At 37.5% G+C, this 117387-nt stretch overlaps 2 protein-coding genes across 2 annotated transcripts; one reads left to right on the plus strand and one right to left on the minus strand.

Annotated features, from left to right (window-relative positions):
- Positions 1–15502: 15502 nt before the first annotated feature.
- ARMC4 (armadillo repeat containing 4) lies at positions 15503–93935 on the minus strand. Its single transcript, XM_018075913.2, has 19 exons — positions 93628–93935; positions 92337–92494; positions 90788–90983; positions 90089–90195; positions 89501–89637; positions 88360–88473; positions 85355–85562; positions 83851–83980; positions 83501–83642; positions 67548–67694; positions 67060–67269; positions 66674–66898; positions 64577–64687; positions 63956–64110; positions 60363–60605; positions 52717–52831; positions 40390–40578; positions 39583–39804; positions 15503–15776 (listed from the first exon to the last, which is right to left on the minus strand). The coding sequence occupies exons 1-19, from the start codon at positions 93849–93851 to the stop codon at positions 15663–15665; spliced, it is 3147 nt and encodes a 1048-aa protein (XP_017931402.1). The 5' UTR covers positions 93852–93935; the 3' UTR covers positions 15503–15662.
- Positions 93936–94190: 255 nt separating this feature from the next.
- Positions 94191–107022, plus strand: LOC108640165. The gene is made up of 4 exons (XM_018075178.1): positions 94191–94558; positions 95246–95348; positions 100588–100663; positions 105074–107022. The coding sequence occupies exons 1-4, from the start codon at positions 94191–94193 to the stop codon at positions 105346–105348; spliced, it is 822 nt and encodes a 273-aa protein (XP_017930667.1). The 3' UTR covers positions 105349–107022.
- The last annotated feature ends 10365 nt before the right edge of the window (positions 107023–117387 follow it).

Genomic DNA, 117387 nt, shown 5'->3' on the forward strand with positions numbered 1-117387 from the left:
TGTGGAGGAATGTGTGTTGGAAGGTTTCTCAACAGCAGTGAAGGACCACCTGAAAGGCAAAATGTGTGCTTATGTCTTTTCTTGATGGGTGTTTGGTTTCATGGAACTGGTAAGAAGATATTTTGATGTGGAACCACGTATACAGGAAGCAAATACACCAACATTGTCTGTGACTATTCTTAAAGCAGCTTTGGTGGTGGTGCTGCAGCAGGTAATATTGTTAAACTGCAGGGCCAAAGACCATGGGGAGTTCTGTGAGCAGGGACTGCAACAGCACAAAGGTGAAACAAGGAGGTTGTCAAGAGGATGTTCTGAAACTTGGAAGATGTGACCATTAACCAAACTCTGGTTTCAATTCCAGATACAGCAAGACCAGACTGAGACAAAATGTTAGACTGTAGCTCCAGTGTAGGCTTCAACTCAACTCAGATATTTCCTTCCTGTGTACACCCAGGAAGGGTGTTCATTAAGGGAGCTGCTCTGCTGTCTGCAGGCTACTGAATGCTGCAGAACAGTGGACCAGACATCATGTGCCGAGAAAGCCGAAAACAAGAATTGCACCACACTCTGCACAAATGGAGGGGATGACCTTATGTAAAGGTCCAGTTCTTGCCTTCCACAAATCAGGAAGAGCGGCATGCTGTTTGTGTTTAGAGGAGTAGGCTGAGGGCATGGGTCGGGTTGTAGAGTGGACTCGTGCTACAACACATAATATTTTGTGATCTGGCTTCTAGCTCAGTTCAGCAATGAAACCTAGAACCAGGGTGGTGGCATGGCAAGGGAAAGTGGCTGTGCCTTGGACTTGGCCTTAGTCATGGCTGTCGGGAGTGGGGGGACCAAGACCACTTTGAAGGCAGGGAGCTGGGCTTGCAAACCTGAGGAAGGAGCAGGTGCCTCTTTGTGAGCTGCAGCAGGCAGTTGCTGGCCCCTGCTTCTTTTAAGAAGGACAGGGTCCTGTGGGTGGCCTCCATGGTAGCACCTTCAAACTGGGGTTAGTGGTGGCAAAAGCCCCAGACAAACTGCAGATCTAGAAACCCCCAACACTTAGCTGTTGCTTCATCTAGGAGGGTGGAAGACCCAGTTCCATTCTGCATCTTCATTATATGATTTGTCTTAAGAATTAATAAATGAAAAATTAAAAAACAAAACAAGGTCTCCAACCAATGATCTCAGTTATTTCTACTTCCATGTGAACCTATCCCCAAAGAGTTAGAAAAACAATCTCCTGACTGGTGCTCAGGATCTTTTTTTTTACTCACTGCTCTGTTCCACCTCCATTTTCTATTGCATTTTTTAGGTTTCCATCCCCTTGGGCCATGTAAAACAAAATTCTTTCCATAGGGCCTCTGTTGTCCACCTGGTGCTGTGTGCAGTGGGCACAAGTAGGAGGAGGAGGGCCATGGTGTTTGCAGGAGACGTGTTTTCCCAGTGTCCCTTAGCTCAGGTTCTGCTGGAACTCGGCGACAAGCCAAAAGGGCAAAAGGGCTCCAGAGAGGGGCCAGATTGTTTCCCTAGGAATGAAAATTATGTGTAATGCAGTGTTAATTAGGAGGAAACATGGTCAGCAGGAGAAGCTCTGCAGTTTGGCCTGGGATAGAGTCGGTGTCTCAAGATCAGGCATCTTGGTTATTAAGCTTCATTTATGTGTGTGAACTGGTCTCCATTTCATGCTCTTAGGACCCAGGTGGGATCTGCATGTGCCCCATAGGAGACTCCACTCATGGCACTTATGGTCTGCCTGTTTTCTTCAGTTCTCTGCCCTTTATGGAGTCAAGATGTGTGGGTTGCTCCAGTCTGTGCCATTCCTCCTCGGCTGCTCTTTTCTGCTTAACCCCAAGGAATACAAAGCCAGATACTCAAGCCTCAGATATGTACAGGAGCCCTTTTTTCTGTACCAATAGCAGGTGAAATATCCCAAAAGAGGATGATTTTCTTAATTATGTGTAATGTATCAACATAATCAAAATTAGTTTTTTTGCTATGCTTTTATATATTTTATTCAAATAATCCTGTTTCTTTTAAAAGAGTATTAAATTTTGTATTTAATATTCCCAGAGGAAAATCACATCCTTGGTGTCTTTACTGGCCAGGGAATGACTCAGTTTCATTTAATGTAGTATCTCAGATGGTGATGTCTGCTCTACATTTGGAAACTGCATTTGTGGATTTGTTTGGATTTACCATTAACATTGCAGGTCACATTGCAGGAATCACTGTTTTGAAAAGCTAAGCATAAAGGTTGAACAGCTGATAACACTTATAACACTGATAATTATAAATCTAATTTTTCTTGGGTCACCTGTGCAAAAATAAACACATCACACTGTGTTATTGAATTCCCTACTATTTATTCCTGTTCTAGTTCCACTGGAAAGCATAAAGCTAAGTAATTTTGAAATTATTATCTACAGAATGGTTCAAACAATGAGGAATTTTTGCTCAAGTCTGTCTTTTTTGGGCAGGAAGAGAAGAGGGTGTGCATGTGGGTGAGAGCAAAGGTGGTGCAGTAACGCACAAGGACACTGTGACTCCTGTGGCATCTGCCTGGGACCTGTCCTCTCTACCAGCCCCAACTCTCAAGCGTCCCCAAATATTCGAAAATGTGAACCAATCCAACAAGACAGGGAGACATGCATGGGCTGAGGGGACGGAAGGGGCAGCTCTGAGGGGCTGACTCCATTCCCTGCTTGAGCTGCATGTGGCTTTGTGTGACCTCGAGGATTTCACAATCCCCATGCCTCTCTCCTGCAGCTGTAACATAGGAATAATAACGCTTCCTCCCCTTTCTCTGCTTCCTACTCTGCTTTTGGCACACGGCTAATACAAGAGAGCTTGATCTCAGTTGGAATCTATCACTGCTACTGACATGTTAATAATACCAGAAGAAACGTTTCCTCTTTCCTTTGTACTGACAGAGCTCTGCACTGGGTAGCAGCTCCCAACACGTCAGCCCAGAGCGTATTCACTTTCAACCCCAAATCTAAGGCGTTTTCCGGAGACAAGACAGAGAAGATGCAAGATTCAGGCTGACTTTTAGGATTTTAAACAGGGAGTAGTCATAACATGCTTCAGTTTGATGGCCCTCCAGTTATTGCATAAAAAACCTCTGAATTATCCTCAGCCTCTTGGCTGCTTACACAGCGTTAAACCTCGTGTGGTTGAGTCAGAGTTTCTATGATTTTCTGTCTAGAAGCTCCTCTGGTAGATATCAGGTCCTGGAGAGGACAGGCAGAGTCAGAGTGTGTTGCCTTGGCAACATGGATGTGATTGAGGAGATTTTGGATCTTGAAGGAAAACCCCAAAGTCAATGTCGGTTTTTCTAAAGATTGTGTGGGGTCAGGCATCAGAAGCTACCTGGGGAGAGTTCCCTCGGGACACAGGATCCTGCTCTCTCCGACTCTGCTTGGGAGTCACACAGTGGTGGGTTGGTTTCCCGCAAAGGAAGCCCGAGAAAATCTGAGGATAAAATAGGTTTGCAGGAAGATTCTTCTAAAGATGACTTGGAATTAATGTTTTTGGCCTGAGTTTGAAAATGTCCTTCCTTACTGCTTGCAGTCATATAAAAATGTGTCCCTAGATGCTCTAGCTCTTACATAATTGATAATTTATAAATCTCTGATGATTTAAAAGTTTTCAGAAAGTTGTCCAATAATAATAAATACGTTTATTCAAGCAGATCAAAAAGTCAGGCCAATCCTATTAATCTGTTTAACCAGTTCTGATAGTTGTATTATCTCCTTTTTAGTAGAACTGATGTTAAACCTCTGTAAATAGCTTTAAAACACACAAATTCTATTTTAGCAGAGGCTAAAGCCAGAGGCTCAAAATGCAGTTTGACTTTGATAGCTATTGCCAGCCTCAGATGTGGATACCCAAGGAAAGGCAACAAACTCATACTCTGTCTGTGCTTTCCTGCTTGTGTACAGAATAGATGGGTTCTGCAGGGTGCAAAACATGAGGTGTAGCAGCATAATTCATGTAAACACTGCTACTATTTATTATTGGTGAGGCTGAGGCATGCAAGCCAGTGAAGGAAATAGCTGGCACATCTTCATTAATTCCTTCTGGTTCTAAAGTAAGTAGTTTTCAGGAAATAATTCTCCAAGACCGTGGCTGCACACACAGCATATTTATTCGGAGTTGGCAGGGGCACCAGAAAACATATAGTTCATAGAGCCCTTGTTTCTTTGGATCCTGAAGGTATTTATCAAAAATGATTTTTAGACAGATTAGGGCCACACACATGCACGGAATCAGGCCTATGACAGTCGCTGGTGTCTTCAAGCACTTTAGGTTTAATCATATCCTATGAACAAACTTCAGAAATTCCCCGATGTCATTAAGGGTTATTTTGAGAATGAGTAGCCATCCACCTTAGCTTGGCAAGTGAATATTGGCTTCACAGGTTTTTCCTCCAAGTTACTTGAATATAACTATTATATTTTCTTCTGGATTGTGACTATTTGACTTGTGACCTCAGGAATACTTTACTTGTTGCTTTGAGATCTAGCCATGACTAAACCCAGAAATTTAGATATATATTCAGACTTTTTTATCTGAAAAATAGACTGAAAATCTTGAATATCAGTCTCTCTCATGAGATGTCCTGATTTCATGCATTACAGCAGGGCCAGAAATAACATGAGAACAGCTTTTCTCACAGTATTTCAGTAGTTCTTTTCTGGCCACTGCCAAAAGCAGGATGTGAAGACATGCACGAACATTAAAGCAAACTCTTATTAGAATAGTTCAAGTTCCTTTTGCATTGTGGTAAAAATTTGTGTCAATTTTCATTCTAGTCAGACTATTTCAACCCTTTCAGTACTTCAAAAATCCGTCAGTGTTTTTTCTTAATAAATCATTCTGCTAGCTTAAATGTGATTTGTGGGTTTTCATCTTTTTTTCTTTTTCTTTTTAAACACAGGCCAAGAATATGACAAAGTGCTCAGACCCAAATTGCACATTTGATTGTACGCATAAATGTTGGCTATCCCGCTGGCTACTCCATTCCTCATTTGTGTAATATTAAGCCTCCAGTGTTTGCTGGACTGGGCCAGAAGGTGCCCTCAGATGCCCGGGGGAAGACTGCAACTGCCATCAGTGGGGATGTGCCCCAGCAATAAGGACAGAATAGTTTCAGGTTTGCATAATTAAATTGTTTCCTTCAAAGCTGTCAACAAAATCAGGTGCTGGTCACCTCACAGTCTTTCCACAAAGTGATGAAATGGTATAAAGTTACCTGCTTCAACTGCCAGGGTAAACACTGGGAATAAGTGCAAACACAAAGCAGGGTCATAGCCTGTTCCCATGGGCTCCTCCAGTGTGGGATGTGCACTGGGCTGACAGCCCTGGCAGGGACAGGGCACATCTTGGTGCTGTGCCTGCCCCTGTTCCTGGCAGTGCCTGTACAGTACTTGCTCCTGCTCCTTTTCAGAGTGATAGGCTAAACATGTGCTCTGCCCAGACAGCAGTTTGACCTCTCCTGGAGTGAGGCTCTCCACCCACACTGGAGTCATGCTGGTATCAGGTGGGGTTACAGACCTCTCTGCAAAGTAGGGCTTTCCAGATGTCTAAACCAGGGCGCAGAGGAGGCCAGCTAAACCTTTTGGACTTCACCTTCTCCATGAGGCATATTCCAGCCTGTTTGAATAGACCAGGGCGTCCCTTACTTGCCTATGTTTTCTCTTCACCAGTTCAGTAAGGAAAGAAGCACAGGGATGTGGTGAGCAGCTTGTCCACGCAGCACCTGCAGGGACACCCTGCTGTCACTGGCAGGCTTGTCCTGATGAGGAGCCAGGCACCTCAACCATGAACTGGAGGGAAAATGAACAGAGTTCTGGACTGTCCAGGGCATCAGTGAAGGCCCAGATCTCCTCAACTGATGTGTTCACTAGCTGCAAACTTCCGATCACCACATAACACCAGGTGGTTGGTTTAAACACTTGGTCTCCTCAGGAAAGCTGTCACCCTGTCTGGTCCTGGATGGAGAGGGTCAAGTCATGGTTACACATAGAGAGGAGACCTCTACTTTTTTGCTGACACTCTCTCCAAGGACAGCTGAGATGTAGTGTCTTACTCCAGAGAGGTGAATCAGTGCACGAAAATATCTGCCTGGTAAACCAAGAACTGTCAGGCCATTTACAGGATATAGTTCAGGGTTTGCAGATCCAGCCCTGCAACTATGAATCCCAGGATCTCAAATCAAGAGGGCACTTCAGGAGCAGTCAAATCCTACTAGAGGTTTTTACTGTTCACCTTTCTACAGACAATATCAGGACTAAAACCAGCTGGCTACATAGTATTTGAATTGGAAATGGATTTCCTTCTCCACATTTGCTGATTCTCCTTCAGTAGCCTGATATAATATCTGTCCCTGTTGGTTGGGATGCAGATATCTGGGGAGGAACAGATGACCTTTTGCAGTGCACAAGTGACACACTGCTGGTTTTATTGAAGAAGCCTTTCAGGACACCCACTGGGACTCTGAAGTTCAGAGACTGAGACCTTTTTCAATGTTGTCACAGCCACTGTCCTGTAAAAGGCTGTGCCTGAGATGCCTGGGCCCATTTGGAGTGCTCTCTCCAAAAAAAAGGCACTTTGATTTGTGCCTGTGTTTATGTGGGAGACTCTCCATGGATTGAGCCATAAAGTCCCAGTTAAGGTAATTCTGTCTGGCAGCAGCACTAGATAGTTTGCAATGAACATTTACAAACCATCCAAGAATATGATTTCTTACACAAAAGATCCAGCTTTTTAAGGCTTTTACCCATGGGAGCTACTTCAAGCAGTCCTCATACCTCAGTCCTCCCTTGGATGGACTCTGCAGCCCTGGACCAGGCAGCTGATAATACAGAAATGCTTGAAATGCCTGGAAAGGACACAGTCATGTCAATTGTCTCCAATGAAGGTAGCAGTCACAAACACATGGGTTTGCCAGGAGTCCCTGGCTGGCTCCAAGACGCTTTCGTTTGTTTGCATTGCTAATCTACCAGAGACTGAGACTGCTCAAGGAGATACCAAGCCTTTTGTGAGCTTTCTTTCACCCTGCTTCTGTTGGGATCTGCCGGACAGCAGCCATCTGAGAAGGTTTTGGGAGACCGTACAGTTATCAGACTGAGACAGAAGGAAATAGTCTGAGCTGGAGGCAGGACAGCCTGTACACATATTCATTCTTTAAGTCCTCTTGCTTTCCCCGTGGCTTAGCTGCTTGTCAGGGCAGTCAAACTCAAGGTCTCGCTGCAGCAGGGTCTGGACAGGGTGGAGGAATGTCCTCTTGAGATGCATCCCCATAAAATTCAGTTAATGCCGTAACACATGGAGGGCATTTGGCTCACAGATCATGATGGGATCCCACTGTAAGAAAAATTTCTTTAAGGCTTTTTGAAGCTTTCTTCTCATAGCAGAGTGCTGTGTACTTGTATTTATGGAAAGGGAAGCAGTATGAGGGTGGTATAGGGTGTATAGGGCACACGTCCCTTTTCCAAGTAGATGTAGCATTGTTTCATGCCCCTTGTTGGCTGGAATGATTTCCCAAAAGAGAGGCTGGCTTTGTATCCTGGCAGCCTGGGTTGCCACTCCACTGTGCAGGATCCCAAAATCTGTGTTTATAAGCTAACACACTAAATCATCTTTCTTTGCTTCTTACTAAAGTCCTTCCTTAATAAAACCTTTCTTTCCATCTCACTTCCTTCCACACAGTGATGTGACTGACCAGCACCTCCCCTGCAGCTGAGGATGCAGCTGCACTCACCTGGGCCCTCCAGCAAAGAGCAAGGTGAGAAGTAGAGAGTGTGAGTGCAGCTGTGCTACCCTGGTACTCCCAGGGCTGGAGCATGTTGGATACCTGCACACCAGTGAGAATCACTGAAAGTGACTTCTCCATCCTTCCCCTTAAATTTTCCTTGGGCAGGAGTGATATCCTACACAATCCACGCTTGAAATTTTTGTGCTGTTACTTATTGCCCAGAGTTGCCCAAGCACAGTGTTCCTCATCAGAGCAGGCTGGGTTTACAGCACATCCTCAGCTGTTGGGAGCTCTTCAGGGGTAGCCTGCAGCCCCCTTCAGCTCTCAGTTGTTTTGCCATCATTTTGTTTGCAGTTACTCGAGACATATTTGCCCAAATCACACTTGTGACTGGCCAAGGCAAAAAGTTACCTGTCTCAGCAAAGTGAGAATTCACTTATTTTTCCACATATTTTACTGACTGAAACCTTAAAGGGGTATCTGCAGGTGGCAGCCACATTTTGTAACCAAATTCCCTGTGCATTCTTACTACTTTGTAAAACTGCTACTAGTTGATTACAGAAGCACAGTCTCATTACTTTGTTGGCCTGTTTAATTTAGAAATGTAAATCTCATGAACTTCTGACAATTGCTAACTTTCTCATTGGATTAAATTCTTAGACAGTTTTATTGATTCATTCTGTGGGGTTTTCCAAGGTTTTCTTTGGCTGGGTCAGCTTTTCTAAACTGCCACTTAGATTTGCTATGAAAATATATGCCTCTGCATCCAGCGCACACCCTGTCAGATGCACAGTGGAAGCCCTGAGCCCAGGCTCCTTATCAGCCCCCTGCCCAATGCTGCAGGGTGCTAACATCTCCACTGGGGCTGGTGGTACTGGGCAGAGAGGCTCTGTGCTTGATCTCAGCCCTCTTGGGACTTACACGCTTACTTGAGGCTGCAAAAAGATGCTTCACATCCCTAAAGTTGCTTCTGGAGTTCAGCATTTTGGCCAGCACTTTCTGAGGTCCCAGCAGCACAGTTGTGTTTTGTCCTAGTTGTAATGGTTGCCCATGACATGGAATAGCTCTTCCAATGCCACGAGGGTCCTTTCTCATGTTTGCTTTCTCTGATGGAGACTCTCTGAGACTTGCAGGGTTTCTGAGGGTGCTGTGGAGCACTTGAGCTTGCATTTCCCATCTCCCATAGCAAGAACATACATGGTAGAGTACAGAGTATTTTCCTCTTAAAGCTGAAATGTATTTCAGGTCTTTGGGATGGTGGGTGTAGATGTGGCAGTCTTGTAGGAGAGGAGACACACGATTCAAATTCAGTTCTAGCAAAAATTATAGTGGTTTCTATTACACATTCCTACAAAGTTCAGAACAGATTAAGTGGTAATTAGATATCAGTAATTGCCAGTGGAACTAAAATCATAACATAGATCTCAGTAACTGTTGATTTAGAAATGTCCACAATAACGAGTCTACACCCATACTTGTAAAACCCCAAGACTTGTGGAAAGAGCATGCCCACACAATGGAAGTGTCTTGAAGATATGCAAAAATCTGAATAGCAATGTGAGTGGACTGAAAAGAGTTCTGTTTTGGTTTGTCACTTTTTTTTAATATTGAGTTTGGAAATAATTAGGCCTCAGTTTCGTCAGACAAATCACTCCTCTTTGTTTTGTACCTCTTCACGCCACATCAGATCCAGTGCTTGGCAGTCACCTATATTCCTTAGCTGCTGTGCTGAAAAACATTCACCTAGTCATTACATTCTGGGAAGCATACCAAAGCTGTCCACTTTTCCAAATATTTTTCCTTTTACATGACACCCCACCACAGACAGTTGTGGAACGGGTTGGAAGGAGGCATCAATCTGACCATAACTTCTGTTTCTGAACATATTTTACCCCTCATCCTCAAGTGCATACGGAATATTTCTCTCTAAGAGTTGCTCCAGCTCTACTTTGAATATTTTCCTGCCTGACCTCACACAGGGGTAAAGACTAGGTAGTCTGCTTTCCAAATGGTGCAATTAAAAAAAAAGTCAACCATAAGTGAGTTCAATGAAGGTCTGCAGAGCAAGACTGGCAGCCATGAGGACAGAGATTTTCCCTATACTGGGCAAACACAGCACAAAAAATGGCAATCTTAGAGCCTCTGACTATTGAACCCATTGGGACTGAGTGCAGTTCTCAAGGACAGTGTGACTTTGGTTATTAGCGTGAAGCAACACTGATCTCTTCTCTCAGAACATTAGGAGCTGCTTTTCTTTTGGGCTGATCACCCCCTGGAAAGTGGGCAGAGAAGAACCACTGGTTTAATACATGATGTTGTCCTCCAGTGGGTCTCAGCTTGGCCCTGATCAACCCCAGTCCCATAACCGAGGTTTACATAACTGCTGACCATCCACCACCAGCCTCCTTCTCCTCTTTCTTTTTGACTCTCTGAGTGTCTGTTTGTCCCAATATGTGTTCCCCCACCCTTCCGTCATTGGAAGGTTTAATGCTGAGTGAAAAACCACGAACAGCCTTTGAACGTGTTCTGCCAAGTCTCTTTACAGTACAATACTGGCAGGAGTAAAACACTGGAGCCAGGCAAATATGCAAGCTTCATCACATTAAAGGAAGCAGAGCAGTACGGTTATTGCATCATTCTATGGCTTCCCAGACGTTGTTGTTATGTTTTCATTAGAGCAACAGAACTGCACTTGGTGCTTTCTGCTGAGGAGCCAAGGAGGCCCCAAAAGGCTGTCAACTGGGGAAGAGAATGCGGCAACTGGAAAGATGAGTGGTTTATTGCACTAATTTTATAGCGCAGACTTTACCAGTTAGTGGTAGAGGGAACCAGCAACATGATCTGTGTTTGCTTTTTTTTATAAAAAAAGACACGTAGCCAAATACTTATAACCATTTGCTTGTTCAAGACAAGTTATTTGGAAGTTTAACTACTACTGAATCAACCAACGTTTTTCAACACTAAATCATTTTGACTTCATATCATATGTTTCTAATTTTATCAGCATCTGTATTTTTTTAATTACCATTTTTATTAAAGTTTTTTTTTATTTTTTTATCAGAAGCAGGACACAAATCCCTAGCTATTTAATCTGGGTATTAGAAGGTGCAGTTCAAAGCTCAGCCACTGAAAGTATAATTCTGCTGCCAGATGCACCCACTGGACCACAGGTGCTCGGTATTGCTTTCCTTCATTCACCAAGCTCCTTGGAGAATGAGTGTGATATAGCATGGCTGGACAAAAACTTACCACCATTAACAATTTCAAAGAACAAGCAGCGTTAAAAGCATTCAGGATCCTAATGCAAAGGGGAGTTGACTGAAAACTGCTGGTTAGGACCTTGTTTCCTGGTTCACCATTAGTGTAATGTCATTCTTCTGGTCCTTCTCCAATACACACTCAAAAGCAACAACAAGCAAAGGTTTTGACTGGCCAACTGCTATCTTGTCACCACGTCAGGATTCCCAAATGATGGAAGAAACATGTAAAATTAGTGAAGATGGCTTTGTGTCACTGCAGAACTACAAAAGTAGCAGGATTAGGCCACATCACATTATATGGTAGCCAAAATCAATGCTTCCTTGCATGAGTTCATGAGCCTTTCAGAAAGAAAACATTTGTGTTCAAAGTAGAATTGATTGCAGTTGTAAAAGATCAAGCAACTGAAGGGTACTGTGCTCCATGCAGACCAGGATAAAAACACATAACTTGCCAATGACAACAAATGGAAAAGAGAAAGGAACTTGCCAACTGAAAGGTGTCTGGCAGATAACATAGAAACAAGTTGAGAGGATAAACACAAGCCATGGTGATGTCCATGGAAATACTTTCCAGCAAGTTGTACTACTGAACTGATAACTAGGCAAAGCACATGTTACAGTGAAAATTGCATCCAAGGAAAAGGTTCATGAAAATGGCTGGCTTCAATAGCCAAAGCAGCATGATATTAAGCACTGAGGAACAACACTGTTTAAGCAGGAGAGGGAGCAGTAATTGGTAAAATTAATTTCTTCAGAAGTGGTGTAATGTAACTTGCTGCTGCAATGGCTGTGACTGCAAACACGCTTTTCCTGGCCTGTGTCAGGTCACCGAACAGCCTGTGATTAGGCTGTCTGAGTTGAGGAGTGGCCAAGGTGCAGCACAGCTTCTTTCTGTTGTTCTGGATCCTGAGCAGTGTGTGGCAAAGCCTACTACAATTTGCAGTTGGTGAACAGTCAGCTTCTGACTCTGAAATAAGCTCTGCAAACAGCCTGAATGGAAACTTGAATTCCACTGCTGAAGAAACACATTACATGTTTCCATCGTAGTCATCCTGCTGTCATGTGTAAAACGATGATTATGTTCGTGGAAATGTGCAAGGAACAACTATTTAATTTATTATGAAATGAAAGTCTTAAACTAACATATTATCTATTTCAGCCTCCTGGGACGATTCACATCTGACCGCCAGGGTCAGCAGCTCATTGAACTCACTTTAGGATATGTGGAATGAAGGAGTTACCACGTTTTCACACAAAGTGATCAGTTAGCCTAAAGCAAACTAGTGAATCAAATCTCAAGACAGCCCTATGAGTTTCAAGCTCATTTATTTGCCAAAGGAAAGATCTGATGATGGAGCAGAAAAACAAAACCCCTAATACATCTCAGATTCATTGCACCCAGGCCGTGAAGTTTGTATTTCTCTAACAACTTGGAGACAATATCATGTGTCAGAGCATATGCACTTGTCATTAGCATGCATAAGAGGAAATGAACATAAATCCCAGATTCAAATGTGTAGTTTGAACATCCTGGGACAATTAAATTATTGATAATGGTTATCTGTCACCAAGCAATAAATCATAAAGTCATGGAGTGGTAGAAGAAAAGCTATCTTGGTGCTGACAGATGTGTAGACTGAAAGATGTGGTGGGCCTTTAAGGTTCCTGAAATAATTGCATAAAGGTGAAAGATTTCTTCTTTTACTCTTTTTCTAATCAACTCTAGCATTTCCATACTCAGAACAACACTTTCTTGTGACAACTTCTCTTACTTGGACTCTGTGTTTTCTGACATTTTAATGTAATTGATGAACAAAGCTGACAATGAGCAGCTGGTGAAGAGCAGGCCCGGTTTTATGGCTGCCAGTTGGAGCACGGTGCTCTGTGCAGAGCTGGGAGCTGGCTCCCAAAATTGTGAAAAGTGATGACAGTAACATCCATGTAAATAAACTGGAACCCCCCCCATATTACAAGACTGTGAAAACAGAGGAATCACATAGAGGGAGCAGACGATGGCACATGAACAGGACAGAGGCTGACTCCCCCTTCTAAATCACTACATTTTTGCAACTAAAATGGTTTGTACATCAAATTGCTCTGCACTGAAGATCATATCAAGGTCCCATACTCGGCATAACCATATTTCCTGAGGCTACAGGTTTACATGGACAAGTAGCAGCTGGCAGGAAGGGCAAGGAGTGAAGGCATTTCCCTTCCAGGCATGGGAGCAGGGAAGTAGGAGTTGGCTGGTGCCTGGGTATATGCGGTGGGAATGCTGGGCCTGGGTGGCGGTGGCTGCTCGGGTTGGTGCCAGGGCTTGAATAGGATGGTGGGCACTGCCAGGAGGGCTGTGTGAGCAGCAAGTGGGACCCAGCTTTGTGAGGATCCCTTTTCAGAGAGCTGCAGTGCTGGGAAACTCAGCGCAGTTCTGTGGACAAAGTGGAAACTTTTCAAATGTACACGTTGTACTGCACCGCTCAGAGGGGCCAGGGATCACACTCATTTATTCATTTTCCAACAACTAAATCTCTTTATATTAATTACATGGAACCCACCAGTTTTGGCCAAAAAAGGATGTATTTTTTTAATACTAGTCCTTTGTCTGTGTGGCAATCTGTATCGATTTCAAGAATTCTTCTCTCTGTACAGAACTTAAAAACTGCAGGCATGGTAAAGGAAAAGAAAACAGCACAAGTAAGTCAGCTTAAGTCTAGGATTAACTGTCTGAGGTCTTAAAACAAAGGTTTCAGAACTACTCGGAGGCATAAGGGCTACCAGTGGGAGTGAGAGTGGCAAGCTGAGGCCATTTCATTGTCAGGAACATGACATTTATTGCCCTGACACCTGTATCATAAAATTAAGCTTACTTCAGAACTTATTCCATTTGAAATCCATGCTAAACAGTTAAGTGTGCCTTGAGAGGTCATGTTAAGGACAGCAGTTATTTTCAGGGAGGTTTTTTTTCCCCTTAACAGTTAGAAAAATAAGCCACCATTTTACGTGTTATTCATAAGTGAGACTGTGATAAACTATTTGCATCTACAGCTTTTCTCACAGAAAAGACAAAAATAAAATCAAGCCTCTCCTCTTCCAAATGAATTTTGCAATCAGCATTTATTTTAGAAGTATTTTTGGGTATAGTGTTGAAGCATATGATACTACTATAGCTGTGACATCAGTGTAATAATATAGACATGTTTATTCAAAATAACATACCAGGCCCATGGAATAGATTTGGAAAATACCTAAAATAACATTTGCTTGGTCACTGGTTGTTGATTGAACTTGTGACAACCCCATGATTATGTTGGTGTTTGCACTGATCAAAAAATACTACTTGGATTAACATTTTGATCTCCACACTATTATATCAGCACCTGTCAGTAGTTGGTTTCCTTTAAAATAGTCTCTACAGCTTCCCTAAGGGCCCAATGCAATTCCCCTTTTTCAGAATTCCATGAGTCTTCTAAAATGAAATTTTAAATGAGCCTTCATGTCTGCTTCAGAGAAAACAAAATAAAAAGGTGGATTTGCATTATGTCTTCCTTAGAAGCTTCTGTCAGCAGGAAAATTAGTTGCCTTGAGAAGTCATGCTAGTTAGAACAAATATGGTGAAATTACAAAATGCTTCCAACCAAGAAAATTGTTAATTATTAAGTGAAGTGAAAAGAAATCATTCAGAAGTGAGTCCTTGACAAAGGCAAGTTATTTAAACATTTGCTTTTTTCAGTTTTGTCAGCAGTCTTTGCTTGTAATTAAGACATTACTGCTCTCAAAGAAATGCCTTAGTATTGTTTGTTAAGCATGGTATGTACAGTTGGTCTGTAATTTATAATATCAGTAATAATTTCTGTGCTTTTTTGAAAGCAACTCTAATTCTGAACATAACTTTATGCAGAAAAATAAAGTAACTACACCAATACAACATTGTCTTCAGTTTAAAAATGAAAAAAACAGGAAGATAATGTGCATATGTAAACATAACATGCTGATCTTCATTTAGAGCTGGTAAATTTTAATCTGAGTTAAACACATGTTAATTAAAACACATTTCACCAGCTACTTGGTAAATTAAGTGCTATTTTGTTTGATGTTGGTAGAAACGGGAAATCTGGAGTGATGTCTATCGCTACAGCTGTTTGCAGTCCTCATATAACACCAGATGTGAGATAGATGTATCTGCATTTTCTGCTCTCCTGTGACTCACAAGTGATCAAACATGCAAAAACATCATGAGAGGATGACTGGACAAGTTTATAATGCAGGGAACTGTTCAAGACATTCATAAATTGCTGCAAACCACACACACAGTGAAGGAAAATTTATTGTAACGTCACAGACAAGCAAAAACATTTATATCTCCAGTGAATTAAAATACAAGTATATTAATTGTAGAAGGTGTCTTTGACATATCTCAACTGTCTTTAAAAAGATATAATGTTAAAAGACACTCAAAATCAGGTCTGAGTGTTTTATCAAACCTAGGTGTGACAAATCAACAACGCAAAAACAAATGTAAGTTTCCGCAGATTTGTTTTTATTAAAGTATCCTCATATAAATGAGCTCTGCTATGAAATACAGATGCTGGAAGGAATAATCATGTATTTAAATGTAGCTGTATTGCGAAACAAGTGTGTTGGTAAAAGCTGCTAAAGCATCAGCCGTACTTTGCTTTTTCTGTTGCTAGAGCCAATCTGCGTATGTTTGCTACACAACCAGCTGCTGCCTCCTGCAGAGGGTCATCTGTAGAGCCTACCATAACCAGTAGGAGCTAGCAAAAATACAAAAGAGAAATGGCATGAGAAAAACAAATAAGTGTGCTATTGTTTCAATAATGTTCAAATCATATCTGGAACCATTGCATGAATTTACCCACACACATAATAAATAAAATACTAACAATCATATTAACAACACTGTATTATATATGTATATATATATGTATGTATACTGTTACATGCATACTTTTGTACACATATATGTATTAACATCCACATAAGAGTGCAATGCCTTATATTTTATCATATTTGTACCTGTGAATTGGCATTTTCATGTCTTATTTTCTGGTTATTGTACCATGTCTGTCTGTTGGTTGTACTTGGATTTTTTTATTTTAAGTAGAAATTGCACATGTTTTATTTGAGTCATGGTTTCCCCCCAGGGTATACCAGTGTAATTGTACATGCTCAAGATTTTTAATAAACAAAGCCATGCTTTTTTTTTCCGGTCTTGATCATGGAACTGGATCCATGTGAATGGGCCCTTGTGTCCCATTGACTGCAGTAGGTTTCTTTATTGTCACAGCAAACCACTCATGTTAAACTGCTTGAGGGATATAGATCTGGGCATATGAGTCTTAAACATTTGCAAGTGAAAAACAAAAGCTCAAGAAAGGCACCAAACTTTTGGAGTTGATTCAGCTTTTCAGTCATGTGGAGTAAATCCTCTACTCTGGAAGTCATTCAAATTTTTCAGTGGAAATTCCTTGGGAGTAAGGTACTGTTCAACATGAGTAAGACACAAGACAGGCCTTGATGATAAAACATTTTTACATATCAGAAAACCATTAATAATGGGTTTGGATCTCATTTTACTGTGTTGTAAGTCAGTGATGCAACTGCAAATGCAATATAGCTGGAAAAGAGAAGATTCTTGCTTAGCTCAGATCAGCTCCACACAACCTCCAGATTTCTGAAAATTTGCCAGGCCTAATGTGCGTTCAGGTATTTTGAAGCTCAGACAGCTCTAATTAAAATCTATATTTTCAGTCTGCAATACTTAGGAATCTGTATTCACCCAAACAATGTTGAGTCAAACCACAGAGAAATATGTTATCACTCAACTCTGGTGCATATTTTTCATACAGCTAAAATATTACACAAAATTATGAACTGCTAAATATAAAAGCATAAATTGAATGCAGACATCAAATTCATATGCTACCTTTTTCTAACCTCCCAGCAGTTGTGAGGCATGGGCCACAGCTGCACACATATGGCATTTGCTTAGAGAGATCAAAGCCTTTTGAACTTGAGGAAGTAGTTGTGTTAGCCAAATGTACAAAACAAGCATCTTGCCAGTCACCTATCACCCTTTGACCCCTACATGCAACTTGTATCACAGTGCCTGTGATAGGCCTGAATTAAGTCAGAAAGAGTATTGTGTCAATTAAGCATCAATAATATTTTTTTCTAGTAATTCTTCTTATAATTTCCATTACTGTAATCAGATGTCTAGGCCCAAGTAGCTAGGTAGTAGAATTCTTAAAGTATGAACACTCCTGAAAGGATATGCCAGAGTTAAAATGACATGAGAAGAAATGATATGGGAAAGTTTTATGTTACTCTACTTTATTTGCATGCAAAACCCGGGCCAAGATCAGCAACCAGAGAAGTCAGTGGAAGGTACCACTGGCTTCAAGTGGACCTAAGATTAAGGAGCATGTCTATGTGTACTGATAAAACTGCTCTACAAAGCACAAAGACCAGAGTGCAAGCCTTATCAAATGACTTCTATTTTTTGATTCTGAAATATTGCTGGATGAAGATCTTTCTGCCTTGCCTTTTGCCATGAGCTGATTTCTCATCAACTTAAATTATCCAGTGATTCTTTAGGTGCCTCACAACTTTCTTGTGTAACTTACAGAAAAAAACTGTTATAAATCCTTCATATCCCTGACTCAAACCCAAAACTATGCATGCACATACTGTTCATATGGCGGTTTTGGTAAAGCTCTAAGTTTCAGATTTGGGGGCAAGGAAACTATACGCCTTATGTGATTATTCACTTCACAGATCTAATGCAAGGCTTTTCCAGTGTACTGAGTGTGGAACTCAAACTCCCTTAATAATTTCAGATAAGACTTGTTATCAATGTATAAGAGCAGAAGTTCATTACAAAAATAACATTTTGGAGATACATTATCTAGTAGGAATATAACAAAAAGCGAAAATCAACCTTTGCCTACATGTTAGGTAGGACTCAATTCAAGGTTAATTACCTTTTATTTTAGCCATCACTTCTTTCTAGGCCCAGAAGACTTAGGAAAATAGGTATTTTTCTGTTGCTTTCCATGGAGAGCTCAATATTAAGCAATGACAAGAGCTGTAGGGGAGGGTCCATGCTCTTTGCTGCAGGTGCATTTTGGAAGATCAGGGTTAGGCATCAAGGAACAGAATGCTACACAACACTGGTTCCAAGTATCCAAATAGATGCCTAAAGAATTAGTGGTATGAATGCAACCAACGCAAACAGCAATTTTTATAAAGGTATCAAATACTGATTTTTCTCCTTCTGAGTTCAGGGGATCACAGATCAGTTGTGCTCCAATTTGCTGTTTTTCTAAATCACTTGCCAGTGGTAACATCTGTAAGAACTGCCACGTCATACAAAATCCTGTACTACACTGTGTCTCAGGATTTTTACAATACGACTTCAAAGGAATATTCTTGGAAACACTGTCCAATACAGTAGCTGCTTCTAAAGACTGAGGATATACAGCAACATTTGTCAGTTAACTTACTCCTTTTGTGCTAAAAAAAAGACAACTGAAGAGAAGATTATCAAAAATGCAAAATATTTCATTTAGAAGTAGGTAATTCTGTATTTAGAAATCCAGCTTTGAAGATTTTGATATAAATCCTGCCTTAAATGAAATAAAAACTTATTAAACTTATTCTTTTTTTTTATAAACCAAGACATTTATCATTCTTTCACTTCCTGACTGTCACTCCTTGACCCTTTCATATGTTCAGTTCAATTTACTGGCAATTTCGGTCATCCAGTTGAGGTATGGGAATATATTCATAGATAGTATACACAAACTACACCCACATATTAGATATATTTGACAAGTCCAAGAAATATTTTTTTTTTTTTAATTCCAATGTACTGGTCCAATATAACATATCATTTTTCTTGATGCAATGCCCTTGAACTTCACGTATCCCTTCCCTTTACTGTTCAGGTATTGTTTTCTGACACATGTAAATGCTAACAGATGTGAGATGCAGTAAAAAAAGCATGTGGTATAAATGCTTCTTTCTGGCACATAAAAGGCACTTTCCATAGACAGGGAAAGCATCTGCAGCACCATGTAGCCTTCATTTTCTGTTGGCAGGTATCTATATTCTAAGGCAAGAGTCCAATATTTTTTGCACAGTTAGCACGTCACACCAGCAAATAATCACAAATACAAGCTGTTTTGAGAATGTACAGAGCATATGTAGCATTTCTGGATTCCAAAAGCAAGAGTAATGCACAGCCAAATCATTTAAATATTCAGAACAATTAAGATTTTGCTATTGCTATCCCATCTTCAAAATAGCACAAAATTGTGATACTATATTAGGAGTGCACAATCACAGAATAATTCAGAATTCTGAGGGGATCTCAGGAGGTCTCTAGTCTAATGTCATGCTCCAGGCAGAGTCAGATATGAGGTTAGACCAGGTTGCTCAGAGTTTTATCCAGTCTGAAAAACTCCAAGCATAGAAATGGCACAACCTCTTTCAGCAACGTATTGCAGTGTTTGACTGACCTGGTAGAGAAAAAAGTTTTCCCTGTGTTCAGTTACTCTTGTTTTAGTTTATGCTCATTGTCTCTCATCCTCTTGCCATGCTTCACTGTGGAAAGCCGAGATCCATTCTTTTGATGACTGCCCTGTAGGCACGCCATTGACCATCCTGGTGGTCCTCTGCTGAATCTATTGTGGTTTATCCATGTCTTCCCCACATCAGAGGCCAAAGCTGGGTGCAGTATTGTAGGTGTGATCTAATGAGTACTAAGGGGTACAAGCACTTTCCTCAACCTCCTGGCTGTGCTCCTGCTATAAGCCCAGTGTTTTGATTTCTTTGCTGTCAGAACATATTGCTGGCTAATGTTCTGCTTGCTATCTACCAAAACCTCTATATCCTTCTTAGTAAAACTGCTCCTCAGCCAGTCAATCTCTAGCATTCCCTTCATAAACTCTCCAGAGAGGAATGTGAGGTGACCAGTCTGTGGTGCTCCAGACTGGAAGGTGGAATTGTAGCTCTGAAGACACACTTTGCAAACTCTTATTGTTGGGTCTTATGCTCTCTGGTAAAGGTTTAACAAAAGCAGAAATTCCTTTATTCCTCAAGGCATTAGTAAGAGGTAAGGGGATAAATATAATATTGGTGGCTAATGATGCCACCTACCACTGCCTGAAAGCACATCCTCCTTCTATTTAGTATCTTTACCATCACAAAATAACCAACTGAAAAAGTGTTATTTCAAACAAGATAACACAAGCACCACCAGCAGAACTTGTCGGAAGTCCCATTACCCTGGATGAGTAAGACAGTTACAAAAATGGACTAGCAATTCTCTTTCCCATGAATATGTCTTTCTAGAATTTTTCACTTCTACAAAAGAAGTAGCCCAAGGGGATTTTAAAGCAGAAAAAGATAGGTACGTTTTGTAACAACAAACCCTAAACCTGACAAAATCTCAAATGGTCTTGATGTACTGGTTACCATAACTTAGAATTACTCACTTTCCTTCAGTCACAGTTACTGCAGCTTCTAGACTCAGAGGAGGGAAGCAAGAAGCATAGGATGTCATGTTTTCAGAAAGAATAGAGGTTTGCATGTAATAATCTTTAAATAACAAGTTAGTCATGCGATGTTTCCACAAGTTTTCCAAAACAGTGGAAAGTGTAGAACAACGCTGTTGGAAAGAGGTTCCCTTGCTCATAAACAGATAAAAGATCAGACTATTCAATACTCTGGAGTCCTGTGAATGTGAATGAAAATTATGAATAAAGAATAACTGTAAAAAAATATTTAATGCCCTTTTTTATTCTGGCTTGTTTAGGTTTTAGACCCTGTAAAACAAATCTTATTTGATTTTTTCTAATCAGAAGGAAATATGGATAAACTCCTTCAACAAGATTCATATCTGTACTGGGAAGCTAGTCAGAGTTCACATAGAGCTTAAAATTCCTGGAACTAAAGACATTTGCTTCAGTACAACATCCTGTAGATTGATATAGCATTTCCAGTTGATGGTAGGACTTGTCTTTTTTTTCCTTAAATTTAGATTTAGTATCTGACTTCTTTTACATGCAACATTTCCTGATGATGCTAAATTCCTAGCACTGTGATTTTCTAATTGTGTAACACTTTTTTTTCCAAAAAGACATTTTTCACATGTTTTTTATAAATTTAACATAAAAGAAAAAAATACTTTAAATAAAAGCATATGGTAGAACCTTATCCAAGAAAGTATCAGTCTAGATCCAGCCAGCATTTTCTAACTTTCAACACCATATTGCACACTGGAAAATATTAAAGCACCTAGTTTGAGTGTTATGTTACACATATTCCTACAAAAATACTTTAATAAAATTAAATTATAAATAATAAAACACTCCACAATCAAAGCATAATGAAGGTTAAGCCAAGTCACTGCTTCTAAACTAAAATTCAGGCCAATTTCCTGATTTCCCCTTTCAGCTGAACGAAAGGGTAAGACAACAATGTACCATACCCAGACTCCTAAGAAGAAGATGCTCGTGTAAGTTCTGGGGTGTTTTCTGTTAATTTTTTTTTCCTCAGGTGGCACAAAGAGAACAGATTTCAAACATAAAGACTATGCACCAGGGAACACTGAGTAAGCAGCCATACAAAATCCAGTACCAAGAAATTCCAGTAACGGCAGAAGATGGGCAGGGCAGACACTCACTGTGCTGATTCCCTCTTTTATAGGGTCTCTCCTCCCTGGGACTGAAGTCGGAGTAACCCTTGGTGCAGCCTAGTTCACTTGTTCTGAATGTAAAGAGGTGAGAACTGAAGCTCTCTGGTTGGGGTGGAAGAAATCCTAGGAAGATTACACCTGGCTTCTTTTCATTTCTTGTCTTCTTTCTGTCTTTTCTCTCTCCCATGAAACTCATATCCATTCTGGCAACCATAGGAAAAGGACAACAATCTTCTACAGTCACTCAAGAATGGAGGGGGGGGCTGAGGAGGTCGAAAGGATGCAACTTGGGCTAAGGTACACCTGAATGTGGTGGTGGTCTCTTCTTTCTCATCTTTCCCTTCCTCCCTCAGAAAATTAGGGAAAGAGTACAGAAGCTGGAAAACCTGTGCACTTTCTACAAAGAGGTACAGGACTTTAAGTCAGGATGAGAATGAATTTGTCTGCAGTTTGTTGTGCATTTAAACCATCTCACCTATCTCAGGACTTGGGACAGGTGACTTGTCCTTGGCAAGTCATTTTTCCTATGTGACTGCATGTGACAAAATGTCTGTTGGCAAGATGAATCCCACAAAATGCTGGGAAACACGGGAAGAAGACGAGTAGGACTTGATAGTTTCAGTGAAGTATTCTGAACATATGGTTATTGGTACCTTACCATGAGATGTTTACTCTGAGCTTCAACTGATTTTACGCCATGACAGATTCAAAGTTTAAAATCTTTTTGGGTACAGTGTCATTTTTTCATTTTTCCTGCCTGCTGTCAGTCCTTTTTTTCTATTTTGTTTAGTCACCTCCTGTACTACAGGAGGTTTTTGGGTCAAGGACCATATTTTTCCAACACATCTGAATGGGAACAGGACTCTTGAAAAGAAGTCATCTTGAGCACACAATAATATCATACAAAGTAAGAATATAGTTCTCATATTCTCCAATAAAGTTAAATGTTGCATTGCATTACTTTGGAGAAATACATACAGCCTGAATGCCTAAAGGGAATTATAATATGGTACACGCACATACTTGCAAATGTTTATATAGCTACAAAATATGAATAAACTCTACAGCTCTCTCTCCACCTCAGCTTTTTCATTGTCTATTTCGTTCATAGTTATTTAGAGAAGGATGCCCTCCTTCTCTGTAAAGACATAATAAATGGGCAAAGAACTGTGAATATCAGTGACAAGGAGAAATTGACCAAAATGCTAAATGGTGAAATGTAAAATAGTTTAAAAACTGTAAATTTGCAGACGACTTTAAAATACACTAAGTTCAAAGGTTTTCCTATCTCACATTGCAACTTACAGGACTTCAGAGGGATATTTACAACAATTTCAGATGTAAATCTAACTAAATATAAACATATCATGCAACGCTAAAGGTGCTTAATAAAACTGGTAATAAAAGTTATTTCTTATCTTTGTTTAAAGATATGTAACCTATTGGAGTCCTTAGAGGCAGACAGCTTGAATCTACATTCAGCTGTAAGATGTTTGGTGCACTATTAAGAAAGAATTCAATCACCGTGAACATTCCAATGTACAAAAAGTCTTATGGGATATGAAATTCATCCCACAAAAAACAACAGGCAGATCTGATAATCCAGAAGTGATGAAGTCCAGGGTCTCACAGCATATTTTTATTTGAACCACTTTCTCTATTTTATTTTTATTTCATTGTAGTTTTCAAAAGAAGATTAACATATAAAAGGCTTTTGGTGGGATAGAGAGAATAAAAAACTTTTTGGTAATCTCAACAGAGTGACATTTCAAAGAAGTTTTTTTCAATTCATTGGAAACTAATTTTATTAAAATTAAAACATGAACCTGTTTACTTACATGTAATGGACATTCAAAACAGTGAACTTATGTCATGGACGTTCCTTTCCTTTTATAGAATCATAGAATCAACTGGGTTGGAAAAGACCTCCGAGATCATCAAGTCCAACCCTTGATCCAACACCCGCTGTGGTTACTAGATCAGGGCACTAAGTGCCACATCCAGTCTCATCTTAAAAACCTCCAGGGATGGTGAATCCACCACCTCCCTGGACAGCCCATTCTAATGTCTGATCACTCTCTCTGTAAAAAATTTCTTCCTAATATCCAGCCTAAACCTCCCCTGGCAGAGTTTAAGACCGTGCCCTCTTGTCCTACCGCCGGTTGCCTGGGAGAAGAGACCGACACACAGCTGGCTACATAATTTACTTTGGCTCAGTAACATGCTGGGGACTACCCTTCCTTTATATCGCTGCCAGCCTGATCAATCTTTCTTCTTTGTATTTCTTGCTCTTTATTCATACTTACCTGCTTTTTCACACTTTCCTTTTCACTTTACAGGAGCATGACTTTTACCTTGCCTTTCCTTCTCAAATATTACTGAGAAGATAGAATAGGAAATTGAGAAAGAATTCGGTTTTGGTTTTCAAATTTGTTAATATGACTATGAATATGGGTATTTTGTCTGTTTGTCCCTAGCAATCATACGAAGATTATATGAAAGCTAATCAGGGGCAGTTGCAAATAAACTATCATCAGCAAATCAGAGGAAAAAACCTGAAGGGTTCTGCTTGACTTCTCAGCAATAACCTGAAAACATGTTGTGGGGTTTAACTCTGATATTCCTGAAATGCATTCTAACTAGTCTGTCTGTGAAGACAACATTGAACTGCAGTAAAGAGACACCACTGTTTCCAGACTTGTGACAAATTTTGCAGTGTTTACTGCAAGGGCATCTTATCCTGAGAAGAGGGTATAAAATCTGACTGCACTAGTATTTTAAAAGTATGTTAGATCTACTGGTGTTCGTGAACTGACTTCAAATTCTCTTCTGTGCTCATTTCCAAATACTGATTTTGATCTCTAAGGTTAATATAGATTTAGGTCCAATGATCTAAGTGTCTGTCTCTCTTCTTACATATGATCATTATAATCAAAACCAGTGAAGTGCTTTTGCTAGTAAACCTTACATATCAAAGTCTGGGGATAAAAGCAGGATGTGGATCCATACAATAGAATTTATTTCAAATAAGGAGCCAGGGTATTTCAAAGTTCTTTTTTTTGTGGCACACAAGAAGACTGTTCTATAATCTTATGTTTTAATACATGTGGGTGGCAACAGTGCATACATTTACATAAACTGGAAGATGAGTGGTACTGTTCAACTTATAGTCCGGTTTTAGCCTACTAAATGTACTAGAAAATGTTCAATTAGAACACAGGGTAAATAAATGTATAGATGGTATGAACACAGCTCAGCTTTATTCACACAAATATGCAAGTGAATGTGATGAAGCAAAAAAAGAGCTGGGGCTTTTATAGGCAAAGGTCCATGTACAGTCCACATGTTCATTCATATTGGTAGATTTAAATGTATGATATCAGAACATTAAATGTATGCTATCAGTTACTTCTCAAGAATCTCAAACTGCTTTTTTTGTTATCAGAGAAAAACATATGGAATAAATTAATTTATACTGAGGAGTCAACTTCCAATAATCAACCCAAATTTCTGAGTCACTTGAGCATTTCTTTATGAACAGAGTCTGATTCAGTGCTCATAAAATATATTTACAAGTGCTGGAAATTTGTGTGCTTTTTTACAGTCTGTGTTGTGGAAAAACATTACCATGTACACTTATTGTGACAGATAAACACTTTGGGTTTTGGTGATGAAAACACAGGGAGTGGCTTGAATTAGTGTTCCACTCAGGTCATATTCAACCAAAGTACTTGTGATTTGCATACAGTTATCTAGAGGGGAGTTAGGTATTTTTTTTTTAAATAAGCAAAAAGTCTCTCCAAAACCACTCAAGGACTCTGGCCACAAGTGCTTGAGTGACTGCTGGATTTTGGAAGCTTTGTGAGATCAGAGACTTTTAAAAACACTGTGTAGCCTGCAAGCAAGCAGGCAATAATACCTGCCTGCCTGATTTTTGTATGTCAGCCAGGAAATCCTAGAGGCCTTGATCTGCTTCCTTCCCTCTCTGAAGATGTAACTATGAAGTAATGAATGAAAAATTAATTAATAAAAGCTAAATTTAAAACTTTAATTGAAGTAAAAGCCTGTTCCTCAACTTTTTTATTAACTGATCAACTTCAGTTCCAAGCTTCAAGTTTTGGAGATCTTTTTGGCTTATTCATTTGCTTGGGCTTTTTCAGTTTTATAAAAAGAAAGTTATAGTTGTGCTTGGGCAAGTGGAGGTTGTACCACATGCATAAAAGCTCTGCTAAAGCTGGTTAAAGCATGCGGGGGAAGATGTGAAAATTAATTTTCTAAACCCATGCAACTCTCTGCTTTAGTACAGAAAGAAAAAAAAAATCATGTGGACCTTCTAGCTGAATGCTATCACTGCAAAAGGTAAAAAAGAATCACAATTAATACTCTAAACCTGGTATGGCAGTTACTTTGTCTCTCAGGTAGGATGAAATGGCTGGAAAGGTTAGTTAGTTAACTAGCTACCCAAAATATTATTTCACAACACTAATGCTAGCACAAGAACATCATTAACCACATATTGGACATTCTTGGGTGAGTATGTTTGTCATCTAATTAAAACAACATGTGGAGCTGGTTTGAGACAAAGTACTACTCCTACATGGGGAATGTACTCTCTTCTTCATCAGTTCCCTACTCAAACAGGCTACTATTTCAATAAAACAGTGCATCATGGGCTTGATTCATGACAAAAATTAAGGAACTAAACATCCTTCCCTGAAGAGGAGCATCTTTATGAAGAATATTGACATCTGTAAAAGAGTGGTTTCTCAAAATACAATTCTCTCATACGCATTTCTGATTCTGAAGAATTAAACAGACTATCAATTTCCACACCCCCCCCACTTCCCAGGATGTCAACACAAATTTAAAGATAAATAACTCCTACATTTAACTGCAAATTTTATGAGAATTCTTGGATTATGAGACCAAGAGCAGAAAGATTATCGGAAAGAGCCTGAACAATCAGAAGCAAAGTCAGGGCTTCAGGGTGACCCTAACTGTATGTTACATTGAATTTTTTTTCTGTCCAAATTGTTTGCAAGGACTTTACTGCCTCATCCAAATATATGTGGACATCTTTTCAGTTCTAACACACAGTTACTGTTGGTCCCTTTGGATCTGCTGCACATGTAGTGTGCAATACTGCCCAGTGTAGTAAATCCAACACTTCCATGAAAAGGAAAAACTGCAATGAGCTGTGACATATTTGCACAGGAGATTTGACCTCCATAGCCCAGTACTGTGAATTGCAGTTTGCAATTGTCTCTGTCTCTACTACCATGAAGAACTGTATTGTACCCTTTCCCATTATCATTTATGAAACACTGAGTGGCAAGATCCTGTGGCTCCAAAACTTCATCCTATTTACTACACTTTGATTCCTCATTTCTAATCAATTATTTATCCTCTCTAGGACTTTGCTTTCTCATCACATAGTACTTTAACTTCTTTAAGCATTTTTGGTGAAGTGTGCTGCTGAATGTTGTCTTAAAATCAACTGTCAATTCTACCCTTCCAAATAGCAACAGGATTATTGCACACAAATAGAATAATCAACTGATGAAAAGACAAAATGCTCTGAGGAGCAAAAGATTAATAAAATATTCTTTATACAATGAATCTACAGCAAATGCAGTGCAAAAGTATGACAGACCTCCTTTAGATATATATACACTCCATTGACCTATAATGTGCCTGGAGTTTAGCAATTGTGTGTCTTTGGAATTCTGAGAAGGAGCTAATCCAGTCTAATGACTGTTGGATTTGAGCAGATTGCACAGATACAATATAAGAGATAAAAGGAGCAAATAAACCTGAATTCATCCCACATACCTGTGGTCAGGGTAGACAGTAGGCAAGAACTGGTGAAAGACAGGATGTCTGGAGGGGCAATGTTGATTATAGGTGTTCTAAGGACTTTCTGGATATTTTTAACTTTTCTGTGTTGCCACAGAGCCCTAAATTATCTTAGTCCAAGTCCATACTGTCATACCTGTATGGCAGTATGGTAGCACCTTTATGAGTTCCTGGTTTCTCAATCCTATGTCATGGAGATATTTTTTTTAATTTCATCCATACCTTTAACGCAAATGAAATGAGTAAACTAAAATCAACCTAAAGGTATCTTCTATCTAGTTTTACAGTTTCTGTAAATTCAAAGATAACATATAACTTGCAGTGTATCAGACTCCTTTGGTAAATAAATAGTGTTGCTGGCTAATATTCTCTTACTTTAACACTACGTTTTTTCTTCAAAGCTTCTTGAAATAAAGAATTATCCTAAACCATGGCAAGAAATTCTGCACTGATTAGCAGCTGATAAATACAGTCAACAATCATTCTTGTTGATAAGTGCAAAATTAAATAAAATCAAATTTTCAATAAAATAAAATTGTATGGACTTTCACTCATAGTCTAGAAGATACATTTTAGCTTTTACATACAATTGATTGTCAAATAAGCATCATTGCATCAGCAATTCATAACCTTTCCCTACTCTCACTCAAGTCAGGACAGAATTCTCATCAGCCTCCTGCTGCCTGGCAGCCTCGTCAGCTCTTTAGAATTGATGCCAAAGTGTGCAGAACACTGACCAGGAACATTAACACGAGAGCCCATCTCATTATCCCCACATTGCAAATGGACTTTCCCTCAGCATCTTTACCTTGCAAGTGACATCAATAAGATGTGCCATATTACTTAAAAGATACCATAGAGCGCTCTTTGAAATGGCAACATGAAAGAGATTACAACGACTAGGGCCTGAAGCCAAACTGAAGTGATTGATTTTACAGGAAGAACTTTGTTCTTGGTATTTCTTATGTTCAGCTTCTTTGAATAGCTCCTTACATACAAGGAAACTATTTTTGATCAGCTGAATGTCAAAAATAATTACCTGGCATTGTGTTCTTACCCATTAAGCCTTATATCTCTCAATTAAGTAAACTAATTTAATATCTGACAGTTTAGCTAAGACATTATTCCATAAACATAAAAATATTTTAATATTCTTCTTTCTGATTGTTGCCAAATTAGAAAGAAATGATTCACACAGTCACAAGGATAAGTCTGGTGCAGGGAGCTAAACAATTGCAAGAAGCTGCTCTGTGTATTTCTGTGGTTTGGAAATAGTGCCAAGTCGGAAGGAAAAGACATTCTCTGCATTTTCTAAAGCAAGATAAATACAGAAAAGAAATATAGATGAAAGATGGAACTGCTATCTGTGGACTCTGCCAGATTCCTTGGCTTTTTGGCACACCTATTGAAGCTGGCAGACTTAGCCAGTAGCAATCTTTTCCATTAAAAGGAGCAGCATATATTTGGATTTAACATACTTTGTTTGTGCATTTTTAAGCTTCAAAAATGTCTATTTAAATTTTTTTTAATGATTCCTTCTGCACAGTTGGTTGCAATTGCACTTATTTGAAATGGCTCATTTATCACTAAAAGAGCTGCAGGGCACAGCTACTGTTAAACAGCTCCAACAAACCTACAGCTTAGTGGGACAAGCTCCTTTTTATAAGACTAAAAGATGTTTAAAATGTGCCAAGAGGAGCTTTATGCCAGCCTCTAGGTTTGTTATCCAAATGTTACGAAATTAGAGATCTCCTGAAGCACAGTTTGTGCAATGATAAGCTGATCTCTCTTAGGCTGCTGTTTTTTCCCATCCATGATCAGACAGATTTTAATAGAACACTTGTTACGTATCATAAACTTTAGCAATGCGAAATTTTGAAAAAAATAATCTAAAATCTGAGGTTTAACCTATACTGAAGCCACACTTCATTACCTTTATCAATGGCGCAAAAGCAAAATGTTTTACATGTAAGCGCCTCTACTTTATGAATGGTGAAATTTTGCTTATTATGAAGGGAAAGGGTTACTGGTTCCTGTTTCCTGGAGCTGAAACCCTAAGAAAAATGTTCACACCTGGCAGTTGCTAGCACAATAGAAATTGCACTGGTGTAACACCGACAATTTTCATTAATTCTTTTGAAATGAGACAAAATATGCTAGTATTGGACTTTGTTTATGCAACTCATATCTAAAATTTAAGTGTGATGTGATCAATACATTTGCGGGTGAAGGGATTTGTCATACTTTCCGTAGACAACAGACATGCAGAAATTTTGGAATCTAGTGCCCTCTTTCTTGATGTCCAAGAACTGTAACAACTAATTTATAAAAAGCAACAGGCATTAGCTTGGAGTATGTGCCAAACACACCATATCTCCAGCCTGAACTGTGGAGCCTGAATAGAGTGAACCACTATAGTTAAAAAAGGGATTCTTCTAAACTTAAAATAACCATATAAATATGTAAATTTCAACTACACACTATTATACCCCCATAATACTGTTGTATATATATTACACTGAATACTTTGGATTGATTTATGAAGATATTATCTTAAAATTTGTTTAATAATGTAAAACTCCTTTTTCTTTATACAGTGTTCTCACCAAAGGCCCCCCACAAGAAAACAACCAATCCCAATGCCAAATACTCCTAAAGAAGTAGGTGCCAGTGCTTTTGCATTTCATTTTCTATACTCCGGATATATAAAGTATGTGATAAAAGGTTGGGTTTAGAATGTTTGCAGTAGAGATTACCAGTAATTGTCTTCCATATTTTGTAATTCACATTTATTTATTTCACAAAGATGGTCTTATGAAAATCCTTGCACATAAAATGGTTAGCCAAAACTTCTTGTAGGGATTTATGACTTTAGCAAATAATGACCAATTCTCTGGAAGCTCTGCACAATACGTTACAGAAAATGTATTTTTTAATACAGTCGTTATAAAGAAGCATAAAAAACCTTCCAAATATGAAAACTACATTTCACATAGCTTTCAGAAATCATTGTTAAACAAACTGTTTTTATATCTTGGATTCTTACAAGGGAATGGATGAGCCTAACCTTTTTTCCATTAAGAACTGAACTCAAAAAGCACAAATATCTCCTATTAATTCAACACAGAATTCCGAAAATGCACTACAACTGTTATGCCTTCTTTGCCAAAACAACAAAACCAACCAACCAACAATCCAATATGGAACACACCCACCCTCTCCCACCTTCCCCCAGAGGCATCTCTGTAGGCTGTAACCTGATGAAAAGACACGAACAAATCTGATAAATTAATTTAAAAATATTAAAATCTATGATTATACAAATCAAGTCCCCTTCTTAGGAGCATGAGTCTCTGCTTTTCTCACCTTATTGTACCAAGCAGTTGAAATGCAGTTTTCAGCACCCCTGGTGACCTTCTTATAAGATAGACCAATTGATATTCTAGAAGGCATCTATTAATGTTTTGTAATATTAAGAAAACAGAGCACTTCCATGTTGGGCAAATAATACCATAAACCAGACCACAGAGTAAGGCTAAAGATCAGTTGTATGCATGGGTAGGTTGATTAGGCACTTTCAATATTAAAAAATATCAGAACATAAATGGAAAGTCTGATCTTGTGCATTTCAGGTATGTATACTTTAATCATTAAGTTAATGGTTCCTGTAGCCCAAAAATAATTAGTTCTGCATGTACAATGGAATAAGAAGAGGAGAAAATGGATTTGTTCATACTGCCACACAGAATACTATCTTTAAATAAATCTGTTTGGAAAATAAAAGCAGCTCAGAACAATGCAAAGCTCAACAGAGACTAATTTACTTTGACTTCACGTAGCCTTCAGTGCAGACACATGTACGTGAAAACCTGCCAACAGCACCAGTTATGGTTCCCATATGTTGTAAGTGCCTTAAAGTCTGGGTGACTGGCTACTATCCAGTGGTTCTAGGTTTTTACAAAAAGCTTATAGGCAGTATTTGATATGTATGTTTTACTTTAGATAACTAAGTTGCAGCTATGAATCAGCAGTAATTGCATCCCAGTTTGCTCGACCTATCAAATGTAATCATACCTGCCCAGTGCTGCATCCAGTTGGTGGCCAGTCACTAGTGGGATCAGTGCTGGGCCCAGTCCTGTTTAGTATCTTTACTGATGATCTGGACGAGGGGATTGAGTCCACCATCAGCAAATTTGCAGATGACACCAAGTTGGGGTGAAGTGTCAATCTGCTGTAGGAGGGCTCTGCAGAGGGACCTGGACAGGCTGGATAAATGGGCTGAATCCAATGGTATGATGTCTAACAAGACCAAGTGCCGGATCCTGCACTTTGGCCACAACAACCCCCTGCAGCGCTACAGGCTGGGGACAGAGCGGCTGGAGAACAACAAGGTGAAGAGGGACCCTGGGGTTCTAATCAACAGGAAGCTGAACATGAGCCAGCAGTGTGGCCAGGTGGCCAAGAAGGCCAATGGCATCCTGGCCTGGATCAGGAACAGTGTGGCCAACAGGTCCAGGGAAGTGATTCTTTCCCTGTACTCAGCACTGGTGAGGCCACAGCTGGAGTGCTGTGTCCAGTTCTGGGCCCCTCAGTTCAGGAAGGATATTGAGGTGCTGGAGCAGGTCCAGAGAAGAGCAACAAGACTGGTGAAGGGACCCCAGCACAAGTCCTATGAGAAGAGGCTGAGGGAGCTGGGGTTGTTCAGCCTGGAGAAGAGGAGGCTCAGGTGAGACCTCATCACTCTCTACAACTCCCTGAAAGGAGGTTGTAGCCAGGTGGGGGGTTGATCTCTTGTCCCAGGCAACCAGCAGCAGGACAAGAGGGCATGGTCTTAAGGTGTGCCAGGGGAGGTTTAGGTTAGACATTAGAAAGAAATTCTTTACAGAGAGAGTGATCAGACAGAGTGATCAGACATTGGAATGGGCTGCCCAGGGAGGTGGTGGAGTCACTGTCCCTGGAGGTGTTTAAGAAGAGACTGGATGTAGCACTTAGTGCCATGGTTTAGTTAACGGGGTGGTGTTGGGCCATGGGTTGGACTTGATGAGAGGTCTTTTCCAACCTTGTTGATTCTGTGAAATATTTTTATATATTTTTTTTCTACCATTCCATTCATATTGGTCTGTTCACCTCCACCCTGTTGTGTGTTACATTTAAATTGAAAGTTTTTTGGGGTCATCTTACACAGGTACTATCATTCTCTAGTAAAGTGAACTACTTATCTGTGATCAATGCCTTTAAGCATCATCACAGTACACAGAAATAAATGCTAAATAGAAAACCCAGTACTTTTAATATTTCTTAGTTAGTTAGTTTGGAATTCAAGCAGAAAGTTTAAGTCAAAACATCAAGAGATCCTCATATGAGATACTGGAAATTACCTCACTGCAAAGATCTCCGTAAATGTTTCAAAATATTTATGTATCATCTGAATGTGTAGTTGCAAAGGTAGAATTTCACTGGCAGGCAGAAAAGGCATTTTTTAGCTTTACACTTTACAATCAAAGCCACTTGTATTCTTTTCACAGGACTTAATCCACTTGTATCTACATAATTCAAAAGTATGTACCACTTTCTCAGCCAGTGAACTCTTTCAGTTTTCTAATGAATCTTATTTCTGCCAAGGCTGAAATCCTCTACTATGGAAAGGTAATACTTTGCTTTAAAGGTATGACAAAAAGAGTCAGTATGTTGGTCTCTTAAAATTTTCCTCTCTAAAACAATAAAATGCGTGAATACATTTTGTAGCTGCTTTTAAATTGCAAATTATTCTTACAAAAATGAGAGCTAAGTCATGTGACATCTATAAAGTGTACTGACAACAATTAAAATCTGAGACAAACTCCTGGGGAAAAAAAAAATCAGCCTATATCACAAGGTCTAAATTCACTGGTGATTTTTACTCCTGCTCATGAAGGCCAACATTATAGCATGTGAAGGTTTAACCTGAGGAACAGTTTCCAAAAAGACATGGAAATCAAAGTAGAAAATTGGCCAAATAGGAACTTTGAGGGCAATACTGTGGCCAAACAGAATAATGAAAATCTCTGATGTTCAAACAGAGCTTACATAGAAACAGGGAAGTTATTTTACCTGTTTTAAGTATTCATATAGATATTACTGGAATACTGAGTTCTGCTCTGAAGTATGTTGCAATTCAGTCCAAAAAGAAAGTTCAAAAAATAAAAAAATCAGAACTGACACACAAATACAATTAAAAAAATAAAAAATATAGAAATTTTATCATTGATTACACTTGCTTAGCTAATTAAAAATATGACAATAAGACCAGCAATTTGATCCTTTTAATAAGAATTTATATGGAAACAGAAGTTATGTAGGGCTTTTCAGTTTACCAAGCAACAGTATCATACATGCAATTGCATAAGATAAAGCTAGAGAAACCTTAGGCTACAAATAAGGTGCAAATGTTTTTATGGGGAAGGTATTTAACTATTGGAACAAGTTATGATGGCTCTGGTGGATTTTCCATCGCTGGAATTTTTTAAGTAAAGAGTCAATGTTTTTCTAAAAGATATACTCTATTCCAAGCAGAAAAAAATGAAGCAATGTCTCTGGTTTGCATGAGCAAGGCTAGTCAGACCAGGACAGTAAAATGATCCTTCTAGTATTATAAGGTATGTACCTATGATTATTTAACATAATGTCCAGTTTAAAGGACTATAATCTTATTCAGGCTTTTTAAATATTGGCACATTACCATTCTTCCAGCGCTGCAACTTCCCCTGTACCACAAGCTTGTTGAAAATCAACATTCAGGAGGATATTAATTTAAATTCAGCTGTCTGAATGCTAGCTGTTTAGTCTGAGCTAGTCACCTAGGTCCTTTCTATACTCAGTGGAGAAAATTAGGCACTTTCATGAGTCTATTCCTTGCAGATATCTTGGGCATCTATTTTCAGCTAGGACAAGTCTGCAGGTGTCTCTCTCTTTCCATTGACTACAGAAGGTGTCTTAGTTTAGACTACTTTAAACTCAATACCTAAAAGTGGCCAAAGTTAGATGAAAGGAATCCATCCTTAATACTCCAAAGATCTCCTTCAAAATCCTTGGTTTCAAGTCAGTTAGACCCACTAATTTAAAACATCTGGTATTATTAGATCATATACAAAGTGTGCTTCAGTTATTGCTGGGCAGATTGAGTTTCATCACCATCATAGCATATAAATTCAACTCATCTGTACTCTTCTAGGAAAAGAAAAATTATTTTTTTTTAATAGCTCTTTCTTATTGCACTATTATTCAGAATTCTGTCATTCATATCGAATAATGGACTGGACTGTATATTCATTTTAAAAAGTTCTCCACTGCCTTGGGATGGGATTCACCCCACTAAACATAGATACCTACAGTGTAGATATGCAGATCTGACCTTTAAACCTGCACTCCCATTATAGCCAAAAGAGACCAGAAAACATTGCCAGTAGAAACTGAGGTGCCTTATCTTTGCATAAATGTCCAAATTAAGAGAGATAAAATACAGTAAAGAACCAATTCCTCTTCCTTGACAATTGTAAAATTTGGGATGACTATTTCAGTTTCGTGGGTGCGAAATGTAAACATTTAAAGTTAAGATGAATTATTAATTTGATTAATTTTGTTTTTCCACAGCCTGACTTTGACAAGCTTTTCCCCCCCTTGTTCTTACTGTTTAAATTACTATAATAATCTCCTCAGAGGTCTCATTATGCTCATAATAAAAAGCTGACCCCAACTCTGTAGGCAATCAGGCCATTCAAACTTCCTAGGCCTTCTTTACACAGATATAATAGTGATATTCCACATAAATGAATCCTTTATATCACTTACAAAGTCAGAAATTAACTTCCACAATAACAGAAATTCCACAATAGATTTCCTTTTATCTTTCTCCACTTGCAAAGGAAGAATGACCAGGAATAATCAGTTGACAGTTTGAGATCTTTTCATGAATGAACTTGATTGTTCTAAGGTTTCAGCAGCAGTCAAATATAGGTAGACATCTTTGTTCCTCTGCAATTGCTTTAAGAGAGATTTTCTGCTGTTTCCACAAAGAATGTGGTCATGGCTTCCTGTTGCTTGTGAATTTTGCTATTTCTCTTCCCTACGATTGTGACAGACTCCAAGTGGGAAGAGCGTTGCCTGCTATTCCTGCTTTTCTTAGCTATAAACTGCCAAATCCCCACTGGATTTCTCATCTCCTTTGGTCTGTGGATAGCTATCTCCAATCTTGAATTCAGATTGATACCTGTTTGATGTCCAACATAATTTCTCTTGCTGTCTAGTGTCCCACAACATGTTATTATTGGGTCTTTGAAAATAGAAATCTATTTTTCAGCACAGTCATGAATTTTTACTTCAGAAAGAGGAAATATTTTCTGGTGCTTTGTAGAAAGAAAGCATTGATTCATCCGTCACAGGTCATAACCATTGTTCCATTTCCAGTCATAAGAACATTGAGCATGGTATTGAACATAAAAGAAAAACTTCATAAACTGCCTTTCTAAACTTCCTCCATAATCACCCTGTTTGTCTAATCAGAATTTCACATGACAGCTGACATACACCAGTGATTTCCCAAGCTTTTTATCATACAGACTTGCTTGAGAAAACTGACTGTATTTTGGGTGCAGTTAGAAATAGGTGAAAACTTAGAACACGGGGTTTTTTCTCACAACTGTGTGCATACACCTGTTGTTTGGTGATTAGCAAATACTGTTTGAAGCAGTGGCAAAATGTGAAACACAAGAATCTGGTTAAAATTACTTTCCCTATATAATTTTATTCCTGGTTTCCTGGACAAAAACATGTATATACACATTGGATAAGGAATGGTCAGAAAGTCTAATGCTTTTAAAGGGCTTTGACCAACTGTTCAAGCAATCAGCAATTACAGGGTAAATGTTTCCCTGAAGCATCAGACCTTCTGTGCATGTGAACGAACACAGCACGTGAATACGTGCTGAAGAACACCTGGGATTATGCATGTATTGCAACCTAGTCAGAACTACAGCAGCTGTGACGTTAATCCAACTGGGCATGATTACTGAAATACCAGATATCTGGAAAAAGGATGAAAAGGGTTCAAAGGAACCCAAACAAATTTTCCAGTAAAAATAATTGGTCCTGGAAAAACCTGTACATAACAACCCCTATTTAAATACAAAGTATGCTTTCAGTCACTGGAGAGGCTAGAAGAATGAAAACACACAGACATTCTGTCATCACTGAGAAGCACGGAGCAAAAATATCCTATATCACAGACAACAGTGCTGCAACTACTATCTCACCTGTGCTGGGCAGATGAACCAAATAAACCAGGCAAGATTCAGCACTGTACTCTCGTATTTGAGCATCTAAATCTCCTCCACCCACTGTCTTGCCATCTGGAATTGCCTCTCTAGCCTTTCTGAAACTTCAGTAATTGATTCTTGACCGCAATTCCAACAGTGCCACCACAGAAGTCAAGCTCATAAGTTTTGGCCATCTGTGCCCTGAGCTGTCATGGTGCATGTGTTGATTTGCTTCATGATCTACTCAGCTCTGGCAACACAGAACAAAAGCACTTGGACTAGCACATCTGGAGAAACTATCAAAGGTCCAACAGAACATAGTTTCTCAGACTGCCCAACATGTTTCAGTCATTTATCCTCACTGGATAGGAAACACTGTGTCTCACTAGTCTGACGTGTCTTCCAAAAAGACCTATTGGTTCCTTCACTTTGTTTTGCCATTCTAGGTATAAGACAACAAATAAGCATCATAAAGTGTTTGGAAACATCACAGCAGGGTAACTGCTAATTAAATCAGACTTTATTTAGGGTTAGAAACTCTAGATGACCACAGGTATTGTCCTTTTGTGGGTAGGAGAATTACATACCCTGAAAAATAAGGGCAAAACCAAACTACATCCTTTCTAAAAAAAGGGTATGTGCTGCAGTCATAGTACTAGAATAAGGCAAATCATCTGACGCTGATCTCCATGCTACCAAAGCTAGACAGGTAAGAAAGCTCAAGACAGTTTAAGAGAGCTCTGATGACCTCTCACTGCACTTTCGTCACTTCATGGCCTAGGGAGAAGACACCATGGTCTAGGTTTTTCAAGGTTTATTAACATGAATCTCTGAACTCCTGACCTACTGGCTATGCTCCCTGTAACACAGCCAAGGATCCTGTTAGCCTTCACTTCTCCCAGGGCACTAGGTTCATATTCAACTTGCTTAAACTACACTCCAGGTCTTTTTCAGCAGATCTTCTACCCTGGCTGATAGTCTCAACATGGACCAAAATTCAGCTGCTTCCTGTCATACTACTAATGCTTATCTGCTTGTATGACACAAATACATTTGTGTGCTGGCTCACATGATGAGATTCAGTCACGTATCTCTTGTGTTCAGGCCATCTATCAGTTAAAAGATGAGAGGTACTTCCACTTTGGTTCTGTAATGAACCAAACACAAACCCACATTCAAACACTTATCCACTGTACGACAAAAATAGAAGTTTCTGGTACATGAGTAGGGAAGTGCACCCTGGAATAAAAGTTTAGATGTAATAAATATAACCCAAGTTTCCTTATTTTGCAGTTTTAGTCTTTCTTTTATCAGTTCTATTTTCTCTCCCTTAACACATTATAGTCAATCCAGAATATTGTGAATAATAAAAAAAACTAAACCCTTGTGATATTTTTCTGTACACCCCTATTTATTTTTAAGTGCAAATTAATATTTTTAATTAGTTTAAACACTTTAACTAGGACTGAAAAATAAAGATGAACCTAGACAGAGATGGAATTATTGTAAAAGTGCATCATCAGAATGGGCTTTATGTTCGTTGTTCCACAACTTATAAAACCTAAAATCTGCATAATAAAATAAATGAAAACAACAGATGACAGGAGGTCAGAAAATGGGTAGTGTGAGCTGAATGGAGAGATAAGCAACATTAAAACCTCAACAAGTGCTCGTGCTGCAGTACTGTATATATCCCCTATATGTGCTATATATACTGTATATGTGCTATTTAACCTGTATAACGCAACTGTGATAGGAAGGTGTTAGTTTCCAGCACTGAAAGGGTAGCTTAGATTTGAGCAAGTTCAAGTACTGGCATTTAAACTGAGTCTTTAAATATTTTTGACCAGTGGATCCTTTAAAGCCAACTACAGATAAATGTATGATAATGCAGGACCATTAACTGTGCCAGAACTGAAACCGCTCACAATAAAGTGCACTATCATAAGTGCAGGTATAAAATCAACATTAATAATAACACTGCATCATAAGTGAACTCTTACTGTCAATACATTTACCTGAACATCAAGTAAAATGAAAAGTCTGCATACAATTAATCTTTCAGGGAATTTATGACAACTGAGAACTCCTGCTATCTCCATCTCTACAGTCATAATGCTCATCTCTTCTGTGTCAAAGGAATAACTCTTCTGGCTTCAACTAGTGAGATAAAACTTTGCTAGAAAAATCTTTCTGAGACAAAAAGTCTTTGTAGGGTAAGGTCTTACCAGAATGTGCTCACGCTTAACTCCTAAAATAAGAATTTTTATAAGTAAATGCAGAATTAATTGAAACAGCTCAAATTAACTAAGCCTTTGTATTATTCTCTTAATTTGTCCCCAAATGCATCTACACTCCCTTTCTACGTGACTTTCTACCATATTAGGCAGTTATCCATTAGAGATAACCCAGGTTCTTCTGCAAATGTCACTTGAGAATGACAAAATGGTGATGTGATGTCACTACCAGCCTAGATCAGAGTTAAGTAAATGTCCACATTGTACTTCCATTCCCAACAACAACTTAGCTGAAATATCTTTAGCACTAAAATCCCTAATTCACTAATTGGCTACACATTTTTAGGAAAAAGTTTGGGAAGTTTGAGGCGCAGAGCAGCATTCAAGAACTATTTCAACTTAAAGATCTCTTTTTTGACCAGGTCAAACCTCTTCAATAATTTGAACCCCAAATAAGAAAATCCTTCCATCTCACCTTCACCACTCCACCTTCATGCATTATGATGCAGTTGCTAGCCTCCTCTGAAAGCTGATATAAAGCCAGAGCTGCAGCTCTCTGAACTGAGGGATCATTTGCCTTCATGTAACGCACTAAAGGTCCCACAGCCTTGTACTCTCCAAAGGCAGCTCTATTGCTGCCCCACATGCAACAGTTGCAAACAGCCTCTGCTAAGTGACGTTTTAATTTGTTATCATTCTGAAGAAGACAAAAACATAAGACATTAAAGTCAACACAATACAACAGAAAATTCATAGGGAAGCAGAATTGTATTCTCAAATATCATTAAGGTGTCCCAATTTAACTGCTGTATAATTAACTGCTGGAGACAGTTGTAAGGCACAGAGCTAGGAGAGGTTCTTTAACATTCTTTTTGTAGGAAGTGCTGTGAGTTTTTACATTATTTCAAAGGTATTTTTGTACTGACTGGAAATTAGATAAGACAGCATTAAAATGTAAAATACAGACCCATCACTGAGATTCTCTGCATGTTTAGATTCGTTGTGTTCTCAACCCTTTGTGCTTTCTTCATATGGCAGTTGCACCTCTCGAAAGCAATATTCCACAACAAAAACTATTAAAATGAAGCTCATCTTCTAAAGTAATTTTAGTACCAGACACAGAGTGTTTTCATGTCCAATATACATCTCGTACAGGAAGGATTCTACATCTCTTCCTTGTAGCTGCTGCAAGCTACTGCTCTTATAACCTTTTAGTTGGGTACAATGCAGTCTGATGTAAGAAATTCAGATACTTTGTATAATATATTTAGATGTTACTTACTGTGTTTGCTAGTTTGGACAACAGAGGGACGACTCCATGATCTGTCATAACAGCTAAATTTTCTTCATCTTTAGCTATATTTGCAATGGCTGCACATACACTAGTTAAAACTTCTTTATTCTTTGATTTTAGAAGACTGACTATCAGTTCCAAACCACCAACAAAGGATCGAACCATCTCCCCAGAATCCTAAATGAGAATCAAAATACGTATCATTTTTAAATATTCAATCCATATTTATATGCAAATCTTTAAAAAAAGAGATTGGCATGACATATTTATTCAAAACTGCAGCTATTGCTGTGTTGCCTTCACCAAGAAATATGGCTAATTTGGAACTCAAAGCTCTTTTGATTGACATATCAGAGTTTGACTGTTGTACACACCACCATCTAGGCAGAAATCCAATGCCTAAATAAAGGTATCTACCATTTTTTTATACCACAAGGTATAGCTGTCACTTCAGAAGGGTACAAATTGCCTTTATCGGTTGTTATCATATTGGCCAGACAGATCAATAACACGTCTAACACAGCAACAGGCACTCCTGTTTACTCTCATAGTGTCTTCTATTTCCTATGTTAAGTCTGACAGCTAAGACAAAGGAATGGTAATATTATTTTCTTGTATTGATGCAAACAAGTATTCAGGTATATTTAAGAGGGGAAGTTACACAAGTCATGGAGGAGCCATGGTGCACCTCAGAGTATGAAAAATCAATGTACTATATGACTAAAGGACACAAAAATTACACTGGAAAAATGTCTAAGTATGCCCTTAGAAATTATATAGAAAAGAGTGTCTTGAGCTTGAATACAGTGGTCAGATCTGGTCCATTTTTTCCATCTTGAAAAAGTTATAATAAAATCAGAAAAGATTCAGAGAAAGACAAGAATAATCAGGGTAGGGAACTGCTCTGTAGAAGGAATGACTAACCAACTAGGACATTCAAGGCAATAAAAGAGAAAAAGGAGGAGCAGTGTGATACAGGTGTACAGAATCTTAAGTAGAGTGAAAGGGCACACCGGGATCTCTCTTCCTGAAGAAGAACTGGGAGCATCAGACGAAATTAGCAGGTGGTATGTTCAGAATCAAAGTTATCTTTAGACAAAGCACAGTTGAGAAGTTGGAAGTCCTTGGGCAGGACTGCAGTGGCTCGTAGAAGTTTACATGTTAGACAAATTAGAGGGAAAAAAAATCCATTAACGGTTATTCAATATGAAAGTATTCCCTCTGATTTAGAAATTTCCTAAGCCACAGATTTCTTGAAGGTGGAAGAGCAGTCTGGGAAGGGAACCAAGACTACAAGTTTGCCCTGTTCTACCTTTTCTTAGGCATCCCTTGTGGGCTAGTATGAGAAATAGAATACTGTGTTAGTGAACCTTTGGTCTGACACATCATTGCCTGTCCTCATGCTATTGTGTTTATTAGTGGACTCATATTATCAAGCACATCTTTACATGTCATATGTAAATTAGAAACCAGTAGTTTTGGCACTGTGAGGCTGAACTAACAGGTATGGGATTCACTTGGTTGCCTCAACCAAAGAGGAACTGGTAGTATGTGATGAAGTGACATGCAGCACATAAGGTACTTCATGTACCTTAAAAGCACATTGGGAATAAATCTAAATTTTGTTTAAGCACAGATTCTGAATGTTAAGTTACACAGTCACTGACCAATGCTGTACACAAAGATTCATTGCACTCTGTTAAACAGAGATGCTTGAAAAGAAATATATCTCTCTCTTTGGTAAGATGTTCCACCATTTAAGATTACATTATTTTAGATCTATTTTCAGTTTCTTTGTGGACAGAACCAATGGCATAGTGGGAAAATATCTACTACTTTGAATGATTTTTAACACGTTTACTCAATCTGTGGGTAACACTAAGCAACATATTGCCAGCAACCATCTAGAAGGGGTTCTCAGAATGCCTAGTTATACAGAACCTGAAAGACAACACTGTAAAATGCAGCAGCATTTTCAGAAACTTCATTGTAAACATGATAATTAACAAAGGGTTGGATGGAAATTCTAGTATTGCAACACAATCTAGAGAAATGACCATTTTTACTTGAAAGGGCCCATCAGTGGAGTGGACCTCTATAGTAAGCATAGATACCTGTGTTTTATCAGAACTTCTTTTTACAAGCTATAATCTAGCCAGACATTTTCTGTTAGATTTTCAACCTTTCAGATGTGGATCTGGAAAGATGACTAGTTCTTTTAAGGTTCTTTGTTCAATAAATACAGAAACTAGTGAATTACTTAATTCTGGCTAACTTAAGTCTTCTGCTCCTACAGGAATCCTTAAGAAAATATATCAACTGTTGACTACAAAATAGATACAGAGCAGGGTCCAACTGTAATGCATTAGCTTTGCTGAGTGAATCCATCAAATTGCTCATGGACTTGGTAAATAAAGATTTCAGAAGACGCTGCAGCTCATCTTTTAGTTCTGGGGCTAAACACGAAACAGAACTCTTGGCTGTGATGTTTCCTTCTCACAGAAAGCAAAAGCAGGGGGTAGGCATGTTGGGAATAAAACATTTTCTGCCATAGGCAGAAAATCTTGAGACTGGAAGGGAGAGGTTAAAGCCATACAAACCAGATGCCATGGGATATGGAAAAAGGGCAGTAACCAAGAGAAAACTTTAAGCTGAAGTCCTTAAAAAACCCAGAATGAACAAATAACAGAAGTCCTTATAGAAATTAAAATAGAATTGAAATGCAGAAGAAGGACAATATAGTTTTGTGGCTCAGAAAAGCAACTGAGAGAAACAGAGAAGGAAAGGTTCTGCCACCTCTATTACCATGTGAGCTGCATGTAAAGGTAGGTGGGCTTAAAGCAGGTTTCCCATGCATACACTAGCATAAATGTTCCTCTGTCATTGCTAGTGTATGCATACCACCATGTAAATGCATCTACAGACAATCACTTGAATAAAAACACTGTTTCTCAGTATCAGTTTTCATATTTGTCTTGAAATTTTAAAATTTGACCAAATGTGGTAGAGTTACAGAGAAAGTTTTCTACACACACAGATTTCTTATCTCCATGTATTCAAGGGCTAGGCAGCTAAGTGACCAGACACAGGAGAAGGAAAGAAAATGAGATATTTTATATTTACTTACATTCCTTGAAAGTCACTACAGAAGCGCACATTACCTTGTGCATAAGTACTGCCTCAGGAGATGAGAAAGGAGATGAGAAAGGCTTCTGTTCAACAGGTAAATGCCCCAGTACAGTACAGTGTAAATGCCCCAGACACAGTATAGTGTCTAAGATTTGAAAGGGGCCCTGAAGATTATTCTGCTTTTCTGCACAGCTCAGATATCTGTGTATTACTATTCCTGCTTTTGAGAGATGTTCCATGAAGAGGTAAGATAGCCTGTATCTCATCTTAATGAACCAATATGTACATTTTGTATTTTCCTACCTGTACATATTTTTTCCAGGTGATTATAACCCTATTTGTTAAACTTTTCTTCTGACAAGCTTATACTTTCCATATTTTGTAAAGGAGTACGGTCCAACTGAAGTGATGGGATAATATATAAACAATCCAGCAGTAAGTAAAAGAAAAGAGTTTTAATAATCATCTGTGAAAACAGCTAAACACGAGGATAGAACCTTCTACCAGTGAAGAAAAGCAGAGGGAAACTGCAGAAACCACATGTCAGGAAAGTTTCCCAAATGTGATTGTGGGTGTAGTCTGGTGGTCTGTGCAAGACAAAAGAGAAAAGCAAAATGGCAAGAAATTCGAAGAACGAGCTGAAAGAAGGACTGAAATGAGAGCTTCAAAGTCCATTATGTTATGTACAAGATTTCTTTTTTTTCAAAGAAATTTAAACAACTAATGTAATCTCTCTTTTGTATCATTTGGAAACACCACATACTTGCTCTGTACAGTAAATTTCTACTTTTTTTTTTTTTAAACTGAAATATGTGTATTTGTTATATACAATTGCCATACCTCAAATATATTTAAAGGAGAAATTATATGAAGTTGTGTCCGTAATTGCAGAGCTCTGGACTTAATTCTTTTGAATCTATGTTCTTTGAGTATACCTGTATTAATGATCAGATAGTTGCTCATAGTATAAAGTCTAAAGTAACTTTGTGACTTTAGTTTCCAAATGTTGTCAGGCATTTTCATCTATACCTTTTTTATTATCATAAGAGAAGAAAAATAATATACTACAATATTACCTCAGAAATAGTTTTTTACTTTGTGCTTCAAATAGAAATAAATACAATCTTTAAATTCTATCTTCTATATTAATTGACAAACAACTTACTCTGTCTGATAACCCAAAGGGTTTGTAATGTCCAGCTATCAGTGTGTGTTAAGCCTTCATATTTACCCGTAGTACGTTTTATGCAGGTGCCCCCTCCCTTACCTATTGTGACAAAATCTTATTTCTTAGTTGTCCTAACAAGGTTTCTCAAGTAGAATTAGGCAGGAAAAAAAAATGGTATGGTAAGGATAAAATCTAAGACGCAGTCTTTCTAGAGAAAAATATTGATAAAATCACTGATAAGCAATAAAATAGATAATTTTATTGTATACATCTGAGTGCACATGTTAATGATAGGTTGAATACATCTGTTTTAACAATAATATTTCCTGAGCTGAACAAAGTAAGTGGCCAAACAAAGACATTCAAAGAAGCAATAAAAATGTTTAAAAAAATTGAAAAGGGGAAGGCTTTACTGCATTAACAGCAAATAACTTAATTTTAAATCTTCATCATTGTTATACCTTTTAATGTAATATTTAACCTGAGGTGACATATAAGAAGTATGGATTGTTAAATTACATTTTAAGTGGTTGAAGAAGACAGGAAGAGATAACAGAAGTTTTCATGACTTCATGTGACCACATCTTCTAACTAGCTGACTGCAAAATTTTTATCCTCAGAAAGTGTGATACATACTACTTTAAAACTGGATTCATAGTGAGGATTTTGCAATCTCAAGCAGTAAAGAAAGATAATCTATCTGGCATAGATGCTGAGGCCAGTAAAGTTACCTGCTGTGCTAATAAAAGCCTCATCCCACTACTCTAATCACATATTTTCATCTTGCTGAACTGCATGACTATTAACAAAGTTTAGTTAACTTTCCCTTTTCACTTTTTTCTATATTGGCTTCAGCCAAAAGCAGAAATATTGTGAGACAGACCAGCTTTCCACATTTTCTTTAATTAGGAGCAGAAACTATCATGGTATTCACAGAAAGACAGATTTGGAAAAATCACTTGATCTTTGCAGTATTTATACAAGAACATTTGGGATTTTTGAGTTCCCTCATCATCATATTATATGGCTTTTTGTGTTTATTTTCATTAAGTAAATAAAGTTCATCAGTCTTAAGTTGAGACATACAGTTCTTGCAGAAGAACTACGGGATTCTTTTGTAACTTATTTCCATTCTTATTTCTTCCAAAGTGAATACTGTTTTCTTTATTTGAAAGATTTAAAGCTAAACACTGTATTACAAAAACACATTGTGTTTATCTTTAAAAATACTCCCCTTGAAAGATAAAAGTTTCTCTACTAAAAACAAGTAGTATTTTACTCTTAGAACAACATAAAAAGCTTAAGTGTCAAAGTTAATTTGTCAAATTGAATTGCTTTTGCACAAAAAAGTGATGGCATGGCTGTGCAAACAAACTTTAGTTATCAAGAGTCATCTTTAAACTACCTTTTCTTTAATGAAGGAAGCTGTCTATTTCCATTCACTATTGCCAACTGAATAACTTCTCATCCTAATGCACAAACCAATTTAAAATTCAAATTAAAGAAATGCAACAGAAGTTTCTATATTATAGCTGCTCAATGAAAATGGGAAACAGTTTATATAGGCAAGTTTCTATTAAATTTTCTTATTAAATAACTACAGTAATATTAATCAGATTATTTTATATTTAAAGGTTAATTTTATTCCTGTTTATACAGTACAGAGGCTTCCACTGTAGCAGAACAGATGAAGAAACATCTTGTAAGATGAGACAATTACATCTCATAACTTTTCTTCTGTGTTGGACAACTGCAATGTGTTGGGAAAACAAGAGTGGACAACAAAAAGAATTTTCTTGTCCTCTTTACCTCACTGAAGCAGCTAAAGCCATAGCAACAAAGCAGAGTCACTTTAAGATTATTCCCATACTACTCAATAGCCTGTAAGAGCAGAATTCCTCACTCCTGGCTCTTTAGGGATTTAATCATAGCACAGTCAAATGCTTTGCAAGTGTATTTCTGTTGACAGTTTCAACAATAGTCAAGTCTACATAGTCAGTAATGCAACTTTTAGTAGTCCTTTGGTCTATTATTTTCTTTACTTTTTAATCTGGCAGACTACACCTGAAGTTCAGTCCTGGGTAAATGCCAAAATCCTAATTTTTTTTTACCAAAGCAGTGGAACTACTAATATCAAAGTCCTTTGAGGCCACAATTCTTTTAGATTATCTTAAGGAGTATTTAAATAATCAAAGTATGAGAAACAACTAAAGTTGAATAACCGGAAAAACTAAAGACTGTTTCCATTGGTTTTGGATTGAATTGAATTCAAACACATCTAAAAAAGCTTTGTATAATTATGAATATATTTATGAGATAGTCATCACAGCTATGTAGTTTTGTATTGTCGAGGTGTAAGACAGCATTATTGGAATGTTCTGAGGATAATCTATCTAAACAATCAATGCAGTGACAACACAAACTAATAAACTGTTGTAAGTTATTGTTTGTGTCTTTGCAACTCTGGTATGGTTCCATGAAATAGAGTGGCACTTAAGAAGGCAATCATATTATATTTTACCACTCACCATCACAGACCAGTGAGAATGTGAACAAGCAGCATGCAGTAAAAAATATGTTTTAGTTCAATCAAAAGCTTCAGCACTAGATAAAATGATTGCTTTAAATTTTATGGTTTATATTATGCAGCAAATGAAACAATGATCTCCATCCTCTTTTCTTGCCTAAAGGTCTATGGAAGTTCCATGTGGCAAGAGAGAGGGTAAAGACAGGAAAAGAGTGAGATGGAACAAAAAGGAAAAACAGAGAAGGAAGGAGAAAAAGAATTGGAGGCGGCTGGGGTTTAAGCCTTTTCTAGACTTATAAAATCCAATTAGCAAGCCTGACTTAAAAGTACAGAAGCTACATGACAAGCTGTTGACTAGCATGTGTAGCTGTTATAAACTAAGCTACAAGAAAAGCTGGTCAAATATTTTCCAGTGGAACAGTATTCCATCAGAAAATGCTAATGGAATGGAACCAAAACCTTCCATAAGAACACAACGACTTCTTGAAAAGTTTTGACAGAAACCAGGCAGAAAGGCAGGCTAAATTACCAATGTGTCTCTTCATCTTTTCTCTTGTCAGCCAGATGGCTGGTGAGTAGCCTGCCAGGCTGCTTGGCTTCTAGTTTTCATAGAATCCCTGACTTCTTGCCTGATGGGCTGCCAAACAGCTGGAAAGCCAGGTCTCCAGGAGCTCCTGAGCTTTTTGGCTTCTCATGGTCTCCAAGCTCTCAGGCAGCTGCTTTGCATGGAACTTGGGACCCAAAGCTCCTCTGTGAGGGAGATACAGGCTAGACCCTTATTTTCCCTTTGCTTCACAGCTTTCAGTTTATGTGTTTTACAGAAATTGAACTCCTGTATTTGTAGACATTAAGGACCTCAGAGCAATTTATGCCTGTCCATTTGGGATCTCCAGCATGTCTACAGGAGGCCCAGACAACTCCTGATAGCTGGTTCACTAAACTAGGCAGCCCGTGACAAGAATCAGTGGATGGGCTGCTTCTGCATGTACCCTGCAGGCATGGCAGTCAGATATGGATTCACCAAGCCAGGTCTGGCTTCCTGGGCGTTCTAAATCTCCAAGGACCCTGGTTCTTAGGAAGGTTTGAGGGGCAACCCAAAAGTTCCTTTTTGTCTCCCTTATAGTATGCTTTTAAAGTTTAGTCCATAACAAATTCTTATAATTTGGAAGGTCTAAATCCAGATATCAGGGGTTAAAAACTCCATAAAATGAGAGCAAATATAGAGAAGTAGGGATGATTGAAGTAAAAAAACTATACTCCTAGAGAAAACAAATAGGAAAATGGAAAGAGAGCAGTAAGAGCAGTAACCTTGAACTGCCAAGGTTTCTGTATAGAATTGCAAGAAGCATAGTGAGGGAAAACAAAGAAACTGTACATATGCAAGTAGGGAATTTTGACATTATAGGCTTAACCAAAAAATCGTAATTAAACAAAAATGTATTGGTACTGCTAAAGCAAAATTTTAAAAATATAAAACAAATTAACAGCAGTGGGCAGTATGGAGCATGATTATCTTTTTACACTACAGTTTTAAATCAGTAAAATGTGTAAAGAAAGCATCTTAATTAAAACAGCAAATAATTTTACTATTTGTTATATATTAGAAGAATTTCCAAGTTCAAGTACATTTCTCTGTTACTTTTAGTAAAGAAATGCTCTCTGTGGCTTCGTACATATGGTTACGTTAAAATTTCCATAACAAGCAAAATCTTTGTAAGAATCCTACATAGCATAGGTCATCAGCAGCATATTTTCCACCCACAGGTTAACTCCAGACTGCTGGCTGCAGAAGTCACTTCCTCAGAATATAATACTGTTGCAAGACTGAAGACTAACTGACCTTCACACATACCCATCTCATTACCCCTTCCCTATTAAACCTGGTTTAGTTTTCATTGGGTTTTGGTTTCTCATGTGTCAGCATGGACATTCCCTGTATGAATGAAATGCACAGAGACAACTTCAGATGGCTGATCATCTTTCATCACACCCATGATATTGCACTGCAGAGCTGAAATCACGATTTATTAGAAAAGTGTGAGATGTCATTTTACAAGTACATTTTAAGAAAACAGAATAACTTTCTCAAACCCCCAGTTTCTGTCTGTTTACTTACATTACTTTGACAGACTCTATACATAGATGGCTTCCTGAGGTTCTTTAAGAAAGCCTTACAGCTGTAGCTATAAAAAGGCTAAAACTGAAAGTTGAAAGCTGATATGCAAGTAGAAAAGGACAGAAAAACACGACGCCTGACGTTACCATTCCTATTCTAATGTTTGCACCCAAAACTCTACTAAATATGATGACAGAAAATAAACCTCTTCAACTTTTTTTTCTTTATTTTTTCTTTTTTTTTTTTTAATTTATTAAAAGATTCTAGCAGAAGGTTACTCCATGAGGAAATAGGTATTTTCATACAAACTCAAGTTGGCAGTGTTCCTCTTATTGGCACAATGCCTTTGGATGATTTTTATAATAGCCCCAACAACATTTTTGTAGAATTTCTCTAAATGTTTCTGTTTGGGCTGATGTACGTTGGGAGAACATTACAAATACTGTTTTTCAAAGAAGCATCATAACCAAATATTGCTGTTCCAACATCAACAGAGTTCAGTAGACTTCTCCTAGCCATTTTTCATAATCATTTGTGTTTCTTGGACAGCGCACTTACACTTTGTCACTACCAATGTGCCTACAGTAGTAATGTTTCCTTTTGGAAGTAAGGAACTAATTAATAAGAATCTGCTTCTATGAAGATAATTCCTTTGAATAAATTACATTCTTGTCTCTTTATGTCTTAGATTTTAAAGAAATGTATGAACTACTTTATCCAAAACCATGACATATTTGTCTAAAATTCACATTTAGCACTTTCAGGTGCTATGTAAATTTTCTCAGGAGAGTTCTACCAAACAAATTGTATCACTGACAGTAAGATCTTCACTCTACAAGAAATTCTTCAGGCTAAACATATCTAGAACTAATGCTGGCATATGAAGTGATGATTGATGTCAAACTAATATTACGGTTGTCAAAGCTACAGTGTATGTACTAGAGTGTACAATTTACATCCTCTATTTAAAAAGTCATAGATCTGTTATGGACCAAATATCCCTGAACTTTGTCATGTTGCTGTAACAAACAATATCACTTAGCTATATCCTACTGATACAATTCTATTCCATGGGAAGCACTCTGAAACAGCTACCATGATACGACTGTCAACACATATAATCTAGGTCTATGGGAACTTGGATTCTTCTCCTTCTGCAATTAATTGCCTAACAGCAGGCAAACCAGTTAGACCCAAAAGCTCAAAACTGACAAACATCTAAACATCTTGAGAATTCAAGCCTTGGCCTTTTGTGACTCTTATCCCCTAATGGTAAAACAGCAATGACAGGCCCCCCAGTCCTAAACAGATTATAACGAGAGTAAGTGAATGAAACACATACTCATGCGCTGTGACAACAACCACCCTATTAGAAAGACTGACTGGTGTCTAAGATTTTATAAATATCAAAAATAACTTTTAAATTCCTTGTACAGAAAATGCCTATGTGGGAAAATGGATGCTGCATTACATGTTATAAAAATTTGTTTCTGATACTATTAACAAGTTCAATTTCATCTGCGAGCCTCCGTAACACAGAAGAGAACCACTACAGCTGCCACAAAAGAACACAGAAAGAAAACAAATCCAGATTCCATGCTCACAGCTATTTGAAACACAGTTTGCAGTCCCAAGTACAGGCTTGGAAGAGCCAGAATGCACATAATCCTTTAAAGTCATACCCTTATTACCGGTTTTGAATCAAGCACTGCATAAACCAAACTGCTTCTTGGAAGATCATGCAAATTGTTGAATAATATTAACTCTGAATAAAAAATAAAAAATTTTCTTTAGATAGAAATAGCTGCTGTACTTCCACACTGTGGCCATAATCACTGCTTTATACATATTTCTTTCTATTCAGTGTCAGCGGAAAGGGTATTATTGGTAGGCTTGTTTCAGTGTGCCACTTGGCCGCAGGCTCACACAAAGAACTCTTTGTGGGGTCACAGATTAGCATTTGGGCAGGCAGCCAAGAGAGATGAAAGGAGGATAGCTACACTAAGGATGTACATAGCTTGCACTCATCAAGTATCCTGGGGAAAAAAACAAGAAAAAAAATCCATGTAATCTATAATTTCAGTAGCTGTCCTCTAATTCCCTTAGTTTCTGAAAAAGTGCTTTTAGTGGAGAAATTCTAGCAACGTGCAGTTCTATTCTGACTCTACAGGTCACAGAATCTTACACATAGTAAGTATTACCTTAGTATGGAGATCAAGTAGTATTTTAACATTCAGTTATAGCAATATTGTTCAAGAGAGAGGCAGGTATATTTAGATACCAAAAAAACTTTATTATACTAGAGTGTACATTTAGAAAAAAAAAGATGAAAATATAATTCAGAATAACCAGTATGTCTGAAAAATGGCAAGCTGCGATTGCAGAAATCATTGTGAAGAAATACAAAATTCTTAAGTTATAAAAATCAAGAACAAATATTCTCATAATACTTTTATTCATATATCTGTATCTACATCAAATCATCTATATAAATTAATAGCAGCCAAACAGTGCTCAATTCCAAACAGGAAATACTGCCTGCAAAGGATGCTAAGGATATCTAGCACTTTGAAGGAATTTTCACTCTTTACATAGTCAAGATCTCAAATTATATGTAGAAGGATATATATTTCTGGTAGAATAGATAGTAGATGCAAAAGTTGCATCAATTATGGAGTAAATTAGAAATGGAAGCTATTATTGTACAAGGATCAAGGAATAAAGTTGGTATTCTAGGAAACTTCTAATGGGAAACAAAACCTTGCCCATTTATTCTACCGCAGGTCAGTGGTGAGGATTCACAGAAGATGACCTGCAGCTCATACCCACCATTTTATCTCTACCTGGAAACTGACCTGAAATACATGAATAGCTCAGTTTTCTGCGCACAACTGACCTGCACAACCACCACTATTCACAACTGGCATGTTTGTTGGCAGTCTGAGCAGAAAACCTAAGGATTACATTGGCACTGAGTCTGAAATATGCTCTGAAATCAAATGATGGTCTCTTGAGAACATAGCTGAAGTACCTCATAGTGGAGAACAACTACAACTACCTGTGCTATTCATAGCCTGTGAGTAGAAGCTTTCTGTTTTCAGCATGCTTTATTTGGGAACAGTAAGTTAGATCCTGGTAAGTTATTAAAATATATTTTCCAAATACCATAAACACCATAAAGGCAAAACATATTATATAATGAGTGCTAGATGGAGGACTATTTACTTTTGAAAAGTGAATATGTATGTTTTTTAAGCAGTTAACAGAAAGAAATAAGGAGAGTCTAAGTAGCAAACAGCAAACTATTGCTGGAAATGATCCAAACATAAAAATTGTATATATATAACAAATCTGTTACTTTCAATACTTTCTCACCTTAGCATTTTCAACACAAGGACAAAGAGCCCAAGCTGCACTTGCTTGAACATCTGGGTTAGGATTTTTCAACAGTGACCATAACAAGCGAACTCCATCTAGACTGTCAATTATCCTATTGCAGAACAGAACAAAAAAGAGATAATTAATTATGAAGCGGACAATGTTGAATCTCAAATTACATCAGTTTTTTTGGAACACTGCTTTAACAAACACTGTCATGATCTTAACATACTGTTTTGCTTTATGCAAGTGTTTGTGTTTTACTGTCAGCTAATCACCATCAACATATTCAGTAAACAGTGCTTACTATAGCAGATGAGCGTGAACAAATAAAGACAGAATGTTTTCTACATAAATCTCATTAATGTTTCCTTTTTTCCAGCACTGTCATTCAAAATTCTTACAGAAGATAAAGTAAACTACATTATAACCAGAACTCATAAACATGAAAACAAGCATGTGACTTTTTAACGATCTGCATGTAAAGTGAAATCTGAATTCCAGCATACTGGCTTCTTTCATATAGCAACAAATACTTTCCAAAACAAATATTTGTGCCCAAAACTATGTACTTAACTTTTTATTCAGTCTATGTTTAATGTATTTACCTTGCTCTATGACATATTTTAAAACACTATGTTTCTAATCTAGCATTAGAAATTAAAATGGTCACACTACAGAGCATCCTTTGTTGGGCACGAATAATGTGTAACTTGTTTCCCATGTGCTCCTTACTAACAAGACCAACACTGAACACTATGTTATAATTACTTAAACACACTGTAATCAAAGTATCTTCATGAGTAGCTGAGAAATCAATTATCAGCAGAATCATCTCTACACCATCTGCGTTATGTTTACATATCAATCAGGCTTGGGGATCATAACTTCACATTAGGTTCCAGTGAATACCCTAAATGGAAAGGAAGGTCAAACAAAACTCAATAGCCTTTACTAACATACCATTTAAAAAAAAAAGCTGCGTTAAACTCAAAGCAGATAAGTTGGAGATGAAGAAAAGTAAGTACACCTTCATTGTCTAACCTCAAAAGTAAAAAATTCAGCTGCATACGTGTTTACATCTTTCATTGTAAATGTGAGATAAATTGAAATACAGATGGAGCTTCAAAACAGCAGATAAAACATCTCGTTTGTATTCATTATATATGGTGTGCCAGGAAATTTTAAAACTAATTATAAAATGAACTTTGTATGTAATCCTATCACCATTTGGAGCAGAAAAAATAATTAAGGACATGTGATCTGTCTAAAATAAGAAAGGATTTTATTCATAACATTTTCATGCAAACTGGTTAAACAACTATGTTTTTCAAAATAACACTTTTTGCACAAAGCTATGGTTAAGCTAAGACGCTGTAAATTTTTTAAGGTCTGTCAATTTTAGTACAGCTTATTTTACATGCTCAGCTCCAAATCAACTGCAAGAAAATCATGCAAAGGACAAATTCAGAAGTCTTAACACAACAAAATAAAACAGCATAATCATGAACTACACAATTACACATATATGTTCACATAGTAAGGATGACTCAAGTAAAAGCTTCAAAACAAACTTTTAAATCCCTCCAAATCCCAAAGACTTTTAAGGAATTTTAACATTACTCTCCTGTCATTTCAGAAAGCACAAGGCATTTTTTCCTATATTGGAATTAATTAAAAAAAGAACCCATGAATCTCTCCTCTAGTCAAGTGAGTATCTGATCATATACCAACATGAGGTACTTCCTCCCAAGAGAAGCTAAATATAAATGACCCAGCTCCAACCAGTATATAAAAATCAAGAGATAGAAGCCAAACGCTGAGCTCAGATTTTTCCACCACACTTAAAAAAACAACCTCTAGGCTGATTGATCTTTCCTTTCCATTTTTTTAAAGCTTCCTTTTCAATTTACTTTCATTTTCTTTTCAGTTTTCTTGTCTTCAGTGTTTCAAGGTAAACTAGCCTCACTCTATTGGTCATTTTCTGAAGAAGAATTCTGCCTTTTGCTTGAAGACTAGAAAGACCAGTTGTCTTAGATGCAACACAACCCATCTCAGAATATCTCTAAGTGTAGTTCTCTGACCATTCAACATGTATAAAATCAAACCAGAAAACACTACAGACAAAACAAAAGAATCTCCAAATTACATTGTTCATCCCTGAGTACTGCTTTCTCACAGTTACACTAGATTAACTCAAAAAGAACGACACTCTTAAATTCTCATTCTGGAAGAATTATCATTGTGTAATCACTATGCAAGCACAAACCCTTTTATTTTCATCTTGCTGAGAGCATATATTTGCCAATTAAGAAAGCATTGCTAAAGAGTTCAATACTTTATCTTTCTGTGGTTTCACTACACACCCAGCAGATGAAGAAAATGGGTGTTGAATGAGCGTATCTGCCTTAACAGCAAAGGGAACACTAAAATAAATGGTCCTGAAAAATGTTTCCTCTATAAAAGTGCTTAGACATTAGTTTCCTTCCTATGTGAAAATTCCTTTTTAAAGCTGACAAAAATACACATTCAGGTTTCTTTACCAATAAACAAGAAACAGAGAAGAAAATAGACCTGTAATCTTGAAAATTTCAGCTCTGATGGCATAATGCTAAACAGTATTCTGATTTGGTTTTGTAAACAGTTTTCGTATCTAATTTTCTTCCCAAAATGTATTATAATAATTAGGAGGATGCTGTAATAAAGCTGCTTATTGCAATAAATACAAGCAAATATACCATAAAATATACTTTGGTTGGCATTCAATTCTGTATTCATCCATAGCTAGCATGTTATTCACTCTGTGGTTTCACTCACTTAAATTATATATTTCATAATAATTTGTCGACATTCTGATGATAAAATTAAACTACAGTTAAATCCAGAGTAAGCAACCACTCATGGGACTGTTAAAACACAGGTTTTTTAATAAAAATGCATAACATTTTCTTTGAAAGCTGAATGGAAACTCATAAAATTTGACATAATATGATATTTAGTTGATATAAAAATCTTAATGTTTAACACTTAATTATTCAGATATTTAAGTGCTTTATAGAATAGCTGATTGTCATGTATCTAATGTACAGGACATTATCATTAATAGTCAAAATCTTAACAGGCATGAAACTCACCCAAAATAGAAATATAAACTTTATGGTAAGTAATTGCTGTCTGGTGCTTCACTATAAGTACATAACAATATATAAATATGTGGAGTTCCAGTGCAAGAGCCCACTGTTGTGGCTCTATTCCTTCGCACAGCTGAGCCATCTCACAAGAGAACTGGACCAGTTCTTGTAATTCAAAGCTTTGTACTTCATCATATACTGATCTTATTTGATCACTGATACAATTTAGAACAGGTGTAGATTATTCTGCTCCTCAAAATAACCAGCAGTAGTTGCACTGGCAGTTAGAAATGGCTGGAGGGAAGAGGCGCTCCTGTGCTGGCCAGACACCATTAGAGCAGAGGTGAAGGGATATGCAGCTGGCATCACTCCTACCAAAAGGTAACTGCAAGGTGTATGACCAAAACATCTTCCTGCTTTCCACACAGAACTGCTGATGTAGGGTGTACATAGAACCGGTCTTATGGGCAAAAGATTTTAATGTGGTTAAACCCTTTCAGAGACTACTGGAATGTTTAGTATTGCAGTGAATTGGTATTTGCTATCTGACCAGAGCAGATAACTTAACAAGATAATTTTTGTTGACTTCTGTTGTCTATTCACAGGCAAAAGTTGCTTAACACAGGCTTTTCAAATTATTTAAGAATCTTGATATCATGAAAACATCGAACATCATGAGCAAGACATGGGTCACAATTCTAACAATTTACTTTGCTTTTTAAAATCTGAAACTAGCAAAGCTGTTAATCCTAAATAGTACTTCTCTTTCAAATTAAAACTTAATATTGAACATTTCCAGTAGTAACATTGACATGAATTGCTTAAATACACATACATACACGCAGCTTAGACATCTGTTTGTCATATCTATCATCTTTCTCTGTTACAATGTTGTTTGCCAAAACTTTGAGAACTCTAGTTTAATTGCCTGCCAATTAAGACCACAAACGCAAATGTAAATAAACAAAGTTATACTGACTCTGTATTGTGCTCACTGGTAAGATTACAGGGTTTAAATCTGGCAGAATGTAATCTCGTCTTTTTCGAAACCACAATTTAGCATTTTCCTTAAAACTTTCACTAGTTGCTGCAGACTGCTTTGATAAATAGTATTATATACCAATGACTCAAACTCCATCTGTTTGGCTAAAATAACTGTACATTTCAGTATGTAGTATTCTAAACCCTCAGTTTAGAACACTAGCAATGAAGTCTATGGGTTTTCAAATGGAGAGGGCAAATGAAAATAAAGTGACAGTCAAAGAATAAGCACCAGACCTTTGTTTTTAGTAAGAGAAAAAGAATAATTATAAAAAGTTCTTCAAAAAGATAAACATACATTAAAAAAGTACTGCAGCATCTCTGTCATGGCAGTGTAGCATGGAGAACAGCTTCATGCTGTCCACAAAAGAGTAAGAAAGTTCAGTCACATAATTATGCTTTTTTTAAGATAAGTCAACTTATTTTTGGCTCTGATAGAAGCTGGCTGCTATTCTTTATTTTAAATAGCTCAATAGAGCCAATAAGAATCACTTAATTGCTTGAAGTTGCCTTGAAGTAAAGGATTGGTGCAGAAAAGTAACACTAGTGTACTTTCCATTCAGCAGTTGTAGAAGTTATAGTGTCAGCCAGAAATGGCTGCAATAAATGTCAGAAATATAAAACACAAAATACATGTAGAAGATGTAGATTCACTTATGCTTATCTACTAGTCTATCTTCATCAGAGTAGGCTTCCTCCACGGAACGTAAGAAAACTGTACAGCACTTCCCTCATAATTTAACTCCACTGCTTCATAGAACACTCTCAGGTTTTTATAATCCACAATAATATTTTTTTCTTATAATAAACCCATCCTCTTCATAACATATCCTTGAATCATTCACAGAAATTATGTGAGCCCTACACTTGGTCTCTATGGTTTCCACATACCTACTGCTGCAAGAATAACCACATTCAAAATAGAAGACTGCTCAACTGAATATTTAGTTTCTAACCCACACTTTGTTAAACAGACATGAAATGTAAGAATATATCTGAAAATTCTAAATCATTATGAGATCCTATCTTTATATTTTTCTGCTTTTTTTTCTGGGTTTCTAGTACATATGGAAGTCAATGATAGCAGAATTCAGAAAAATCATCATAGTTTTCAAAATTTCTGTAATGCCAAACTAAAAAAGTAACCCTAAAAACAGAGCCTGTCTGTACCACATGACAAAGAAAACAAGCCTCAAAACCAGCCAAATTTGTCAACACAAAGGCTAACAGTAGAGAAGAACTGCTCACCTAGAACCCATCAAGACACTCTGAGAAATAAGTGATTATGAAATGAGGAATATAATAGGGTTCCATCTAGATGAGTAAGAAAGACCATAAACAGCTAAGTATCAACATGCAATGGAAAGTTCTCATCACCTATATACACTTGCAGGCTTCAAGTGGCTTTGCTTTGCTTCTTTTTAGAAGATAATCTTGGCACATCTCCATATCCTTGTTCAGATGTGCCTTTTTGGTTAAGAACTTCAGAAAATGTTTACAGAAAGAGACTGAACTCCACAGTAGTTTCTAACAAGGCTGCTTATTGTTTTGGGCCCAAATTCTGTAAACGGAAAAAAGTCATACTACAGACTGTGTGTGTATATCCTTCATGTCCTTGGTGACTTATTCTTCCCCAAAAGGAGAGGACATTGGATGAGGAGATACAATTTCAGCTTCTGTTGTACTGGTCTGAGAGGCGGAGAAAGGAGAGGAATAGATGTACTTTTTTTGTTGTTGTTGCTTTTAAGTGCTCTCAACCCTGTGAGAGGTAGAGCACTCAAGCAAATCATTTAAACATGTGAACAGTTACACTGCTGTCAGTGTTTTAGCTAAGCATTGGTTTTAAAAAATTTGCTGGGTTGGTATCAAACTTATCCCCACTGGGATGAGTCACGCTTCGGGAGAAGACAGCAGCATTATCTCTTCTAGTACTACAAGCCTAGCTAGCACAACACATCAGGTACGTGCCACAGGCTTGCTAGTAATAATAAATTTTGTGTTACAGGTTTTTTGTAGTAGTAAAAAGTATATTCTACTCTTAGAATATACTCAAGATCTTGCTTACTTGTTAATGTTTTAAGATGCTTTTAAAAACCCTTCTAGAGTTGAGAACTTCAACAGAGAATTTTTTATATGAACCAAATTTTATTCCTTTGTTCACTCTTCACAAAGTCTATAAAATTTTGTCCCAAACAACCTGTGCTCTCTCTTTCTTAAAAATAAGATGGACTTTGTTCTATCACAATTTTAACAGCAACTTGTATTCTTTTTTATGCTTATACTGAACACATTCCAGTATGAAGCTATCCATACTGGATACTACAAGTGACAGTTCTGAGTATACAAGTATGTCTGAGGTTTTATAAATATCAATTTATATTTATTGGCATTTAAGTTTTTCAGTATTTGCAATGCTAATTCTGTTAAGTTTTTCAGTATTTGCAATGCTAATTCTGTTAGGTTAATACATAACACTAAAGACTGATTTTTAGTGAGATGTCTTGAAAGTGATTTCGTTTATTTATAGTTTTATGCTACATGGCTAACTGCTCATACAACCCATGTTTACAGTTGTGTACCATCCAGCCTTTTGCCACTGGGTGACAGCCAAAGCATGAAAACAAAAGCCCTATTCAGGAAAAGAATTCCCTGCACTGCTATATGAATATCAAGTGAATTATGCAAATCAGAACAGGAGGAGCTTAATAAAACTCTCTTTCTGACCTTCCTTATGTATACGGAGGGAAATATGCCGAGAATCTTCAAGTAAATATCCCTGTAAGGGAACTGTAAGTGCAGTAAATGCCGACCTCAACATTTAACTGGAAACTTAATCATAAAACTCAAGAATCTTTGTAACTTATACAAATCTACACCACAAAATCAAAGAGAGGAACAACTCTCTCAGTAAAAAGACATCCTTTTTCTTTGGTTTTGCAAAGGAATAAGAGGTGAGAAAAGGTTCCAAAACTGCCTGAGTTCACAAAAGGAACGATGGAGGGGGACAAAATACAAAATACTATAAGTACGCTACTTCAAAAAATTTATTTTCATGACAGTAAATGGGCACATTTCCTTTTTAGAATAACTTTCTCTAATTTAGCCTTTATGATTATTATTTATGATTTGATAACAGACGTAAAAGGACAAGGCAAAATACATACCTATCATGCAGCACTTCAAAATGGTGCTTTGTAATTTTGAATTTTAAGTTTAATAAAACTCAATTTAATAAAGGTTAAATTGGTTTTCCTCAAAATGCAAAAGATATATATATATAAAATATATGTATTTCCTTAATAATGTTTTTATATAGCACATTTACAGGAGGCTGTAACTAACCCACAGAATCCTGAAAAAAACCCGAAAAAGTAAAATATCCTTTTAGGTCAGATTAGAATTGACTATATTTGCATCAGAATTACTAAATATTTTTTAATATTTAAAATGCTATATATAGTAATAACTCACATCATATTTTCAGTTTCTGTTGCACATGCTCCTACTGCTTTGTTGACATTCACAAGTAGTGCCTGATCTGTTGCAGTTAGTAACTTCACTAAAGGTGGTATTCCACCACATCTGCGGATAGTACTTCGATTTATTTTCTCCTGGCAACATTCTCCCAGTGCTCCAACGACATTTATAAGGACTTCTTCAGGCTGATCAGTAAGCAGTCCTACCAGAGTTTCTATGGTTTGATATTCCCGAAATCTAAAAGACAGCAATAAACCCAAAGTTATTATTTGCAGTATGTTACCATTATAAATTTAATTTTATAATTAAATATCATTATTATTGAAGTACAATGTTTAATTTCTGTATGTAAAATCATCTTGCTGAAGAAATCCTAATACAGGTAAGTCATTCCAATCACTTAGAATAAGTGTGATATAGAACCTACTTTTCTCATGACATTTCCCTAATTTAGTTATCTAGGAATCTCTTGAGTAGTTTGAGGGTTTTCTAAACCTTGACATGTGGACACAACATCTACAAATAGCTGAAACAAACCAGAGGACTGGCAATTACTATGCTATCCTGACCTCAGCACTTTTTCCTGCTATGTTAACAATAGCTAGAGTAGTGGTCTACCAGACCCTTCTCCACCTCTCTGAACCAAAGGATCACGAGCCTTTAGAGAGTTTGCCCTGAGCAGTTCTATACTTAGTTCAGGCCTAATACATTGCATTTTCCTAAGGTCAGACCCATAGTTCTAGTACACCTCTACTGTACTATGTTAGATTTCATTCTGAAATTAAGAAATAAGTTGACAGAAATTTGACTTGATTGCTATATTAATACTTTCCTCATTCTTCATAAAACTTTTGGTACTGAAAATCAAAAATACGGTTTTTTTAAAATCCTGGAGGTCCTATCCAACAAAGAGATGTGTGCTAAACCTTAGAAGTTCATCTTTCAGAACAGGATGTTTCCTCAGTGCTAGAATCATCTTCTAAGTTTGTTTTGTTCAAAACTTAAGAGGATTATTTATACTTAAATACTGTATCTTCCTTTCATACATTTTCTGACACACCTTGACAGTTTCACTTGATATATCAAGCTAGATCTAACCTGTATCTAATCTAATTATCAGAGATAATTTCTCTGAGGGTACTGAGTCCTCATTTGTGTTTCCCTCCCAGCCCCTACCTTCTGGAAGTGTCTACTTGAGCTACAAAAACTGTATTTTCCAAGAATCAGTTGCACATGTGGCTTTTCTTTCATACAAAAAAAAAAATTAATATTTCTGAGATTTTTATGGCAGACTGGAGCTGTTTCAATAAAACTTAATCTTTCCAAGCTGGATTATCATCATAACAATTAAAGTAACTGAGAAGTGAGAAACTTTCTTTTTTGGTTATTCAAACCTTTGCTTAAAGGGAAATCTTCCTCTCTTTGTTCACTGTAACTTGGAAGTATCCCTATAATCATTTTTTTCAAGAGTAAACATCAACAGCATGAATAAAAGAGCAATAAAGTAAGCAAATAATTAAAAAAAAAAAAAAAGAAAAACAAAGCAAAACAAAAAACCACCAAACTGATTTTCTCTGGCTACTTTTTCTGCATTGCATATCAACGGAACGACAGGAGCTGGCTCTGCAACAAGCAGGCTGCTCTCTGACAGAGCTGCTGGCTCGGGCCATCTTGTGTCCAGAAGCAGAACGGCTCCTTGCACGCGAACTGGAATGTGAGCTGGACAGGCCCAGGCACCTGTATCAGCTCACTGCTGAGTCAGCACATCACCTCAGCAAGGTACTTCAGGTATAGGAAATACTGTGGAGCACTTTGAAGGTAATTAAGTGTCCCTGCAGGAACCAGCAGGATTTGTTAGTTCCAGCTTCAGGCCAGACTCAAGCTCACCCCTCCAGATCTACCTAGGTGTTTTCATACCGACCTCACTCCCTTTTCTTTAGTGCCCTCCCATCTTGAGTTTGGACACAGTTTTAATGCTTCAGACTCAGCACTACATAATACACGAATTCAGCTGGAGCTGTGCCTGGCTAGTAACCTTTGTGGAGCACCAAGCACTTGCCAAAGATATGTGAGTAGCCCAACAAAAATCTGTTTGCATTTGGACAGAATTATTGGCTACAGCTATACTAATAAATAAAACAGGCAAGGGCTCATTCTCTAGCCCTGAGGACGAGAAGCACAACATAGCATCCATATGGCTAAAATCTCTTCTCCTCACAACTCAGGGTGGCCTCGCCCATTCTGCCTAATGGAAACAATCTGTTGCCTGCACTGTTCCCAAGGAGTGTCTGGGCATTGTCTGGGACAGTGCTTGCTGGCACAGGCCAAACTGTGTAAGGGACTGGCAGTTGAACTGTACGGATAATCCTAACATAGTGCCTGAACCCTGAAAGGTTTGGCCCTGTTTAGTTTACTAGTAGAGAGAGAGCCATTCAGCCTGTCTCATCATTGATTGATCCAAAATCAGGATACCTCTGTGCAGATACCCAAAGCCCACAGAAAAGAAGGATATACCCTTCTGCGAAGTTAGGTTACCATACAATCAAGAATGCAAAAAGCAGTAGGACAGCAGTAGAAGATGTAAAGACTATGGGTTTGGGAACTCAATAAGGACAGTAAAAAAGCCAGAATGTAAACACTTAGAGTGGAAATCTTCCTAATTTTTATCTAGCCTTTATCTATATTTGTGCTTATTCAGCAAAGTACACTAAAATGAGGGCTGCAGGAAGAGGTTACCTCTTACTTATACTCTTTCTAACATATGAATCTTGCATTCTTTTGTACAGAACAGCATAACTTCTAGGAAACCTAGCACATATGCAGCAGAGCCAGCTTTTTTTTTGAGGTAAGGTGCATGAATATGGTAAATTAATTTTAGATGAGGACATCGAGTATTCTCAATGATGAAGCTGTTCCATGAAAGGTGGAGGGTGATAACTCATGCTGTCACATTCTCAGACAATTACTCAGGACCCTGGTACAGAGAGGTTGTAGGTACCTATGGTAGGACTCTTATCAGTTAATTCCACTCATTTAGAAGCTGGGTCTCCAGACTAAGCTACTTTCCTAAGACCCTTCTGTAGTCAAGAAGAGCAGCATCAAGACTAACTATCCTAAATGCCAGTATATTTCTAATATGTATTAGACATCTACTCTAGAATGACATCATTTGCTCTCTGTCTCCCTTGATGTAAGACATTAAAGTGTACTAAGAACTCTGTCTACCATTCAGCAGTAATTCCAGCTTGTAAGCTACACAGAGGAGAGAGGATATCAGATATGTCCATATATCAAATGTTTAGTATGTGCTGGTACACCTCCTGACTCAGTGTCCTATGTCTTAGCTATTCTTTAGAGGCATCACTTGTCTCCATTGATTCTTAACATTCTAGGATCTGAGCACTGTCCACCATGCCCTGATGAGGTCAGGTGGGAGTTTTTTAAGTACTATGAAACCTAAGTTGAAAGTCCAACTGATTATAAAGAATGTTTTTGAAGAACCATGACACAACAATTTTGAAAAAAATAGAGGTCCATAAAATCAAAACACAATCATGTAATAAATGCTTGTAAAATTAAATTGTTACTTTGACACGTTTTCTATACTGATAGCACATTTCCAGATTGCTCCTGTCACAGCTGCCAGAAGTTTCTTGTTTTCAGAGTTATCAAGCAGAACAGAGAGTGGTTGTAGACCTCCATGTTGTCTAACCAGGTCACGTATTTGTTTATCTTCTGCACACTATACAAAACAATTAAATATATACATTATATAAAAATGTGTAAAATTATGTCTTCAAAAGCTAGCTGTATTACATTGTAACTAGTAAAATCTAATACAGAAGAAAATTGTATTAAAGTACCTGAATATGCTAACAACTCACTAAGAGAGTTTGACAGTAAACTGCTACTGTATATGCAGCAGTGCTTATACTGTCACATTGTCCACTTTGTGAGCAAACAAACATAAAAAATCCAAAGAGTCTTCTCTCCACTGGCTACCCGTGCAATTTAGGACTTGCACAAAAGAAGAGCAAGTAGGAACTTAACTACAGTATTAAATATGCAGTTAAAATATTCACAACATTTTTATAAAGTAATTTCTTACATATTAGAGAAATAGTGAAATTAAGAAATATTAAAACTGACAACCACATGAAAACAAGGGGCTAATTCTGGCTCCAATCTACTGATTATAATAAAATTACCTTAAATATGGCACTTGCACAATGCATCTGAAGCTCCTCATGTTCACTACTCAAATTTTTCACCAGGTTCTCAATCATTCCCTCTGTTTTTATTGCAAGCCTGTAACTTGGCTAAAAAGATAAACTGCATCTTTTAAATCCAGTATATTAATAGTTAATAGGTCACAATAATAATACAGTGCTACAATTCCAGGGTTTGGTATTGAGAAGTCTTGTACTTTGTCACAAGCACAAGTAATCATTGCCTTGAAAATACTACTCATGATCTCAAAGGTAAGCAAATATAGAAATTCTCTGCAGTGCTCTTCCAAGCACCTGTAAAACCAGGTGCTGCAAGTGTAGCCACTTGGCTTAAAGAAAATGCAGAATATTCTGAAAGGTATCCAGACTCCCTGCTCAGAGCCAAGAAAGTAAAAGGTGCTTCAGAATGGGATCACGAAGTACCCCCCCACTTCATTGATAACCAGCAGCCAAAACAACAGATCTATACCTAGAACAAGGTTAGAAAAACAGGCATTGTAACAGGGGATCATTGTTTAAGAGAGGGGAAACATCATTGTAAGAGATGCATTTAATATTCTTTCCAAGTTAGAAGTCACCCCCTCAATATAGACTTATTTAACCTGAAACCTGCCAGGTTTGTGTCTCATGCAACATGCCTAAATTTGTGTAATTCAAGAAACTAATTTTTAAATTCAAGAAACTAAATTTTTACAGTGTTCAATAATGCAAAATCTTTTGAAAACTCATGTCTTCCATGTCTCGAATTCTCCAAGAGAAGGTATTTATATTTTTTACCTGAAGTACAATACACCTTACTTTCAAATATGATTCTATAAATGGAGGTATAGAATCATAAAAAAATATAATAATTTAGGTTGGAAAAGACCTTCAAGACCTTTGAGTCCAACCATTCACCCAGCACTGCCAAGTCCACCTCTAAACCATGTCCCTAAGTGCCACATCTACATGTCTTTTGAACACCTCCAGGGATGGTGACTCAACTACTTCCCTGGGCAGCCTGTTCCAATGCTTGACAACCCTTTCAGCAAACAAATTTTTCCTAATACCCCAATTAAACCTCCCCTGATTCAATCTGAGGCCGTTTTCTCTGGTCCTATTGCTTGTTAGCTGGGAGAAGAGACCAATCCCTATGTCGCTACAACCTCCTTTCAGGCAGCTGGATGGTGTTATCAGATCCTCCTCATCTCCTTTTCTCCAGGCTAAACAACCCCAGCTCCTTCAGCTACTCCTCATCAGACTGGTGCTCCAGATCCTTCTCTAGCTCTGCTGTCCTTCTCTGGACTCCAGCACCTCAAAGTCTCTCTTGAAGTGAGGGGCCCAGAACTGAACACAGGATTTGAGGTGCAGCATCAGTAGTGCCAAGAACAGGGGGTGATCACTGCCCTGGTCCTGCTGCCCACACTATTGCTGATACAGGCCAGGATGCCACTGACCTTCTTGGCCACCTGTGCACAATCTGGCTCATGTTCAGTCACTGTCAACCAGCACCCTGAGGTCCTTTTCTGCCAGGCAGTTTTCCAGCTACTCTTCCCCCAGCACTGCCTGGGGTTGTTGTGACCCAAGTGCAGGACCTGGCATTTTGCCTTGTTGAACTTCATACCACTGGCCTCAGCCCATGGATCCAGCCTGTCCAGATCCCTCTGCAGAGCCTTCCTGCCCTCCAGCAATTCAACATTCCCACTCTACTTGGTGTTGTCTGCAAACTGACTGAGGGTGCCCTTGATCTCATTGTCCCCATCACTGATAAAGATATTAAACAGAACTATCCCAGTGATGTAATCACATATATGGTCATGGTAAAAAATATTTGTATTTGAATTTAAAAACTGAATATACTCAAAGCTGTGAGATCTGCCATGGTTCACATACTACTCCCAGCCATTTAATTAAAAAATACATGGCCTTTACTTCATTACAAGCTGTGACCTTCTCAAAAACACTTCGATCACACAAAGCATCTACTTCCTGATGGGATAACTGCCCTGATTTAAGTGACATTAAAATGTAATACTTCCTTTTAGTAGGCAATTGTTTTAATGCTTAGAAATAACTTAGCTATATGTGTTTACTTACCTCTGAGGCACATTCTTGTAGTGTTCCCACTACTGGGATTAAGATGTTTGCATCTGAGCATTTGAGCCATGTAGCTAACAACGGAATGCCACCAGCTTTACGGATTGCTTTCTTGTTTTTGGTGCTTTTGCTGCAGCTCCAGAGTGCCAAAGCGCCACAGCGTGCTATTTCCGTATCTTTGGCTTGGTGTGGTGTCCCCACTGAAACACACTCCAACAGCCCAACCTAAAAAAAACCCATATTTTTTAATATCTAAAGGGAAGTTTGATATTATACTGCTTTTTAATTATGGTAAACACTACCACAATAATCACGTATACAACACGACGTATTTTTTTAACAAAAATACACATATGACAAGGGTACAAATTTTAATGTCTGCTTACCAATTTCCTGATTCCTCCATATTGCCTTACTGTCTTTCGTGCTCGTTTAAATCTAGCAACGTGAGCAATTGTTTCAGCTGCCAAACATTTTAGATCTTTATCTGGAGAGTCCAGTATTTTCACCATGATCTCTAAGCCCCCAAGATCTGCAATTGCATGTCTGATCAGTATATTTTGACTAATTTCCTTCAGGATTTTTAATGAACCAGTCTAAATAATGGGAAAAAACAGATGTTAAACATTATTTAATTATAAAAAACATTAACATTGTTTAAAATGCTGGGTTATCTAAAACATCTTATCTTTTATATTTAAGAAACTGAAAGTCAAAGAAATTGATTTCTTTCTCAAAAATCCGAAGAAAAAAGAAAATAGAGGAATGAGTAAAGAAAGAAATCAATTTTCTTTACACTCTATAACTTTGAAAATTGAAACAATATTCTAATAGAAAGGGCATATTCATAGATCTGTTTGACAAAGCTGCTTACCTGACAGTTAGTTTCTTCTGTATCAAGTAAATTAATTAACACTTCAAGACATCCAGTGTCTTTGAAAGCCAGCTGACACGATTCTTGAGCCATATTGAAATCTCTCATTGAACACAGTGCAATTACAGTAGCTGTTGGATCACCTGCCTAAAATAAAGCAAATAATTAACAAATCTGTAAAGTGCTCTTATTATAAAATGTAATCACTTCCACTCATACTAGTAAAATCACTACTAAAGAAGAAACATGTTAGAGTATTTTGATTCTATTGTGTTAAAAAACACAGACATAGAAAGAAAGGGAATTATTGATAAAGTCTGCAAATGTCATAAAGATTCAAGTGAGTGAATAGCTCAGGTGACAAATGACTAATATGGCTTTCTGTAAATGGACCAGTAAATTAGGCAGTCAAGTATTGTGAGCTTTGTACAAGTGTTTGCAGATAGCTAAAGAACACAGAGTGAAGATACAGACATTTCAGAGATCCTGTCTGCATTTTTGCATTGGTATTCCAGAGATTCCAACAGGAATCTTCCATTGTGGACATTTCAGAGGATTTTTTTCCTGAGATTGAAGCCCTTGTAGAAAGTGTTTATTTAAAAACCCTGACATTTATGAACAATAACAAATTGCCGCTATTAGATCATATTCAGCTGAGTTATAAAGGAAACGGTATAATAGTGGATTCAGCAGAGGTGGCACATATCCTCTCACTTCAAACTGCCCTGTTACTGTCCTGTGAAACAATAAATGTTATGTCAACTTTGGAAACAGCTCAAAGGTTATCCAAGGCCTTTTAGCCAAAAATATGCGCTGGAAAAATTGGTAGACTGTAATAAAGAACAGAATTAGCAGTCAGTGAATATAATATTCTTGCAACAATATGATATACTTAGAGCTCCAAAGAATGACAAAAGTCATCAAGCTGTGGCAATGGTGATCTAGTTGATATGTCCAAGTGGACTCCATAACGATTTCGACAAACTCAAAAAAGGAAAGACCTAAGAAAAGAAAGTAAGCCACTGTATTATAACAGGAAAGACCATTATTTGGATTGGAAAGAATGACTGAAGGATAGGAAGCTGAGGATAGGAGCAAAAAGTCAGTTCAGTTAAGGGATGTGATTTAGTGGAGTTCCATGGATCCGTGTTGAAGTTATGTGATTCAACATACTCGTAAACACCCAGAGAAATGGAAGGACTAGTTAAGTGACAAAGTTTATCAACAATATTATAATTCAGGGCCTGTTGTGACAACCTGCTAAAAAAATTACTAGGACTAAGAGGGTAGTAAAACAGCAAATGAGAAAATGAGAAATTGTGCACATCAGAAAAAACAATCCTAACTCCATAGATGAAATGATAGTTTTTCAGCTGACCATTAAATATTAGAAACGATATCTTGAGATGGCAAACAAATAAACATAATATTGGTACTTATTTGGTAAAAAATATTGAACAGAGAACGTCACTATACCACAGTATAAATCTACAGTTCACATACAACTTAAAAACTTCAAGCAATTCTACAGCTTCCCCCTCAGGAAGGTTACTATAGCACTGGAAAACTTTCAGAAAAGAGCAGCAAAGACAATCCAAAATTTTTTTAGTCTAAAAGAGGGACGCCTGAAGGGATATCATAGAGGTTGACGGTGTTAGGGATGGCCTTGAATGGGACAGAGAGGGGTTGACTGTCCTATGTTTCTTTTAATACAGATATAATCTCCTTTCATAATGAGGTATAATAGGGTTAAGGTAGTTGGTTCTTCAAATGAGGTAACAGACTAGTTGTGAAATGATTCTGTGAAAGTTAAAAATTTTCACTGAAGGTCAACAAAAACATAAATATGTCATTCAACTCTTAACCTCCTGTGTTAAAAACAAGTGGTAGCTTGAGAGTATTAGAAAGCTATGTTTGCCCTGTTCTTACTTCGCCCTGGGCAATCTTTTGTGGTACTGGGTTTCTTCTGCCTTGATGAACTATGATAAGAACAGCGTTTCACACTACTATAGGTTATATAGTCAAGTTTCCCACATTTGTGAAAATCAGAAGTCAGGACATCAGAATGCAAAAGATGAACTTTAACCACAGAAAACTTCCATCCTGATCATCGTGTCTCCCCTCCTGTTGCAGTCAGGTTATTGGGATACACTGTCCTCTGATCTGCCCAATACAGGGGGTTTTGAAGGTCATACAAATAATGAAAACAGGATATAACTTGAAGAGTTCTGTTTTGGAAACAGAGTATATAAAAAAGACTAGGGCTGTTGGATATGAATTTGAGATTACAGTGTAATATTTGATTAAAAGGATGAATTTTGGGATATATAATTGGAAGAACTGCATAGGAACATACATATTCTCTCTTTTTAGGCACTTAGGTGCTTGTGCAATTACCACTGAAATTCTGTGTCTAATTTTCCTTCTTACTGTTCTAGAAGGAAAGCGAAAAGTTGGAGATGATTCAGAAAAGAAAAATTCAAATTATTGTAAGCCTGGAAAATAGTTGCATTAAGAGAGACACGAGGAATACTATTTAGTTTATTAAAAAGTAAATTAAGGTATGAATCATTCATAGTGACTAAATAAATCTATTATGAATAGGAGCGTGATCACAGAGAGCTCTACATTCTAGCACAGACATTTAATGATTTGAAGTTAAAGGTACTAAAACTTAGATGAGGAGTAAAGTGCAAGTTTTCCATTGTGTGGTTAATTATCCTTTGGAAGAAATTATTTAGGAGCAATGATAAGTTTTCCATCAGTGGAAATTTTTCAGTCAAGAGTGGAAGATTTTCTAAACAATAAGCTCTATTTCAGTCACTGCTACTAGACTTAAAGCAAGGAAAAGATCAAAGAACACAACACAGAGAGTTAAACCATATGACAGTAGATTCTTTTGAACCTATAACATAGGTTTAGTGTTAACAAAATCAGGGATGGACCAAGCTGAATGGAAATTAGGAGGGCCGAGCTACCATGTGGCTGCAACAGAAGCTGAAGCACATGAACAATGCCAACTGTGGAAGTTACAATTTGGGATACCTAGTAAATCACATTACAGTATCCACCTTCTGCATGCCTCTGAATTCTAGGGAAGCTTTGGATCCCATCCAGATCTGAACTGTGCTGCCCAAGCCCATCTCTTCTAAATGACAGTTTTGAATCTGTGAAGGACTTTTAGCCAACCCCTTCCAGTTGTGCACATCATAATGAAATACAGAATATTGAAAAACTGAGTAAAGTTTGCTAATATGAAACAAGTAGATCTAGCAAAACCAAAATTTTTGCAGCATATTACTTAAAAGTAAACAGAAACACTATGACAAATACAGTAAAAAAAGTATTTAAATTCAACATGCTCTTCCTACAGTTAGGATAAATGTAGTAGAGAATCACAAGTGAGAAAATCCAAAAAGAATGTAAGAACTACTTCATAAAGTTTGAGACCAATAACTCCTATCAGACAAAACACTTCTGCTAATCAACAAAGCGTATTCTGATAGTACTTCATAATTTTTACTTAAATGTCTTGTAACAATAGATATACACAGAATTTCCCCACAAAAAATATTTAAATATAAAGGTAATTTTTAAACATATGTAGTATATAGTGTGCTAAAGAAAGATACAACTTTTTTATCTTTTTTTAATCATCGTTATCATCTTGACTTCAGAAGAATGAAATGTGTCTTGCTTTAATAACATATTTTCATCTACTTTGAAAAATATGTCCCAGGGTATAAGATAGCGTAAGAATTTCTCAAATGTTTTCATAGGGAAATCAGTTTATCCACACAAACAAAACTAAACTATTTTTTTAAAAATCCATATGATATGATTAAAAGACTATACTGAATATCCTACAGCTCAAAAAAACTAACAGCTCTCCTTTTATGAAATTTATGGTCTTTTCACATATCTTAGGCTTTGTTATTTACTTTGCTTTGTATAATAAAAACTTTGCAGCAGGTGTTTTAAGAGAAAACTTATCTTTTTATTATTTTACATAAATGCAGAAGTATATCACTAACCTGAAAAGTGATGTCTCTTCTTTTGCAGACTGCTTCTCCTAAAGTGAAACTCCACTTATACCTAACATAATAATCCATAATTCCCTTATCTTACATGTATAATAGTTGGCATATGATATTTAATATAGACCAGATTTTTAAAAAATAAACAACTTTTATTTTTCTTTTACTAAATAAAAAATAGAACTGTATATAAAATACATATATATGCATTTTATTTTTTTGGTTTCAAAAATGAACACACCACTTAAAGTGTTTTTAATGTAAAACCACAATAAAATATTTCTCATATGTGCTGAAGCATCAGTTCCACAAAATAAGAAATATTAGTGACGGTTTCAACAATTCTTTTTTTGTTTCTTGAAGTTATCATTACAGTAAGTACTGCAGTAGTTACAGAATAGATTTTAACATGCATGGAAATAGTTACCTCTCCATTAAGTTGACATAAAATCTGCATCATGTTGTTATACCATTTGAAATCTGATATGTTGGATGCAAATAGACTCTACTGGCAGATCAACAATCAATTTTAAGGTTTGAAATTAAACACAGACTTAGTTAAAAATATGCCTCTTCCTATATATTGGTATAACATATATATCCATAAATTAAATGAAAATAAACCAGTATCACCATTACACTATCAGTAAAACATCTTCTGTGCAATGTATATGTAATGTCTCTGTTATGATACTCAGGGCTTGCAAATGACAATTACAGAACTACCAACAAGATCAAATAAGAATGAAAATAAAAGAAAAACACAAGCAAATAAGGACACAAACTAAAATATAGTTACCAAGGAACACACAAGTTCAAACATCATTTTGTTTGATACTTCTGTAATAATCAAGAGGATAAAATCTGTTAGTCAATGGCAAGCTTTCAACAAATGAAACTAAGAAAGCTAAAAGCATTAAGGGGCCTTTTTATGCATTAACTTTTACTGTTTTCTACTAATGTTTACTTAATGTTAGTGATGGCATAGTGAACACTGCCTATACTAAGGACATAATTAACTAGTCAGTAAGTACTTAGATAACTTAGATGTTTTCATACTAGATGAGCTTAATGGATTCTGCTCTTTGGTGCTGAGAGAATTGGCTGATGCCATGACGAGCTTGCAGAACTGTAGATAAAAATCTGTTGTTATCAGTGGAACACAATATAATCTACCAATATCACAGTGTTGCCAAACAAAAAAAGCAAACTTTACAGAGAGACTTACACCCAGATTTGTAAGATACAAGAAATCATCCTTCTTTGGTTTGGCACTGATTAAGTTTAAGTGCTGTGTTCATTCTAGGTATCACACTTCAAAAGATACTGATAAAGTTGATAAAGACCAGAGGACATCAAAATATCTCAAAAGTATGATCTTCACAGAAAAATGCAAGGAACTGGAGCAGTTTACTCTGAGGTAGAGCATAAGGAGGTGGTTTAAAGGACAGCTACAATGGTAATCATCTGTTCACCAGATCCAGTGTGAGTAAGACAAGAAATAACTGGGTTAAATGGCATCAGGGCTGATCTATGCTAGGCAAATAAATAAATAAAGGTAAGGATATTTGAATTTTTGAATATATTGCTTGCAGCACTTATGAAATCTCCACAACATGAACGAAAAGAGAGATATTTGTCCAGAAGACACACAAAGAATTGATGCTGTTTTGGAGGCAAGCAGATGGAGTCAATGACCTCCTACATTCTGCTCTAGTTCTATTTTCTGTTGTTTATTGTTTGTGAACTTTTACTACCATTAAATTTTGTAAACATTAAATGTTTTTGATATTTCCTTCTTTTCTTTAAAAAGAAGATTGACCCATAATAGATAATATGATTAAATACAGAGAACAGATAGTAAAACAGGCCTAAGATTTCAATAGCCCATGTCCCATCCCAATTAAACCCTTCCCAGTCAATACAAAGCTTTAAGTGTTGAAATGATGATCTCAGTTCAGCGGGCTAGGAAAGAAAGACACAACATTTCCTCTAGAGTCATCTCTGGAAGGGGTAAACGCCATGAAAGTTTTTTTGCAGACAATCTGCCAGCAGGCAGAAGCATTAGCTCTACAGGCAGTTGAGACTGCACAGGAGACTGCAGGGTATCTAATCCAGTACAGTCCACTGTATGGCACTCCTACCCTCCCTGTTCCTTCTGCTTGAACCCTCTGACATCATAAGTGGCATAATTAGGCCACTTTGGGTGACCTACAGCAGAGATCTGTATCAGAGTTCAGAATTGTCACAATTGCCACTAGGGAAAGGACAGTTTTAAGAAAAAGGCAGCACTTATACCTGGACTCGGGATAACAATGATCTTTGAGTCCTTTGACAGAATTGCTCCCTGCTACTGACCAGGTGCCTTTTCCTAGTATCTCTCTTCCCCTCTTTCAACTGAAACCTAAAGGCATTATTGGAGTACAAGTAATAAAAGTACTAACAAGATTATAAAGAAGATTATTCCAAATTTGTTGCTCAATTTGTAGTAAAATGAACCTCCATGCATGGAAATATATAAACATTACAATAAAGTTACAGTGCATTTCAGTTTCTTCAGAGAAAGCAAGATTAAATAAAAACACAATTATACTGTTTTTGGCTCACAAACATCTCTATAAATATGGTACCTATTTGAAGGGGGTTTTAATTAATTTATTTAATTTGTATTACGATTTAGAGTGAACATGACTGAATGCAACCAGAAAATGAAATATTGTTTTACTTTGCATGGCAATGTCAAGAACAGGGTTTTTTTGTTTAGACCTATGTTTGAAATTTATTTTTCCAGAGTAAAAGTTTATTTTCTGTATTAAATAATTCCTGGATAGACAGAATAATGTGCCTGTCTGTGATAGCATGTCCATGACTGAATAACAGGAAAGAAAATTGCTGTTTGTGGGCAGTTTTGTCATTCTTCTGTATAATAACACCTAGTTTTGATTATGAGTATATATAATCAGAATGGCAATTACCATATCCTTGACAAAACTAAGACCAAACGTACCAAATCAACATATTTTTAGAAAACACTGAACAAACAAAATAGCATAATGTGATATCCAAAAGACAGTAGGTCAACTGATATTGTTATACCAGAAAATTTTCAATTAAAATTCATTAATGGAATGAAAAAACTTCTAGAACAAAAACATTGTTTAAGTGGAATCCCAGCCTAAAATATTATTAAAATACTGTCATTTTTATAAAAGGAGGAATCCAAAATAAGTAGTAAAGTATGAAACAGAATTCTTAGTTTAATACTTTGTCAGTTTTTTATTTTCTGTTAAACTTGACTCTCTCAAATCACAGCCCTTTTGTAATTTTCTGCTGGAAAATAATTCAAAATTTAAATAAATTTTGATAAAGCATAATGAAAGACTGAGTATTGCAGTACAACATGAATAATATGCTTCAGCAAGGCAGTTTTTCTATGCTAGTGAATCTCTAAACACTCTGAGTTTTGTTATGGTTTATATATTAGTTCCAATATTTCATTTCAGTTTATAAAACATACAAGCTGCAACTTGTTAAGACATGAGTTATGGACAAGTATAACTGAGTTATGGAATAATTCCCTGACCCACTTCCTGAATCTTCTGGCGTTCTTTAGCTACAGCCTGGCAGTATGTAAACCATACAGATTAATATAAGTAAAGCCAGTGGAAAATCACAGGCATCATGAAGTCTCAAAATCCAAAACATTCACACTGGACTACAACAATGCACAGAAGCTGCAGTTTTAATTGCAGATTAATACCTTGACCCTGACCCTACACAGTGGCAGAAGTGACATATATGTCATGACCCAGATACAGTGAATATAAATTGTCGTATTTTATGAAACTGAAAAGAGTTTCCAAACAAAAGAATAAGTCTATTATTTTCTGCACGAACCAGAAGGTTTTGTTAGGCAACCGTTGATTCTGTCTTGAAAACTCTTCCAAGAAATGTATCCATTCCCTTAACTTTCCTTTTCTGATTCATAGTAATTGGATTCTACTATAGAGAAGGCAAGACTCTCTATACAGTTCATGTGCAAACATATGAACTTTTACTTCACTGGACTAGGAATAATAGATTTCCTAGTAACTTCTCAAACCTCAAACTTGGAAGGAAGTGAAATGGTGACCCCAAAACCACAGAAAACCTGGCCAAGGTAATATATAATATCTCTAACAGTGCAAGTTTATCTTCTACTTTTTTGTGAAAGTTTCAGTTTAGGAGTGTATTTCCTCCCCAGTTGCATCTAGACAATTTTGTTAAGACGCTTCATTTGAGGAAAATAAAGCATATATGTTTTTAAAAAGAACATGCTAAAATTAGAAGGAAATAGAATTGAATGAGAAAAGGGTCTAGGATTAAATTTTAAAAAGAAAAAATCCTACACAAACAGCACTATTGTTACCAGTATTTTAACACTGAATTTAACATTGTAAACCCTGACTGGAGACTTTGAGATGAGACATATGCTGTCCATAACACAGATGTACTATTGACCTTGTGTGACAGTGTCAGACCTGCCTAAGCAATTTTGACTTTGCCTAGTAGTTGGCTCACAAAGAGGATAAAAGCCTTAATGTTATTACAGCTATTTTAATTTTATGTATCCAACTAATTCGGGAAACCAGTGGAAGTGAATCTGAGGAGAAAATTTAATGAGGTTGAACTAGGAAGGATCTGTGCCTCTACAGACTACTGGAGAGCTCACACACTGTTGAAACAGAAAAGACATTTTAAACTAGCAAAAAAAAGATTTTGCAAGAAAAACAGAATGATAGCAAAAGTTTATGAAGAACTAAGAGACAGGTGTCCTCTGGACAAATAAAACAAAAACAGGGCTTAGTGAGAGCATAGGAAAAACAAATATAGATGAAGACATGGCTGAAGTACAGGCTTGCCTCTGAAACAACTGTGTGTATAGTGAGCTGTGATTAAATTGAGCCTAGTCAATGTGGAACACCTAAAAACAATGAAGAATATTGTTCTGTCTACTTAAAACTCTTTGTAGCTTTCAGACACAATTCTGTTCTAATTCTTTAGGAAAGATAATGATTTGATTACCTACTTTGTGAATATAAAGCCTGAAGTCACATTCAGACAGCTCTGGCAATTTACTATTATTTTAAAGGTACTATACTTACAGTGTCAAAACCATAGTTCATTAATTTAATTACCTGCTTTTACAATAGAATACAATCCTGCAGAAAGAGGAGAATCAAACATCAGTTATTTTACATTCTTTTCCTCAGTCCTTAATGTTTGACATACCATCTCTTCTTTCTCATCTTTTATTGAATTCCACTTTTTGTTTGCTTTTTTTCCCTTTTATTTCTAAATTGTCTTTCATCTCATCAGCTATGAAACTCTTAGGAATGTGTGACCCTCTCAACATTAATTAAACCTCCACTACACAGAAATTCATCAGAGTTGGTGTTAATGGTCAAAATTCAATTGGCTGTTCTGAATTTTATATGTCTCTTGTGATGAGGAATGATTGTTTGTACAGTATTTTGAGGAGAGAGCTATTCGAGTGCTTCAGAGTTGCCAATTATAATAATAATTTGAGAGTTCACCATTTGCCAATATTTCCTACCTAGTAAATTTATCATAAAAGTATTTCTTTTTCCTGATCAGCACAATCTAGGTTGTTAGAAAATACATATCTTAACTATAATATGCAGTTTTCCTATATTTTTATTTCCTTTTTTTTCAGTAATCACATTCTTTACTGAATTTTAAAATAAAATCTTGGCTAATACTGGAAGAAGAGAGCAAGAGACGTTCATGAAGAGTAGAGAAGAGAGTGATATGAAGGCTGACAGGTTAGCCAAGGCTGACAGGTTAGCCTAACATGTGCTTAGAAACACTAGCAGGTGGCACATGATTCTGTCAGATACATTTGGTATTTTCTGAAAAATAACAGTCTACCACTTAGCCAAACTACAGGAAAACTTATTTTCATTTGAATAACCTTCAATTTACTCCACCAAATACTTTCATCATGGAAGGAGGAAGATTTATTGTTAGACATTCTACTAATAAGATCAGGTAAACTACCTGCAAAGTTGGTCAGTCCTGAAAAAAAATTATTACACAGTGTCAAAAGTATTTTACATACAAAAATATTTTACACGCACTTATATGTGCTTATTTTGTATTTAACAGCTAAAATATAATCTCATGCAAGTCTGACTAATATGATATTATAAAGAAAAACAACATGATGTGCAATATATGTTCTACACAGATTAGGTACTTTTACTCCTGCTATTAGATTCTGACATTTGCACCCATTACACATATAGGGCCAGATTTCAAGACTACAGACTTTGTACTTGCAGTTCTCTGTGCAGTTTGCTATTCAGGAACATCCATAAACACCAGAGATTTTTTTCTATGACTATCAAAAAAAATTCGAGCAGTATTACAATGTGCAAAATAAGCAAACAAATGCTTGGTACTTCAGCAGGTACATTGCAACACTAGCGCTACTTTTTTCTTGTCTTACTAAATTTGAAATTACTTTTTTGAAACTTTAAGCTTTAAAGTTTCACTTTAAAGGATCAGTATTTGAAGACCCATTTTATTCCTTAAGCTGGGATGTTCATGTCTTTTTTTGAGGTTCTGCATTTTGGAATAAAATAGAATTACTTTTCTACTACTCCCAAAATACAATTTATTTCTTCACCCATTGCTCATGAAGCTGATTTAAATTTTTATAATGAGTGTTAGTGTAACTTTTCATTTGCACAAGAAGGTAATAATTTTTTTGAAAGGCTGGATGTTTTCTATCACAAAATTTTATGAGGAAGATATGTATTTTTCAGGTATCTAAAACCTTACACCTCAAGTACGACAAGTCTCATCTTCGACATAAACTGTGACTGACATTATATTAAGGCATAGAAGGGAAGTGTGCAAGCATTCAATTATTGACTGCCTCCTGCTTACCCTTGATGCAGAAAAAAGTCACACTGCAAACCTTGCATAGAGAGTGCAAAATAACTCCCCACACACATCCAACTGCAATTTAAGATTTGGTCCTCAAATGTTCCAAAATATGCTCCCTGTTACTGTAATAGTTTAGATCCTCCTTGTCCACATTCCTGAACTTCAGGCATACATGGATTTCCTATACCTTCGTTTGCCCCAAGTCCCTTAATCCCAACTTCCAGATGTTTCCATGTTTTTTTCCTGGGAAATAAAACTACTCCATACAGTTTGTCAAAAATATCTACAAGAATCTCTGATTTAAGATCCTCTTAGCTCCTGGCAGAGTCTCCCTGCATCATTTCACTTTCTATTTGACTTTCTGCACTTTTAATCTGCACCTTTCTTCCCCAAGAATGTAGGACTCACCACTCCTTCCTGCAAACCAATACACAGTTGCATATTGCTAACTGATAAATTTGAGCTTTCTGAGAAGAGAAAATAAACTGTGCCTGTGGTGCAGAGGCCACACTACACCCTCCTGGCTCAGGTCTCCCTGTACTATAAAAGGGAAGCAGAAGTGATGGGCAGTAGGTCTTGTCCAGCCAACAATCACTGCAATGCAGTGAAAAGAAAGAGAGAGAAAAACGAGAGAAGAAAGAAAGAATGGAGAGAAAGAAAAAGAAAGAGGCAAAGGCCAGAAGGAATATTCCTGTACATTCCTGCCTCCCTGGTCTGTTTGACATCTTTATGTAAGCCCACTACAGAGGGGCCTCCTGCCAGCTACAAAAATGTTGCTTGAACACAGCAGCCTTCCAAAGGTTCTGCCAAAATTCAGCTGTGGAGCAGCCCTGAATACACCCAGTGTATCCTGCAGGTTTTGTAACTTTTCCTTGTCCAGTGAGTGAGATTTCATTGAGTCATGTGATAGATGTCCTTCCTTCCCAGCCATCCACTGCTATGCAGCACCAGGGCACATGGGCACCTGGGAGCTGGTGCTCAAAGCCACAGTCAGGGCACATCCTCTGTGGCTCCTGTGAAGTGCCATAGCATTCCCCCAGCTCCTGGACCTGGCACAGGATGGGAAGAGACATCAGATTTGTCCATCTATGATTCTGAAGTATAAAAGAAACACAATGCTGTTCTGGGAATGAGGTCTTTTGCACTGGAGTAATTGCAAATAGATATGAAATTAATGGATATTTTACGTGAAGTGTGAGATTTGACTGGTTTCACCAGTGTATCCCTGAAATATAGCCAAAAGCAGAACGACTTTCCACATAAGAAACTGAAGGATGAATTCTGTAACTGCCATGGTCCTGCAGAACTCTATCCAGAGCTAATCCTGGCATAGGTGTACACATAAATCACACCCTTACAAGGAACCAAGATCAAGCAGCACAAGGGCTTAAGGGATTACAGACTTATTCTAGAGACTGGAGTTATTACTGGCACAGTCACCAGCCCCAATTCACCTCTCAGCATCTCAGTTTTATCTCAAAAACTGGCAATAGCCAGTGCTCAACCGTGGGCAGCACAAACCCCAGCTCTCACCCTTTTTCTTTGTTCTTTTTTTTAGTGACCAGCCACAAAGAAGATTCTGCATTTCTACCTGATGTTCCCTGTTTCTAGTAAAACGATGACAGAAAATGATGATCCCTTCATCCTATTCCTAAAATTTTTCTTTAAATATCCCCTAGAAATCAAATACTTCAGAAGCACAAATTTAATGTCAAATATAATGTCAAATCTGAAGTAGGCACTTCTGGGTGAATCACACTGTTACAAACATCAGCAGAGCACTTCATTCCAGTTTCATCTACTCCGGCCCTAAAAGCTACCTAACACAAGGTCATCACCAAGCTCGCTGATCTGTCTTCACTGCTCGCTGCTAAGTAGATGGGGAGACATGGAGAGAACACACATGTTCTGTCTTCTGTTTCACAGCCCTGGGAAGCTTGAAGGTAGGACAAGGAGCCAGACCACAGAAGCAGCTGCTTCCCAGCGGAACAATTCCAACATGGATACTCTTTCCCAGAAAGGAAGGGGAGTGGAGAAGGGCAAAAAGTCAGAAGGGAATTTCCCCTGCGCTGGAATTTTCTCTCCATGAAGAGGTATACAAGCACAGAGCCTACAGGCATAACTCACAGGATCTAGCAAGTTTGCTTTATACAAAAAGCAATTGCCTTTTTAACATTTAATGACAATCTAACATTGGTATAAAAACTAGGTATCTTTCAGGTTTTATGGAAGTTTTTTCTCTGTAAATTCATCTTTATAGAGTCTTGCTGAATTGTGATTCACATTTACTTTAGCAGACATTAAAAAAATGGTTGCATCTACAAATTTTTATATCTTCCTGGTATCTCAAACACCTATAATTTAAGGCATTTTATTCATTTTTTCAGTTGTGCAAACAATGTATACAACCTTTGAAGACACACAAGCCCTCTGAAATTTGTGCTTCTATATAAATAGGCTTGTAGATACTTAAATAACACAGTCATAAATATATTTTCTCTTATGTTGCATCTGTCATGAACACTTGCCTACATGAACAACAAGAATGCCAAAAAATCTCCTAAGTCTGGCCAGAAGTGCAGTATTTATACTTGAATTAAAACGAATTCCATGTGCAAGCTAAAGTAGCACTCCATCAATAAAACATTTCAACCACTGTCTGTGGTATGGCACTGAGGCATCTCTTTTCAGCTTTATCTGACCCCAGGGAGTTCTTGCTTTACGTAGCTAAGAATCAACACAGAATTATTTTAAGTATATCTTCAAATATTTTGTTTAATTTATACCTAATTTAAAGAACTATTTGGCAACTCGGGTGTGCATGAATGCATGAACAAGTATACATCTGAATTTTCAGAACAAAACTTTTTCATATTATGGAATTTTGTATTATAAACTTCTTAACAGGTACTCGCAATTTGATCAGAAATGCTCCCCTTTCTTTTTCTAGTTACAAAACATTTTGCAATTTTCCTTGTTGACAGCTGGAACAAAAAAATACCAATTTCTGAAAGAGAGGTGCTTGAAAAATACATTTCCCTATTTGCCATTATCAGTCTTCATTCAGAATGGTTTCATGCAAATGTAGATATGAATTTCAATACTGGATAAAGTCCAATACTAAAATCTAAACATGACTCTATGAAGAACCTAGAGAGGAAAGGGAGTTTGAGAATTATGTAATCAGGAGACAAGAGCCTTGTCGGTAAAGAGGGTGGTACATAAATGGGCCAAAGAAAAGATTACTGTGAGTTCATCAACAGTAATTAATTTCAAATCTCCTCTCTAGGAGGACCTTGGGTGTTTACTAAAAAGCAGCATGGTTGTTTCTCTGAGCTCTCAGATAGGCAAAAAGAGATGCTTCATACATAGACCAAAGCAAGTTATTAGCAAACTGAAATATTTGAAAACAGCATCTTGAACAATTCCATGCAAAAAGGAAGATTCATGCAAAATCTATACATGTGTTATGTGTTCAGCATTAGGAATAGTTGAGCAAGTTACATGCTCAGTGTTACACCAGATTACATTTGCAAAGTGTTATTTTACCACAGCCAAAATGACAAAAATATAGAGGTCCAACCTAGAAAAGATAATTGTAGAGAGATTTGTATTATCCATGTTTGTCTGTGTCTCTTTGGCTACAACCACTAGCAAGGCTCCACGTACATGAACTGAGAACAAGCAGTGTGACTACTCTGAATACAATTTAAAAGACTGAGTTACTCTTCTACAATGGTCAAAGGACTGGAAGGAGCCAAAGCTTTGCTTATTCCTCACAAATGTTTAATTGTAGAATCATAAAATCATTAAGGTTGGAAAAGATCTCCAAGATCATCGAGTCCAACCTGTGACTGAACACCACCATGTCAGCTAAACTATAGCACGAAGTGCCACATCCATTATTTCCTGAATACTTCTACAGGTGGTGACTTCACCTCTTCCCTGGGCAGTCCATTGAATCAATTAACAACCCTTTTAGTGAAAGAATTCTCCCTGATGTCCAGCCTGAACCTCCACTGGCACAGCTTGAGGCTATGTCCTGTCATCCTGTCTCCAGTTGCCTGGGAGAAGTGACCAACCCCCACCTGGCTACAACCTCCTTTCAGGTAGGTTGTAGAGAGTGATGAGGTCTCCCCTGAGCCTCCTCTTCTCCAGGCTGAACACCCTCAGCTGCTCCTCATAGGACTCACACTTTTTTTGCTTTACCAAATGGCAGTACCATCATTTTATCAGTCGGATGTGTGTGCTCTGTACTCAAAAAAATAAACAAGCCAGCGCTTTTATTAGTAACTTAACAGAACATAAATTCCAGTACAAACTTGTAAAGGAATTTCTCCTGAGGGAAAAACATAATTAGAGTTTTCCAGAATAGTAGAGGGTTGCTGGGGTTTTGATGTGTTTCAGACATATTCAGAATTTTAACTGTGTATATTTATAGGTTCCAAAAGATTTTCACCAAGTCTGTGTAAAAACCTTTCTTTTTCGTTTGTTTTAGAGGATGCCTGTTTATCATACATTTTCTTGTCCACTAAAGCATCTATCCAGACACAAGACCATGTTAGAATTACTTCAGTCATGCATTAATCATAGCTGATGAAAGACTTTAGGCAACTATTCAGTTTTAATAAAAACTCTTGAAAGTTATTATCCACATAAAGAAATATCTTGGAACATTTCATACAAAAAGCAAAACAGAAACCCAATAATTAATAAAGAGATTATACCATCTTAAGTTTTAAATAACACTGAACAGATGGTTTAATCTAAAGGTCTATATAAGCCAAAAATAGCAGATGAAAAAAAAAAAGTGCATGATAGGAAAGTCCACAGTTCCAGGATTTGAACATACTGCATAGCAAGGCTATTCTAAAATATGTGGAAGGTAGAAAGGATGAGGAGCTGTGCCCTCAACTGTATCTTTTTTATTTTTTATAAAATTTATCAACACTTCTTAATTACCTTTACATATTTTGAAAGTTTCTGAATTCCCCAGTATTCAGGTGACAAATCAGTGGTTCCTTCCTGACGACGTATAGGTTGTTCATCCTCCTCAGCGTCTGAGGAACTGTCACTAACATCTTCTAAACTGCTTGATGTTTTTCTAAAAATAAATAAACAGAATCACCAATTTTAAACAGCTAGAAGCTAATAGGGACAATCACATTTCAAACAGGTATCACAACAGTGCCTAACAGAAGAATTAGAAAAACACAACTGACATTACTGAACAGTAAATGTGGTGATAATTATTGTAGATAGGGAAAATAAATTTTTTTTAAAATGAAGAAAGAAAAATAAGTAACCCATACCTTCCTGAGGCTCGATTAATTTTAAGAGATTTAGCATTGGCACTGGATTTCTTTCTCACTTTCGAAGATACAGTACTACTTCTCCCTTCTTCTTCAGTATCTTTTTTTGAAGCTTTGTCACTAGATTTGGGTTTATTTAAAAAAATAAAAAAACCAAACAACCAAAAAAACAGAAATCATTTTTTCCAGAACATTCTTCAGCAGATTGTGACTCACAGAACTCCTGATTGTCCATGCATTAACAGTTTTGGATGGATTCTTCTTCAATGAATGTGTCTGGTTGCTTTTTGTACTCACATAAACAAATGAATTTACTATCCTCTGGCAAAGACTTTGAGTGCTTAGCTATGTGGTGTATGAAGAAGTCTCCCTCTCTGTTCTGAACTGATCTCACTGGTTTATTTTCATTTGACGCCCTTTATTCTTGTCCTAGAACAGACAGTGACTAAATGTTCCCTGTTTATCATCTCCAGTCATGATTTTCTGTATCTTTCTTCTTCTCCTCTAGTCATTATTTTCCAAGCAAAAGAGTTCTAGTCTGCCTAGTTCTTCCACACACTGACATGTTCCATAGCTTTGATCATGCTGAATACAACATATCTTGCTTTCCTTATATTCCAAAAGATTCCTAGGCCTAGCTGAGTACAATAACTGGTGCTTTTTTGTCCCTAACTTACCATATTATGAAAGCAAAATGTCTTTTCAAGCTTGGACTGGTCAGCCTATCACAGTCACAACAATAAAAGAGAATACTACTCATGATTACAGCCCATTTCACTACATCTAGACTTTAACAGACTGGGGAAAAAGGTTAGCTCTTGCCCTGGGAAACCATTTTTTTTAATTGATGACTGTAGGTCAAATCCTAAATCTCTTAAAATGTTTCTTGGAACGTCAAATTGGAAGACTTGAGAAGATACTATTTTTTGTAGGATGGCAATCAAAGGTTTTTCTTCAGATATCCTTCTTCCTCCAGTAACATGAAATCAGGAAACATTAAATCAAAATAGAATTCTGATTTCAGAAGAAAAATCCAGCAATATCCAATATATGTATACTCTATTTTGGGTGTTCAAGATCTGAGATAATCTCATTAGTGAATATTGTTGCTAAGCAGAGATAGAAAAGTGGCTCATATAATATGAAATCATTAAAAATTGGTAGTAACAAGTAAGAGTCATTCTGATTTTCCATCATGGAAGTGTGGTTTAATTAGATTTTTCTACTCTATCTTGCTTTAAAAGGTATTTAACACTAAAAATACGATGATAAACCAGTACTGCATAGAACTGCAAGACATTTCCCTGCCTTGCTGCAGAAATGATATAACATTAAAGTTGTTGCATGAGAGAAAAAACGTGAGAACTCTCTTCTTAGAAATTAACATGTAGTAAGTTTTGTTTCATTGCTCTTAAGACAATAATGCAGACTGCAACATGCAGTCCAACCATTAGCACAGTTTAGAGAAATCTATAGGAAAATTCAATTATAAAGATAACTACTTATCTTTGGGAAGCAGAAAGCCCAGTATTTTGCCACTGCATAGTTGGTTGTAACTTCTTGCCAGTAGATCTTCTCCCTGCTGTAGAACTTTTCACTTTCTTTTCTGTAGAATCATAAAGGTTCTGGGATTGGCCAGAAACCTCAGCATCAGCACCTTCCACATACTGAGAATTCTTCTCAGATGCTGGTTCTTTAAAAAAACTATATTCCTAATAAAAGGAGACATGGTTTGTCAGTTATATTGCTATATGAATAATGCATATGAAGTTATAAGCAGTTATAAGCACAATTCCAGGATTCTGTGCTTAAAAATTGTATGCATTATATGTAGAATTAGATTCTAAATACAAAGTTGTATTGTCTTTAAAAGAAAACAAATTAATTTGGAAAGCAGCAGTTACCATGTGCAAATTAAAGTTTTTTAAATAAACAAAGTAGCTAAATTTGGAACTTTCTGAACATACTTGAAAATTTGGTGTTGTTCCGTTTCTAATATGTCCAATAATTTGTGACACAAGCACTTTTATAGAACCTAATTCCAAATGAGTTTTAAGATCCAGAACTGCAAAATCAAGTCACTGTGCTTCCAGTGGATCATTAACATAAAAACTATTTCCTTCTATAAAGGATTTACAAAAAATTCCCACAAAAAAAGTAATGAAGAAAATAGGCTATCATAAACTGCTCGACTTCAGTTCCAAGTAATTTCATTTGATATAGTTTAGAATTAATATGAACACATTCCTTTTCATTTTTTTTCATGTTCCGTCTCTCAGGACAAAACACTGTTGAACAAGTCACATACAAGAACTGAGCTGAGTGGCACCTACCAATCCTTCAGCTGTCTGTGTCTAGTACCATGGCTGATCAAAAACATACAGAACAGAAAAGACTCTTGTCAACTCCTATTCTCCATTGGAACATATTCAATTTTTACAGGACAGACAGCATACAATCGTTTCTTATTATTATTATTATTGCAGCTGTCACTACCAGATAGGTGAAGACATTCCTTTTTGTATCTGATTCAGGGCAGTTTTAAGGAGGCTGTCACAGTGTGGTCTGCTTTTGACCAGTCCCTGATGTGAATCGGCTGTTCCAGGCTTGCTGATCCAACTGTCCCATTCCACACTAACTCTTGCTAATTCTCTCATTCTGAAGATGTACTCCAGACAAGGCAATTTAGCACACGATAAACGAGATAAATCACAGGGAACTGGTGCTGTAGCTTCACCAGCTAAGCATACATTAAAGAGTATGTTTCCTACAGCACTATATACCAACACAGAAATTCTGAATGTTAGCTTAAACAAGGCCAGGCAGATATTATAAAAGTTAATTGGTTTTGCAATATATGTCTATGTAACAAGCTTTTTGAAGCTCTCCTCTCTTCAGAAAATAAGTCAAAACTATTTCCAGTCATATTTTACTTCATATAGGCAAACTTGGAAATATGGCTTTTCTCTGCTTTTCAGAGTTCTAAAGCAGAGATTTTCCCTCAGGTACAAATGCTCTGCAGCTTTACAGTATTAACTTGTTTACATTCTAGTTTTAGAAAGGAGAAAGTACTAAACCAGCTTTTCATCATGGCAGGATGATATGATATTCCTAAACCATTAAAAGGAATAATGTATACTCTTCTACATAAACATATTTACATAGCCAGGCACTATTCAGTGTGTGATTTATGTGATAACGGAAGGAAAACAGTATAAATTCTATTTATTTACTCTTATTTAATAAGTGTACACATTTCTTGAGTAGTTACATTATTTTTATAAGGGCGGAAAACCAGTAAAGAAAGATATATTATCTCTATTATCAACAGTATCATTATTCTACATTAACATTTAGGATTAGAAATGTAAAAATTATTAAAATATTCCCATGAACATCAAATTAAGCCAAATCACTGCAAACACATTAAACCAGTAATTATGTCTAAAACCATTCATATGTTATTCCATTTATAAGTGTAAACCAGTATGTAGGTATAACATTAAAAAACTTGCCTATAAGATAAATGAAAATTTTTTTAACTTATTGCTCTTTCAAACAGAACAACTCACAGATTTAATTCCATTGCTGTAAGCTATTATATTTATGCGTACAAGTTGAAATGTTCTGTTCTTTCAGAACTGCCATATACCTGTATCTCAGAAAAATAAATATCAGCCCTACATCACAAAAAATCATAACTAAAGGACAAGAAAATGTCTCAATCCCTTCCTTCTTTGAATAAATAAAGTTGCATATAAATAATCACGATAAAATTTTTGGCAGGTTTTGGGATGTAATTGATTTTACCACCAAGTTATTAATCTGTTATAACCACACTAGAAATCTAAAAAAAAAAGAGTTTTTGTCAGGAATGATAAAACAACTAAAACTGTAGTGGCACTGTGTGGTTCTAGCTAATATAGAACTCTAAATTAAAGTCAAAATGCATTTTATAGTGGTTGAAGCAAGACATAGTGTGTAAGTTGGATGTTTAACTCCCAACTCTGATATTTAAATCAGACAGTTCTCACAAAAAAAAAAAAAGTCAAGCTATTATTTATCTTTAGGTTACAAAGTATGAAGATAAAAGTTTAAGTGGTTTTGATAACAGAAAAATATTGTCATAAAAAGTTGACTTTTCCCATAAGGATATCATATTTTTCTGCTTTAGTATTTCCAGTGCTCCATAGAGAACAATACTAGAAGACCAGCAAAACATTTCAAGCAAAATTAGAGGCTGGCCTCACATGTAATTCAAACCCCACCGTAAGGTACGACAGAACAATACATGAATGGTGTATTATTTGCTATTTACAAAATAAACATATTTCACAGAACCTGAAACAAATCCAAAGAAAAAATAATACATGCACTTCAGCCATTAAAATTCTTCATTTAATCATCTTTGATAAAGAACATAAACGTTCAGCCAGGTTTATAATTTAATTCTTAACAATGTACACTTGTACAAAGTAGAAGATACACCCAGTATCAGTAAATACATACCTGTTTAGCCATATTTTCTACAAATCTAGGTGATCTCTCTCTTAAAAATGTGACTATATCTTTATATATATCACTTTTTCTTTCATAGTCAAGCTCTTTACCTTTTAGCAGACCCTTAAAAAAAGAATACATTTTAAATTATTAATAGCTTTGCCCTACACAGGTAATTTAATCTGCATCACAAAATAGTGCTAAAGCACAAAGGTCATACTGTAATGAATTAGGTACAGAAGTCTCATGCTCAGCAGAGTCCATCAAATTTCACCAATGTTTTGTAAAGATGTATGGATCCTCTCCATGGATCCCTACATATGACAAAGATCTCACATGGAATTTTGCAGGCAATTATCAGTAAATTGTACCGTGTGTAGTTCCACTGAAAAGAATTTACAGCTTACAGCAAACCACCAACCAATTACGAGCTTCCAGTGCAGCATGGCAGACGTCTAAACGGATCAGAAAATTATGTGACCTGATTGACTGCGCTCCATAAGCTTCAGTTATTAAAAACGTGCCAAGTCAAAATTTCCCTGGATTTTTTAACTCTTAGGAAATCAATTTGTGGAGTTATGCCTGACGGACATCAATCTGTCTTCAAAATGAATGTAAGAGCTCTGGTCACTGCTTAACACACGTAAGGGGCTAATATGCCTAAATAAAACCCATCTGAAAGGAAAAAGGTAACCAAAATGAAAAGGAGAAGAGATAAATAATTTCTAAAAAGCTTCCACTGACAGGAGAAAGAACTGCTTTATTATTTATAAAAAGACAAAAGCAAGCTCTAGTAGCCACACACAACAATATCACACTTCAGATCAAGAGCAATGAGGCACTAAAGAGGCATCGAGTCCCCCAGTACCTTTAAACAGGACCACTGTGAAGAACTGCTTGAGTGCATTTAAAGACCAACCAAACACTGTTAGGAAGGAGCGCAGAATACACTCCTGGTATAAAACTTTTTGAAAAAGCACTCAAAACACATGGAAAAACTAGCACACATTTATTACTGTGGCTTCTCTTTCTGTACCAAAACATGAGCTCTGCAGGTCTTAGAGCCCCAGTACCACTACCCCAAACCTGAGATTTGATTTTAGCACAAAAAAATAATCATTACTGCATGGTATCCTTTATTACTACTTACCCCATTTAAAAACACTCCTGCTGTGTTGCAAGTGATATACAAAGGATCAGTGTCATGTGGTTTGATGACTAAATAACAAATGTCTCCATGCACTTGTCTCCAGGGAGGAGCTCGGCATCCATTAGCAAACATGTAATCTGTAACCAATTAGCATTAGTGTTTTTATCCAGTTTAAAAGTATTTTTTAATAGTTATGCTTGATGATTAATGTAACACGTATACAAATAAAATCCCCAAACAGTTTGTTACTCTTAAGAATTCATACTGTTAGGTATTAATCATGCAAAACTCTGTGACCCTTGGTCCAATCCAACCAAGAACCACAACTGTGTTTAGCACTTTTCGGGATCAGGGAGTCAGTTCACTTCCTCTACTTCCACTGAAGATATTCACATAACTGGGCCTTTATTTCTGTATGTAAAGGCTGAAGAACACCATTGCATGTCTGAAAATACTTTTTATTTTACTTCATAACATTATGGTAGAAATAAACACTTTAAATGTGTTACTGAAATTAATCCAAAAAATTTCACACAGAAATCAAGTACTTTAATAACAGTCTATGTAAACATAAGATATGATCTAGACCTGATGTATATTCCAGTGATTCCAGTACTGTATCTTCTCCTTTCCCAGAGAAATTCTTGAGAAGATTCACTTCACTGTTTACAGCAGCTGGATTTAGTCTAACACCTCTGCAATTAATAGAAAATAGTTTAAAATGTATTTTGATGTATTTTGATGTATTCACATCAAAAGGATGTGCTCAGAGAAATGAAGAGAATATTGCACAATTTTTTAATTTTACATTGAGTCTTACTAGTAGCAACAAAAATATAAAAATGGGTCATCTTTCATAGTGTTTCTTAATTTTTTCTATCGTTCAGTGAAATTTTCGTTCCATACCTAATACAAAGTCCTTGTAACTATGAAACAGACTCAATGTAATACTTAATACAGTTCCATGAAGAAATAAACAGTTCCTTGAAAATATTTGACTGTAACTTTGTTGTTTGTACAAATGACTTCAATTTGCTAACAAAATGCAAAACATATGCAATAAAAAAACCACACTTGTGGGCACACACTTGCATACCCACACCTACAGAAAAATCTTCATAAAAAATTGGTTTTTTCAATAACTTAGTGAATAGTGAAAGTTATTTCCATAAATTTCTTTATATCACACCAAAAACACATGCTGCGGGTTGAAACCAATCTGATTTAATAATAAAACAAAAAAATGCACTGGCTGAGATGCCTAGCTTCCATTTGAAATGCACTTACTGTGAAATCTGTTTCAAAGAACTATTAAGCAGTTGCAAATCCAGCTGATGAAGAAGAAGAATGATTTTCATTTTCGTCTCTGTTTCAGGGTCATAACCTCTTTTCACTTTGTCAAATAAATGCAAGATGGACGTATCTTCTCCTTCAACAGTCGCATATTCAGGGCCAAGAATTTTCACTATAGGATCTCTGTTAGCTGTAAACATGAAACAGAATCATGTAATGTGCAACTATGTTTAAAATGATTGGATGAGACAAACACCTTTTGTTTCAATTGCTGCACGATTTTGATGCTATTAATTTACAGTAAGAACTTTATAATGTTCATAGTTATTCATCAAACATTACTGTCTGATTTATTCTTTCATATCCCTCTACTGCAATTTTAAATGTACTTTTCAGAACATGGTAACACTAAGAACAAAAAGAAATTTTTCTTAACAAACCAATTGCTTTTTACAGCAAATATTAAGATTCATTCAACCAAGGGGTGAATATTAAATAGTTCCCTTTATCAACAGTCCCCTTTCCCAAAACTATGCCTGGCTGATTCCCAAAACAGGAAATCAATGGGCTTAACTCACTGAAAATTGATCATTTTGGAAATATGATTTAGTGTAAAGAACATCTTTAAGCTTTTCTAGCAGCATTCCCAATGGCCCCATTACTTCCTCAGCTATGCCAGCTGTTCTTTTTGGTAAACAGTGACATAACTACATGTCAATGTATTTTACAAATCCATTTTGCTCTGTTGCTGCAAATGAAGTCCCATGCATCTCTGAATGGCTCTGCATGATACACTGGTCATATTATTCTTCCCTAGTATTCATGGTTAACCACTGTCAGTGACAGGGCCCTGGATCAGATGGATCTGAAGCTTGATCCAGTATATGCATTTATATTTTAGAACTGCAGATGCAATTTCTACTAATATCACAATAGAATATCACTGATCTCTTCTACCTCCAGGTAGGAGGAGGATATCCAGTTTAGCATATCAACAGTCTTCTTGTCAGTTTGAAAATCTTGGTCTTGAAGATGACACAGTAGAAGTGCTCATACCTATATTTTAAACCCATTGTGAGAAGGAGGAATCTGGAAATGCTCATTGTGAACCTTGTACAGGTAAGAATGTCTTAAACATACAACTTTTTCTTTGGCCGTTTTTTAAGTATGTAACATTTTAAAGGAGTATTAAACTACATATGTAGGAAAAACTGTTATTTAGCCTCAAAGAAGACTTTTTTTTCAGAAATTTAAGCCTACTGTCATCGCTGGGAAATTGCTCAGTATACACAAATTTGTATGAGAGTCAACAACATTATTTTAACTTTATTCCAGATTTCTCTGTTATTAATTTCTGTGTAAATAAAACAAGAAATAGAAACTTCATTAAGGTCTGGATCAGCACCTTTAGCCACCTTCATGAATTAGTACCTTCTCACATACTTAAAATGAAGGCATATATTTCTTTCTGCACATTTCATAAATTGCTGAAAACATTTTAAGAATGAGGAAAGACTTAAAAAAAAAAAAAAAGAAAAGAAACCTTCGAGGCATGCTTGTGCTTCCTTTAACTTTTTTTCCATAGCAATTTGTAGCAAACGGGACAGCTGGTCAAAACTGCGAACTCTGAGAGTTGATGCCGAGAGAAGCAGCAATGGTTGGCCATCTCTGCTTGTGGCTTCAGACTGAACAGCTGCTTCACTAGAAAAATTAAATTATATCTTTTTAAAATAATAACTTTAATTGAGAAGAATCTTAAATGTTATTCAAGTTTTACATGATAAAGCACACACAATTTCTTCAAGCAATATTTTAAAAAACTTCCAAGGTAAACCAATTCATTCATTGCAAATCAGCAGGCAGATAGGCCCAAAGGAAGCTGTGACCCCATGGGAAGCCTGTACTAGAACAGGCTCCTGGCAGGACCTGTGGACCCACAGAGGGAGAAGCCTATGCTGGAGCAGGTTTGCTGGCACGATGTGTGACCCTGTGGGAGACCCATGCTGGAGCAGAGGGTGCCTGAAGGACTGCACTCCATGGAAGGGATCCTTGCTGGAGCAGGTCATGAAGACCTGCAGCCCGTGGGAAGGACTCACATTGCAGAAGTTTGGGAAGGACTGTTTTGTGGGAGGGACCCCAGACTGGAGCAGGGGAAGAGTGTGAGAAGGAAGGAACATCAGGAAAAAATGTGTAATGAACTGACCACAATCCTTATCCCCCATCCCCCTGTGCCACTCAGGAATGAGGAGATAATCAGAAGTGAAGTTGAGCTTGAGAAGAGGTAGGTATGGGAGGAAGAGGGAAGGTTTTAAGAGTCAGTTTTATTTCTCATTATCCTACTCTGACTTTTAATTGGTAGTAAATTTAATTTCCGCAAGTCAAGTCTGGTTTGCCAAAGACAGTGACTGGTGAATGATCTCTCCCCGTCCTTATCTCAACCCATGACCCTTTGGTTGTTTCTTTCTCCCCTGTCTAGTGTAGAAGATGGAGTGATAGAGCAGCTTGCTGGGCACCTGGCAACCAACCAAGGGCAACTCACCACATGGGAGTCACTCCTAACACAAAGAGAAATCACAGTTGAACATATGTTGTGAAAAGTCTTAGGAATAGACAGTTCAAGTTTTAAGAATTGCTAACTTACCAGGTCTGCATCACAAATGAGACAGAATAGTCTTAAACTCAAAAAGAAACACTTAAAATTTCAGCTCAAAATTTTCAATATACATCAATAAAAATCCCACCCATGGCCACTAAGGCTTGCTTTATGCTAAGTGAGCACAATTTTGCTTCATAGTTCACCTTCTGCATTTGAAAACACACTGCAATTCACTTACTTGATCACATAACCCTTTCCAAATACTGAAGAGTCCAACTGCGTTTTCCACTCAAGGGGCTCTCTGAAGACAAACGCTGCTTCCTCGGGATGTTTAGTGCTGAATTCCTCTGCAAACTTAATAATCTGATTTAAAAGAGATTCGTTCAAAGGGGTCATTTCGAGCGTGCCGGTTCCAGAGCCAGCAGCAGTCCACTGAGCCGCCCTCTCCAATGCTGCTCCCATGGTCTCGGACACTTATCACAGGAGTCCACCTTGGCAAAGAGACACCACCAGAGAACGGTAGAACTGAGCTCTCACATGGTAAATGCCGCTGTAATTTGAAACAAACGTATCCAGTAATTATTAGATTCATTTAACTCGTTAAAATCCCCGAAGTGGGGAAGAGGGACTTGAAGAGGCCAACTCGCAAATTTTAAAGAAACAGGGAAGTCAGGTGCAAGCACAGTTTATTTCACCTTAATTAATTCGGGGTGCTATGGAAATGCTGGGAGCAGAGAGCAGAAGGCCCTTGTTGAGGCTGTAACAAAAGGTTTCCCCCCCGTTAAAAGCCCTAAGCCCACCATGACCCCCCGGCACTGTCTCCGAACGGCGGAAAGGACGGTGCGGGACCTCCCTCCCGACCAGCCTGGAGAGCCCGAGGGCCGCCGCAGTGCCTGGGCCTGGGGCCGCCTCGGCCCTGCGGGGAGCCCGGGGCAAGGGCTGAGGAGGGAGCGGGAGGGAGCAGGGAGCCCGGAGCCGGGAGTCCGAGGTCGCCCCTCACCTCGGGCCGGGCGGACATGGCCGCGCCCCGCCATGGCCGGCGGCGTTGCCGTGGGGACGGGCCCGCGTCACCGGGACAGCGGCAAAAGCCGCGGCCCGGCGGACGTTCCCCCTCGGACGGGAAGAGGAGCAGTATTTAAAATAATAAAGCAGGCTTATATGTTTTTTTGGTGAGGAATTAAATAATGTAGTAACTAGAGTTACTTCGCACCAGAAGTTAAAGGGAGACCACCGACTGGTTTTTAGCTTGAATTTTAGCCTGGACAGCTCAAACCTTTCACTCGCTGTCAGCTGTTATGAGAAAACAGCTTTAATTAATACTGGTCGAGATCGACCACTTTTAGTTTTTGAGGCAGTGTGACAGATTATGCCTGAAATCCTTTTTGTTAAAGGAAATGTAATGTAAAATTATTGTTTCTTGAAAGAAGTAAAGGAAATAGGTATGGGCAAAAGCAAGGAATAAAGTCCTTTCACGTACTGAGTACTACACAACACTATACACATGCAAATAGAAAGCTCCAAACACAGAATGGAAATTAATACTATTCCCCTAATCCTATAATAGATCCATATATTGTTGAATGAGGCATCGCTCTGGATAAATTTTTAGGTTATAAAGTTTTTACTGTGCTCATCTCATCACTTACTGTCTCATCTTTTGCGCTACTGAGCAGATAAGAACAATATTCTGGGACTTCCCTTTCCACTCCAGTTCTGTTATTTGGGCCCATCAAAATGCCTACGAAATGATAAAAATTGGACTTAAGATTTGAGCTAGGAAGGAATGATTACCCGCTGTACAGTGACTGAAGTTAGGAAGCTGTGGTCAGCTTTCCAGTATATATGTCCTTCTGAAGGCAGTATGTGTGTCCTTCGAAATACCCAGCAGAAATACCCAGCTTCCAACACCACAGAGTTAACACAGCCAAGATTTGTTTTACCAACTCAGAACTCAGACAGGTAAGAAACCTCTAATAATGAGGAAGGTCATGGAATGTATGTGGAGTGTATCTCGAAGAATAACAGTGTGGGATTAATACACAGAGATGATTGTCCGTATACATTTTACTTACTGAAACTTTCAAGCAGTTACTATGGATAAGTACACGCAGTCTGCACAGTAATGACTTAAGAATAGCATTAGCTGTTCTTGTTTCACTGCATAACTTAGAGAAGATTGAAAATGAATCATTTGATTAGGTGAAACTGAGAGAGCATTTTTAGTAAAAAGCCTGGGTAGAGACTTAATGCAATTTCTTTTCTGTATGGAATACTATGTATGAATACATTTCCAGAGTGGATTCAATCTCTTCTTTTTACTGAAGCAATGATTGTAAAAAAGTTGATTTTGATGGGCAGAAGGTTCAAGCAGCAAAATGTGAAAGGGAGTAAAAGTATCCCCACCATGGGTGGTGGGGAGTGAAGACAGTGAGTTTTCACACAGAGCTGAGTATTTTAAGCAAGAAGTCGGTGGAGTAAGAAATAGAATTCCTAAATGAGATCACTCTGTTCCACTGAAGAGCAAGAAGAAAAGATATTTCAGTGACAAAGATAAATGGGATGATTTGCCCTCAAAGACTATGCATCTCCACTGGCTATAAAAGGAGCTTTGGTAACTAGCTCAGGCTTAGTTACCAGTGGAACTTCCTGTGGGGACAGATAAGTGAAAAAATTAAAAAGCAGAACAGATCCTGCAAGCCAGTGGTGAGGAATGTTGCTGGGATCTGGTATTAGAAGTTAAGGCCTATGGATGCTCTGGAGTCAGAGGTGCTTTTCTGTCTTTTTTTTTTTTTGTAGCTGGCAAGTGCAGAGTTCATAGCACAGCAGCACTCCCAGGAAGACTGCTCTAACTCTTCTGAAGACTAGAAACCACCTGATTTAATTTATAACCTCAATTTGTGTGACTAGTTTACGTGTATTCGTTCTTGTTGGTCCTTTTCCTTGTTTTCAACACCTACTTTCCTCCATAGATTTTACACCCAGTTTCTGAGTTAGAATATTTTCTCTCAGACTTCACTTTGCTAGGCTAAACCAGTTCAGTTCCTCTAGACACAGCCTACAAGTTCTTCATGTCCTTACCATATTAGTATCTCTTATTTGCCTATGTTCCAGTCTGAGCATTTTTTTCTTAAATAGATTCAATGCTATTTCTAAGGTCATTTCACTGGGACCTATTACAATGGCATTAATAGTCTTCATCTCTTTTGGAAGTTCCTCAACTACTACATTCTAGGATTGCATTTGGTTTTCACATTTGGGATTGTTGTCACCTTGCAATTGAATAATACAACCAACTTTTAATCCATCACTTTTATTTTCAGCTGATGAGTTTGTAGCTTTCTGCAGAATTTCAGCATATAATATTGCCATTTCTAAACAAAAGAAATATTTATAGCCTTCAGTCTCTATCTTTTGGTTCCCATCCTCTTCCTCTTTGAAAGTAAGTTTTGAATTTGATAGAAAATTTGAATCATATTTTACAGGGGATTCTGATCTTGGAAATAATTAAGTGATATGAACAAGTTCTGTTCCTGCTTATTGTGTCTGTGCTCTGTAGTTTTTTGCACATTTTCAGACACGTATCAGCTGTAACAAGTCATTACTGCAGTTATTGCATTGGTATTTCAGCTCTGGGTGATTCCCTTGGTTACATTCAGGCATATCATGCTGGATGACAGGGAATATTGCCTTCTTACATCAGCTATCACTAAAAAATAAACACTTAGGGACTCCCTCACTTAGATAGACCGAAGGAGATTTAATACCACTTCTTGCTTTTTTGATTGATCAGTGCTATTAATACATCCTAGCACAACAGTGTAAATGGATATATTAGAAAAAAATTTTGCCTGAAAGCTAAAGTGTTAAGTAATCATTTAAAGAAATATGAAAGTATTCTCTTGGTAGCTCAAAATCAGCGTGCAAAAAATTCCAGGCAATAAAGCTATAACGTGTTCTCAAAAGCAGCTTACTCAGGAACTGGGTCTGCCCAGAGATGGCATATGCACCATGTTTGGCTAATTCCATAAACCAGTATTAGTACATTTTTGTAATAGTGACTTTCTGCTCTAAGTTATTTTTACATTTTTAGTGTAAAAGACATTTTATAAAACAGTAGGTGAGATGTTTGCCTGAGCATAGTCAAAGATGAGATCATTTGTTACTGGCACAAAGAAATGGGGAATATGAAGAATTTGTTAGCATGGAGAGTAAGGCAATTGGAAATTTTTTTACAATCTCGAAGTTGCAGCCAGAATGTGTAAGCAATTTTTCATGTATATTTTTCCTCACATTATTGTAGAATAGGGAGTAAATTATTACTGCCAAAGCAGAACATTAATACACATTGTAAAAAAATTGTAGAGGTTTACACAAAATAAAAAAGGCATATAATACCAGCCACTCCTTCTGTTAAATAGCAGTTTAGCTGATCAGCTTCATGGTCAGTTTGTCAGACAAGTTGAAAATCAGGAGAAAACAATATAATATTTGTCAGTTTCCTTTTATTGTTCATTAGCTTGCTTTTGTTACAAAATTTACATATTTTGTTGTTCATAAAACAAACTAAAGTATAACTGTTTTGGTGAAAAGGGCTTAGCAAGAGAAATAAAAAAAAAATCCATTTGTACTGCTTTTATTTCCTTTTGTATTAGTACAAATGCACCACTTACATGCCTGGAGTTGTTAACAAGCATTTTTATGCATCTTAAATTCTTGTAATCCATTGTTGTTTGTTGTATTGATGTTTGGTTTTTTTTAATTGGGTTGTAGTGCTTTGTGGAAAGGCAGGATTTCAGCTCTAAAGGTGACATACATGAGAATGTAAAAAGAGGGAGAGGACATGAATCTGTTGATGTCTTTCTTTCTTCTCTTTTTCACCTAGTCTCTGATTTCCGAGTTGTGATCTTCTACTTACATCTTGTTTTCTGAGTAATTATGTGTTTCAAAAAATGCCAGCTTAACTGCAGTTAGGATTTTTATGGATTGGACACTGTGCAATTCACTGTCTTGGCCCTAGAAATTAGAAAACAGAAAAGACCATTTTTCAAATGGGTCTCAATGCAAGGGGCAAAGAGGCATGCAAGGGCACGTGGATGTCTGGCAAAGAGACAGTTACTTCAAAAATCTTCAAGAAAATTAAGCAGGACAGTATTTTGGTTAGTAAGTGATAAATTAACAATATCTGCACAGTTATTTTCTGGACAATGACAATAACAGAGATATGCTGCTCTTTTTTAGAAATGGCTTCCAGATGGGATTCATGTTTTACAGTCCAAGATTGAATGTGATTTAATAAGTTTCTATCAGTAAAGAACATAATATTTCAGAATATGAACTGTGTTACTAGACTGTGCTTCCCTCTCTTTGTAGATGGCAAATTATTCCCTTTTGTTCATTTCTGTTTGCTACTGCCTAGAACTTTTGAATATTTTTGAGTATAATTTGAAAGAAATAATCAGTCTGGTGTAATAACCAGAGGACTGTAACTATGTCACAATAATATTTGAAGTACTAGTTTACAAGACTGTGATTTTGAAAGACTCAGTAAATTAATTGAATTTTTTTCTTTGTAGCATCAGAACAAGATACAGGGCAGGTTATCAGGGGTCTTAAAATGGTGAGATATCTTTTCAGAGGCTGTTTTTCCTGGGTTTGTAATACTTTAGTAGGGAATAATTACATTCGAAGATTTTTCCTTTTAATTCCTACATTATCTTTTTTGCATCTTAAACCTCAATTCCCTCTTCATGTAATATTTTGTCTTGAAATTTCTGCAATGAAAATATGTGTGCATAATAACCCTGAAAGAAAAAGCTTTTGAGAAAGATATTCTGAAGTAGAGTTATCCAAGTATATAAAATTTTTTTGAATTGTTTTTAAATCTTGACTTGTACAGGAGGAGTCACCAAAGTATTGACTCCATGAGTCACCCTAATTTCTTCATATAGCAATACAACTCCTTGCACAGAGAAAGGATTAATGGTTAATTTTCTTTATTTTTCCAGTTGATTCTTCCCTGCATAAAATTTTTATATTTTGTTTGTATTTTTCAAGGGAGAGATAATATCTATGCATTTTGATATTCATATAAAATGCTTTTTCTAGAACTAGTCAATTGTTCTGATTTTAATAGCATAGCAATTCAGTACTAATGGAAACTACATAGTGTCTTTTAAAACTTGTTCCTTGGTTAGTTGAATTGTTTTTATGAGTGGATTATAACTACAAGGTTAGTACAGTTTCTGTAAAGAAATCAGAAAGATAGAGAAGCCTTTTAAGGCTTCCATGTAAATAAACAAAACAAACCAAAATAAACCCAACAATATTTATTCAAAATAGTGTGTGCCATGTGGAATGGACACAGTCATAACCCAGCAAATTAGAACACCTTACTCTAAATTAGGTATATCCAGAAACACTTTGCACCTTTGCAATTTAGAAAAGAATTCGACTTTGTGGCCAATAAAACAAAAAATGGAGAATTATTTTAAAATGTAGGCAGAAAATTGCCAGCTGCACTTCTTAATTATGTGTTTATCCTTATTTGAAATAACTCGATATTAAAAGCAATGCTGCAGACAGTGTGTCTTGCGCTGTATGGAAGACAGTGGTTTTAGCTTTCAAACATAAACCTTTTGCAAGTGAATGCTACTGACGTGCCCAAATGCCTTTTGCTTTCTTAGTAGTTTCTAAAAATTACCTCCTTTTTCAAGGGGAAAAAAGGGAGAAAGGATTGGGCTGTTTGTTTTGTGGTGGGAGTGTGAAAAGGAGATTGTTTTAAAATTAGAATTAGAATGTCGTAAGTAGTCTCCAGTTATGGCTTTCTTTTCCTAGAGGAAAAATGAGAGGTATTGGTGGAAAGTATTTTGGACTGTAATGTCCAGTATTAGTCAGGAGAGAGGGTTTGACTGTTTCATGACGAGCAGATTCTCGCACGAGGTGCTGACACAGACACGCAAAACACACTACATAGCTAGAGAGAAGGTTAAATACTTCTCAGGTATTCAGCTACCAGTTATTACTGTAGTAGCCCCATTTCACTCCTTAGGCAATCACCAGCAGTAATTCTGGATAATTCCCTCCTTAGTTTTTACAAAACTAACATAAAAATATAAAAAAAAATTGTATCGTTTTTCCCCTGTTACATAATCAGAAAGAAAGCCAAGACTGACATCAGGGCGTTTTCTCTTCTTTGTAGGTCATTTCAAGGCAGAAATTCAAGCACCTTGGAGCAATCACTGGTTTCGAAGAGACTGCTTCTATCATTTATGGTGGTACGGTAATATTATATGGGAAAATGTGAAATGGTGAGAGCAGTGGAGATCAGAATACAGCCAAATCACTACAGGGTTTGAGCAGCAATTGGCTGTAAAATTAATATGGAGCAACAGTTGGATGTTGCAAGGTTGAGCATTAACCCAGTGCCTGGTAAAAAAATAATGTATTTATCTAAATTTCTGCTTCATAGTGATCGTGCTGTGTGAGCTATTAAACAAAACAAAATAAAAACCAACTCTAACTCCATAGAATATGTTTGATGAATCTGACATCTTCATTCAACTTGGATGAAAAATAAGTCCTTTGTGGATGAGAACAGGGATTATAGCTCCATTCCAAATCCTTTTACGGTAGAACTTCAATCTGGGGAGGAAAGTTGCCTTTTTATCAAAATTATTTTTATTGAGAGAAGCAGAAATGTGTGTTGCATATACATGTCTTCTTGCATAGTGTACATTCTGATACAGTTAATTCAGCCAATTTTCTGGTATTGTTCTCAAGATCTGTGCCATGGATATTAGAGTCCTCCATATGGGTACATTTTTCCTCTAATTTTTTCCACTTCTTTTTCTGGTAATAGCTGTATACATTCAAGCATTTTAGTTTAAATTTAGAATCATCAAGGTTGTTCTAGAGGATCTGAAGTTCTGCCACAGTTAGGTAGTTATTTTACTGTAGAAGGAGTTGCAGGTAGCTCCTATGTCTTTATTTTTTAGCTCAAGCAGAGATAGAGATTAAAACTATCTATTTTTAAAAATTCTCAATTATTTTCCACCTAATTTATGCATAAATTAATATTTCAGCTTATTACAATAGCTGTTGATTTTCAGCATGCCTTCAACTCTGAATGTAAAATTTGGGGGCTGAAGCAGGTTACTTTTTCAAAATGCATCTTTATGTGCTCTGTTTAGATTTGGGAAGAATAACACTGAATTGTTTGAATGTTATTGTTTCCTGGAATATCAAGTTAGCATCTGTTGCTTTGGTATTGAAAAGGTTGCTAATTTTGATGCCAAAAGACTCTCTTACTAAGTAGTTCGAAATAATTTCTCAGAGATGAAAGGGGATTCTGTCCCTAGTGGAAAATTGTACATGGCAAGACCACATGGCAGACAAGTATCTGCTCCCTTTGTCATTGACAGATTTCTGTCATTGATTTCATGGGAGGAAAAATTTGGTCTATCAACAATACTGTCAGACAGCAGGCAGTTAAACCCTAATTTTTCCCAGACTCTTTCAAAAAAATGTAGGACCTGTGACATTCTAAAACATAGTGTAGTTATATTGACATTTTTCTTCTAAGATTTCAATGTGAAAGGTTAGCGATTTGTTCAGATTTTGGTAAAGCCATTCATGCTGGAAATAAGGATGCCATGGGTCAGAAGCAATTAGGCTTAAGAGTCTGCTACTTCTAATTGGTAAATATAAGCATATTTGATCATGGTAAGCCCAAACTGATATGCTTTAGTGATTCATTTATAATGCTATTGTAGTCTTTGATGTTCTGTTTCAGTAACACCACTAAATTTTAAGCAGTGACATTCAAGAATTAAAAACGTTCTGTGCTGTTAAAGTGAATAAGTGTAGAATAAAATGTGAGGATCTGAATCTGTGCATTTTTATGCAAAGAGTCCTTTGCTGTAGTGCACAGTATGCACGGTATGGAAATCCATGCCAAAGCTGGCCCACGGACTGGGAGCAGGGTAGCCTGTTTGTGCACTGCTTTGCCAAAGCTAATTTACTTTGCTAAAAACCAGGGTAAATTAGACAGTATGCAGCATTAAGCAATGTGGTTAAACTGCTTCCAGTTACCAAGCTGGCTCCTTTGGAGCTGCTCTGGCTATCTCTCTGCAGCTCAGTGTTGTGCAGCACTGACATGCCCTGACTAAAATTGATGTGTGTGAAATTTTATTCATGTAAGGAAGGACTGGTGAATCATACCCATCCTCTCTTCTGCAGAAATTCTGTCCTCAGATACAGGCAGAATGTACAACTAAGCATGTTTTCAAATAACTACAATATAACTGTCATTGCATTTGACCTCAGTAATGTGATTCTCTGAGTAAACACAGACAGGCACCACAACTGATTATAATTAAATGTAAGTAGCTAAGCACAGATCTGTGGTATAAATAGATGTGTTACAGCTGACAGTTAAAGTTTGAGTTCAGTTTCTGTGTGAGTCTTTGCATTACTCATGTAAATCAATGTTCTCACTTACAAGAGAAACCTCATAATTTACCACTACCCATAAAGTAGCCTCGCTGTAATCAATAGTGATTCCTATATGGAATTACTGTGCAGAGCAGCGTTTCTTCCATCCGTATCCTCAGTACGATTACTGTATGGTTTGGCACCACGACAGAAAAATATCCAGTGAGCTCAGTAGTTTTCTGCGTGGAAGGACTTAGTTGTCCTAATTTGGTACAAAAATTCTATTCAGTTTAACGTAAGCAAAAGTAGGATTAAATACTCCACATGGGGAAGGATTGAGTATAATCTTGAGGGGGGGGGAATGGTTTGCAATCTCACTGTACTGAGACATTACAATTAAATTCAGGTCTATTTTTATTCTATGTAGAAGTAGAATATAGTAATTAGAAATACTTGGTGTTTTCTGCCATGTTGATAACAGTAAAGGATGATCTGGTGATTTTTTTCATCTCTGCTTCTGGTGATAATTATATATGCTTCATTTGAGACTGAGAGCAAACCATATTCAAGTGAATCTCAAAACATTTTACAGTGTTCTGATCCTGTGAGCTTGCTGCACTGCACACACAGACATCCTGTGCTCAGCTCTTTAGTCCACCAAACAGGAATGATGAGTGCAGAGGGGTTTCTGAACTCCTCCACTCCTCTTGGGAGCCTGGGGGTGCCCGTGCGGGTGCAGGGCTCTGAGCCACTCTCCCAGGGCACCTCATGGAGCCACAATCCGTGTTCAGTGGGATTTCCTTCTATAAAACAGGCTGAAGCTTTGAACAGTAAGGTGGGGACTTTGAAGCATGCGGGAACCCGAGTCCTCTGTAACTCACCACTCTGCTAGACAACTCCACAAGTTCATGGGCAACTGCCAAGTACCCACGAGCCCAGGACATGAGTGAGATCCATCCTGGAAGCAGCCAGTGATGTCAGTAAGTGGTAGGTGTGCTCTGGGCACCTGAATTGAAGCGATCTCCTGAGGGAACTGAGTCCAGACTTGTCTTTTAGTGGGGTTAAAAGAAGCTGTAGCTGGAAGTTGAGAGTTTAATGTACTCACGGAAACCTCAGCTTTGGCACTTAGCAGACTGACAGGACCAAAACAATGGAGCCAAGTGAATTCAGATTTTACAGTCAGTAAAGCAGAGGTTTTATGAATTACTTTTGTGCATTTGGATTGCCTGAATTCTACTTTTGGTGCCATGTGTGCATCCTGAGTGTATGGCTCTGTGTACCAACAGAAAAAATAGGTTACATCTCAAATAAGCAAAATTTAGAAAATAAATGGGTTTCTGTGTTAGTATGTGTTTGTGATTACTAAAGTTAAAAACATCCCTCTACTTTTCTAGTCACCTATGTAACTAACACCTCTGGTGGAATGGAGCATGCCTCTTCTAGTTACATAAAACAGACAGTTCCAAATGTAATGTTTTTAAAAGCTGTGATTAACTAATGGGGGAATAGAAGAGTTTTCTATTAATTATGGTGAGCATGCAAAATAAATAGCACTTTCAAAAAAACAAATAGTAATTCTCCCTGGCACTGGATTACAGCATCAACGAGTGTCAGTATTTAAGATGACAAAACTATATGATAGAAATCTGTGATCTGCTTTTCTGTTCTCATTTTCCATTTCTCATATGAAAGAGACTTATTTTTGACTTTGCCCATCTTGATATAAGCATAGCTTACATACAAAATGCTATGCATATTTTCATGCAATTTGTGACTTTTAAGATACATATTACACAAACAGTCGTTTTATTTTGTGAGTAAGCAGAAGATTAACTCTTCACTTCAAGAAGTATCTTCCCCTAAAGTGTCTTACATGTCTTTTTCAACTTTTGCCAACAGAACAGTGTAGTATTTTTAAAGTGTTATCTTTTTGCTCTACGATTAAGCTTATATTTTCCACCTTAAGACTGTGGGAAAAGACACAGAGGCTATTGAATCTCTAACTTTGCATATAGTCAGTAAAAACATACACGTACTCACAATATTACTTTAATAGGAAGTTCTTAAGTGACTGCTCAATGATACAATAATATCTCCATTTAAAAAGATAAAGTAGCAAAACAAATGAAGGACAGACAAATGCTAAACAGCAATTTTACTACTTCTCACCTTAGCAGACGTATCTTAAACTCAGCAATTGTTCACAAATATTACATTTGTATTTAACTAGAACTTTGCTGTTCCTATTTTAGGTACAGGAAAGGACAAGTTTAAGAAGGACAATCCCCTTCAAGCTGTTCTTCAGCCATATAAATTGAACTCACGAAGGTTTATCTGTGTAATCCCTGCCTCCACTTTGCTTGCCTGCCTCATTGGGATGCAGGGTGCCTGGTTTCTCAGTGTTCATCACAGCACAGCTCCCACTGCCTACAGTTTGCAGTGGCAAGTGCTCAACACTTCTACAAATTACACTCCTCCATACCAAGCACCTCCAGAAACACAGTTAACAACCACATGTGCAAAGTGACTCCTATCACACAGGAAATCTGTGGCAAAGGCAGGGATACGATTCAGTTCCCCAGGGCTGCACTCATGCCTTAATCGTGAAAACATTGTTTCCTTCTCTACAGTTGTCTGCTTCACTCACTGTGTCCTTACAACGGCTGCAACAAAGTACAGATTGCACAGAGGTTTTACTATGCAGTGATTCATCCTCCAGCGCAGGTCCTTTCTGTGCGCTAAATAACACAGAGGAGCCACGGAAAACTCTCTGCCCAAAGGAATGACATGCAGTTCCCTCTGCCTCACCACTCACATAATCCACCAGAGTCCTTGTCCTTTTGTCTGCCTCTTCTACCACCAAGAGAGTTGGGTGCATGGGAGTGATGGGATTCCTGATCCAATTCCTGCGCTTAATCAGGCCCGACTGCAGCAGCAGCGAGCGGCAGGATCAGGGGAAAATGTTTTGAACGCCAGTAGCCCCAGGGCTGGAGCGTGCCCAGATGTTTCATGGAATGGCTCTGGCAGACCAGTCACACACAGGTGTTTATTGGCTTGAAGTAAAAGTCAGGAATACCAAGAATAATTCATCTGCCACTTGGCTCTTCAAACAGAACAGGAACGAGCACAACGTGCAAATCTAAACGGCAGATAACAGCAGCTCTTAGCTAACACACACACTTTACCCGCGGAGCTGCTTGCCTGATGAACTTTTTATTTTCCTGGAATGAACTCATTTGAGTTATGAAAACTGATTATGCATATTGTTACAGGCACGCAGCCAAGCAACCGTACAACTTGCTTTTTCACTAATATCTGTCATTTTTAGGAACAAAACATGCTGCTGCTAACTGCAAGTATAAATCTACTTCTTAGAAATATGATTTGCAGTTTACTTTCTCTTTACATTTAAAAGCTATTTAAAAGCAAAATAAATCTAGCTGGATCAAAAGTAGCATTGTGTACTTAGTTTAAATATACTAATTTTCACACTAAAATTACTTTAGGGAGCAAAGACTTGCTATATGTGGCAAATCAAAGGAGAAATGTAAGAAACTATTCCAAAGAGGTTTGTTACTCCGCATGGCAAAAGCTGTGCACAGCCTCTCTGTGACCTGACTCCGCACGATTTATTGGTCATCTTTAATAAAGCGAAATCCAAGCACCTTTTCTGTTTCGTTACTTCCATTTTAGCACTTGCAGTAGCAGACAGACAGACAAAGTTTAGTTTTAGCCTGGGAGCTAAAAGAAATACTTCTAACATACATATGTACTGTTACAGTCTGACTTATAAATGCTCAGTAGTAAAGTCAGCAGGAATTGAGCACTAAAACTGGAGAAGAGTAAGTGGAAAGAGATCCTGCTGTATTTGCAGACTCGTGGTAATAAGGAGAGTGCTCCCGGCTGCTCTTGGAAACTTGTCATGTAAGTGAGTAAGGGGAGAGGTCAGATAGTGACAGACTGCTCTTCCAGCCTGAAATGGGGGGTTGCACCAAATCTAAAAAACCAAAACTAGTTTGAAACATGCATTTAACTAAAAATTAATGTTATTAAAGCAAATTATACCCATCATTTAGAAATGTAGTCTGAAAGTACCGTAACTCCTGGCTTCTCTTCAGATGATGTCTGGCAGTGTGCTATGTATTATCCACAAAGTATCTTCCAGAATCCCCAGCACCCTGGCTTCAGGAGCCACTCTGAATCTCACTAAATTCTGATGATTCTGATGTCATTTTCTAAGCTTAAAATATTCTTGCAAGTGACATCAATCATGACTCAACTGGGCCTTTCCTGCCACATATGACAAAGGCTCCTATTTTTAAACTTCCAGACAAACACAGCCTGTATAATTTATTTTTTTTTTTGCCAAAAATATGTCAGTTCAAATCTCACTGTTCTGAGCATATTCTGTTCTTTTGGGATACTTGTCAGCTGTATAAACCTATTTGTATCAGGTTTATAAGAAATTAAATGTTTTTCAAGAAGCAAAATAACAGACTTGGAGAACAGAGCTTCCACCTTGCATTATTCATAGAATTTGTGAAAATCTGTGGTTCTATTGTCAAGAAGCACAGAGACTAATTGCACAAAGCCAACAATTCACTCAGTGTGGTGGTTAAAATGGATAAAAATGATTTGTATTAGTGCTTGCAGTCTCTTGGAAAAGTCAAATACTGCCTTGACATTCTAAAACCCAGGCTGTACAGCAAAAGTGGGAGAGTACCATTTCATATTAATTTAAAAATGCGTAAAACGGATTATCCCCTTCTAGCACTCAGTATTTGACTGCTTCCTGGAGACCCGAGATGCTGATTGTAACTGGCTACACTCTTCCAACTCGTTGTGGCTCTCATTCGTCTTCCAGCAGAGCAGTGAAAGTTTTACTTCCTACGTAGAAAGATATTTACTTCCTATGTAAAAAAATATTTACAGAGATTCCCCACAACCAGTTTTCCCACTTGGAGTAAGCTGTAAATGTTCATCTCCCCTGTTTCCCATGCACGGTGGGCTCGCCATTCCCATGAACTAGCTGTTCCTCTTGTGCAAATCCTTAGCCCATGCATGTATCTCCATGCATTTCAGTACTGCCACTTCAGGTTCGTACTGTTCACTTTAATCACCTTGCAGGGTTCAAAGGACACCTGGACATATTCTCATCTCTAGTCTCTAAAACATTCACCAAAAGTTCCAGTATAAAGGATTTATTGTATGTCCTTACCATACATCTGTTAGACTCTACTTTTTTTACTCTGCTTAAGTAGAATGATGCACAGGTGTAATTGAACTGACAAAAGTGTTAATATTTTTCTAGGACAGATCACTTATATTTAGTACAACTGACATTTTACTCGTTGTTCTTGTTAGTACCCACATTTATTCTAAAAGAATTGTGAAATGAAATAATCAAAAAAGATACCAGCTGCATAAGTCTTCTGAAGCCTCTGTCTGAGTCTGTCTTAGACATTACAAAAACATGCAAGAAGGCTTAGAGATAGTCTCAAAAAAAAAAAAAAAAGAATAGAAAAGGAATATCCAGGTGGCTTTTAAACTGCGGAATACAATAAAGTAGAGTTTGGAAAGTATTACACAGAAATATAGTAACAAGAAAACCCAAGATACAGCGTTTACAAGTTGAAATATATAGTGCTGTGCCTTTGCGTGAGCCGAGATCAGTAAAGCAGACAGAGCTCACCCTACAGGGTTTGAGAACTGCGTGACAGCTCCGAGTTTACAAACGTGTGACTGGCAGCTTCCAGGCGTGCTGAGCAACACTAGAAAATCTTTTAAGGCTTAAGGTTAATGAAGGTTAATTGTTCTGAAACACTGTTTTGTAGATTTCAGTAATAATTACCTAAAGTGACAGCGATGAATTGCTGCCTCCATTTTGAGAGCACTTGGGAAATTACTTAAAAGTGTGTGAGAAGATTTATCAGGAACACACTGTAGGTGTAAAAGAAAGGAAGCCCTGGAAAGACAGCTAAGCAGCAAAGGGCAGGGCCATCTAATGCCGTCCTACAATTTCCATTAAATAATTCAGACAAAAAGTCAATAGATTTATCAGCCACACATATTTACTACCATGTGTTTGACAGGACTTTGAGGTGTTTGCATTGAAATTCGCTCCCAGATTCTAATCTCAGATATTAATCCAAAGATAATAACCAGATGGCTCTCACACGTTTGATTACTTGCCGAAATATTTATCATCTTTGCTGATTGCATCTTATCTTAAAGCCAGACCCTGAGCTCAGAGAAGTCATCAGCTTGGTTCCAGGGTAAGAGCTGCCAACCCCATTGTGAGGAGTGTTACAGAAGTCAAGACCACACATGAAATGAGGCACTAAAGTTCAACAGTAAAAGCTGAACAGCAAGACCTGGCATTAGATTACAGGGTCTTCAGAGCAAAGGCATTCCTGATTTCCCAGGCACAGAAAGACAAGAGGTAAAACTCTGATACTGTTAAAATAAAAATGAAACTTTTCTAACTTCACTAGCACTGTGTGTTTGTCCACTACCATCTCATCTGTGCCACAGAAACTGCAGGAACAATCCTGAGTGCTGAAGTGGTACAAATAGAAGTCATTTGAGGCTAACTATAGGAGGAGTTCCTACTATCGCTCATTTAGGGATTGAAGTGGTGTCAGCTCTCTGCTGATATTTCACCCTTGTCCCATACACATGATACAGAAAGCAGCAGCAGCCATTAGGTGCTCACAGTGAAGCAATCCAGGCTAAGCACTTTCCAATAGCACAAAATGAGGCAATTTACCAGGAAGAGAGGGAGTTGCATTAGCATGAAAAAATTCTAAGTTATTCACAAGATGCTAAAAGAGAAGGAGGAATCATCAATCCTGAGCACTGGAACCATGAGGATCCATAAGGATTTTACATGATGCTAGTGGGCCCAAGCCAAGTAACCACTGCTGTAAGTGGAGCTGTGAGGGGAGCAGAGCAGTAGCACTGCCTCCCTGCAGAGCTCTCACATATTTGGAGAGAATCTTGCCTCTTGTGTTTTCCACCTAGATTTTGTGACAGATAAGTTAGTGTGGCTGGGAGCGAGCCGGGAGTTCCTGCAGAAAATATGAGCATGAGTGTCTCACAGGGGGTACTCAATGCAGTTGCAAGGACAATAACAAACACCAACCATATAATGGGTCACATTTATTGGCAGCAGAGTTAATACAGCCACCACCATCCCTCTGGTACAAGGGAGGTGAACATGAAGGAGACTCAGGATTAAAAGTGCGATGACCTTGTCAGTGATACGCAGACACATCAACCACACCCATCTTGGGACTTGTTGGACTTGAACAGACTCTAAGAGTAGGCAGGTTTTAATACCATTTCAGAGGATAACTTCTGGAGACCACAAAGTCAAGAGCTACATTCAGACTGTGACACTGTGAAGGGAAACCACGTGCAGAGTCTGCCACGGTGTAGTCAAGGACTGCACATTGGAGTGTGTCAGCTGGCACGGAGGGCAACGTAAATGCTCCCTGCTAAGTTCTTGTAAGTGAAGGGCACAGGGGTGGTGACTGCTTCTTCTCATAGTTAGGGAGTAAACGACACCTTGCTGCTCACATCATCTTTCTGTGCTGTTTTCACCCATAGGTTGCCCACTTTTGAGCCAGACTTGCAGACGTGCTGGTGTTCAGAGCCCAGCAGTGCCCCAGCTTCTCCCTTTCAGTGGTTCCTGGCCAGCCTCTCTTTTCTGCTTCACATTGTCCTTGTTAAACTATTGGCTCCTGACATGGAGAGGCTTTTTGAGAAGATTGGTTAGGAAGAAAGGAAACGAGATTAAACAGAATGGGTCACTTGAGAACACTTGCAGAAATTTTGTCTTTATTTGCTTGCTCTGGTAGCTTTGGAAGATAGGAACTCCACATGTTTTATGGTTACATTTATATAACAAATAAAGTCTTTAATTACAGCAACTCTTACTTTCAAGCAGGCAGTAGGGAAGCCAAAAGAAAAATATAAAAGTTTGCTGTCAGAGTAATAGTGTCTAATAATCAGAAGTATCACATAATCCTCTGAAAATTAAAAATGGAATAATAAAATATTTTCCCCATTTACTAAGTTACTGTATAATCCTATCAGGGATACCATCCCTCATTTCAAACACTGTGGTGTTACCTATGGCAGCCTCTCCTGTGGCAAAGAATGGCACCTCCTGCTTTGCTTGGAAGAGGTTCCCTGCAGCTCCCCTGCTGTGCCGCAGCATCCCCCGAGCCCACGCCGCTGTCTGACAGTCATGGAGAGCGTGGTGTCAGAAGCAGGGTACGAATGCAGTTGGATTTGTGAAGGGAAAATAGAACTTGATACTTCAGTTCCCACAGAGTACTACCACAGAGACTATTCTCTGTAAAACTAAACCAGTGGAGTGATGTTTTACACCACAATATCACATAAAAGGCAAGACAGTTGGCCCAGTGATACTCCTACACAGACAAATTCCTGTGTCTCTGGACAGGTTCACATTTCTTTATCTGGCAAGCATAAAATTGTAGTCTGTGTACAAAGCAGCCTTTTCATTTAGGGAACAATTAAGCTAATCCCACAAGATTTCATGTTTAACTAGGTTTGTAGGGAACAAGTTTGCAGTCTGCATTCAATCAAGCTCTTTTGACTTTCAGAAAATAGGGGCAAACCAGTGTAGTTGCAATGTAAAATTCTAAGCTTCCTGAGATGTGTGAGTCCTGCCTGAGTAAAACTATGCATCTATTTGCTAAAACATTGGTATTTTATCAGGAGACTTCTTTCTTTAGTCTGCCTTTTATCTTCCAATTAAGAAATGTAAGACTGTTTTTTTTCAGTAAAATAAATTGGTGTACAGTAAAGCACTTGATAAATGCATAGCAATATATACATGTGCACATGTATACAAGGCTCAGTTAAAGCTGCTATTGGCATTAAGGTGACATCAGCTGCACTCATGACAAGATGCAGGTTCTTGGCCTTCAAAGTCACACCTATTCAAGAGCGTGGTCAGGCTCTGTGCTTTTTTCAGTGTGGTTTGAACTGGAGTTGGATCCAGCTGTGGCCAATGATGATCTGAATTCAATGAAGTCAAAAGAAGACAATAATTCAAGTTCAGTTCTGGTTTTTGACAAAACAATGGTTCAAATCAATCTTTGGTTTTGGTTCTACTTCCTGCTTAACAGCTGTGTAAAGAAAAACACCTGGAATAATACCCCAGCAGGGCCAATAACTGAGGCTGCTCTTTCATACTATCCAGATAGCACCAATATTAACAAAGCTTTCAAGCCAGTTTTCAACAACAACAACAAAAACCCCAACCAAACCAGAAAACTCCTTTTGTGCCTTACAATAGTAGCCAGGAGTACAAATGGGAGTTGGAGCAGACAGCCTCCACTGGCTCCAGGCACAGAAACAGGACAAGACCTGCCATTCTGGCTCTGCAGGAGAGAGGCAGAGCACAGCTCACGTGTACGCAACTAATTCCTTGTGCAGCCAAGCTGGACACACGGCTGCCTGGGCCAAGCTTTTGTGAGCCCTTGGCTGTGCCTGGGCACTGCACAGCATGGGCTGAGGCCCTGACACGAAGCTCTAACCACCTGATCCTCCTGGGAGATGCTGAATCCTAGATCTGACTGCCCCAGTATGCCAGCACTGCTGCTGCTGCCAGCTGGTAAGACCAGCTGTGCTTAGTGCATCTCTTTGCACTTTCTTGCTGCACTGCACTGCTCTGCCATCCCTCTGACTGTTTTTAGTGAACTCCTCTGAATCTGGGACTGTCTTTGTTCCATGTGCATATGGTACCTAACACAAGCCAGTCTGTATTTGGGAGTAGGGCTGCAGAAGCTGCATCAAAGTAGGTTTAGTGGGGAAGCATAACCCATACAGGGCGTGCAAAGCTTCTTGGAGTGGTCTCAGCCCATGGTCACATCTGGGCAATTGCCCCACATCAGTGAGTGTCTTGATCGTGAAACGTGACTTCCCCTACCACTTGAGGTCTAGACCAATTTCAGGGAACCACAGCTGCTTAAAAATAAGCCAGTAATGCAAGTCTAGGAAAGGGAGGGGACACACCAGGGAATGTCCAGAGGTCACACAGAAAACAATCAGAACTGCCCCCAGCGGCCATTGCCTTAAACAGCTGAAGCCAACACTGGCTGCATAAAATTTAAAATTGCTCCTGGTCTTTTTTACCACGCGCTGCTCTCATGCATCAAACAGGCTGCAGGGACCTCTCAGAGCAATTCTGTTTTCATGGGACAAAACACATTCATATGCTTCTCCATCTGGAACAAACACTAACTCTTCATGTCTGTTTCAGACACACACCACCCCAGTGTCCATAAGGAAGGAGGTAAAAAAATGTCCTTGTATTAAATTTTTTATGTCTCACTGTTTTTCAAGACGAGTTAATTATCCCTTTTCCCCTCTTTGTATTACCTAGATTACTAAACTGAAGCTGTACAAAGGCCAAGAGGAAAACAAAGAATGAAATTGCCAATGATTAAACAGAGTTTGGTAATTTTGTGTTGAAGTTGTGATTGACTCTTGCTGCAAAAGTTAACGAAGTTAGAAGAAAGTAAAGCAACAGCTTGGCCAGATCTGCAGGATCTGTGGTACTCCTGGGTACTACATTTCAGCTCCATAATTCCCACAATCTTAGCTTTGTTTACAAAAGCAGATTTACTGGTGCTTATTTATATTTACCAAGGAGGGAACAGAAACCACAGCACAGTTGCAACCAGATCTCTGATCTCCTGTTCAGTGACTCACAAAACCGAAGATGCATTTTCAGGGTGGTACTTGCATTTGTAACGTTCTCAGTTCACCTCTGCCCTACCCTCAGAGCCTCTGCTTTTAAAGTGTACCAAATCCCTAGGTTTCTGAGAGTCTGTGTATAATCCTATAGAAAGCTTGTAATATCTTTGTTAAGACACAAATCTAAATTTCACTTGAAAATTATAGGATGCCTTCTGGGTTTTATTTAGCATATTCAAGTTGTGAATACTAATACAGCTACTGAAAAGAATCAGATCTAATTACAAAAGAAATTGTGACCTAATCTTCTCTCTTTATTGCTTATCAACAAGTTTTCAGATCCTGTTTGTGCCATTTGAACCCTTTTGGAAATCCTGATGATATTTTTCTACATTTATATACTGAAATGTGTACCTGGCAGTTTTGTGCCACTGAATCCTTAAAAATTTGTTTAAACAGACATGTGTGTACAACTGAAACAGAAGCAAAACCAAATCTCGATATGGATTTACCCTCTTTGTTCAAACGCTGGATGTCAACTACACAAAATACCGTAGTATTTTAGTACAGAGATGTAAAATCATTCCATACAGTCTTCCAAATATCCAACTTGCATTTCAGATATAGATACCAAGAGGGGAAAGTCTCCAGCTGTCTAGAACTCCAAACTCTCTCATTTGTACTGTCATTTAACATAAGACAAAATTTAAGACCAGACTTTAACTGTTTCCAAATGTTTTTGTGTGTGTTTCTGCTGAAACCTTTAACTGTTATCTAGCACCAGAATTCTAAAACAACAAATACACCCACTGTCTTCCTTTAATTTTGTATTCAGACATTTTTCTGTTGAATGCTTGCTATCACACATTAATCATGATAATATATGATAAATACTTAATGACTCTAAGAGCAAAAGGTTCTTGGGCAAATTGCAAGTACAAATGATTTTAAGAACTGATACACAGAAATCTCTTAATCCTGTGGGGAAATTACTGTAGATAGAATGGTAGTAAAAATAGACTCAGATTATAACTTTAACTTCAAATCTCTGAAGAAACTATTGAACTTTTGAAACCATCTCACAAAAGCTAAATATGAACTTTACTGGGGAAAAAATTCTCCACGCACAGTAGAAACCTGAACCAAAGTACATGTGGGAAATGCAGAATTCTGCACTGAAACAAAACAGAAGGGGCTTAAAAGTCTTCAATCTAATCCTAGTACGTGTTAGGCTTTTTTTTTCTGGAAAAGACATAACACAATGCAAAAAGTAACTCAACTTTCTTTGAGTCCTACAAATGAGCACAACCTCCTTTGGGACTTGTGAGTGGCATAGAAGCATATGTGTCTGATGAAACACTCCAAGTCAACAACTTGGATAACACCCCAACACTTTGTAAGCCCAGACGAGCTGATATTTCAGCTTGATCCACTGACATAAGATTTTCCTCTCAGAAAGAAAATGGTTTATTTTGGGGTGGGCTACAGGAAAAGGTAAACATCTATTTTGATGGAGCATCTGGTAACAAAAAGGAAATATTAAGAATTGTTGTCCTTGTTCTAGGGTGCTTTATTTTTCCACTTAAGATAATTGGAGCATTACAGTTAATAGAGAGACCTATGAAATAATTTACTTCTTAGGCATTTTACCTTTTGAACTCATTTTGTTCATCCTGGAGAAGAGAAAGATTCGAGGAGACCTTATAGCACCTTCCAGTACCTAGAGGGGGCTGCAAGAAAGCTGGAGAAGGACTTTTTACAAGGGTAGGTAGTGATAGGCCAAGGGGTAATGGCTTTAAGCTGAAGGAGGGTGGGTTTAGATCAGGTATTAAGAAGAAATTCTTTACTGTGAGGGTGGTGAGACACTGGAGCAGGTTGTCCAGAGACACTGTGGATGCCCCAACCCTGGAAGTGTTCAAGGCCAGGTTGGATGGGGCTCTAAGTAACCTGGTCTAGTGAAAGTGTTCCTGCTCATGGCAGGGGGCTTGGAATGAGATGATATTTAAGATCCCTTCCAACCCAAACCACTCTATGAGTCTATGATATGTTATGGTGCAATTTACAATAAAGAAAGAAACACTTTCCGTGGTATATCAATAATTTATTATTTTGCATAAGAAGGTAAGATCAGATTTCAGGTAAGACATCAACCAAGAATCTGATGGCAAATTCAAGTATAGAGCTTGGTACAATATTAAAAAATACTACCCTTTGTTTGACTACGGCAAACAGCTAAAACACAATAAAAACATCTGGACTTGACTGTCAAAACATACAGTTCTCTAAAAACCCACACAGCACAACTTGAATATGTGGAATATTGGAAACATGTTTAGTCGTCTTCGTTCCCAAATTCTTAGGATTCAAAGGAACAATCCACCCCCCTGCTCCCCTTGGTATCCCAGAATAGTTCAGCACACAGGCTCAGCATCCATCATAAGCAGGCTCCTGTCCTGTTGAAACTCTTGGGCTAAGACATTTTTTCTGCCTTGACCTGCTGTCATTTCTGCCTGCCTCGTGGAGGCCAGGGCTTTGATTTTTAGCTTTTGAAGCTAACACTGCAATAATGTTGATCTTTCAAGAGTAATCTAGTAATGTAATTAAAACCATTTCTCACCCCTTAAAGACTCTGTGCATGTTTTACTTTGTTGGTTGGATTTATGTTTTTGAGATTCCCTTTCTTTTGCAGGTGTTACTATTGAGGAATTAGCTCCTGGCTCAGAGACGGGGCAGGCAGCCATCTGTCTGGGAGACTCCTGCCAGGACTGTGCAGGGATCAGAGGGTCAGCCTCTCTGTAAATGCTGCTCACTGCTGCCCAGGACAGCAAAGCTGTGTAGAAGATCCTCTTAGACCACACCGAACCAGGAATGGGAATTAAATTAATTTCATTTCAAAAGGACAGGAAAAACAGCCTGTAGGACAGCCAGAACTGTTCCTACCAGAGAGTTTGCAGATTATTCTAGCATCTATTTCATAAAGAGAAAAGCAGGTCCCTTATGCAAGTGTGACAGTGCCCCAGTGTTCTGGGACAGCCCAGGTCAGAAGCAGTGTTAATAGTGTTTTAGGAAGGACTAAACCCCCTCTTTTTGGAAATGGCCAGATCCTGAGAGGTGCCGAGTGCCCTCTCAGTTTCAAGAGAAAGCACTTGACATCTCGCAGGCAAAGGCAAACTGACCCGCTGAATTCCATATCCCCTGAAAAAATAGTTTAATTTTCAGTAATTAAAAAAAAATAGAAAATGTTTTCTCAACTCAGATAATCTCTATGCAATTTAATCAACAAATTCCTATTTATGTTACAAAAAAGTTTAAGTCCACCAGGAAAATGGTGAAATTTGACAAAAGTTACATTATAGCTGTTCCAGCAGAGCGTGTATCCATACACTCAGTTCATCTGTAACTCTTGCATAAACATTTCCAGACTCCTGGGGATTTTGCTGTTGTTTCTTGCATTTCATTTGTTTTATAAGACTCTAAGCCAAATGCAATGACCCACACATTAAATACACATTTAGAATAAAACTGCAAAATCTGATGGCTTTATCAGCATAAGAACTGAAATAAAATATTTACATGGAATGTTGAGCTCCATTTACAGAGACTGTTTCAAATTACAGACTTAGTAATCTCTTTAATAAATGATCACACTGACAAGAAATTTAAAAACTTAACATCCCTTTTCAACCCCTTCATAAATATATAAAGTTTCGCTAAATTCTTTTTTCTTTAAACAAGACAGCTATATTCTCTTTACAGATTAACATGAAATAATGGTTTCCCGTTTGAATGTCACAGATGGGATGATCTGAAGTCAGCAAGTTCCTATACA

Source organism: Manacus vitellinus, unplaced genomic scaffold (genome assembly GCF_001715985.3).
Source record: "Manacus vitellinus isolate BGI_N305 unplaced genomic scaffold, ASM171598v3 scaffold_3_pilon, whole genome shotgun sequence".
In the NCBI taxonomy this organism is placed as follows: Eukaryota; Metazoa; Chordata; class Aves; order Passeriformes; family Pipridae; genus Manacus; species Manacus vitellinus.

Coding starts and splice junctions, on each gene's coding strand:
- LOC108640165 (XM_018075178.1), top strand. CDS start 94,191: ATGACCCCCCGGCACTGTCTCCGAACGGCGGAAAGGACGGTGCGGGAC. Junction 94,559..95,245: donor CAGGCTTATATGTTTTTTTG/GTGAGGAATTAA, acceptor GTCCTTCTGAAG/GCAGTATGTGTGTCCTTCGA. Junction 95,349..100,587: donor CCAACTCAGAACTCAGACAG/GTAAGAAACCTC, acceptor TCTTCTTTGTAG/GTCATTTCAAGGCAGAAATT.
- ARMC4 (XM_018075913.2), bottom strand. CDS start 93,851: ATGGGAGCAGCATTGGAGAGGGCGGCTCAGTGGACTGCTGCTGGCTCT. Junction 83,643..83,850: donor ATTAATCGAGCCTCAGGAAG/GTATGGGTTACT, acceptor ATTTATTTTTAG/AAAAACATCAAGCAGTTTAG. Junction 64,111..64,576: donor GTGCAAGTGCCATATTTAAG/GTAATTTTATTA, acceptor TGTTTTGTATAG/TGTGCAGAAGATAAACAAAT.